Source organism: Panthera pardus, unplaced genomic scaffold (genome assembly GCF_024362965.1).
Source record: "Panthera pardus isolate Hobbes unplaced genomic scaffold, ASM2436296v1 HiC_scaffold_2, whole genome shotgun sequence".
Taxonomy (NCBI): Eukaryota; Metazoa; Chordata; class Mammalia; order Carnivora; family Felidae; genus Panthera; species Panthera pardus.
This window is the reverse complement of record NW_026526765.1, coordinates 44,855,757-44,999,935: the sequence shown is the minus strand read 5'-3', so window position 1 is coordinate 44,999,935 and position 144,179 is coordinate 44,855,757.

Genomic DNA, 144,179 nt, shown 5'->3' with positions numbered 1-144,179 from the left:
CTAGGGAGCCAAATCCGATGCAAAAGCAAAAGAGCCTTTATTCGAGCTAGCTCGAGCTCAATTCCCTACCTGCACCGATGCAGCGGTGAGATACCGGGGAGAGAGCGAGTTTCAAAAGGACAAAGGTTTTATTGGGGCCTAGGGGCAGTTGGTGAGGTGATGGCTGTGGCCTCAGCTGATTGGCTGGGGAAGGGTCGGAGTCCTGTTACGCAGGTCACTGGGCGTGTTTTGACCAGGAAGTTTGAAAGGGTGAGCAGGAGGTTACTCAAGGGGAGGAGGCGTGGTCTAGGTGAAGGACACAGAACAAGATGGAGTCGGCTGGCGTAGGCCCGCCCTTTCAAAGCTAGCTTCTCTGGATTCAAATCCAAGCTCTGCCATTCTGCTGCTGAGTGGTATCTTTCTTCTCTGTGCTTCAGTTCCCCCATCTGTATTATAAGGATGGTTATGGTGCTAGGATACTCCTAAGGTTTTCTGGGAAATTAATTAAAATAGTCTTTCCAAAAAGCTGACAGCAGTGCCTGGAACATAGTAAACCAACACTGAGCAAATGTCAGTCATCTTCATCATCATCTACAACACCATTGTCAACGTCTGTACCCCAAGCATAGCACTCCTGATTCTATCACAGTCCCCAGCAGTTTGCCATGTCATAGTACAGATTGCATAAATACGTTATTCTCTCCACATTTTCAGCTTAGGCTGAAGGCCATTTGCTTAGTCACGAAAGGGGTCTCAAGTTCATTATAAGAAGAGTTTCTCTTAACTAGAGTAACAAAAGGACAGCCTGTCAATGAAAATGTGCCATGAAAAATCTTGTCACAAATCTTAGAGCTGGAATGAGCCTTAGAGATTACCAGGCTCAAATTCTTTTTATAGATGAGGAAACTAAGTCCCAGAATGGAGAGAAATCTCTGAGTTCCCCAATCTGCAGAAGAATGAATAAGCAGTGCAGCTCAGTCATGGGGCACATTACCAGGGCCCTATCGCCCTTCAGTGCATCCCTGGAGAGCATGCAAAATGCGATAATCCTCCAGAGGCTCACAGGACAATGTAAAAATTAGAGGTGGTAGTTACCTTTACATCCAAGGTAAGAGGCAGTGTGTTCATCGAAATGCCTCTCCAAATGGCTATATTTCCAATTTAATAGATGCATACCTCTCATGTGTTAATTAAAGACCACATTCCTATTTTAAGGGATACCTCATAAGGTTTTATAAATAAGTTTAGAGGCCAGTGCTCTATGTCTCCCTACTGAGTAATTAGTCTGCCCTGTTGATGATGAAAACTACCAGCAGGATTAACATAATGATGTATACAGTATAACAAGTGTAGCAACAGATCATAATGATCATGTTGCAACTCTCCCTGTGTATGTTCTGACTTCCATTCTTTATTTGCTAGTTAGCTATGTGTCTTCTTACAGCACTCCATCATCACAAAACTAAGTGATTTGGCCAGTTACTAAATATTTTCTAAAGCCTTAAAGTGTACAACTAATTGGTAACTGGAAGGATGATCTTAAATCGTTTTCCATCATTCATTAAACACCAACAATGTTCTTGTAAGTGTCATGGGCGCTTACCAAGTGCCCAATAACCAATGGCAATGTCTTTGCAATTTTTAGATAATTATTTGCTAATCAGGGCTTATCTCACAATCAGTAATTAAAACACCACTGAAGGTCCTTTCGGAAATCAACTGACATCAAGCTAATATGGAACATCTCACCAAGAGTAATGAAGTACAGAAAGCACTTAAGCATAGAAGATATTAAACACTGATAAAGATTCTCAAAAAAAGCTAAATTTTAGTCCTTGAGAAAATCAGACCCTTTGTTTTTAAGTCTATGCAGCCATCAGAGGACAGATTGTGCACTTACTATGTATCAACATCATGCTTGTATGGGAAGTAATCCTATTTCCCAAGGTGTTTACTACACACTGGGGTACATGTCCTAAAGTAATGCTCCCATAGGATAAAAAGTGAAAAGATCCTCAGGAAGTACATACAGAGTATGTTTATATTCAGAAATAGGAAGGAGGTAAATGTAGGATATTGGTTATAAACACAGGCTTTGGAGGCAGATTAGGAATCAGATCCTGCCTGGACCAGATGCTGGTTTGGCATTAATAAGTTGTTAAACTCATCAGAGCATCAGTTTCCTCAGTGGAAAATAATAACGTTGACATTATGGAGGACATGAGCCAAGTGTCTGGTGCTTCACACACGGAAGGATTAGGGAGGTGGTATTTACACTGGTACTTAAAGAATGAAAAAATTTGGATATGCCAAAGTGAGTGGGCTATAAGTACAAATTAGAAGAAACTAAGGCAGGCACCAGTTCAAGCAACCACGGTGTTGTAAGGAGAAGAATGTTAGAAATATAAGGTTTATCAAGGGAATTTGTAAGGATAAGACTAAAAAAAAATCAGGACCGGATAATACAGTGCTATATGGAGACATTCTGTGTAATAAAGCAATTTTCATACCCCTGCCTAAAGGGGGCTCCAAAATATCACAGTCTTACCATTGTTAAGAAAGTGGGCCCAAAGGACAGTCTGCCTGGGTTTTTACTCTGGCTATAACTATTCACTGGCTGGATGATCTCAGGCATTTAGTTTAACTTCTCCTCATTCATAAGGATGGCTCATTCATAAAATGCAGTGAATATCAGTACAAATGCTTACCATGGTTATTCTTCTCATTGCCTGAGTTTCTGATAATGAACTTGTTGAGTGGGATGGAGAAAAATCTTCTCTAACCATCACTGAATGATTTGTAGCTCCATTGTCGATATTTCTGGGGGCGAGAAAGTAGAAATTCAAAACAAGCCCAAGGTGGGCAGTGTGATAAATATTACTTGCACATGAATGTAGGTGACAGCAAACCAGAGTAAACCATTCTTCACTGTCACTTCTGGAGCTGGGGTGACCATTGCTTTGGGCAAGCCGATTCAGGACAGGTGTGAGCAGGAAGACGACCCATCTGTGGCCTTCTAGTGAAATTTCAGTCCAATTTTACATTATAAATGTGATTCCAAAGCCACTTAAACCTTGTATTTAGTTTAAAGTAGTTTCACACTATCAGACAAACCCCTGAAAAATAATTTTCAGAGCCAATAACCAGCCCACAGTCCCAGATAAACAAATACCCCAACAATAAACAGCCAAGAGTAGAAGCCATCAGAAGCAATAGCTGTAGAGACTGAGTCCCCATGACTTCAGGAAGTAAAGCTATCAAATACAGTTTACAAAGCAAGTGGGCTTAGTATATTTAATAAAAAAGGCAACCTTGCAAGTGTCTAAGAAGAAGAAGAGGGCACAATGGGTGACTCAGTTGGTTAAGCATCTGACTCTTGATTTTAGCTCGGGTCATGATTAACCTTCAATAGTTTTAATGTATAAGAACAGTTCCCAAGTGGTGGTGAGAGGTCAGGGTTTTACAAAGAAGGAGGAAAGTAATGTTGGTGGTGGAGGCTCACCCACACGTATGCGTCTACTACTCTTCGACAGGCTCCTGCATACAATGTGCAAGTGATTATTACCCATGTGCGGGGGATGTGGCAGTGGGCGCTCAGCTCCAACCGTATGTCCTGGTGAAGAGGCATGTTTTCTTATACACCAGAGGCATCAGGAGTTGTGTCCTTGAATTTATTGACCTGACGGTGCCCAAGCCAACTTGGAGCTGAGCAAAAGAGTAAGTGATGGATTTGGTGATTCTCTGATTTATAAAGCTGAATTTAGTGGAGGAAAAGGTGATGAGATGGTGACCAATGAAATGACACCCCAAGTGCTTCCAAAACTTTAACGGATGGAAATTTAAACAAGTGGAATCATTGGTACAAAACAGGTCTGAAAAGGCCCCCCCTCCCCTGCCCCAAGAAACATCTGGTCCAGGCCCCTCAGTATAAAATCTCAGAGGAGAAAAAGTGCCTTTTCTCTACTTGAAGGAAAAAACAAGTCTTGCTGGAGGCCAAGTTCTTTCCCAGGTGGGCAGGGCTGAGCACATGCTGGGGAGGGTGGGGCAAAGTCTGCTTCTGGGGTATACCTTTTTTGATGCTTTTGCTTCTGTTCACAGGGACAAATAGGTTCCCTTTGCCGGTGTTTCGGGTGGCACATTGTGTGGCTTCAGTTTTGAGACTAAAAACAAACTCTTCCTGTAACTGAATGGGCCCTCACGTGGAGTACAATACTCTCCAGATGAGAATTGAAAAAAATAAACCTTAGTGACAATTTCTGCCAGTTCCAGACCCCTTGAGCTCAGGGGAGGGTAAGGGTCATGGACTTACCAATCCAGATAGAGTGGTTTGTACAGGGAGCGGGAGATGGGGAGGGGTAGGCATCATCCCACATAACACAGACGTGCTTGAGGCACTGGGCCACCTCGTCCAGTCATGGCGAAAACAACAGTTGGATCCACAGGTTCGTGTAGTGCCCTAGCACAGACTGAATTATGTACCTTGCTCTATCAGGATGCTGGAGGGCCAAAAACTCACCTTCTAATGGGGCTCAAAGATGTGCTTATAATGCTTGTCAAGAGAAGTCAGGCACTTTAGATCTAGTACAAGTACCTTGCAGTTCTCCCCAAGCAATAAAAACAAAAACACTTTTAGATTCAAATGGCATTTCTACCTAAATTCAAACTCTCATATGCACCATCTTGCCTATAATTCACAGACTAGCTGGCCTAACGTAGCAACCTCTTTACAAAGAAGCATCGATTTGGAGCATCCAGTCCCCTGCATGAGAAACTTTCTCCCGTCTTCCTACCAATGTGGCAAAAAGGGGGAATTAGAAAAATGACATTTGCTGAGCAGTTATAATGTGCCAAGTGCTGTGCCAACTACTTTCTTAAATTATCTCTGAAGTTCAGACCATTTACTTGAGGAGGAACTATTACCCTAAAATTCCAGAGAAGTTAAGGGACTTGTCCTAGTTTAATAGTTAATAGGTGACGGAACTGAGAATAAAAAGGAGGACTGTGAATAAAAAGGAGGAATATTGATACTCTTTCCACTATACGTATTTTCAATAAGCAGTTACTCAAGGTGGTGATGTTGATAATCTTGAACCATTGAGAATAAAAAAGGTAACATTTATCTAGAGAAACACAATCTTCCTTTCGGAAGAAAATGAAACCAGTCACAGGTGATGATTATTTAGACTATTAAATCATTGTTCATCTAAAAAATGTATTAGGTGTTACTGTGTAATTTCTCCATTCAGGAAGCATTTCAGCATAATACACTAAACTGACTTGGGTACTTAGGGCTTCAAACTGACTATGTTTTTAAGTTTGTATGAATTTTCTTTTTTATTTTTTTCATTAGTATATTGAGACATCTCAGCAGTGAGACAAAATTCAAAGACTACAGCTATTTTTCCATGTATATTTGTTGCATAATCGCTGGCTAATGAGCTTTTTGAGAATAAAGAAAACCAAGTACATGGAAGCAACTCTATTTGTCTCCTTTTGGACAGCTAATGCGTTTAACAACATGGTCTCTTCGGGAAAATGTTTGGCTCTGTGCGTTTCTTTTTCTTTTTCTTTTTGTTGTCGTTATTATTCAAAACCCCTCCTGCTTCTCTATAAGAAGATAAAAAAGTGTTTCATGTTTTTAAAGTGCCTAGTAATATCCCTAGGGAAGAGCGAGGTATAATTACTCCCATTTTTCAGATGAAGAAGCACAGAGCTGTTGACTAGTTTTCCTGGGTCAGAGGGCCAATTTCATAGAAAATCTAGAATCTTGGGGTCCTTTTTGTGTTTCACTATGTTTTGAGATTGTGGGAAACCCACAGCTCATCCCTTGGATGTGCTTTCTTTTAGTGATGACCAGGGATGGATATGGGAAGAACTAATGGCTATGTAATACATCCCATTCCCAGGTCCCACACCTGCATTAAATTAGACTGGGGGAAGCACAGGATAATAGATTATCCCAGATGTCAAGGAACCTTTCAAAATATGCATATTTTCCGATCCCTTCCCATCCCCCAACCAAAAAGAATGGTTCAGGAACAAGGCTCAGAATGTAGAGTTCTACAAAAGCAGGAGGATAGCTCTCATATTCAGCAAGGAGAGTTTGGAAAGTATTATTTTTCTAGTTTACCTGATGCTTTGAAGACCCTCTTTCATATCTCCCTGTCCAGGGATTACTGTGGAAGTAGTGTAGCTTCGGTTTGAATGCTAGTTCTGCCACATGCTAATTGGGTGACCTTTGACAAATTATCTAATGTCTCTGAATTTTGTTTGAACTGACAACTGACATAAAAAGATGAATAATGTAAGGGTAAGATACCCTAAAACAAAATCAAACAAAAACTAAACAGAATAAGAACGCAATTAATCGTTTCTTCCGGTAGAATGGTAGTGGGGGTGGGAGAAGTAATATTGGCCTTCTGATAGTCCATGGCCTTCGTGCCTACTTGTTAGAAAACCCTTACATCGAGAGAACTTCTTCCTTTCAATTTCCAGCCATCAGTGTTAGGCACGATCTTCATAATGGTAGACCGCTCTGACTTCCTCCATGTGAAAGGCCTGCTAAAGTATTTCCTCACATCTCTTCTCTCCCCAACCCAATACTTCTTTTCTCTGGAATTGTTATTGGACTATTTATTCTAGATTTGTGCCTTCAACTGTTGCCCATAAGAAATAATCCTGGTCCAGGGTCTGTGGCTTCAAACTGTAGATGAATAGGTGCTTTTGGGTGCTTTTCTCCATTAACAAATCCTTCTGACCCATGGTTGACCAGTGTTCCCATATGATTGTCAAACAAGAATTGAAGCCATTGCATCTACTACATCAGTGCTTCTGAAACATTTGAATCACCTGGGGATATGGTTAGAATGAAGATTCCGATTCAGGAGGTCTGGGATCAGGCCCTATATCCTGCATTTCTGGTAGGCTCCCAGGTGATGCCACACTGCTACATGGGCTGTACTTTGAGGAATGAGGCACTACATCACTACATGTCCTTCATACCTAGATTTATGTGGTAAATTCTTGCTTTTGTTTAATCCTACAAAAAATAAAATAGTCTCTGTAGATGGATTTATATAATTTCTACTGTCAGAAAATGTCAATTCTACAAGTCAGTGTGCCTTCCTTTTGGCCTTAGCTGTCAAAAAAATACTGCCTGCCTATTATCTCCTCAGTGCTGTTTCCTGCAAGCATCTGTAGTGCCAGATTCTTTCAGATGGGCATTTTCTCTGTTTTCTCTGTTACGGCCCTCTCTTGAAAGTTTTTGTATTAGGCCATGTTTAAATCTCTTTAACAATAAGGCTTTGCATCATTCAGGATTAACAGTGGCAACCTTTGTGTGATGGGAAACTTGGGTAGGAACTAATTTTGGCTTCTACAACTTGCTATTCCACTGGCTACTTGTGTCTTGTTACCGTGTAAAGACAAGCTAAGCAGATTGGAATTGATGTCACAAATTGAAAAAATAACCCCCTTCAACTTCCTATGATATTAGTTGGGCTAGGTGTCACTCTACAAAAGGGATAGTGGTGTGGGAGCTTCGTTTCGGTCCAGGGATTTGGGTAAAGAAAGACAATTTGGAGGTACTTTTGTATTATGTTTTTTCCTTATTTATTTTAAAAATATTTTAAGATGAAATTAAAACTTATAAAGACATTATAAACTACAGAAAAAAAATTTAAGAGTCAGAAATTCCAGATGCCAACAGATTAGAGACATATACCATTGATTTTTCTTTCCTTCCAGAACTTTTTACTTTATTTTCTATATATGCATGTGCAATTTATAAGACACACACACACACACACACACACACACACACACACACACACACAAATAACTTATTACTGGCTAGAGCATATAAAATTTCTATTTTTGTATGCCAAAACAGTTGAATGTTAGCAGTTTCTTATAATTCAAACTGTATATATATTGATTTATAACCTGGTTTTAAAGGTCAAAGTCTATATAAACATTATCCAGTTCTATCTCCAACAATATCACCAAAAATGGTAATATTAATGCCGTAGTATATATTTTACCAATCTTCTTCTCCTGAACACTTAATTTGTTTCCAACTTGTTCATTATTTTAAGTAACTATCCTTATGAAGTAAATGTCCTTATGAAGAATTGTTGGTATATCCCCACAATAATTTTCTCAGGAGAATCCCCCACAATTGGATTAATGGGTTGAAGATTACACATATTTAAATATTTCTGACACAATTTAAAATGCCAACATCTGTGTATGAGCTTGTGTCCCATCCTGTATCTGACACTCTTGGTATATTTTAATCTCCTCTAGTTTGACAGATGAAAAATGGTTATTTTATTACTTGCTATACATTATTTGATGGTGACTTTTGTTCTGTTAGTGTTTTTATTTTATCTTTTGTAAATTGCCTACCGTGTAATCTTCTGCTGTGCATTTTACTTGTTTAGCTATCTTTTTTACTTTCAAGTTACAAAAGTTCTTTTATATTTATGATATTGCCTTTTCAAGTCACAGGTGCTGCAAACATCCCACCATTTTAGTTATCTTTTGGTAGTCTTCAAGGCAGTTTCTTTTTAATTGTGTGATTTCAAATTCCTATGGAGATTGTATTTTATTCTTTTCGAATATAGTTTCTGCATTTTGTGCTTAGAAATTCCTTATACCCTCAAATTATTGAAAATGTCTTCTAGGTTTTTTTTTTCTTTCTAGTTCCTTTGAACTATTCAGTTAGTCCAAGATTTTTTAGGAAAATCTTTGAGACAAAGATCCAGCTTTCTGTTTCTCTGAGCACAGCTTGTTGAATATTCCATCCTGTAATTGCTGATCTAAAATGACACGTTGATCCTAAACTAAATTCTGAGAGGTAGGTGTGTCTGCTTATGGAATTTTACTTCTCCCCATTCATCTTCCTGTTCTGCATCCATTACCAGAACTGTAATAACTCAATCGTTATACAGATTTTGAATGGCTAGCAAGGTAAGTCACCCACTATTCTTTGTCTTGGACCTTTCTTTAGTTATTCTTTTTAATTTATTCTTTTTATCATTTTGTTCAGTTATGAGGAAAGAAATTCCATTGAGATTCAATGAGAATATCGAATTTAAAATTAATTTAGGGAAAACTAAAATATTGAAATTTTGAACTTTGTTACAATCACGGTCACCCTTTTTACTTTTATGAGGCCTTTTTTATGTCTATATTAAAGGTTATTTCAAATAGGTCCTACACATTTCTAGTTAAGTTTCGTCCAATACATTTTCTGTTTTTTTATATGAATAAGATTTTTTTAAAAAGCATATTTGTTTTAAAAAATCACATTTGTTACTGATTTTTAAAGGATCCTAGGCAAGTTGTTACTGTCTTTTCTTAATAAGTCATCTTACTAAACTCTAGTAGGATTAAATAATTATTCCATTTTCCCTTAGGCTTATTATTTCCAGTACCCCGGTAGTTAATAAAAATTTAGCCTGTCTTTTCCAGTAAGTTTTACATTTCGATTCCATTTACCTTACAAAACTTTACCCAATCCTTTGTTTCTAATGTTTATGTATTTATTTTGAGAGAGAGAGAGAGCACGTGCATGGTGGAGGGACAGAGAGAGAAAGAATCCCAAGCAGGCTTTGCATTGTCAGTGCAGAACCCTACATGGGGATCGATCTCATGAACTGCAAGATCATGACCTGAGTCAAAATTAAGAGTCAGATGCTTAGTCAACTGAGCCACTCAGGATCCCCTGAGTTTACCAGTCTTATTGTCTAGAATTTTCATAACCTTGTGGTTGATAGCTTAATTTTCCTTTTTCAGATTTTAGTTAGAAGGCCGTTATAGTTTTACTTTAAGTACAATTCCGGCAGTTGATTTGGGATACATTTTTCTTTCCAGGTTAAGATAGTGGCATTCTTTTCATGGATTATTAAGAGTTTTTAGCTGTAATGTGTGTTGAATTTTGTCAGTTGGATTTTGGCCTCTATTGACATAATTGTCCTTTGATCTATTTATTGACAAGTTGCTCTCCACTCATGTTTCCTAATATCATACCGTTGTTGCATGCCTGAATAATCCATTTGTGGTATATTCTTTTAAAATGGCTTTAGATTACATTTATTTTACATTTAGTACTGCTATATTTTATTGACAGGATTATTTACAGGTATTTATTTTTTTGATATTTTCATTAGGTTTTATCTTCAGAGTTATATTAGCTTGGTGAGCATAATTGGGAAGATTTCTGATTTATTAATGTTTTTGAGGCAGGGTATGGGAGATAAAATATCTTGTGTCCACAGTTTAATCTCCTTCCAGCTTTTCATGTTGTTAGTTACCTGTACTCCTTACTTCTAGAGCCATCCATTTTGAGATTATACCTCTGAAACAACACTTCCGAAATAGGGGAGACAGTTTGTGTCTCTAGTTTGTTCTTTTTTTATTTGAACTATGGTAGCTTTCTAGGTGTCCAGAAATTTTTCTCTCCTTTCTCATCTTTCTAAAATGAGTCTTATACTCAGCTACTTGACATTAGCTCCCTTAGACTGTATGGTTCTGCATTTAAATCTTCTAAATTCAGATTAAAAAATAAACCAAACCAAGCCAACAGGTATTTAACCACAGTATTACTTGACAATTAGGAGATCCATCAGCCTGCACAGGGAGAGGTTGTTGGGTGATGATTGGGCCAGAGAGTTCTGACATGGTCAGAAATTCCTTCTTTGTGTTTGTTGGGGTAGCCCAAAATTAACTGGGGGAATATGTCAATAACAGAGAAGTGGTCTTTTGGTGAAGAATGCTAGTATTGTGCCCATATTATTTTATAGAACATAGAAGAAGCTCAAATAGGCCATATTGGGTACTTCTCAGATTCACTGCTAGAATAAAAACTTGTCATGTATTAATTACTCTTTTCTCTAGTGCCTTTATGAATTCGAGAATATGGATATGTAGGTATCTGCTGGGGATTCGCTTATTTCCTAAGCCAACACATTCTTTTCCTGTGGTAAATTATGGGTCAGTTTGTTTACGTCTCATTCTGGTGTTCTCTGCATTTTTTTTTCTTTGAAAATATTCCCAATTTTTAAAATAAGCCAAATTTTACCCTCATTGCCATTACTGGTATGGATTGTTGTATTCTTTTGGTCGTTTGAATGGGAAGGCAGAATAAAGGGAAGGAAGTTTATGAAGTTAAAAGCATGCCCCCAATCCCTGACCTTTCTTCATAGATATACATTGTCCTTTGGCCTTACCCTGAGGAAACTTGTCCAAGTGAGTCATAGAGAAAAGTTTTCACATGCAAATATTATATGATTCTAAGTGTGGGCCTTGCCTGTTTCAGAGATTTAGAAAAGGTTTATTATAAGAGCTTTTGGAGTAAATAGCTAAGACTGTTGTGTGAGAGTTGTCAGTACTGATGACTCTATGGCCTGTGAAGATGGGGGATGACTGTTAATGATGAGGAAATGGGGCCCTGAAGTTAAGTGTGTGAGTCAGAAATTCTCCTCATGGGTGACTGGAGCAAAAACCTTTTTGTTGCCATTGTGTACTTTATATTGACTTGCCCTTTTTCTATATAAATTTAAAAATCAACTTACTTTTGATTTTACCCATCTAGGCTATGAGACCTGACAAATTAGGGTTACATTTTATATACACAAGGCTAAGATAATGCCAGCCGTTTTATATAAGAGGAGAATGAAACTCCCAAAGGTAGGTGATCTCTCTAAGCTATTCAGCTAATATGAAATAAGATGCAAAACCCAGGGCTTCAGATGACCTGTGTGCTATCTTTCCCATCCCACCATTTTTTTTTTTTTTTTGAGAGAGAGAGCGAGCTAGTAAGCTAGCAGGGGAGGGAGGGAGAGAGAGAGAGAGAGAGAGAGAGAGAGAGAGAGAGAGAGAGAGGCAGGCAGAGAGGCTTAAGTAGGTTCCACGGCCACAGTACAGTCCAAGGAGGGGCTCAATCTCAAGACTGTGAGATCATGACCTGAGCCAAACTTCAAGTACTTAACCAACTGAGACACCCAGGTGCCCCCATCCCACAATTTTTTTTGAGAGAGAGAGAGAGCTAGCAGGGGAGGGAGGGAGGGGGAGAGAGAGAGGGAGAGAGAGAAAGAAGTTTAAGTAGGTCCCACGTCCACAGTGGAACCCAAGGAGGTGCTCAATCTCAAAACTGTGAGATCATGACCTGAGCCAAACTTCAGGTACTTAACCAACTGAGACACCCAGGTGCCTCCCATTCCACCATTTTTAAACAGTTGCTTCAGGATTTGGGTGTCACATTTTAATAGGGGATTTCTCAGAGGCCATTTCTATTTCTGACCCAGATCCAAAAACCAAACTGAAGCAATTCACACTTTACTAACTGAAGTGTTTTCCCTTAGATTCTTCACAGGAATTAGTCAAAGGAAAATCCGATAATGTTCCTGGAAAATTGGATGCTACTGTACTATTCTGTAGGCAGTACATTTCTTTGACCCCAGCTTGAGCTCAGTGCATACCCTGACACCGGGGGACTAATTGGCCATGTAATTGTTATCCTTGCTAGTAACTGCACAAGCTGTTCTTATTCATAGAAGCACCTAATCCTTTTCCAAATTCTTCTTGCTTCAATTTGCCTCAATAATATCCTGCAGTAATGGATAATTGCACATTGTGTAGAGAAGGATTTTCCTTTGATCTTCTCTAAATTTAGACTCTGTTAATTTCATTTACTGTCCCCTTCTGGGTAGGCAACAGGACCAGGTAGCAAGGAACACTGAAATAGATGCCTTACAGCATTTCATTTATATTCCTCTATCATATATCAGGCAACACTTTGCTCTCTCCATTTCCCCTGCTGAAGAGACAGACTCTTTGTCCTTTGCCTGGAATCCTCCCTGTTATACTTCTCCAGCCATTCTAATTATTTCTGCTGCAATCAGATAGACCTGGCAGCATTGCTCAGGTTCAAAGGAAGAATAAATGGAGATTAGATCACTGACTTTGAGTGTCTGGAGGGATGTCAGGAGGATGAAGGATAAGACTTATCCTGAATGGTTTAAGAATTTGAACTAGCAACTGCATAAGTTGTTGAAAAGTGGACTTGAACTCAATGAAAGGTGGGGGGTTATACATTAAATAGAGTTATCCATCTAAGAAGTGGTTACCTCAGAACAGAACAAGCTCCCCTTATGGGAGTCCTCAAAGCTGTTAAAGCCTGAGCTGAAAATCACTCAATTCTAGGCTTACATCTGGGTGACCCTGGGTGGGCTGCTTCACTTCTTTCAGCCCTTCTAATTTCCTTTGTGTAAATGAGTGTGACCGCCTGTCTAGGAGACCTTGTATGACTATTACTTAGCATCATAATTAGTCCTCTCAGTGGAGGTGAGAGCTAAGAGGCAGGATTTTGGATATATTTGGGAGATAGAAAAACACTTTGTGGTGAACTGTTTTGGGTATGAGGGAGAAAGAAGTGTCAAGCAACAATTACCTGTTCTTTTTTATTTAATGTTTATTTATTTTGAGATAAAGAGAGAGAAAGATGTATGCATGAGTGGGGAGAGGGGCAGAGAGAGGGAGAGAGAGAATTCCAAGCAGGTTCCATGCTTCCAGCAAAGAGTCCAATGTGGGGCTTGATCCCACAAACCTTAATCTCATGAGCTGAGATGAAATCAAGAGTCAGATGCTCAACCAACTGAGTCACCCGGGCATCCCAACAATTTACTTGTTCTTAAGGATTTCACATAGGTGCAGAAAATTGTATAAAGTATAAAACATTTTTACATATAAAAAAAGCATGAAGTGTCACTTTGTAATATGTTAAATGTTATTTTTTATTTTTTAAGTGAGCTACATTTTTAAAGTTTATTTATTTTGAGAATGAGAGAGAGACAGCACAGGGGCACATGAGAGATGGGGGGAGAGGCAGAGAGTGAGGGATAGAATCCCAAGCAGGCTCTGCACTGTCACTGCAAAGCCCTATGCGGAGCTTGAACTCACAAACCATGAGATCATGGTTTTGAATATTTAATCAACTGAGCCATGCAGGTGCCCCTGTAATATGGTAAATGTTATAATCACTTCAATAAATAAGGAAGTAGGAAAGATCAGGGAAGGTTCCATGTAGGAGGCAATGATTGATCTGCATTGTAACCCGTGAGTGGGCATGAGAAACAGAGCAAGGATATGCTGAGCTTGGGATAATGATGATGACCAGGATGACATTTATTGACTGACTATTAATATGCAAGGAATTGTGCTAAATGAGTACATGCATGATTTGATTTAACTTCGTTTTAAATATGAAGGGACTGAGGTTCAGAAAGCTTAAGTAATTATTGTATGGTTGCATATCCAGTAATTGGTGGAGCTGGGCTCAAACCCAGAACCTATGTCCTTAATAATTTTGGGAAGCTGGGTGAATCCCTACACTTGAAGGGATTCTTAAAAATGTGTCAATCCTCAGGAGTCATCCTGAGTGTCTGAAGGGTTACATTTGCATTCATAAGTTTATCGGAAACAGAATTCTAGTATAGGGCAGCAAAGAGGTAAAAGGCACAAAGAAGGCTGATAATCCTGGGGAAACTGCGATGATGGGAAACATCATAAAGAACTAAGTGATGTGTTCACACAACACTCAACTATATGCTCTGAAAAATTGAATGGATGAGAAGGATAAGGCTGTGGGCAAAGATAGTTCCCACAAGAAACCAGTCGGCTGACATGAAGTTAACTTCAGTGTGGAAACTGGGTGCATCCATGTGGAAAGAAACGAGTATAGATTCATGAACATGACTTGAGAGATCTCTTAGACCAAACCACTCCTTCATAATTCCTCTCATTTAATAGAATAAGGTTTGGCTCCTGGACCAGAAACCTGCTCAAACTGACTGAAACAAAGACAATTTCTGGTAAGAATAGGGAGAGCTCAGAGAATCCAGGGCAGGTGATGAAGCCTCCTTCCCCCAGAATCTTAATTAAACTAGAAATAAAAACTATACACTTGGAACCAAGGCAAGTAGCTCCATCTCTGAGGGCCCTCTGCTTTGTGCTGTATTGAACACTTATCTCTGTCTCTCACCTTGAACAGAAGCAATATTGCACCCAAATCTTGTCTCTGTGAAACATCTCCACCCAAGAGCCTTCTGTTGATTGGCTCCAGATTCCACGAGCAATAGTTGAGGTTCACAAGAGGGAAACAGTCTGGTTGCTCATCGGTTTTATGGTATACTATAAAATCCCTTTTTAGGGGCTAGAGTATGGAACAAAGATGTGGGTAATTTTGGACTAAGTGGCATCCTAGAGGAGAAACTATTGTAACAAAATCACACAGCTAGTGAGGAGCAAAATCCAGCTTTTGATTTGCTCAGGATCCCTTGCATCCTTCTTCAATGCTCCACAAGAATTTTCTTTAACAGTGCTGCTGTCGCTAGACTTAAATCGGCTAGAATGGGAAAGAAAGCAAGTGATAACAATTGGATGTGATATTATCCTGCTTCTCTTTGACTACACAAATTTAAAAAAACTTTGCAAAGGCGCCAGGGGGACACTCACTGTCTCTACCCCAACACACACACCATTTCATTGGATGTCTTGGCAAGCATGGCTCATCTGCAAGGTTGAGTCCAGAAGTGATTCCAGGACAGTGATTCTCACATAGGCAATATTGAGATTTGTGTTCTATTCCCTGATGGGACAGCTGACACCAGGAGAGGGAAAGGAATTTGTCCAGAGTACAGAATAGGTCAGTGGCCAAACTGGGGGTAGAACACAGGTATCTTACTTTTCAGTCCATGCTTAGTACCTAACTTTCTGCCCATAAGTCTTATCTCATGTGTCAAGTTCTGCGGGCTATTGTAGGGGCCTGGATTATTTTTGAAAAGGTTTCTGAGACCCCATCAATTCTTACCAGAAAAGACTGCTATGATTAATTTGTGATGTTTGAATTGTGCATGGAAGATGAGTATGGTAGCATGTAGCCCATGTGCTCACCATCCTCGTTTGCCTTTTCCTCTTCTCCTCCCTGCTTCATTGTAAGCTACTCTGAGCTACTCCTCAGATAAGCAGTGGACTAAGTTCCACATGTAGTGTCTTCACATGATGGAAGGCTTTCCTTTGCTTGCTTGCATTCTGATTTCTAATTCCATCCTCTCTGAACAAGAAAGGACTGATTAGAGTTAAATTTATTTTAGCTAAACTGATCAGGTGGACTAATGGCTCAGGTTCCCAATAAACATCCACCATCTACTAGTTTATTTGCCTGGACCCTTGAAAGTAAATCAGAATTTTAAAGGTATGCTCAGACTACTAGTGGTAACAATCACTCGTGTTATATAATACTTTCATTTATAAGTCATTCTTTTCTTTATTCTTATGCTTAAAAGAACCATATAGATCATCTAGCCAATAAGAAAAATATTTTGTGGGTCCCTGATGGCGCAGTTGGTTGGGAGTCCGACTTCAGCTCAGGTCATGATCTCATGGTTTGTGAGTTCGAGCCCCACATTGGGCTCTGTGCTGACAGCTCAGATCCTGGAGCCTCCTTTGGATTCTCTCTCTCTCTCTCTCTCTCTGCCCCTCCCCCACTCATGCTCGGTCTCTCTCTCTCTTTCTCTGTCAAAAATAAACATTGAAAAATTTAAAAAAAAGAAAAATATTTTGTGTGCTCTATACTAACTCCCTCTGTGCATTCATTTAAATTCAAATAGATGACATGAAAGAGAATCCTATCATACAAGGTTGTGCCTCTTGTTTTGCTTCTTAGGGCTGATCTAGCCTGTTCTAACTGTAGGGCATTGCAAGGTAACACAAGGGGAATTGAACCATAGATATGGAAACCTAAGTTTTGCATAAAATTGTGTGATTTTGTTCAAACATCCCCACCTTGGGTATCTCATTATAGACACATTTATCTTTGTGTCTTTTGGAGGGAGGTGCACTTGGAAAATCTGATTACTGAATACTAGGCCATATTCTGACTCACTTTTGCCCTCTGATGAGGAAGTCTGAGTGCAGAGACAAAAAATGTTTTTGGTCTCATGAGATAGCACTCATCTTGTGGCTATGGCTACTGTACTACCGTCATGATAAAGATTCTGAAGCTACCTCTGAACTTATCACAAAGAATGGCTATAATCCATAATGTAGCGTCTGACATGGACAAGGTCTGAGCTCTTTGTTTTAATGATTCTTTTAGGTAAGATATCTTCCCGGAAGTCTTTTTAATTCTTCTTCCCAGAATGTGCTTCTGCCCTGTTCTGGTGGATCCGAATCATGGCCACTAAAAGTCTACAAGCTACCACCCTACCTACCCCTGCTAATGTTGGGAATGACCTCTCAGGAATTATTTTCTCATTCACTCGTTCCTCACCCAATCAGACTCCCAGATCTATCTTTGGTAAAAAGTGTCAAAAAGTGTGTTTACATCCCTCATTCCTGGCTGTCCATGCTTCTCCTTCTTTAGAACATGATAGCTGTTCTGAGTGGTACATGAGCGGTGGGGTTGGGGACTGGTGTAAAGAATGGCACTAGACTGCAAATCAGGAGATTCACGCTATTGTCCTACTTCAGCTTCATTTATGTGAGCCCTGGGGGAAGGCACCTTCATTTCCTAATGAACACAGGCTAAGGGGAATTATTACCCTCACTTTACACAACAGAAGGTCAGAAAGGTGACCAGCACAGAACTTCTCAGCTTTGGGAGCAGACCATAGACCCAGCAGTCTTTTTACCACATTTATACTGCAGTCATAGTTCTGTCTTCTGAGCTCTAGAGTCAGTATGGTAGAAAGAGAGACACTTCAGGATCTGGGAAAGAAACAAGGAAAATGGTTTCATTGGAAAACAGAAGCCTACAGGAGTCATTTGTTTGTAGTCTCTTTCTCCCTCTTCCCCCATTAACCCATCTGTCCACTGAGTCCCTCTACCCCCATATGATCTGGCTTTAAGGATCAAGACAGATTGTTCCCTTGGGAGCACTCAGAATCAGGAAAATGTGTGATTTGTCAAATGCCCTCCACCTCCCCAACCTACTGGGAACTCCTAAGGGTTATACCCTTTAAGTTGATTTAAATTCCCAGAGAAGGAAGAGCCCCTATTTCTAGCTACTTACCTTTCTCCTTGTTGCTGGAACCCTTAGTTCTCATGTACAGAATAGGGGTTTAGTGGAAGCAACCTAAGAATTTAGCTAGTCATATCACCTTGCTGTACATGGGAGAAACTTGAAACCTGTAGATGGGAAAGATTTTTCTCAGGGTCAGATAATACATGAGTGGCAGAGCTTGGATTAGAACCCAGGTCTCTGGATTACTGTCCCTACAAGAAGGGTATTCAATCTAATAAACCAAATATTTTCAAACCTTTGGTGGGGATCATTGTTCTAGATACCTATTATTACATTAGGAGAACTCCTAAAATTTAGTAGGATAAAACAACTATTTAATTATGCTTAATGACTCAACATATTAGGAATCAGAAAGGGTACCAACAGGAAGGACAGCTTTTCTCTCCTGTATGATTTTATAATTTTGAGGGTCTCACCTGAGATGGCTTAAATACCTGAGGTCTGGGTCATCTGAAGCTGGAGGATCTACTTGCAAGATGGATCCTTTATTCACATACCTGGATGCTGGATTGGGGTGGCTAAGGAAGGGTATCAGCTTGGATTGTAAGCCAAAGCACCTATGTGTGGTCTCTGTAGCTTGGTAGTCTCAGAGAAATGGACTTCTCATGTAGCAGCTCAGGACTCCATGAGTGAGTGTTCCCAGCAAACAAGGCAGAAGCTGCATGGTCTTTTATGTTACTCTCAAAAGCCACAAAGCATCACTTCCACTGAAATGTATTTGTCAAAGTTTTCCCGGATTTAAGGGCAATAAATATAGATTCTACCTCTCAATGGAAATACTATCAAAAAATTCACAGCATACCCAGTTACATCCTAAGACAGCATCTCAGGTGGATATAACCATTAGGATTTCTCCCTCAATGGAGTTGATCTTGTTGGGAAGAGACATATATAAACAAATATATATGAACAAAAGAATATAATTAGATTTTGACAGTATCAGTCAAGGAAACTGAGATGACATGATCAATGTTTAATAGGACAAAGTAAAATGATGGGATGAATATGAAGTCAAGAAATATTGTTCCAAGGAGGTAATATTAAGCTGAAACTTGAAGGGTAAGGAGTCAGCCATGAAACATCAAGGGAATAGTGTGATCTAGGTAGAGAAGAAAATGCAAAGGCCCTGGGGCAGAAATAAACTTAAGCAGGCAAATTACAAGAAGCCAGTGTGGCTGAGAAAGAACAAGCACTGGAAACAGTGAAGAGGTTGCATAGGTGGATGGCAGGGCATCTGGGACTCTATATGTCCTGCTAAGATATATAGCTTCTATCCCAAGCATGATGGGGAGTCACTAAAAGGTTTTAAAATGATCTCTGTGGCATGGATGAACACAGCTGGAATGGGATACTAGTCGTAGTGGGAGATCATTTGGGGAAAATGGTCATGTCTCAGACACAAAATGTAGGATACATGTTATAGAATGGAGTTCAAGGAAAGTTGATGGAGTGCAGAATATCTTGGTGATAAATAGACATAAGTTTCTAATAGTTTTGAAGTGAGAAATAATAAAAAAAGAATCCAAAAATAATTTGCAGATTTTTTAGCTTGACCAGTTGGATCAATGCTGCTACCATTCACTAAGACAGTTTCACTTCCATCTTTGATCATTCATTTATGCCTCCCCAAGAACTTAATCCATGTGCATGCTTTTGGATGCAAGAGATAAAATCTTTGACTCAAATCTACATAAACAATGTTATGTTTATTATGTGTGTAACTGGAAGTTCCGAGGTAAGTTAGGTTTAGTAATGTTACCACAGAGCCAAGGTTTTTCCCTGTCTCCATTCAACCTTCCTCAGTATCTATTTCATGGCAGTGCTGATTACTTTGTGGTGACAGTATGGCTGTTATTAATATTTGGGATTATGTAGTATGTTGTTTACATCCTGCAGAGAAGAGAGAGACACAGACACACAGACTGAGAGAGAACTCAATCAACCAAGCATGGACTGAGACCTTCCATTTATACTAAATGAGGTCATCTCTGATCCCCATAAGTCATCCAGAAAAGACCATGGGCTGCTCGCTTGGACCAATTAAATCTGTACCTGAATTATTCCTTGAGGCATATAAAAAGTATCGCATCCTGAACAGATGTAGAGTTCAATAAATAACAAATAAAAGAGAAATGGATGCTGGGTGCCTAATAAAAACTGTTAAAAGCTCTAGGCCACATCTGGGCCTAGAAAAAAAAAGAATGTCCAAAGGAGTACTTCAGTCATAAAAATTTCAGATATTGTGCCTTTCCAGATATGTTTTTGATAGGAGACATTTTTCTGATAGTTAAACAATTTAGAGCCAACACCTCTCCTTACAAGTCATAGCCTACTTCCTTCTCCCAAGAAGCCTAGTGCAGTGGAAAGCAATATAATAGAAAACGCTTGGTCTTCACAGAACCTCTCCTTGCAGAGTCTCAGTTTCAAGTAGTGGAAGATAAATCTGGAGGGGTGCAAAGCACAACACTGGATTACTCAGTACTATGAAGAAGACATCATGCTGTCAGGTAAAATTTGGGAGTTAAAATTTTGCCTCAAGGAGAAAACTCTACCAGTACGATGTCATGATCACTCCCTCTCAGTCCTTTGAGAATATCCATCACCATCTCTTTCCATCCTTATTGGAGTCTGAATTAATACCTTTTTGGTGGGTCAAGTTAGCACGTTCTCTCAGGAGGAAGAACTCTGGTACAAGGAGGTAGTCATCATCTATGCCTACCTTCTAAGATTCTGAAACTAGTTCCCTGGTGCTTTCTATTTATTTTATTTAAGTTTATTTAGTTTTTTAAGTTTATTAATTTTTATATTTTTAAGTTTATTTCTTTTGAGAGAAAGAGAGAGAGAGACAGAGAGAGACAGAGAGAGAGAGATTATGAGTGGGGGAGGGGCAGAGAAAGAGAGGGAGAGAGAGAATCCCAAGCAGGCTCCATGATGTCAGCACACAGCCCAATTCAGGCCTCATCTCACGACCTGCGAGATCATGACCTGAGCTGATATCAACAGTCAACTGCTTAACCAACTGAGCCACCCAGGTGCCCCTCCCTGGTGCTTTTTAAAGAGTGAACTATGATAAACATTTCTACTATTACATATGGGGAAATTGCCATTTAAAGAAATCTGATGAATAAAAGATTTCATGGTTTGTGATTGGCAGGGCTAGAATAAAAAGCCAACTCTCCTTGAGTATTATTAGGGTGACTATATAATTTACTGTCAAAATTGAAAAAATTTTGAGGGTACTAATAATTGCTTTGGGACATCTGGCATGAGCCAGGACCATCTTGAGCAAATAAAGACTCAGGGTTGCTCTAGGCTTGTCAGAATAAAGTATGTGATTGAAGATATTGTATGGATATAACAGATAAGTGATTTAAACTTAGTTAATATAACATGAATAGTAGCCATTTTTTTCTTCTTTATCCTACTTCTGTATTTTTTCTTTTGCTTTTGCTTTCTTTTTTTTTCTTGCCATTTCTTAACATTTTTATCATTTACTATTTTTACCCCATAAAATTTTCACATATACATAGTTTAACAGATGAAACTTTCACCTTTTCAATTGTGTTCCGATAAAATATTTTACACTATAGATTGTTTTTGAATTACCATTTTTTAAAATACAGAAATATAGAGAATAATTATATTGAATACATTCTTTACAGTATCTGTCTTGTTTCCCTTTGCTTTGAGCCTAAAGTCTATCTTAAAATGTATAATATCAACTGATTTAAAAATATATGTTAAGGCACAAAATATGTACTTTGATTTTGATAATTTTCTTTCTCTGGAGCCACTCTGACAGCACTCTCCTCTGCTTTCCACTACATCCTACCTTGGAGGTTATTCCCAAGGGAACTGTGGTATTGCTTTCTTTGTTGAAGCCATTTTCTTATAATCAAGGAACTGTAATCATGCTCAGGCATCACAGCCTTGGGTTCAGACCTAGACTGACCCCTGTCTCAGGGGCTCTGAACTAGAGCCATGTCACTTCACATGTCTGCACCTCAGTGTTTTCATCAGAGCCTCCATATTCTCCCCTTCAATTTCCTCCACTTCTAAAGTTGTAAGCAGTAAAATAAAATGATGTTTATAAGGCCTTTGGCACTGTACTGGGACCACAGCAAGTGATCAGAAAATAGTAGTTAGAAGGTAGGAATGGTAATAAAGAGTCAAGGTCAGAGAGACTCAAGGACATAGTAAAAATTCAAAGGAAAAGTTTCATGACACTATGGACGGTCAGCTAGGTCTTTTAGACTTCTGAGAGCATAGCTCTGCTCACTCCTTAAAGGAGGTGACACGTTTTTAATAATACTGTTTCATTTAATTATGTAATTAAACCACCATTGATTATAGACACCCTATGGATTTCAATACAAATTTTCAAGAGAAAATAGTTGGAGTACCACATTAAATGTAAGCATCAATTATAAGACTCATTTCAGAGATAGTAAAAATTAACATAAACTAATATATTAAAATTAACAAAATAAGTGATTTATTGAGTATGAGGTATTTTATGATATCCCCTGAGAAAATGTGAGATCCACGGTGATCATGCTAGTGTCTAGGCATTACTGTTCCTCTGACACAACTAATTAACAAGAAAAACTTGTCATCTCTTTATTTGAAGTTGCATGTTGATAGAATTTGATACAAATTTATTATATGATTACTCTGTGCCAAGGAATATGCTGGGAACCCTACATTCATAATCTCATTTAATGAATGAAATGAATGAATGAACCTAATTTAATAAATGTCTCTCATCAATCATGTGAGATATAATTATTAATCCTGTTTTGTAGAGGGGGAAGAATTGATTGGCTAATGTTCTTGGACTAGTGGGTGGCAAAGGTCAGTTTTGAACCTAGTTTACATGCCTGAGGAGCCTATACTCCTGTTTTGCTAAATCATCTCCTTGAATGGTTTTCCTTGCTTTGGAATCAATCAAATTCCTTACCCCTTTTAACACAGGTACCAGGAAGAACCAACAGAGCTCAAAGAAGCCAATTCCCCTGACCCCAGGCTCCCTATCCGTTGTTACTTTACTAGTTGCCTCAGAAAGCTGTAATTAACATCTACCCTGAGGAGCCAGGGGAGTAACAACAGAGGTGATTTTTGTGCTATTGACTTGCTCTGCCAAGTAATTGCCCACATTTAAGCTTTCAGGAGGAAAGCATCCCTGGAGAAAAGAGAGTTTGAGGGCCTGATAATGTGGGAGGGTGGTAGTAGGAGAAGCTTGGTAAGAAGAAAAGAACTTTATTATAGTACATGCTGCTAATTTGGAGCTGTGACCTATGCTGGGGTTTTGTTTTTATTTTCCTTCTAACTGGGTTTATGAAGTTTGTGTTCATTATCCACAAAAATATTATCATTTCTAGGTTTAGTTGTGAGTGATGAAAGGAATACAAGGATCTAGACATGGCATCCAGGGAGGAGTTTGAGTGTCTATGCTGTTTGGTAAAAGTGGTCAGTCTTGGAGTTTCTAGGATACTAGAAAAGAAAGATCAGAGTGGGTTCTGGGACTGAACAAGTCTTAGATGCAGGGAGAAGTTGTGTAGTAATTGATTAGTGATATCTGCTTCATGGGAGGTATCAAAAAATGGGACTTGTATTTGTATTAGTTATTTACCAGACTGGACCTTTAAGTAACAACTAATGTCATTTCCTTACCTAATCTACTATAGCATAGCATAACGTAACCAAGACTCACTTATGAAGACAAGCCCATGATTAGTGGGTAACAGAGAATAACTGAACTAAGGGAATAGTCCTATCTAGAGAAATGAAATATATGCTTGAAAATGGAAAGAGTTGTTCTGGCCACTGGAAAAACCATTTGGTGGTCTGAGTTTTTTAGGAGAAGGTCAACTATTTGAAACTATTTGAGAGTGAAAAGGAAGGAACGGGCTATTTTATTTTCTTCTAATTTTAGGCCCTTAAAGGTACAAAACATGTCTATGTTATAATTCTGACTTCCCAAAGACACTCCTCCAACTTTGAGTATAGCTATGGTAATTCACTCAGTGTTCTAATTAAATTAATAGTTGATGAATGTATTAAGTATGTTAATTGGCTTCTGCTTGCTTGAAATCCTGGCTTCTTAATTGGTTAGAAATTTGGAAAAGAGCAATCTAGGGTTTTAATCTCAGCAGGAAGGAAAAAAAAAAAAAACAGTGAAAGGAGCAGCTAGGGAAAGTTTTAGAAATACATTACGTAACACAAATCTCAACCTAAAAGGATTTCCTCAGTAGTCTATATCCTAAAGACATTATATCCTAAAGACAAAGTGGATCTTTCTTGGACACATTTACCAGTTTTCACCTCTGACTGCTTTCCCCTAAGAAATGTCAGAGTCTGTTCTGAGCTAGAACATGATTTAGAGGAAATTTAGTTCCATTTTTAGTGATAGAAACTTTCAAACAAAACCAACCGAATTCCCGAGATATGCAATATAGAAAACCAGGACTGCTTTGGTGGGCACAGTGAGTGGAGGACCAGGGTTCTGCCAAATCGATACTCTCTCATCACACAGGGCCCTTTTGCAGAATATCTGAAAACTCTGGTCTTATCCTGCCTGTAATTATGTAAAAGACAAATTGTTCTTTAGATGGGCTTAGGGTCTTACTCAAGGTCACACATTGAGGTAATGACTAAGTCAAAGCCTATACCTGGGCATCTGGCTCTAAGGTAGAACTCTTGACCATATGGTTGTATTTTAGTATTCTTATTTTTAATCGAAGAATAATTGATATACAATCTTGCATTAGTTTTAGGTGTGCTATATGGTGTTTTGATATTTATATACATTACTAAATGGCCACCACAATAAATCTAGTTACCATCTGTCACTATATGAAGTTATTACAGTATTATTGATTATATTCCCAGTGCTATGCATTACACCCCCTGACTTAATAATTTTATATTTGGAAGTTTGTACTTCTTAGTCCTTTTCATCTGTTTCTTCCATTTCTTGCCCCTTTCCCCTCTGACAACCATCAGTTTGTTCTCTGTACCTATAAGTCTATTTCTGTTTTGTTTTCTTTGTTCACTTGTTTTGATTTTTAAACTCCACACAAATGAATATCACATGGTATTTGTCTTTACCTACTTGACTTAATTCATTTAGCATAATATCTTCTGCTTTCATCTATGTTCTCACAAGTGGCAACATTTCATTCTATTTTATGGCTGAGTTATATTCTGTTGTATGTATGTATATATACATGGATATATATCAACCTCATCTTTATCCATTCATCTATTGATGGACACTTGGGTTGATTCCATAGCTTGGCTGTTGTAAATGATGCTGCCATGAACATGGGGTGCATGTATCTTTTTGAATTAGCATTTTCAATAACTTTGGATACATACCTAGAAGTGGAATTGTTGCATAGTACAGTAGTTCTATTTGTAACTTTTTGAAGAATTTCATATTTTTTTCCATAGTGGCCACATTCCCACCAGCAGTGCTCAAGGGAACCCTTTTCTTCATTTCCTGTGTACACTTACTGTCTTTTTGATAATAACCATTCTGACAGGCAGAAGATGGTATCTCATTGTGGTTTCAATTTGCATTTCCTTGATAGTGATGCTGAGCATTTTTTCATGTGCCTATTGGCCACTTGTGTGTCTTACTTGGAAAAATGTCTATTTAGATCCTCCATCCATTTTTTGAACACATTATGTTTTTGATATTAAATTGTATGAGTTTAACATATTTTGGTTGCTAACCCCTTTCAGATATAAAATTTGCAAATATGTTTTCCCCTTCGGTAGGTTGCCTTCTTGGCCAAAATCTTGGGATTTTTGGTTGTTGTAGTCCCACTTGTTGTTGTTTGCTTTTGTTACTTACATTTGCCTGAAGAGGTAGATCCAAACAATATTTTGTTGAAACTGACATCAAAGAGCTTACTGCCTGTATCTTTTATGGCTTCAGGTCTTATATTTAGTTCCTTAATCCATTTCGAGTTAATATTTGTGTGTGGTATAAGAAAGTGGTCCAATTTCTTTCTTCTATGTGTAGCTGTCCAGTTTTGCCAGCACCATTTATTGAAGAGACTGTCTTTTCCCCAATGGATAGTCTTCCTTTGTCGTAGATGAATTGGCCGTAGAACGTGAATTTATTTCTGAGCTCTCTGTTCTGTTCTATTGATGGATGTGTCTGTTTCTGTGCCAGTACCATACTTTTTGATTACTGTAGCTTTGTAGCATGGTTTGAAATCTGGGATCATGATACCTCCAGCTTTGTTCTTCTTTTTCAAGATTGTTTTCGCTCTTTGGGTTGTTTCAGGGTTCCATACAAATTTTAGGATTATTTTTGTCTAGTTCTGTGAAAAATGCCATTGGTATTTGATAAGGATTGCCCATTGAATCAGTATATTGCTTTGGATGGTATGGATATTTTACCAATATTAAATCTTGGTCAATATTAATTACCTTAATTTTACCAATATTAAATCTTATCAATATTAAATCTTACCAAATATTAAATCTTAAAACCAATATTTACCAATATTACCATTCAATGAACACAGTATATATTTCCATTTATTTGTACCTTCAATTTCTTTCATCAATGTCTTATATTTTTCAAAGTACAGGTCTTTCACCTCCCTGATAACATTTATTTCTAGGTATTTTGTTATTTTGATTCAATTGTGAATAGGATTGTTTTGATTTCTCTTTCTGATAGCCTGTTATTAGTGTATAGAAACGAAACAGATTTCTGTATATTTGTTTTATATTCTGCAACTCCCCGAAATCATTCATTCTAGTGGTTTATTTGATGGAAGCTTTAGGGTTTTCTATATATAGTATACTGTCATCTGCATATAACGACAGTTTTACTTCTTTTACAATTTGGAGAATTTTATTTTTGTTGGCTAATTTCTGTGGCTAGGACTCCCAATACTATTTTGAATAAAAGTGGCATTCATGAGCATCCTTATCTTGCTTCTGGTCTTAGAAGAAAAGCTTTTAGCTACTATCACCCACTCTTGAATAATGACTATGATGTTAGCTGTCAGTTTGTCATCCATATCTATTATTACGTTGAGGTACATTTCCTCTATACCCACTTTGTTTTTATCATAAATGGATGTAATGGATGTTGAATTTTGTCAAATGCTTTTTCTGTATCTATCGAGGTGATTGTATGATTTTTATCCTTTATTTTATTAATGTGGTGCATCACATTGATGTGCAGATGTTTAACCATCCTTGTATTCCTGGAATAAATCCACTTGATCAGAATGTACGTTTGGCTATCTTTCCTGCTCTTGAAGGAGTGGCCTTACTTAAGAGATGTCCTTGACTACAAGGAGTGTAATAACTCCCTAGCCACCAGGGCCAGGTGCTCCAGTGATATCCCCTATATGGGCATATGTCTGCATGTTGTGGTGGGTTCACTACTACTACAGGTGTGTTGGTTGGCTGAGGTGGCCCCTGGCTCAGCTAATATTCTTAGTTTATCTTTACTTAGATTAGTGAGGTTTGTCTTTTTTTCTCTAGATTTTGTTTCTTTGAGCTTATTTATTTTGGAATGTAATGTTCAAATCATTTAAGACTCAAAAACATTTACGTTTGTAAGTTTTAACCCACTGTTTTTATTCCTTATATGTTAATTCATTTTTCTAGATTATAGGCTCCTTGAGGGTAAAGCTTCAACATATCTCCTCAATGAGCATGTGTTTAACATATCCTGGAATATAAATTTTAGAAGCTCTTATAAAATGATCCCACCCCATCATTCCTGGTCCCAATATTTCAAGATATTGGCAGTAAGTGCCAGAAACCCTTACTGATTGAAGCCCCAATTGGTTCATTTTCTGTAGTTGCCTCTTCTTCCCAGATAGTTTTTTCTATGAAATTATTTTGTATTCCAAATTAATTTTAGATTTCTTCATGTATTATCATACTGTGCTATCACATGTATTCTTTGAAATTATTATCAGAGGCATTAAAAAATGTGTAACCACTGGTGTACAATACAGCCCCTGGTCAGTCAGAGTGGGCACTCGCTATAAAACTCACTATGGCCCTATGTGTGCCCATGTACCTCCAAAGGAGCAGGGAGTAGGCTCCCATGTGCCAGCCTGCCCCCTTGCTCCCTTGCTGAACAAGTTGTCCATTTACCTCCCCTTGTCCAACCTGCTCTACCAGACATTAGTGAAAAAAATGATCTTACTGAAGGTTTCATGGCAAAGATGAATAAAGATTTTGTAGGCTAGAAAACTTCACTTTCCAAATCTACATGACGCTTTCATGAATCCATTCAGCAAATGTTTATTGTACCAGAACATCTCTTCTTTCCAGTAACTTCCTTCCAGCTTCTGTCCCTCATTGTGTCTCCCTTTCTCTCCTGGCTTCAAACCATTTGAAAATAAGTTGCCGTCATGTTTCCTTTTTTTTTTTCAATATATGAAATTTATTGTCAACTTGGTTTCCATACAACACCCAGTGCTCATCCCAAAATGTGCCCTCCTCAATACCCATCTCCCACCCTCCCCTCCCTCCCACCCCCCATCAACCCTCAGTTTGTTCTCAGTTTTTAACAGTCTCTTATGCTTTGGCTCACTCCCACTCTAACCTCTTTTTTTTTTCCTTCCTCTCCCCCATGGGTTCCTGTTAAGTTTCTCAGGATCCACATAAGAATGAAAACATATGGTATCTGGCTTTCTCTGTATGACTTATTTCACTTAGCATAACACTCTCCAGTTCCATCCACGTTGCTACAAAGGGCCATATTTCATTCTTTCTCATTGCCATGTAGTACTCCATTGTGTATATAAACCACAATTTCTTTATCCATTCATCAGTTGATGGACATTTAGGCTCTTTCCGTAATTTGGCTATTGTTGAGAGTGCTGCTATAAACATTGGGGTACAAGTGCCCCTATGCATCAGCACTTCTGTATCCCTTGGGTAAATTCCTAGCAGTGCTATTGCTGGGTCATAGGGTAGGTCTATTTTTAATTTTTTGAAGAACCTCCACACTGTTTTCCAGAGTGGCTGCACGAATTTGCATTCCCACCAACAGTGCAAGAGGGTTCCCGTTTCTCCACATCCTCTCCAGCATCTATAGTCTCCTGATTTCTTCATTTTAGTCACTCTGACTGGCATGAGGTGATATCTGAGTGTGGTTTTGATTTGTATTTCCCTGATGAGGAGCGACATTGAGCATCTTTTCATGTGCCTGTTGGCCATCCAGATGTCTTCTTTAGAGAAGTGTCTATTCATGTTTTCTGCCCATTTCTTCACTGGCTTATTTGTTTTTTGGGTGTGGAGTTTGGTGAGCTCTTTATAGATTTTGGATACTAGCCCTTTGTCTGATATGTCATTTGCAAATATCTTTTCCCATTCCGTTGGTTGCCTTTTAGTTTTGTTGGTTGTTTCCTTTGCTGTGCAGAAGCTTTTTATCTTCATTAGGTCCCAGTAGTCCATTTTTACTTTTAATTCCCTTGCCTCTGGGGATGTATCAAGTAAGAAATTGCTACGGCTGAGGTCAGAAAGGTCTTTTCCTGCTTTCTCCTCTAGGGTTTTGATGGTTTCCTGTCTCACATTCAGGTCCTTTATCCATTTTGAGTTTATTTTTGTGAATTGTGTGAGAAAATGGTCTAGTTTTAATCTTCTGCATGTTGCTGTCCAGTTCTCCCAGCACCATTTGTTAAAGAGACTTTTTTCCATTGGATATTCTTTCCTGCTTTGTCAAAGATGAGTTGGCCATACGTTTGTGGGTCTAGTTTTGAGGTTTCTATTCTATTCCATTGGTCTATGTGTCTGCTTTTGTGCCGATACCATGTTGTCTTGATGATGACAGCTTTGTAGTAGAGGCTAAAGTCTGGGATTGTGATGCCTCCTGCTTTGGTCTTCTTCTTCAAAATTACTTTGGCTATTCGGGGCATTTTGTGGTTCCATATGGATTTTAGGATTGCTTGTTCTAGTTTCGAGAAGAATGCTGGTGCAATTTTGATTGGGATTGCATTGAATGTGTAGATAGCTTGGGGTAGTATTGACATTTTGACAATATTTATTCTTCCAATCCATGAGCATGGAATGTTTTTCCATTTCTTTATATCTTCTTCAGTTTCCTTCATAAGCGTCCTATAGTTTTCAGCACACAGATCTTTTACATCTTTGTTTAGATTTATTCCTAGGTATTTTATGCTTCTTGGTGCAATTGTGAAAGGGATCAGTTTCTTTATTTGTCTTTCTGTTGCTTCATTATTCGTGTATGAAAATGCAACTGATTTCTGTACATTGATTTTGTATCCTGCAACTTTGCTAAGTTCATGTATCAGTTCTAGCAGACTTGTGGTGGAGTCTATCAGATTTTCCATGTGTAATATCATGTCATCTGCAAAAAGTGAAAGCTTAACTTCATCTTTGCTAATTTTGATGCCTTTGATTTCCTTTTGTTGTCTGATTGCTGATGCTAGAACTTCCAACACTATGTTAAACAACAGCAGTGGGAGTGGGCATCCCTGTCGTGTTCCTGATCTTAGGGAGAAAGCTCTCAGTTTTCCCCCACTGAGGATTATGTTAGCTATGGGCTTTTCATAAATGGCTTTTATGATCTTTAAGTATGTTCCTTCTATCCCGACTTTCTCAAGGGTTTTTATTAAGAAAGGCTGCTGAATTTTGTCAAATGCCTTTTCTGCATCGATTGACAGGATCATATGGTTCTTATGTTTTCTTTTATTAATGTGATGTACCACATTGATTGATTTGCGAATGTTGAACCAGCTCTGCATCCCAGGAATGAATCCCACTTGATCATGGTGAACAATTCTCTTTATATGCTGTTGAATTCGATTTGCTAGTATCTTATTGAGAATTTTTGCATCCATATTCATCAGGGATATTGGCCTGTAGTTCTCTTTTTTTACTGGGACTCTGTCTGGTTTAGGAATCAAAGTAATACTGGCTTCATAGAATGAGTCTGGAAGTTTTCCTTCCCTTTCTATTTCTTGGAATAGCTTGAGAAGGATAGGTATTATCTCTGCTTTAAACGTCTGGTAGAACTCCCCTGGGAAGCTATCTGGTCCTGGACTCTTATTTGTTGGGAGATTTTTGATAACCGATTCAATTTCTTCGCTGGTGATGGGTCTGTTCAAGCTTTCTATTTCCTCCTGATTGAGTTTTGGAAGAGTGTGGGTGTTTAGGAATTTGTCCATTTCTTACAGGTTGTCCAGTTTGTTGGCATATAATTTTTCATAGTATTCCCTGATAACTGCTTGTATCTCTGAGGGATTGGTTGTAATAATTCCATTTTCATTCATGATTTTATCTATTTGGGACATCTCCTTTTTCTTTTTGAGAAGCCTGGCTAGAGGTTTGTCAATTTTGTTTATTTTTTCAAAAAACCAACTCTTGGTTTCATTGATCTGCTCTACAGTTTTTTTAGATTCTTTATTGTTTATTTCTGCTCTGATCTTTATTATTTCTCTTCTTCTGCTGGGTTTAGTCTGCCTTTGCTGTTCTGCTTCTATTTCCTTTAGGTTAGATTTTGTATTTGGGATTTTTCTTGTTTCTTGAGATAGGCCTGGATTGCAATGTATTTTCCTCTCAGGACTGCCTTCACTGCATCCCAAATCGTTTGGATTGTTGTATTTTCATTTTCGTTTGTTTCCATATATTTTTTAATTTATTTTCTAATTGCCTGGTTGACCCATTCATTCTTTACTAGGGTGTTCTTTAACCTCCATGCTTTTGGAGGTTTTCCAGACTTTTTCCTGTGGTTGATTTCAAGCTTCATAGCATTGTGGTCTGAAAGTATGCATGGTATAATTTCAATTCTTGTATACTTATGAAGGGCTGTTTTGTGACCCAGTATATGATCTATCTTGGAGAATGTTCCATGTGCACTCGAGAAGAAAGTATATTCTGTTGCTTTGGGATGCAGAGTTCTAAATATATCTGTCAAGACCATCTGATCCAGTGTGTCATTCAGGGCCCTTGTTTCTTTATTGACCGTGTGTCTAGATGATCTATCCATTTCTGTAAGTGGAGTGTTAAAGTCCCTTGCAATTACCATATTCTTATCAATAAGGTTGCTTATGTTTATGAGTAATTTGTTTATATATTTGGGGGCTCCGGTATTCGGCGCATAGACATTTATAATTGTTAGCTCTTCCTGATGGATAGACCCTGTAATTATTATGTAATGCCCTTCTTCATCTCTTGTTACAGCCTTTAATTTAAAGTCTAGTTTGTCTGATATAAGTATGGCTACTCCACCTTTCTTTTGGCTTCCAGTAGCATGATAAATAGTTCTCCATCCCCTCACTCTGAATCTGAAGGTGTCCTCAGGTCAAAATGAGTCTCTTGTAGAACAGCAAATAGATGGGTCTTGTTTTTTTTATCCATTCTGATACCCTATGTCTTTTGGTTGGCGCATTTAGTCCATTTACATTCAGTATTATTACAGAAAGATACGGGTTTAGAGTCATTGTGATGTCTGTAGGTTTCATTCTTGTAGCGATGTCTCTGGTACTTTGTCTCACAGGATCCCCCTTAGGATCTCTTGTAGGGCTGGTTTAGTGGTGACAAATTCCTTCAGTTTTTGTTTGTTTGGGAAGACCTTTATCTCTCCTTCTATTCTAAATGACAGACTTGCTGGATAAATGATTCTCGGCTGCATATTTTTTTCTGTTCATCACATTGAAGATCTCCTGCCAATCCTTTCTGGCCTGCCAAGTTTCAGAAGAGAGATCAGTCACGAGTCTTATAGGTCTCCCTTTATATGTTAGAGTACATTTATCTCTAGCTGCTTTCAGAATTTTCTCTTTATCCTTGTATTTTGCCAGTTTCACTATGATATGTCGTGCAGATCGATTCAAGTTCCATCTGAAGGGAGTTCTCTGTGCCTCTTGGATTTCAATGCCTTTTTCCTTCCCCAGTTCAGGGAAGTTCTCAGCTATTATTTCTTCAAGTACACCTTCAGCACCTTTCCCTCTCTCTTCCTCCTCTGGGATACCAATTATGCGTATATTATTTCTTTTTAGTGCATCACTTAGTTCTCTAATTTTTTCCTCATACTCCTGGATTTTTTTATCTCTCTTTTTCTCAGCTTCCTCTTTTTCCATAATTTTATCTTCTAGTTCACCTATTCTCTCCTCTGACGCTTCAATCCAAGCCATGGTCGTTTCCATTTTATTTTGCATCTCATTTAAAGCGTTTTTCAGCTCCTCCTGACTGTTCCTTAGTCCCTTGATCTCTGTAGCAAGATATTCTCTGCTGTCCTTTATACTGTTTTCAAGCCCAGCAATTAATTTTATGACTATTATTTTAAATTCACTTTCTGTTATATTATTTAAATCCTTTTTGATCAGTTCATTAGCTGTTGTTATTTCCTAGAGATTCTTTTGAGGGGATTCTTCTGTTTGGTCATTTTGGATAGTCCCTGGAGTGGTGCAGACCTGCAGGGCTTTCCCCTGTGCTATGGTGTATAACTGGAGTTGGTGGGCGGGGCTGCAGTCCGACCTGATGTCTTCCCCCAGCCTACCGCTGGGGCCACCGTCAGACTGGTGTGTACCTTCTCTTCCCCTCTCCTAGGGGCGGGATTCACTGTGGGGTGGCGTGACCCATCTGGGCTACTTGCACATTGCCAGGCTTGTGGTGCTGGGGATCTGGCGTATTAGCTGGGGTGGGTAGGCAAGGTGCATGGGGGCAGGAGGGGCAGGCTTAGCTCACTTCTCCTTCAGTGATCCACTTCAGGAGGGGCCCTGTGGCAGCGGGAGGGAGTCAGACCTGCTGCCAGAGGGGTGGCTCCACAGAAGCACAGTGTTGGGTGTTTGTGTGGAGCAAGTTCCCTGGCAAGAACTGGTTCCCTTTGGAATTTTGGCTGGGGGATGAGTGAGGGAGATGGCGCTGGCGAGCGCCTTTGTTCCCCACCAAACTGAGCTCTGTCTATCCCGGGGCTCAGCAACTCTCCCTCCCATTGTACTCCAGCCTTCCCGCTCTCTGAGCAGAGCTGTTAACTTATGACCTCCCAGATGCTAAGTCCTGCTTGCTGTAGGAACACACTCCGTCTGGCCCCTCCGCTTTTGCAAGCCAGACTCAGGGGCTCTGCTCACCCGGTGAGCTGCCCCTCCACCCCAGCTCCCTCCCGCCAGTCCCTGCAGCGCACACCGCCTCTCTGCCCTTCCTTACCCTCTTCCGTGGGCCTCTCGGGCCTCTCGTCTGCACTAGGTTCTGGAGACTCCGTTCTGCTAGACTTCTGGCTGTTTTCTGGGTTATTTAGGCCAGTGTAGGTGGAATCTAAGTGATCAGCAGGACGCGCCTTGAGCCCAGCGTCCTCTTACGCCGCCATCTTCCCTAGAATCCCTGTCATGTTGCCTTTTTAACAGCACTTCATACATAAGTGCATATTTCCTAAGAACAAGAATATTCTTTTACATGTATCCACAGCGTAATTAGTGAAATCAGGACATTTAATGTTTACTTAATGTTAATATTTAAGCCACACTTTATCCTGATATTTTGCCATTAGGCTAATACTGTCCTTGATAAGTGTGGGTCTCCCACCCTCCTCTCATTTAATAACCAATCCAGGGACACCCACTACATTTACTTGTCAGGTATCTTTGGTCTCATTTAATTTAGAACAACTCTCAGCTTTTCTTGACATTTTTGGAGAGTACAAATTAATAGAATGGCTCACATTTTGGGTTTGTCTGATGTCTTATGATTAGATTCACATTTTGCATTTTTTGGCAAGAATACCACATAAGCAGTACTGTGTCCTTTGCAGAACATCACTCCAGTGGCACAAAATGTCATTTTATTGGTGATCTTAACTGGGATCACTTGGTTAAGGTGGTGTCAGCCAGTCCTGTCCATGGTACAGTTAGTATTTTTTACCTATTGTAAAAATATAATATGGTAAAATTTATAATAAGTATTTTATGAGGAGATACTATGAGACTATCCATATCCAATTTCCTTATAAAACTTTGATCCACTGATTTTAGCATCCCTTTTTGATTTTTTCCCTTAATCAATTATCAGAGTGGTCATCGAAAATGCTGATCTTCTCTAATTCCATCTTCTAAATATATTAATTGGCATTCTATTATAAAGAAAAGAATTTCCCTTTTCCTCCATTATTTGTTTATTCTCATTATATAATCATGGATTCTTAATTTAGGCAAGAGGTTATCAACTATTACTGTCCTTTATTTTGAGGCTCAAATTAGCCAGTGAGGGGCCCTTCAAGTCATCCTCTGTGACTTCTGGCATGCCTTCATCATTTTCTTTTAACCTTTCCTTTTGGCAGAAGATATTCTGGAATCATCTTATCTTTCCCCTGCCACGGCCATTGAATCAGTTATTTCTGATTCTTGTAACCGAGCAGATATTTTTTTTGTCTGGAGTCTAAACAATGGGATACCTTGTAGTTTTTATAACAACATAGGTAGGCTTTCAAGTGGGTAGGTGAAGCCTATTTGTGTTTGACATCAATGATACTTGCTCCAGAGTGAGAATTAATTAGAGGTGATATAATTCTCGAGACTGAGGCCAGTCTGGATGGATGGATGGATGGATGGATGGATGGATGGATAAATAGATAAAACCAATGGCTCAGATAATTTCATGACTCATCCATGGTTAATTATCATTGTGATAAGACTCACTTGAAATATCCATGAATAAGATGAGGAAGGCCTCTAAAGCAATAGGTTTAGTGCAAAAGACACTGGACTGACTGTCACGTTTTTGGGTTCAGGACTTATTTCCACTGCCTGTTTGTCCCTGTGATCTCTTGAGTTCCAGGCTCATTATAAAAGGAGATACTTTTGTTTTGCATCTTTCAATGAATTCTTAGAGTGATCAAATACAATAGTAAATTAGGAAGTGTTTCTTCATATGCAAATGTTTCAGTGTAAAGTATAATTATTACACTTAATTCACTGATTGCATAAATTAGAAAGGTAGAATACCTTTTTCAGTCTTCACCAGATCTTTAATTTTGTTGCCAGAGTAATTTATTATTTCAACCAATATTAATTAGGCATTGGTACCAGACACAGAGTATAAAAGTGAGGAGGAAAAAAAAAAGATTCTAGAACTCATGTTTCTTGCAATCTCATAAAGGGAGATAAACATTAATTCAATAGATATAAATGCAAATGTACAATGTGATACTTTCTGAAAGAAAAGAGGTAAATGGTGCTAGAGGTAAATGATGCTAAAAGCAAATGTAGAAAAGAGAAATTCAATCAGGAATGACAAGGAACAGATTGTTTGAAGGAGAGGTACACATTAATCTAAGAGCTGAAAGAATATTAAAAATGAACTATGTAAGTAAGTGTATATATCCATAAAGTAGAATTAACCACACATCTTGGTTTGCTTGGAGAATTCATGGTTTATAGCATCTGGTATAGCATTTAATTAGATTTTTCTTTTTCCAACTTCAGTGAGATATCATCAAAGTTAAATAAACATATACAAAGTATTTAATATGATGAGTTTTGAAACATGTACATTTGTGAAACTATTACCACAACCAAGATTATGAATATATCTATCTCCCCAGGAGTTTTCCTGGACACTTTCACAACCTCACTCTTTCTCACCTACCACCCATTCTCATCCTGTCCCCAGGCAACCATTGATCTGCTTTCCATCACTATAAGTTTATTTGCATTTTTAGGAAATTTATATGAAAGAATCACAGTGTGTATACTCTCTTCGTTGTATAGGGTAGTCTAGCTTCTTTTACTCAGCATGATAATTTGAGATTCATTCATGTCGCATATATCATTTTTTTTTTTGATCAGTAGAATTCTATTGTATGGAGACATTGTAATGTATTTATCCATTTTTTATTCATTATTTATCCATAGATAAACTTTTGACTTGTTTACAGTTTTGGGCTGTAACAACAACAACAAAAAGCTGTTATGAACATTTGTGTACAAGTCTTTGCATAAATGTATATTTTCATTCCTCTTGGGAAAATATGTAGGAGTGGAATGATTGTGTTGTATGGTAGTATATGTTAAGAAAATGCCAAACTTTTCCAAAGTAGTTGTACCATTTTACCATCTAACCTATAATTTTTAAGAGTTCCCATTCTTCCTTTTCTTTGCCAACATATGTAGGCCAGTTTTTTTTTTTTTTTTAATTACAGCCATTCTAGTGGGTGTGTAGTAGTATCTTATTGTTTTAATTTGCATTTTCTTAATGACAAACGAAGGTAAGCATCTTTTCATGTGCTTATTTGGCATCTCTGTAACTCTTTTTGGTGAAATGTTTGCTTAAATTTTGACCAATATTATATTTCTAAGTGTGTGTGTGTGTGTGTGTGTGTGTGTGTGTGTGTGTGTGTGTGTGTGTACATACACAAGATACAAGTTTTTTGCTGGGTATTTTTTCCCCAGGATGTGGATTGCCTTTTCATTTTCTTTTTTTCTTTTTTTTCCTTTCTTTAATGTTTATTTTTGAGAGAAAGACAGAGAACTAGCAGAGGAGGGGCACAGAGAGAGGGAGACACAGAATCTGAAGCAGGCTCTAGGCTCTGAGCTGTCAGCACAGAGCCCGATGTGGGGCTTGAACTCACAAACCATGAGACTATGATGTGAATTGAAGTTGGTCGCTTAACCGACTGAGCCACCCAGGAGCCCCTGTCTTTTCATTTTAATAGTGTCTTTTGAAAAGCAAAAGGCTTAAGTTTTGATCAAGTTTAGCTTACTGATTTATTTTTTTATAGTTTGTGCTGCTTATGTCTTATTTAAAAAATCCTCTCCATACCCAAGGTCAAGGGCAAAGATTTTATCCTTTTTTTCCCTTCTGGATATTTTATGCTATTAGCACTTACTTGAGGTCTATGATCACTTTATGTTAGTTTTTTTGCATATGGTGTAAGGTATGGGATTGAGGTTTCTTTTTTGTTTTGTTTTGCAAGTGGCCATCCAATTGTTACAACACCATTTATTGAAAATATCCTTTCCCCGTTGAGTTGCCTAGACACCTAGGTTGAAAAGTCAGTTAAAAAATAATGTGTGTGGGTCTATTTCTAGACTAAAAAGTTGGTAGTTGTTTTATGAACTTGCCCAACATGACAATTCAGCACCTGTAGCTGCAAAAGGTATATTTACAGAGCACTCTGAGAAACATAACTTTTCATTTGTATAACTAGTTCACATGCACATGCATCAGAATCGACTGTGGGGCTTGCTAAATCTCAGATGGCTGAGGTCCAACTCTAAAGTTTCTGCTTTAGCAGGTCTGGGTTGGAATCAAAGACTAGAATTTTTAACAAATTTCTAATCAAAAATTAAATGAATGTTCTAAATTTAATTTTGCTCATTCTCATTTCTAAGTTTTTCAGTGACTATACAGCAAATAAAACAATAGCTGATAATATATCATCTCCATTAGCAGAAAAAAGACTTTGCAAGCAGCTAATGATGGCTGTTTTACATCATTATCATCAGATGCTTCTAATATAAAACCAATTCATTCCGATCATGATCCAATTTGCTATCTAATTCATAGAATCAAAGTAAACGTTGTAAACTTCATCTGTCAGTGGTGAAATGTGACATTATTTTGATTATTAATGTAAATTCAATTTTAAAAACTCACCTTTTAAAATATTTTTTGTGGTAGTAATAAGTACATTTTAGTGGGCCATGACATTCTTACTAAATCAAGTATTCTTACTAAATTATATATATGCAATTGAAGTATTCTTAGCATTATTTGTGAGACATCACATTTATAACTGCCCCCAAACAACATGCAGTTTTTCACCAATCAAAATAGACACAGCAGTTGCCAAAATATATAAGCATTTTTATGCATGCAGAGTTAAGAGTAATTAAAGCATTTGTTTGACAGAGGTGATATTGAATATATTTATTTATTTTTTAAAGTAAATTTATTTACGGTAAAACCTTGGAAGATGAGTAACTTGTTCTCTGAGTGTTTTGTAAGACAAGAAAACATTTCTAATAAATTTTAAGTTGATAAATGGGCAATGTCTTGCAATACAAGTAGTAAATGACGCTGAATGTCACATGATCACAACTGAGCCAATGATTTTTGAAGTTCACTTTGATATACAAGTGCTTTGGATCACAAGCATGTTTCCAGAACAAATTATGCTCACAAACCATGGTTTTACTGTATTTGGGGAGAGAGAGACAATGTAAGCAAGGGAGAGGCAGAGAGAGAGGGAGAGAATCCCAAGCAGGCTCAGAACTGCCAGAACAGAGCCTGAGGTAGGGCTTGAACTCATGAAACTGTGAGATCATGACCTGTGCTGAAACCAAGAGTCAGACACTTAACTGACTGAATCACCCAGGTGCCCGGATATTGAATATATGAACAACAACAACAACAAAATAGTTCAGTGTGGCAGTACTCACTTTGTCTTTTGGTTGCCCAGATTGAGTTGCATTTCAGAAAATGTTGAGTTTTTTTAATTAAAGGCACCTGAGTTATCTGAAAGTATTGTTGATCTTTTAAAATAATCCTTTCAGTTTTTATTGCGTTTTCTTCATATTCAGGAAGTATAAGAAATATAAGAAATCTTTATTCAGATATTCAAATGGTGGCACACAAATCAACTATTTATTTATTTATTTATTTATTTATTTATTTATTTATTTATTTTACAACTCTTAACGTTGATTTGTTTGTTTTCTGGCCTAAGTATTACATGCATTGCCTAAAATAAAATACTTTGGGGGAATATTATTAATTTTTTTACAGGATTTTCCAACATGGTGCTGTACAGCTACCATGTAACTCCTACCACCAAAGAACTTTGTTGTTAAGACCCTTTTTGGAAATTATTTTAATGTGGTATTTGCATACATTGAAATCCACTCTCTTTGGTGTACTGTTCATTTTTATAAGCTTCTATTCATTTTGAGAAGCTTCTTCAACCATGAAACCACTACTGAAATCAAGGTATATGTAATGGTTTTACCAAAATCTTATGCCCTTTACAGTCAATCTGTTCTCCAGTCCCACTCCCTGTCCCTATGTTTTTGCCTTCTCCAGAATGTAATGGGAATTGAATTGTATAATAGTGATCTTATTAATCTAGATTCTTTCACTTAGGGCAATGCAATGGCTGCACCAACACATCACTGTTTATAAAGTTCTTAGTGAATTTCAGTTATTTAAACAAAGCTTGCAAACTGAAAGATAATGAAAACTTTATAAAACGGTGGTGGTGGGGGATCCAGTCATATCTGACAGTATGCCAGATTTAAACTGTGGTTGTGCTTTGATCTTGATTTGTGGGGAAAATATTTTGATGAAGCTCCTATTTTGAATTGGTGAGATTTTTATTCTCTACTGTAATAGAACGAAACTGAAATGATACATTTTTTGCTTTATCAAGAAAATAATCATAGAAGTTATTTGAAAGAGTTTGCCCTATAAAAGTATGTGATGAAGAAACAAACTATAAAGTGAAATTTAAAAAGGGGCAGAAATATTTGGGTAGTGGAGACTATTTTTTATTTAGCATAATGGAGAGCTGACAAGCATATGCCACATTTAGAAAGAGTTTTGATAATTTTTTTTAAAAAATATGTTTTATGGAGTCAATTCAAAGTTTTCAAAAATTTCAAAATTTTAACATAAAATGCCACTTTGAAGATGCTTACATGTAATTTTATTAAAAAACATTAACAATAACAAAAACATATTATTGGGAAAGAATACATACTCAAAAAATACCAATGACACATTTTTTTTGGATTTACATCCAAATTAGTTAACATATAGTGCAACAATGGTTTCAGGAGTAGGTTCCTTAATGCCCCTTACCCATTTAGCCCATCCCTCCTCCCACTCCCCCTCCAGTAACCCTCTGTTTGTTCTCCATATTTAAGAATCTCTTATGTTTTGTCCCCCTCCCTGTTTTTATGTTATTTTTGCTTCCCTTCCCTTCCCTTGTGTTCATCTGTTCTGTGTCTTAAAGTCCTCGTATGAGTGAAGACCAGAGACACATTTTTAAAGACTGAAATGACCAAGAAACTGATTAAAGTACTTAACTGAACTTTATTCCACTCATTATATTTTAAATGCTCTTAAATAACCAATAGGGAGTGCCTGGGTGGCTCAGTTGATTGAGCGTCTGACTCTTGATTTCAGCTCAGGTCATGATCCCAGGGTAGTGGGATCTAGCCCAGCCTCAGGCTCCAGGCTAAGTGAAGACTGCTTGAGATCCTCTCTCTCTTTCCCTATGTCCCTCTCCCCTGCTTGCAAAAATTCTTAAATAAACAAACAAACAAATAAATAATTGCTATAAAAAATTTTTAAATGTTTTTGCTTAAGCATACAAAGGTAGGTTGGTTTTATATCTTAAATACTTTTATTTTTGAAAATTGTTTTGGAATAGGGCACAAGTATAGTAAAATCAATTTAACAGTCAATAATCATTTCAATATTATATAAATTATAATTTTTAGCATCACCTTTCATTATCAAAATGTTCTGGTTTGCATCATAATCTCTATAGTCATCCAACTTGAAGGGGAAGCAAGTTTGGTTGAATGAGCAGCATGTACAAAGGCTAACAACAGGCAGAAAGGAACAGAGGATATTTGTAAATTGGAAAAAAGGCTCGTGAGGATTTTGTTTGCTATAAGGTTTCAGATAAACTATATAGTCTTGGCTTTCTTTTTCCCTAAAAATTGAAATGTGCACTGCTTTGTAATTAGGGATGGTATTTTTAGCCCATTAACAGTCTGCAAAGAACTGCCACTTACCTAAAATCCAGTCATACATCTAGAATAAATACATGTTGCCATTTATATATTTTTTCCATGTTGACATTTAATAATTGAATTAGTATTCCTCTGGATATGCTGCAGCTTTGAACTGGGTTTAAGTGGACTCCATTGTTTTGTTCTCTCCCATACACTAGTTCAGTTAACATATGTTAATTTGTCAGAGACTAAGTAGAACAAAAAAAAAAATAAAAATTCTTCCTTAAGGTGGTTCCTCTGAGGGAAGTTCATGAGCATTAGTCTTGGCTGATGTCTTCTTTAAAAATTGCCTCTGCCTAAGAGGAAACTCTCCAGGTAGATTACTCACCTGCCATGAGGGTATTCCCAATGGGACTTAAATGATCAAATATATAAGCCCTTTCCTTTATTTTTATGGTTGATATATATGTAATATGTGTGTACAGTAAGAGAGATAGGTAGGTAGGTAGGCAGGCAGGTAGATATCAACTAGTAAGATACACCTAGTTGCATACTTAGGTTCTGTTAAGGATCATTAACATTTAGTCCTCTTTTTCTCCTCACCTTTCTCCTTGTCCTCCCAACACTTTTAGAGTTCACAGAGTTCTCCAAATAAGTATTCTGTAAAGCATAGGACTCCACATATTTGTTCACAACCTTAAAAATCTCTCCTGTTCTCTGCACACATCAGATTGTTGGAATTTTTTTTTTTTTTTTTTTTTTTTGTATTTTCAGGTAAGATAATTGGTGAATTGGCTGTAGTTTTCAATTGTTGCTCATCTTTTAGTTTAGACTATGCTTTTCTGGATATGCTATGCTTCAATTATAGATAATCTCATTATTTTGACTAATTTGATTCTCTCTAATATATTATCACCAAATTCCATTCTTCAACACACATCCCACAGGCTGGAAGTGGATGAAGTAAGTGAACCAAGGTGTTGTACCCACATAGGGGAATTGCGGTAAAACTAAAATAAAAAATAGCCTCTGACCTTAAGGTATCCTTTAACTCAATCATGACTGGGTTTACGTAGCCAGTGGGAAAGGATTTCTGGAGTAAACTTGGTTGGCTATGGAGAAACAAAGGGAAGCGGCATTTGCTCCTTTCTTCCTTTGAAATACATGGAACACTTAAATTGTGTTGTTGTTCTAGGAACTGAGAAAAATGTAAGGCATATGTTGCCCAGGTGTTCAGTATAACTGGGGAAGTAAGTCCTAACATAAAAAGCAGTTAAGTAAGTTTATTAAGCAACATTCACCTAAGCATCAAAAAAAAAAAAAAAAAAAATCCCATTAATGCCTGTTAGAAAGTCTCGTTGAAAGGTTAATGTCAGTGGAGGAGTCTTCAAAGAAAGTTTTGTAGATCAGCAGAGAATTGGGATAGATTTTGAAGATAAATAGTATTTAAAAATATGAAGGGAGAATGAGATAAGGCATTTAAGGTCATGGCTTGAGAGTCTCAACTTTTCATCCAGACACAATTTTACCAAATACTTAAAGCCAGTGTGGTCCACTATGTTCTAAGGACAAACAGTGCTTCCCATAACTTTAGTAGAGAGGGTGGGGTAGAATTTAATACTACATTTATTGTTAATTGACACTGAAAAATACATGTCTTGAGAACTTCCTCAGAATTTGTAAATTTCTTGAAAGCAGTCAACATCTATTTCCCACCCTACCTCCACACCTTCTGCCTCCACAACATACACAACATATTCAACCCTGTGCCTTGTCTGTGGGACTCAAAGTGTTTGGTAAATATATGTCAGGGTGAATACTTGAGCACTTTGACTCTCAAAGAGTTTTCCTTGGTTCAGAGAATTTGATTTTGTATAGACTACTTGTGTAGATTAGGAATTTGGGAAGAATAGAGAAAGAGTTCCTGGCTAAATCTCAGCAATTAGACAAACTCACAAATCACCTATCATTTTTTTTAAGAATACATGGTTATGGTAATCTCTGTTCTACTAATGCACTTGACGTTGGAATGATTTGATAGTTGATCATATGCTGCGGTGTCAAACTGGCATTAAAAACAGAAAGAATTGCTACATCTTTCTGACTTTGGAAAGTCTTGTCTTCTCTGGAACTCATAATAACTTTTATGATCTTGCCTGATTTTTCCACTTTCTAAGATAATTTTTCAAGGATCTGGGAACATTATACTTGCTGCTTTGAAAGGGTTTCCCTTGAAATTTCTTTATGTCTTGCCCTAGATGTTTATGAGACACTCAGCAGCTGTTCCCATTCCATGAAAACTGAAGTGAATAGGTCTGGCAGCTGTTTCCATGCTGCTTTGGCATACAAGGGCTTGCACTATTCTATATAAATGGAAAGTATTAATCATACCCCATTCAAGTGTTTACATTTTGTAAGCGGCTTCAGAATTGTTACAAAGGGGGCTTGGAGAAGAAAAAAGTTCAACTTATATGCAGACATTTAAAGATAATTGAACTTTAATTCTAAAAATTATGTAAAATAACAAAAATGATCATCTTGAGATGTCCTTATAAAACCTATTTTGTGAATATGGTTAGCTTAAGGTTTAGACTTGAAAACTCAGTATTAAGGAACTCTGTACAAGGAGTGGGTAGAAGGGGGGTGGGCAGAGAGAATGGGTAAGGAGGAGGTGATAGAATAATATATAAATATCTGTAGGCCTTATGAAGGGGTAGACATTTTCCATGTGACTCCAAATGAGAGAACAGGAGCAATGGTGTAAAGTAGAGGGAGATATATTCTAGTTCAGCGTAAAGAACTAGAAAGTCAGCCCATATGGAATTCACATATGACAGGAAGTTCTCCCATCATTTGGGGTAAATGTGGGCATGGCAGCACTGAGAGCCACTTGATTTGGACATCTTTCACTTTCAAGTGAAAAACAACAACAACAAATCAAGACTGTTCAGTCTATTTAAAGCAAAGAGAGAATTTATTGTTTCAGGCAGCTGAATAATCAAGTCCCAGCTGGATCCAGGGTCTCACGTGATATCATTAGGACACAATGTCTTTCTATCTCTTGACTCTGCTGTCTTCTACAGTAGCCCCATCTGTCTTCTTTGTCATCTCTACTGTCCCAGGCAAATACTAGTTCCTCATACTGGCCAGGGATGTTTGGGATATACATGCTATAGGATCAATTCTGAGTTGAGTATAAATAAGAACTCTTCTCTGTCGTGTGCTCGTGTCAGCCTCAGGACTGGCTCAGATTTGAAGAAGTTTTGATCTCATGACTTTCAGTATGGCTTATTTCCCAGGTCTGGATAACATTCATTCCCTCTACCTGCCCAGAAGTGTCTTCACTGCTATCTGAGCACATGGCATCCAACGTGTGAAGGGTATTACCCAAAATAAAATCAGGGTTCTGCTTGCATAAGATGAAATAAAAGGTAGGCATCAAATGCAACAAGTTTCCATCAGAGTACTTGAGCCCTAGGAAATGATAAGATTAGATTAATGGTTTTCAGTAAATTTCTGGCAGTGGATCAATATTGCCAACAAAATCTTTGACAACATACATATAATAAAAAAGATGCTATTCTGGTTGAAACATGATGAATGGCCAGAGGCCTCACAAGGTAAACATTTTCTTCACCCCTGTTTATATCCCCCGAAGAGTCTGGGAAATAACACTTTGGAATCTACTGAGCAAGATGAAGAGTAAAGTCCTGTGGTGTCTGGAGTCTGTGACTATTACATTTGTGTGCCCCTTGGCTCCAATGGGATGTTAGCCCTGCTTAATCAATATTTGCTGGGTTGAATTTAAATGAGATGAATTGAATTTAGTGAGGGAAACACCTGTCTAACCTTTGTGTGGCATTTGCATTTTCCAAAGCAATTTTACTTACATTTTTGTTCATTTTTCATGGCATCCCTGTGAGTTAGGCAGTGTGCTATTTTCATTTTTTAGATCTCAACTTTAATATATTAATGTAGACAATGAGGAAGACTAATTAACTGCTTTGTACCCACCATCCCATGTTTGTCAAGTTTTAATGTTATGTATGTTATGATTCTCCCTTTTTTATGAAGAAAACATTACAGTTAAAATACCCTCTATTTTACATCCATTCAGTACCCTCCTTCCCTGCCCAGAAGTAAATACTATCATGAATTTGGGTTTTTATAATTTACATAAATTTTTTTCTGCTACATATTTATCCATAAAATATTTTTGTTTTGCATTTTATATAAATGGCATTAAATCATATGTATTAATAAATTACCTGCCTTTAACTTAAATGTTCTTAAAACTTGTAACGATACATGTAGATGTAACTTGTTTTCACTCTTGCAAGGAATTGAAATGATCAGTTTAATCCAAGTGATATAACCAGTAACTCAGGGGGATGTTAGGTATTTTTGCCTGTGTTTTGTTTGTTTGTTTTCAATGAACGTTAGCCATTAATCAGTAGACTTAGCAAATCTTAAAAGAAGTCTTCACATTGTGAAAAACTAGATTTAATGTATAGAACACACACACAGAGCCATTCCTCCACAACAGTTGTACATGCCCTAGGATCTCTGTGTAAACTGCAAGGACTCCATGAACATCCTGAAACAATGGTGGAAACTTGGTGTTTGTATTGGAATTTTTCTGAGAAAGATCTGCATTTATCTTTGGTGTCTCAAGGAGAACTATACCCCCTCAAATTTAAGAATACTGCCTTAGATTTTTTATAAAATATTTAGAAATCATTCCCAACTTGTAAAATTAAGACAAAGTTCCAGCAGAAGGGATTAGGGATACATTCTAGTCTCTTTCTCCACGACCTACAGAAATTAGCATGCCTCATTTTTTATTTCCTCTATGTCTCAAGGCAGGGGGTGACGTTTGGTAAAATAGCCATGATAAAACTGTGGATCAGTCCCTTAATCTTACATACTTTCAAGACTTCTGAAACCAAAAGCCTAACCTATTCTTTCGTGATCAGCATTTTCTGATGAAATGTCATTGCTTTTATATTAACTGAGCTTGACACATTTAGAAGCAACTCAGCACACGAATGGAGAACTTAGAAGAGAGGATGCTTCCCAGAAGAGGGGAACTAAGATGAGGACTGCACCTACTGCCTTTCTCACCCCTTTCTACCTAAACTGCTGGCCAGGGTCACATACCATAGGCTCAGTATGTGTGTCTGGGGCTAGTGACTCTCTAAGCCAAAGCCACTCTGAGATGAACAGATTGAATAATAAGGTTTCTCCCACGGCCACCATATAAACTTCTTGTTTCCTACTAAACTTGGGGAATTTCTCTAAATCTTTTCACCCTTGACTAGATACCTTACATTTAACACCCTCTGTTTCTCTTATTGACATATCCATTTCTCTCAGACACTACAGGAGTCCCATGCCAGAAAAACAATAGCAATGGAGGTAACAGTAACAACCAGCTCTTATTGAGTGCTGGTTGTCAGTCAGGTCTGTGCTGAACACAGACATTTCCCTTGACCTCGTGGAACTTAGAGTCAAGAATGAAGGTAGATACAGGGTAGTTCACTGACAATTGTGAACTTGCAGTTGTGATCAGAGCTACAAAGGAGAGGTGTTAAATATGTAATAAAGAGATTTGACCTGGTTAGGAAGGAAAAGGAATGGATTGGCTAAAGAAATGGTGATGGCATTGACACAGGATATAATCATTACCTAGGCAAAGATGAGAGAAAAGAGAAATCTAGACAGAAGAAACATTCTGTGTAACTGTCTTAGATGATGGGAAAGAACATAGCTAAAAGGCATATCATCTCAGTCCTGAAAGCAATCATGAGATATAGCAATTATTATATTTATTTTATGATTGAATTGAGACTAGGAGAGTTTAAGTATCGTGCCTAAAGTCACTCTGTTAGAAAGTAGCAGGGCTCTGGGAGCCTGGGTGGCTCAGTCAGTTAAGTATCTTGAAACTCGTGGTTTCAGCTCAGGCCATGATCTCATGGTTCGCAGGATGGAGCGTCACATTGGGCTTTGTGCCAACAAAGCGCAGCAGCACAGGGTCTGCTTGAGATTCTCTCTCTCTCTCTCTCTCTCTCTCTCTCTCTCTCTCTCTCTCTCTCTCTCCCACCCTTCCCTCCCTACCCCTCCCCTGCTTGCTCACTCTCTCTCAAAAAGATAAACTTAAAAAAAATAGTAAGGCCCAATCAAATGGACGTCTAGACTCAAAAGATGTACGCTTAAAACCAACACCGCTCCTACTCCTCACAAAAAAGCACCAGACCCAGATGATTCGCAGGAGGATTTTACCAAAGATACAAAGGTCACAGAGTCTTAGTGTTTATTAAAATAAACACTATTTAATGGATAATGGATAGTGGAAGAAGACTATTTTCAAATTGTTTCTTATAGAACAACTCCTAGTCAATCTTGTTTTATATGTATATCCCTTACTGGGTAATTTTTAATCAAAACTTATCATGCCTTTCATCCATAAATATATAATCATATATGTCTAAAAAGTATTCTTTTAAAAAATAGACCTCTTATAATAACAATATCACACCTAAATAGATATAAACAATAATTACTAAAGGAGTCAACTTTTCTCAAGTAACTGTCTGAGAAGCTATTTATCCAATGTCTATTTTCTATTTTTTCACAAATTGTTCAAATTAAATAAAATTAAGATGTATACATTATAATTTTTGCTATGTCTCTTAAGGTTCTTATCCCATAGATTTTCCATTTCTCACTTTTTTTTCTTATTTGTTGAAAAGACAATTTTGCTTTTTTAAAAAAAAAAATAGTTTCCTACAGTTGTGATTCTACTAATTTTACATCCTCCTCTCAGGTAAATTTTCTGTGATTTGGGAATTAGATCAGATTTTTTTTTCAGGAGTCTTCATAAGCAGTATTGTATAAGTCATCAAGTGGCGCATAGTAGCCACTTTGATTGTTCATTGTCTACAATAGATTGAAAATCATTGGTTAGAAACTTCCACTTATTAACTATCCCAAGTTACTGTTCATACAAAAAAGCAAGATAAGTTTGTGATTTTCCGTCTTTATTTAATAGTTTTCAAACTGGTAAACTCTGTTTTCTGTCATACTCTGAACCTGATTATTATATTTTTCTTAAATTGTATTGTTTGGTTTTAATATGTGCTTATAAATTTATTAGATATGTTTGTTAAATTATTGGATATGTTTCAAGCCATTGAAATTATTCTTACTGAATAATGACCCCTATTTGAGCCTATTCAAATTAGCTCCTGAGTCTTACTGACATGACATTCGTAGTAACTGATAACTTCTTTGATTTCTGATATAACAAGAAATTCTAGAATTCTCTTACACACTTCTTATAGCTAGAATCAACCATTTCTCAAAAAAAACCAAAAAAACAAAAAAACAAAACCTGGTGTCTTTAATTAAGAAATTTTGGAGGGGAGACCAGAATATGGACACTAGAGGTACTCATTCCAACCAGGTTAAAGTATTATTTATAGGTCTTTTTAGTGGTTAAAGCTAGGGAATGAGCATTAAAAAGAAAAAAAAAAGACGAAAACATAATTCTTATGATTTCCAACTCAAATTTAGGATTGCAGGACTTTTACTTAAATTCTTTGATTACATATTTATATTTTCTTATCTCTCATGCTGAAATTCCTGATTTTTAATGATGTTCTTTATCCAATCATTTATTTATAATTATATCAGAAGTACATTGTCAGTAGTATTTTCCCTAACAATATGATAATTGAAAGTGGCTGAGACTTCTCTGGAGTTTCCTTTGTCCTTAAGATACATTCCAAAAAAACTGTACTGCCAAATTGCTATGCTTCAAAATCACTTGAAAAAATTCTTCTCTGCGTGATTATGCACTCTTGATAAACACTTGAATTCATTCATCTCCTTTTGCTCTTAATTTTGGAAATTAGAAAAAAAAGTAAAAAACCTTGTCTTATAATTATTTAACAATACACAGGACACATGAAAGGTAGGGTAGAAATAAGTAGTATCCTTTCTTGGTGATTAAAATATGTCTAAGAGCATGAATGGAGTGGGGCAGTGGGTATACAGGGAGGGAGGTCTTTGATCCAGAGTCACCTTGGTGCTCCCAGAGAAGCTACCTTGATGCCTCCAGAGCAGCAGTCCTGCTATTCTGGATTTATGACTTGAGACATCAGGATTGCTTCCCGTATGGGGCAAGGTACTTCCTGTATTGGTCAGGATTCTTTTGAATACTGGAAACAGAAACTTAGTTTCCATGTTATGAAGAAGTAAGAAATGAAAACAAGAACAAAAATCTAAAAAAGAACCTTAAATCAAAACTAGAATGAAACAAAAATATTCATTAAATTTTTGAATTTATTTCTCTTGTAATCTCACATGTGAATTGAGGACATAAAACCAAAGGTCCTGGTATGGTTTCTCATGAATTCTCTTCCTCTTGTTCTCTTCCTGCCATCCCCCACATCATGCAATCTCACTCCCCACATATATACTATGTGTAAATTGGAGATCCTCCTTTATAGGAGTCTTGTAAAGATTAAGTGAGATCATGCATGTAAATGTAAAGTACCTAGTGTAGCGCCTGGCACATACTCAGAATCCAATTAACATTGGTTTTTACTATAGACGCTGTTGTTTCTGTTTCCACGATACAATTGGTACAAACTACAGTTTTTTGTTCTCATTCCTTTGTCATTTTCTTCCTTGAGAATTGCAGAGACTTTATACCCTGTAATTTTTCGTTCAGTTGTACTTGTCAACCAAGACTTAGCTAAAGATAGCTCTCTAAACTTAGGCTTCTTAAAAGGGAAAAAGGAGGAAGATGTTTGAGCCTTTCTTTAATCTGAGCTAGCTTGGTACTGTGTTTTGAGTTCTCAGCACAGGGTCAAGAATAAGGATGATGTGGTTCCTCCTTTCTTTCCCAGGAAGCAGCCATGTGGATTTCAAAGCAAGTGATGTAATAACATGGAGAATGTGGTAGACTCTGAAGCCCTGATCTTAACATTATCCGCTTCATGCCCTGCGTGATCTTAGGAAATTTACTTTCCCTTCTCTGTGCCAAATTCTGTCTGTGTGTAAAATTAGGTCACTCAAAGAGATTTGGATTTCCTCAAGTTTTAGAAGTATGTTGTTCTGTATTTATTTAAACCCTTTCCTTGATACAGTTCATATAATCAGCTGGGTGACTTTTATGGTCCATATTTCTCGTGCCCAATGTATTGGCATTTTTTCTCTTCAAGTGACGCAGTCTATGGAGCCCATAGGCTTTCATTTTTTCCTCTTGGCTGTCAATAAGTCTAGAATTAATTCTCATAAAAAATGATAGCCCTTGTTAGTCCTAGTTTTCTTGTACAATAATACCCTTTTCCATATTGTAATTATATATAGATTTTTTTTCTTCAGACATTGCCCTCAATATCAAGTAATATCAATCTTGTTTTAAGCCACCCTAATCTTGTTATTGTTGTCAATATGAGACTCTTTATAGGTTATAAGTATTATTTTTGTGTCTCAATGGTGTCATAACCATTTGGGAGAAAATAATCGCTTTCCTGTATATTTTGTTAGAAAAAAGGGAGTAATAGATATAAAATTAAAAGGAATACCGTAATTTTCAGATAGAGCTTTCAGTTATTAGCATCAAGTGAGTGAAACATAATTCTAAGAGAGTAATAATTAGTAAATAAATATCTGGCACTGAGATAAAAACATTTTTTAAAATCCAGTATTTCAGTCTTACCCAAAGATTCTGGGTTTGATGCTATTTCACCTGAGTGGTAATTAACATGCTCTGTTCCTCAGGATGATCAGTTGTTTCACTGTACCAAATAGATGGCAGGACTCTATCATTACAGCTCTCTTAGCAACAGGGATATGTAATTTGCCAAGTGGTATGGTGAGGTTCTAAATGACTTTTCAAACGTTCTCATGAGTTCTAGGATGAACAAGTGGAGTAATATAAGAGAGGCCAATGCTTGGTGAAATGAGAAAGTACATGAAGATTATTTTCTCAGCCTGATTTTATTGATCAACTCTGTTAGTGATTTGGGCAGGACAAACTGACCACATTTTCACATGACACTAAACACATTGCAAAAACTGATAATAGTACATGCATTGGAATAATACAGAGCTGGTCTGGAATCCCAGCTCCTCTATTCACTGTCTACATGATCATCTACTGACAGAATTCAGACCAAAGCTTGAAAGCAACAAAGATTGGCATCATCTTATGGCAAGAAGGAATTTTCTAGCAAAAAAATATTAAATGTCTTCCATTATATTCATGATGTCTAGAACTAAGTTGAAAATTGTGAAGACCAAGAGTTGTGTATTTAAATCCGCTTGTAAACCCTAATTTGAATTTAAATATTATTTGCTATTGTGATAATGGTAGTAGCCCACCATCGATTAACAGTGATGATGGCTATGATGATCCTACTCTACTCAATGCTTATCAGATCACATCTCATAAACTACTTCTAGGGAGTTTGAGAAGAATATTGTTGAATTTTAATGGATAGGGATACATGAGAGCAGTCAGGGGAGACATTTGGAAGCCACATCTTACAAAAACAGAATAAAGGACATGGGGATATTTAATCAGAAAAAAAACACTTTGGTCTTGGGAACATATCTTTAGTGTCAAGCATATGAGCATAAAATTATTTATGAAGGTCCAGCCAGTAGAATCTGAACCAGTAGTTTGAACTTCCAGAGAAACTGACTTTGGCCCAATCAAAGAAACAACAGAGAAAGGATTTTGATATTAGATTGGCCTGGGTTTGAGCCCTCCCCCCACCCCCAGCTTGACCGTTAACTGTGTTATCATGTTCATATTACTTTACTGTCCTGAGCCTCAGTGATCTCACTTGTGAAATGAGATAATGTTAGACTCTACATTATAGGACACTTATATAGAATAAAATAAGATAATACATGCAGATGAACAACAAAATGTTTGACATGTAGTACATACTCAGTAATTGCTAGCTGTGGTTGCTGTTTTTGTTAATACTGTTAAGTCTAGAATATAATGAATGGAGGGCTGCTTCAAGGGGAAAGAACCAGGCAGTTGTCACTGGATATTATTTAAAACAGGGCGGGGGGTGGGTGCTGTGGAAACAAAGGTGGTTTTGGAAGGGATTTGAAATGGGGTTGAGGTGTTAATGAGTCTATAATCCTAGAAGTGCCTTTCTGGCATTGCCCTCTAGGTGCCTCTGGTATTTTTCCACTAGTACCGTTTCTTTCCTGGCCTCTTCTATGCCTAGGCCCCAACTCTATGATCTACTTAGGCATCTGCTGGATCAGATTTAGCAGTCTTCCCACCATGTCATTATCTACAAATGCTTGAACATTTACATGCTTAAATTTTCATAACTACTTCATGCTGTAATACCAACAGCTAATCATAGAGCCTTTGATTGTAATCTCTTCAGAGTATGGACTCTGCCTCTTTTGTTTACAACTGATTGGCTAGAGCTTATAATAGTAGCAGATACTGAATACATGATGGATGGGTGCATGGATGTGTGGATAAAAAAGCAAACTGATAGAATTTCATATGTGGAAATATGTATGTTAGTAGTCATCATATTTAATATTCCATTCAGTGCCTAAATATTTATCTTTAATACTTCTTCCAAGTGGCTGTTGAACATTGCTTGAGAACGTCCTGTAATAGGGGATTCATCACCTCTTCAGGCATCCCATTTTCTCTTTGGACAAGTCTATTAGCATAGCCTGGCAAAGCTTCACCATACGTTTAACTCTACTGTATCAGTGAGCTAATGAATTAATGTCTTGCCCCTTCCAGCAGTATTAGTTTTAACAGAAGACTCATGAAAGCTTTTTCTTTAAAAGAATTTATATTTTAAGGGCAGAATTTCAAGCACTAGGGTTGGCAGAGAGAAAATATGCTAATTTCTTGCTTCATAAATACAAGATCCTATTGTTATGTGGTTGTGGGGGATACAGGATGACAGATGTTTGCAGGATTTCCATGTTACAATAAGAAATAGATTTCACACATCAGTAGGTATGTGGGAGATGAGATATAAACTATGATAGAACTAAATACATAGTAGTCATGCCTCATGAATATAAAAAAATGGTTGTACAAAATTACATTTCTTTTAGTTTTAAGGAATGCTATAGAAGTGAACTGTATTTTTTTTAACTCAACAGCTTTGTTAAGTTAAACTTAGAAAACTATGAGAGTCAATTTATTTGAATCAAACATTAAAAAGGGTATTATTCTAAGCAGCAATTAAGACTTAAATGTCATCATTTGATTTCTCCCTGGAAAACATTTGGTTGCCATACTATGACTGAGCCGTTAAATTGGCCACATCTGTAGATAAACCAAAGACAATGCTATATCAAACCTCATTTTCAGAAGGCACATCTGCTTCTTGAGGAAAAAAAAAATAAGAAAAGAGAACCTTAGAAGTAAAAGTATCACAATAAATATGTGTGTGGGTGATACACTGGTTACTTTGGAAAACTATTAGATTAATTTGCATCCCACCTACCAGTGTGTCCCTGTAGTGTCATGATGTCAACTGTCGGGGGGTGGGGGTGGGGGTGGGGAAGACTTCTAAGAAATATCATCTCAGGCAAAAACCCTAACGTAGATATGTGGACATGTGATCATCCTATTATGACCTGTTTCTTGACTTGGCCACCCTCACTCATAGGGGTGAGCCCTAGAAGCCTTGTTTATATGATGTGATCCTATCCTCATTGCTGGCCATAACTGAATGGACCAGGGTAGATGCCTGACTTTCAGTAGATCAATTGGATTTTCTTATGCCAGTATTTGGCATTTGGATTGAGATATGTCTCAGTATGGATTGTTCGCTTGAATAGAGACAATGCAAATGTTGAGATTTGAGGAAGCTGTGTTCGTCCAGGCATTATAGGAGAGAATGAATGAAAGATGGAAGTGGATTATTGCCACAGGTCTTGAATGTTATTCAAGTCTCTGGTTCTAGACTTTTACTTATCCTTGGCTTCTAAGAAATTGCCCAATATCTCTCTAGTACACTTATATTTCCTCACTTGGTTGAGGTATTTGAAGTCAGTTTCTATAAATTGAAAGCAAAAAATGCCAACTTGAAAGGTCTAAATGTTGCTGCCATAACCTTGGTTTCTCGGTTGTCAGGGATAATTTTTTTCAGAAAATCAAATCTAGGAACCCTTCTTTAGCACTTCTTTTGTATTACATGGAGAAGAGAGCCCAGAAAAAACATGTTAAAATATTGTTCTCTTCTTGTTCTTTCATCACTGATTTCTACCTCAATACTACATCCATACTAGACTTTTCTAGGGAAAGTGAAACTCAGTATATGGAGGTGGTGATGTCTCTTTAAAATAAAAACAATTCTGGAAGGACATTATACTTCCACTGATCTCATTTCAGCCTTGACTAAAATGGTAATGTTCCTCTTAGTAAATGACCACATCCATTTCTCTTAAGATGGTAGCAGCAATTGCTCTTTTAATTATATGGCAACTTCTCCTTTGCCTGGGAGGAGTGAGTTGTATTAATTTTATGTTATTAGTAAAATTAATAATTCATTGATTAAGTTTCCATTTCTCTTTGAAATGAGAAAGGAGGCAAGCATGAGATTTCCTGAGCCAGGAAAGCCTGAAGAGGGTTGAATTTATCATAAAGTTTTCTGGCAGGACCTCAAGGTTAAAGAAATGAAAGTGAATCAGTGGGTTAAGGAGAAAGTGTAGACATCATAGAGATTCTCATCATTACTTCATAATGGGACGTTCTTTCATTCGCCACCAGGCTCCACTTGAGCTGAAGTCATATTTCCACTGCTGAAATTTTGTATGGAAGATATTTGCTTAAATATCCCCAAATTCATTTTCCCAAACACACACACACACACACACACACACACACACACACACACACACACAAGCATGCACATGATTATTCATCTCTACTTGCTTTCAGATTAAAATTCCATATATTATTCCAAATATATGAACTTGAAGTGTCTGTTAATTTTAGAAATTAAAATCCAGGCCATCAAATTTATTTTCACGGCAGTTAGAGGGTTGATATCTGAAGATGCCTGGGAATTAGAAAACATCCTTATCTTTTAGCAGGCAGTAGAGGACAACATGATTAATCTGGAATCTGGAGTTTGTATACTCTGTCCTAACAACAAGTAAAAAGCTGAACAAATTGAAAAATCAGCTCTTAGATACATCAAAGAAACTGCCACCCCCAAACTGCTGCACCCAAAATTGGCAAAACAGACAGCTGGATACAGAGAATCACCGCTTAGCAAAGCAGATACTCACAAGCAGAAATTTCCATGAGATCCAGTGCTGAGGTAGGAAAATATAAACCATATTTGACAAATTGCTGGAGGCTCAGTATGGACAAGTATGAGAGTTAAAACGCCAGAGGGACCCAGTCATGGGGAAGGTGGTGCTGACACTTTTGAGAATTTTAACTCTAGGAGCACTACCCCTTCTTAACAGTGAATATCTGAGAAACATTTCCCCATGATTTGCTTAGGGGAAGAGTTTAAGTAACCAGTTTAAAATACACCAGAACATTATGTTCTTCTTAACAAGGACTTCCCTAAGGAGAAACTATTTTACCAGAGCCTAACCTACCCAGGGGAAGAGAAATATGTACCTTCAGCTCCTCTCTAGCCTTCCAAATGGGATGAAGGAAATAAACTACTCCAGCCTGTTCTAGTCATCCTGCCCCCAGTGAACAGGGCACCTAGGAAGCACGGGTGAAATTCACAGCTCAGGGCTATAGGTTACCAAAGGACTGACTTAACCATAGGACTGTAGGGTGCTTCCCCTTCACCTACACCTTATCACCACACTACTAGGATCCTATTTAGTAGAGTTCCTTTGACCCAGTGCATCATGTCTAGCTATTGACAAAAAAAAAAAAAGGCATATTAAGAAACAAAAACAGTTTGAGGAAAGTGAGCAAAGATCAGAATCAGAGACAGACATGACGGAGTGTTGGATTTATCAGACCATAAATATAGGGCAAATATGATTATTATGTTTAAATATTGATGCATAAAAATACAGCACACAAAAACAAATGGATAATGTAAGCAGAGAGGTAGAAATTCTAAGATAAAAAAAATATGCTAGAGATCAAAATCACTATACTGAGTGCCTTTGGCTTATCAGCATAGAGCACATAGCTGAGGAAATCTCTGAGCTTGAGGCTATGTTGATAGAAATTTCCAAAACTTAGATGGAAAGAAAAAAAGACTGAAAAAAAAAAAAAAACCAAAAAAACCAGAATATCTCATCACTGTGGGACAGTTATAAAAAGTGTAGCCTACTTGTAATGGGTATACCAAAAAGAGAATAAAGAAAGAAACAGAGGCAATATTTGAATCATTATGACTGAGAATTTCCCCTAATTAATGTTGTTGTCACTATATCACAGATCCAGAAAGTTCAAAGAACACCAAGCAGAATAAATACAAGAATCCAAAATAAACAAGCAACAACAACAGAAACCTACACCTAGGCATATTATAGTTATACTTCATGAAATAAGAAATAAGGACAAAATCTTGAAAGAAGCTAAAAACAAAAATTAAGAAAAGCAAAATATTTTACCTTCAGAGGAGCAAAGGTAAGAATTACACCCAACTTTTTCCTCAGAAACCAAGCAAACAAGAAAAGAATGGAGTCAAATATTTACAGTACCAGGGGAAAAAAATCAACACAACTGTAATTCTCTATTCTGTAAAATTATCCTTTAAAAATGAAGGATAAAGGCATTCTCATACACATAAAAATTTAGGGAATTGTTGCCAGCAGATCTAACTTGTAAGAAATGTTAAAAGAAGTTATTAGGATCTACATAAAGAAAGAACATTGAAAAATAGGTAAAAATAAAATTTTAATTTTTTATTTGTAATTCTCTTATTTGTAACTGATCTACAAAAAGTTTATTCAAAATAATAACACTGAAAGTGTATGCTTATGCTTATGTATCAGAGAAATGAATGACAGTAATGATACAAGGGACAGGAGGAAATAACTAGGAATATTTTGTTGTTATAAGGTACTTGCACTGCTTATGTTGTTGTATAGTGCTAACTGAAAATGGATTTGGATTAGTTGTAAATATATATATTTTAAACTCCAGGACAATCGCTAAAAATGTTTTAAAAAATGGGGAAAGAAATACATCACTATCCTAAGAAAGGAGAGAAAATGGAATCATAAAATTCTCAAATAAAACCACAAAAAGCAGAAAGAGATTGGGAGACAAAAAAAATTTAAAAAGAACAAGTTAATAAAATAGTAATAAACATGGTAGACATTAATCTAAGTATATCAGTAATTACTTTAAACACCAATGATCTAACACATCAACTAAAAACCAGATGGTGAAGTGTATCATGGGACAAGACCCAATAATATGTTGACTATAAGACACCCATTTTAAATATAAAGACATATCTAAAATAAAACTAAATGGATGCAAAAAACATATATCATGATAACATTAATCAAAATAAAGTTGGAGTATATAAATTTCAACAGAGCAAACTTCAGGGCAAGGAGAGTTATCAGGGATAGAGGGAGGCATTGCAAAATGACAAAGGGGTCAATACTCCAAGAGGATCTGACAATTCTTAATGTTGTATGCACCTGAACAGATCATCAAAATATGTGAGGCAGAAATTGATAGAACTGCAAAGGGAAATAGATGTATCCACTATTATCGTTGGAGACTTTAAAATACTTTTATCATAAATGGAACAATCCAGCAGACAGAAAATCAGTAAGGTCATAACTGAACTCAACAGCGCCATCCATCAATTGCATAAAATTGACATCATCCAACGACAGCAGAATATACATTCTTCTCAAACTCACATGGAACATTCACCTAGATAGGCCACATTCTGAGCCATAAAACACCATCTTTAACAAACATTAAAAATCCTGTATCTGCTCTCAGGCCATAATGGAATTAAACTACAAATCAGTGCAGAAAGAAAGCTGGAAAATTCCCCCAATAATAGATGAAACAATTATTAAATAGTATATAGATCAAATAAGAAATATTAAGAGAAATTATAAAATATTTTGAACTAAATGAAAATGAAAATATAACTTATCAAAATTTGTGGGATACTGCAGAAGTAGTGCTTAGAGGGAAATTGATAGCATTGGATGTGTACCTGTGAAAAAAGAGACAGATCTGAGACCAATCATGTAAGTTTTCACCTTAGGAAACTAGAAAGAGAAAATTAAATCCAAAGTAACAGGAAAAAATAAATAATAATAAATGAAGCAGAAATCCATGAAATTGAAAACAGAACATTAATAGAAAAAATCAGCAAAACTAAAAGCTGGTTCTCTGAAAGGATAAATAAATGTATCAGCCTCTAACCAAGCTAACTAAGAAAACGAGAAGACATAATTATGATATCATAAGTGAGAGGAGATGTCAGTACTGACCACTGTAGACACCATGGATGATAAAGGATTAATAAAGTAATATTTTGAAAAACTCTATATCCACAAATTTGCTAATTTAGAGTAAGATTAAATTGACCACTTTTTCAAAAGACACAACCTGCCAAAACTCAAGCAGGAAGGTATCCAAGCTGAATAGGTGTATATATATTATAGAACTTGAATCAGTAATTGATAACCTTCCAAAGCAGAAAGCAGTAGGCCCAAAAGGGTACACTGATAAATTCTACCAATTATTTGAGGAAGAAATTATATCAGTTCTCTACAATCACTTAGAGAAGATAGATACATAGTAAATATTTTCTGATTCATTTTATAAAGTCAGAATTACCCTAATATCAATAAAGACATTTACAAAAAAACCCAAAATACAAACCAATATCTCTCATGAACACAGCAAAAATCCTCCAGAAAATGTTAGTAATTGCATCTAATAATGTAGAAAAAGAATTGTATAGCATGATCAACTGGGATTTATCCCACATATACAAGTCTGGTTCAGCATTTGAAAATCAATTAATATATCTCCCACACTGATAGGCTAAAGAAGAAAAATCAAATTTGTAATATCAATACATGCATAAAAATCATTTGAATAAATCTAAGAGCCATTCACAATTTTAAAAAAAACTGTGAATTAGGAATGAGGGGAACTTATTCAACTTGATAAAGAATATCTATAAAAATCCTACAGTTGGGGTGCTTGGGTAGCTCATTTCGTTTAGCATCTGACTCTTGATCTTCACTGAAGTCATGATCTTGCAGTTTGTGAGTTCAAGCCCCACATCAGGCTCTGTGCTGAGCATGGAGATGGCTTGGGATATTCTCTCTCTCTCTCTCTCTCTCTCTCTCTCTCCCCCTGCCCCCCCCCCGTCCCCTCTCTCACAAAATAAATAAATAGAACTTAAAAAAAAATTTAAAAGCCCACAGTTAACACCATACTTAATGGTGAGAAATCTCTTACCACTGCTTTCAACATTGTACTGGAAGTACTAGCTAAACCAATAAGACAAGAAAAGGAAATGTATACAGATCAGGAAGGAAGATGTAAAACTGTCTTTGCAGATGACATTATTATTTAGGTAGAATATCTGAAAGAATTGACATGAAAAATGATTGTACAGCATCAAGAGTGAATCCTAATATAAACTACATACTTTGGGTCATAATGATGTGTCAGTGTAGGTTCATTGAATGTACAATTGTACCACTATGGTGGATGTTGATAGTAGGTCATGCATGTGTGAGTAGAGGTCATATATGAGAACTATCTGTACTTTCTGCTCAACTTTAAAATTTTTCTATGATTCTACAACTTCTGTAAAAAATAGTTTTTTAAGCAGAGTGGAGGTTCCTCAGAAAATTAAAAATAGATCTACCCTATGACCCAGCAATAGCACTGCTAGGAATTTATCCAAGGGATACAGGAGTACTGATGCATAGGGGCACTTGTAGCCCAATGTTTATAGCAGCACTCTCAACAATAGCCAAATTATGGAAAGAGCCTAAATGTCCATCAACTGATGAATGGATAAAGAAATTGTAGTTTATATACACAATGGAATACTGCGTGGCAATGAGAAAGAATGAAATATGGCCTTTTGTAGCAACGTGGATGGAACTGGAGAGTGTGATGCTAAGCCATACAGAGAAAGACAGATACCATATGTTTTCATTCTTATGTGGATCCTGAGAAACTTAACAGAAACCCATGGGGGAGGGGAAGGAAAAAAAAAAAGAGGTTAGAGTGGGAGAGAGCCAAAGCATAAGAGACTGTTAAAAACTGAGAACAAACTGAGGGTTGATGGGGGGTGGGAGGGAGGGGAGAGTGGGTGATGGGTATTGAGGAGGGCACCTTTTGGGATGAGCACTGGGTGTTGTATGGAAACCAATTTGACAATAAATTTCATATATTAAAAAAAATAGTTTTTTAAGTTGAACCACAACCAGCAGTAAAAATCAAAGTAGAAGCTTATTTTTTTATAGTTTTGATATATTTTAAAAGCAATGCTTTTATCCTCTTCCTTGTTGGGATGAGCACTGGGTGTTGTATGTAAGTGATGAATCATAAGAATCTACTCCTGAAGCCAAGACTACACTGTATGTTAGTTAACTTGACAATAAATTTTTAAAAAAATAATAAAAGCAATGTTTTTATTAATATGCAAATAAAACCACTTACATTTTTCAGCTTAATATTGCATTATAGGGACTTCATGTAAGCAAGGGCAAAGTGTCTCTTTCCCAAATCTTCCACCATTCTTCACATTGAAGTCTTCTCAACTATTTCCAGAAGTCTTTGTCAAATCTCAAAGGAAGCTGTAAGTTACAGTGGTTAAGATAATGGCTTTAGAGTTCCAGTTCTTCTATTCACCATGTGACCTTGGAAAGTAATGAAACCTTTGAAAATTCTTATATTCTCTTCAGTACAATGAGAGAAATCACAGTACTTACCTCCTAGGGTTGCTATAAACATTCCAGGAGATGATGTACGCAAATGCTTATGCAGTGCTTGGCACATGTGAGTGTTCAATCTATGATAACTCTTATCCTAAATCCTGCATTTTCTCAGCGGCCTCTTATGTTAAACTGTTTCCTCCTGTCCTGCTCAGAATATGTACTCCAAAATCAGATTACTAAGCCTTGTTGCTACAGGCAAAGTTTGAACTGATAGTTCCCCAAATTCATGGAGTAGTTACTCACCAGCAAATACTGTTCCCAATCTCTCTTGAGTAAGACATTCTCACTACTCCACCACAATCATCTTTTTAATGCCACAAATAATTTCTTCTTCACATTACTAAATCCATTGTTAATCCTCATCTTATGTGAGCTATCAGTAGTGTTCAAGAGAGTTGATCATATTCTCCACTTTGTTTACCTTTTTAATATGTAGTTTACAGGGCCCGAGGCTTGAATTTCCTTCAATCTCACCAGTTTCATTTGTCTACTTGGCAGTTACCTTTGCTTGCTTATTTCTCCTCTCTAATCACTGAATCCTAGGTTCAGTTCTTAGTGCCTTATTTCAATATCATATGCTCTAGACTTCAGTTGTTGATCTCCTTTTCTATTCAATATCATGATGCTCTAGGGTTTAGTTTTGGCCTCTTTCTCTATTCACACCCATGTGTTTCAGAGATCATAACTAGTTCCATAGTTCTAATACCTTCTATATGCTGATGTTCCCCCAATTTTTACTTCCAATACAAACTTCTCTATTAAACTACAGATTCTTATATCCATCTGCCCCTTGACATTCTGATATAGATATACAGACATCTCAAAATCACCATGTCCAAAACTAAATTCCTGATCTTCCCCAAAACTCTTCCTATCTTTGCTATTTTAGCTGATAGCAGTCCATTCTGCCAGGTTTTCAGAGCAAAAAATCTTGGAGTCATCTTTTTTGTTGTTTGTTTTCTTTCTCTTTTTCCTGTGGTCTATAATTCATACATTAGAAAATCTTCTCCTATTTTTAAAGTCAGACCAATTTACCAAAAATCACACCAATTCTTACTGTCTCCAATGATAGTACCCTGGTGTGAACCACTTGGCTGTGTGCAATAGCCTTCTGACTAGTCTGTTTTGGTGTCTGAGCTACTTACAATCCACTTGATGCAGTAGCCAGAGTGGTTCTTTTAAATTATAATGCAGGCTATGTTTCTCCTCTGCTCAAAACCCTCCAGTGCTGCTAGTTCCCATCTCATTTAGAATAAAAGACAAAGTTCCTATAACAGATTATAAGTCACTATAAGATTTCCTCTACCTTTTCCTCTACTGTCATTCCTTTCCACACCTGTTCCCTCTGCTTCGGCCTCCCTGGCCTTCTGGCCATCTTTGAACATTACAGTTATCCTTTTGCCTAAGGCACTTCACTGGCTGTTCTCCATCCCTATAACACCCCCTAAATATCAGCATGATTACATTTCTTATTTTCTTTAATACATATCACAATTTCTACAAAAATGATACCTCCCTGTTTATTTACTAATATACAGTGTCCTATCCATATATATCCCTTATTATCTGTCTTTTTTTATTGATAGAACTTACCAGTTTCTCATATACTGTGTACTGATTTATTACATTTATTACTCTCCACTCCTCCCCCATATATGCACATACACTGGGAAGCAAGTGTAATGAAGACAGGGAGTTTTGTCTTTTCATTGAATTAAACCAAGTACCAATGAACAGTGCTTGGCAAATGCTGCTGAAAAAAAAAATTGCTCACTAAGTAAGTGAACCATCAAAAACCTTCCAATAAATTAAACTAGGTACCATTGTGAATCCTAAAGAGTCACCTTTTTATATCGTCTATATGTATTCACTTAACAAACTTTTGATGAGCACTCAATGCTAACGAAAGAGATTTTGTATTTAGCATTTATATACCAGACACCAAGAAACCAATCATCTTGTGGTGAATGCATCAGACCTGTTCTCCAAGAGCTCAATATCTGGTAGGAGGAGACTGAAGGATAAACAGGCACTTGTGTCACAGTGGGAGGTGCCATGAAAGGGGGTGCTCAGGAGAAGCAATTGATCTGAACAAGAAGACAGGAAAATTCAGGGAATGCTTTCTGAGGGGTGGGGGGAGAGAGAGAGTGAGAGGAAGGAATTCAAGTGTAGTAAGGAGATCCGTGAACATTTGGCAATAAGGACATGTAAGAATTTCAGTATTTAGAGCCTACAGTTTAAACTGCAGAGGAATGAGGCTAAGGCTACAGGAGGCACACAGGATCAGGATCAGGAGAACCTTGAAAGAAACACTAAAGAGTTTGAACATTGATATCTGTGCCTTACGTGACAACTTGTAACTCATACATTATCCATCTTAATGAACTTCACAAACTAATCCTGGTTACATTTATAGTTAATATATGATTAGGCTGCTAGTATACTGCTAACATGTGGTGGGGGGATTACTATCTCTTCCCTATCCCCCAATTTGTCAAACGTACTTATGCAGTCTGGTGCCGACATCTGTTAGGATCCCAAAGGAGAGCCTCCCGTGCTCCCATATTTCAGAACAATTTTGAATGTGATACTTTTTCTTTTTCCTTTAGAATCCCCACCAGGCTATGCCCAGCCATGAATCTACAGTGCACTGTGTCTGATGTGTATTGTCAGCCGTTACTTGTCCACAGATCCCCACCTTCCTTTACTACCCAAAATATCCTCTCTTTCATCCTGGCTCTCCTTCTGATTATCCATACTCCCCCACTGTCCAGAAAGCAATACTTTTTAGTTTAGTTTTTTTTTCTTTGAGTTTTGCTATAAAATCTCTGTGAAACCAGTAGTTTTTCTATTTATATATGTTGTAGTGATGCCCATGGCATTCTGTGTAATAGACATGAATGTAACTGGCACACTCCAGACAGGAGATGGTGCACAGGAAGTAGGGAAGGAGAGATAAGGCGTTTCACAGTTTAACAGAATATAAGTGCTAGTACCTCATTTAAAAAAATAAAAATAGCATTTTCATATATTGTCTTTTAAAAAGTTTTATAAAAATTCACCTTTCAAAACAGGAAAAAATTAGTAGTCATACTGAAAAACATCCAAAGGATATAGTTTAGGTAGATAGCTGAGTACTTTTGAAGATGGGATGGGAAAACACTATTGTAGAAGTGAACACAGTTCTTGTGTTCCTGAGGAAGGTATAAGACGGACAGAAGGCAGCAGGATCTGTTTCCTTTGTTTAGAGGCCTGGGAACAAATGAAGATTTCACATTTGATCCCCTCAGCAATGTCAAGATGCCCTTGAAGAAGAATGAATGTGTCGTTTCCAAGCCTGCAGAGATTTTTACAGATGCCCAGAAACAATGCCCAGAGCATTCTCCTCTTTCAAATTAGCATTTCTAAAGAATTGGTCACATTCAAATTCAGCCAATATTTATTATGGGCAAACTGTACATAAAGCACTATACAAAACATTTTTACAATCATTTTACTTTTATAACAAGACTGTGAAGCAGGTGTTTAGTCAGCTAATATTCCTTCTTCCCTCCCTCCTTCCCTTCCTTCCCAACATCTATAGTTCACTTCTTAGGGACCCAGTCACTAATAGAGAATCCCAAGGCACTCACTGTCCCTGCCCTCACTGGTTCACAGCCTGCTAGGGGGATAGGGGTGGTGGAGCCCTTCCCATCACATACTTGGAACAGAATTGTATTGGGGAAGCCTGTGGCAGTTAGGATGCACATTTGACATGTTCCTTCAGAATTTCTTATGTCTCTATGGATTTTTTCCTACTTGTACTCACTTCAGTTCTCATGCATACTTTCCATAAAGCTTCCTTTCAAAACCCCAAATTCACCATTTTTCGTCCCTACTCTCTGTTTCTGAAGAAGCTGGGCAGTGGTTCTGAGTCTTCTCAAAGAAATATCTGTGTTTCTCAAACTAGGCTATGGTTCCACAGCTTTCTGAAGTTGGAAGTTTTAAAGGCCAAGTATCCAGGGAGTTTGTACATTCCTGACATGGAGGTGTTTGCTTTGTTTTGTTTTAATCTTTTAATGGAAACTGTCAAGGAAAACAGAGCCTATCAAGGAAAATGCAGGCTTTCCTGATTGCTTCAAGACTGGTTATCTTTCCTCTGTTCTTTCCTACCACTTACCATTTTTTCTCAACTGGCTCAGAAAATTTACTCCCCTGAACCTTCATGTAATTGTTTTCCTCCAGTTTTATTGAGATACAGTCGATGCACAGCACTGTAGAAGTCACAGGTGTACAACATAATGATTTGACTTATATGTGGTGAAATAATTACCACAATTAGTTTTATTAATATCAGCCATCTCCTATAGATATAGGACCAAAAAAAGGAAAAGAAAAACATGTGTTTTTTTTTTTTGCGATGAAAACTCTTATGATCTACTCTAAAAACTTTTGTATATACATACAGCAGTGTTAACTGTGGTCATCATGTTGTACACTACATCCCTAGCACTTATAACTGGAAGTTTGTACCTTTCAAATAACTTCTTTTATTTCCTCTTCCTCCACCACCCACCCCTGCTTCTGGTATTCACAGTTATGATCTCTGAGCTGTGTTTTGTTTTTTTTTTAAGATCCCCAATATAAATGATATCATATACTCTTTGTCTTTCTTTGAATATTTCATTTAGAATAATGCCCTCAGGGTCCATCCATGTTGTCACAAATGGCAACATTTCCTTTTTTTAATCACAGAATAATATTTTATCATATATATATATATACATACCACAATTTCTTGATCCATTCATCTGCTGATGGACACTCAGATTGCTTCTATGTCTGGGTTATTATAAGTATTGCTTCCATAAACATAGTGGTACAGATATCTCTCCAACATAGTGTTTTAGTTTCCTTTAGTCATCCCCCAAAGTGGAAATGGTGGATTATATGCTCTTTAATTTTAGAGGAACCTCCATACTGTTTTCAGTAGTGGCTCTACCAATTTATAATCCCTTCAACAGTGGGCAAGGGTTCCCTTTTCTCCACACCCTCGTCAGCATTTGTTAGCTCTTGTCTTTTTGATGATAGCCACGCTAACAAGTGTGAGGTGATATCTCATTGTGGTTTTGATTTTCATTTCCCTGATGATTAGTGATGTTGACCACCTTTTCATGTACTTGCTAGCCATTTGTAGTAAAGTCTATTTTGGAAATTGTCTATTCAAGCCCTCTACCCATTTTTATTTTTGTTAATGTTTATTTATTTTTGAGAGATAGAGACATGGCACGAGTGGGGGAGGGGCAGAGAGAGAGGGAGACACAGAATCTGAGGCAGGTTCCAGGCTCTGAGCTGTCAGCACAGAGCCCGACGTGGGGCTCGGACACAGGAGCTGTGAGATCATGACCTGAGCTGAAGTCAGATGCTCAGACGACAGAGCCACCCAGGCACCCCATCCTCTGCCCATTTTTAAAACTGGATTGTTTTATTTTTTCTTTTTTGAATTATATGCATTCCTTATATATTTCGGATATTAACCCCTTATCCAACATGTCATTTGCAAACATTTTCCCCATTCCATTGGTTGTTCATTAATTTTGTTTATCATTTAAAAAGGCAAAAGCTTTATTTTTATTTTTATTTTTTATTTTTTGAGAGAGAGAGCACACACATACATGTGAATGGGGGTGGGGCAGAGAGAGAATCTTAAGCAGGCTCCATACCCAGCATAAAGCCTCATGAAGTGTGGCTTGATGCAGGGCTTGACATGGAGCTCGATCTCACAACCATGAGACCATGACCTAAGCCGAAATCAAGAGTTGGATGCTTAACCGACTGAGGCACCCAGGCACCCCATGCCATGCATGCGAAAGCTTTTTAGTTTTATGTAGTCATTGTTATTTATTTTTTATTTTGTCGCTTGTGCTTTATTTCTGGGCTATCCTTTCTATTGGTCTTATGTGTGTTTTAATGCCAGCATCATACTGTTGTGATTACTACTGCTTTATAATATAGCTTGAGATCAGGAAGGAAGGACGAAGCCTCCAACTTTGTTCTTTTTTCTCAAGGTTGCTTTGGCTATTTGGGGTCATTGTGTTTCATATAAATTTTAGAATATTTTTCTACTTCTATAAAAATCACTAGACTCTTTCTAGGAATTGCATTGAATCTATAGATGATTTAGGGTAGTATGGACATTTTAACAATATTAATTGTTCTAATCCATGAGCACAAGAGATCTTTGCATTTATTTCTGTCTTCAATTTCTTTCATCAAATATCTTTAGTGCAGAGATTTTTCACCTCCTTGGTTTAATTTATTCCTAAGTATTTTATTATTTTTGATGGGATTGTTTTCTTTATTCTGTTTTCAGATACTCTTGAACTGTTAATATCAATGTGGGGATATAAGCTAAAAGTAAACCAAATTTATGATGAGTCTCACATAAGGTACAAGCTTGTATGAAACTGTGATGAGCTCCCAAAAGAGCAGCAACCACAACAGTAATGACAACTCTATCACCACCCTAGTGCAGACACCTGTATTCCTAGAGACAATAAATAAGTAAATAAGTAAATAAGTAAGTAAGTAAGTAAATAAATAAATAAATAAATAAATAAATAAATAAATAAATAAATAAATAAATAAATAAATAAAATCCCAGGATATAAGGTTAGAGAAGAGTAAAAAAAGTTCAGGGTGAAAGTGATTGAGGAGAAAGACCAACCTACAGCTTTTTTTTAAAAGACCAGTCTACAGCTCTTTTTTAAAATATAATTTATTGTCAAACAGGCTTATGTAAAACACCCACTGCAGTCTACAGCTCTTAAAGTAACTTCAGCCTGTGTTCTGGTCCACTGGATTCTACGAGACAGGAGTTCCTCTCTGTAGTTTTCATGGATATTGGTGAACATTCCTACATAAAACTTTTGTTATTTGGACTGATTCTGTTTTCTACTGCTGGGGATCTCATTCCTAACACCAACAATGAACCTCATTCTTACTCACCTAAATCCACCTTCCTGACTTCCAGGGGAAAATACAACAGGTCACTTTAGTTAGTAGTTGGAACTTATATTCGACTCTGCATCGCATCCCATTTTTGCTAGTTACCATGAATCTCACCTCCTGAAACAGCTGGCTTGATCCTGGGGCCATGACTTCTGCTTTTCTGTATATTCTGTATTTATTCTTTGGTATAGGTTATGAAGCATGTGATTGCTGAGTGTTCAGTGGTGCTACATACACTCTAGGGTCTGGACCCTCATTATTCACCTTCTATAGTGAATTCATCGCATCTTTATATTTACTTCATGGGAAAACTTTAAGCTGGACTTTCTTGAGCAAAGTACAACTCTTCTACTTCATTTGAACTTCACCTCAGCAAACATGGCTATAAAGTGCACCATATGGACTCATAAATCCTTCAGGCAAGCAATGACCTTTTTGAATTTGCCACCCTGCTGTAGAGCCAGACTGCCCTAAAATATGCCATTTTGGCATACTGATAGTTTTAAATAAAAGTTACTTAGGGGATAGCCTATGCAGGAAGGGCACTCAGACTCTCCTCTGGTCCCCTAAAAGCAGGAAATAAATCTCCCATGTGATACCCTCCCTGTACTAGGAGGTAAAGAGAGGTCCTTATCAATGATAAGAAATTTCGAGTCCTGAAGTCTATATAAACAACCCTGTTACTTTTTACTAGTTGACCACTCCAGCCCAAATTCTGTTTAGAATTTCTTACTAATTGAACTAATTTGAGGTTCCCAAAGCTAAGTTTTGTTGTTGTTGTTGTTTTTTGTTTTGTTTTGTTTTGTTTTTTTGTCCTGTCAATTCCTTAGAGATTTACTGTCTCTGTCTAAAGAGTATAAGAACTGTCTGCCTTGGTCACTTCTTTAGGTCTTGATTTCATAATGGGACCTCCATGTGCATGTAATAAAACTTGTCTCTCCTATTAATCTGTCTCATGTAAATTTAATTCTTAGTTCAGCTGGAAGACCTTGAGTGTAGAGAAGAATTTTTCTTTCCCTTCACTGCTAAGAATCTGATACTTGCCTTAAAGGTAGATTGATTTGAATGTCCAGGAAATCATACAGCTTTTCCCTTTTTCTTTAGATTTGCTCAGAGTTCCCTCTTTGTACATCAAAATTATTGTATGAGGTTGGTTACATAAGCTAATATGTCTACTCTAGGAGTGACTTCAAGAATTTTAAGAGCACTTTTTTTTTCTGTGTTTTTTTTTTTTTTCATTATCTCCAATTCAGATCCAAACCTGTGAAATGTAGCTCCATTATATGTCCTGCACGTTCTCTATGGCTTTTCCTTGAAACATTACTGTCCCCCACCCAGCCTAGAGCATCATTTCTGTTCTGTTGATCCCCCAGCATCTGTGTTGGTGTCTGAATTATAGGTCTCTCATTCCACCTTACCTCAACTACTGGTGATTGAGGGCACACCTCACATTTCCACTAGACTACTAGAAAGCTCTTTGAGGTCACTTTGCTTTCCTTGGAATGCCCAATACTGGCCGATGTCTGAATGCATATTTATTGAATTTAAAACAATGAATGTATATGCTAGAAATAGGGAAATTTCCTAGCTCATTTAAACTCGGGCAATTTCCATGTAATTAATTTCAGAGGATCAGTCCAGATACTCCTGGTTGGTTAATTTTCTATGTAAAAAAATATTTACTTTGGCGGTTTAGATTGAGGTTCTTTTTCTAAATAGCTATCATATAACTAATGTCTGTAAAATTGACATCAACCTATTATGAACGTTGTGATAAACATAATATGAACACACTGCATAGACATCAGAAGATTGGCATTCTAGTTTCAGCGCTGGCACTGCGTGAGTTCCTTCTTATTTCTGAGCCTTAGCTGTCTTAAATATAAAATGAAAAGAAGATGCTATGCAGCGCCTTCCTTATGGTTCTGAAGTATCTCTCAAATCAGTTGTTCTCAATGCCAGTTTCATATCAGAGTGTCCATGGAGGTTTAATTTAAAAAACAAAATATGTAAGTCACCCAGGTGGCTCAGTGAAGCATCCGACCCTTGATTTCAGCTAAACTCATGATCTATACAGTTCATGAGCTCAAGCCCTGCCTTGGGCTCTGTGCTGACATCGTTAAGGCTGCTTGGAATTCTCTATCTACCTCTCTCTCTGCCCCTCCCTCCCTCTCTCTATCTCCAAAATAAATAAATAAACTTAAAACAAAAACAAAAATGAAGCCCAGACGTCCAAGTTGTTTGTCCAGAGATTCCGATTCCAGTTTGTTTGAGGTTGGGCACTATCATTTAAGTAGCATCTCAGGTTAGTGTAGTGTACATGCAGGTTTAGCAGCAACTGTTTTAAATGAAAAGGAAATGAATATATATTCCACTCACATGAGGGGTCATAATCTGAAGCAGTAGAATGCAAAATCTCAATTTCTTTGAAATATCAAAATGTATCTTAAAAGTAGCCTCCAATTGTTTATTTTATTGAAAAAATACTGAAAATATTGAAACTATATATTTATTTTACTCCAAAATTTATGTTTAAATTACTCATTATTGAATAAAATTTCTTTTCCAGAATGATGTGCACTGTTTTCCTGTAGCTTTGTATATCCTCTGGGATACACCATTGGGATACATACACTCCAGGTTGAGAAACACAGGGCTTGATAATCTCAGAGATGATTTTCAGTTCAAACACCTATTCAGCAATATTTGGAAGTGGATTCATATTACACAATTTTAAAGAGTGGTTTCTACTTTCTGGATCTTGCATATAAAATAACACTTGCATTGCCCATGCCTACATAGTGAAACGAGGCATTGAGAAATTCTTTTAATTAGTGTCTAATTAACTCTGAGCTGTTAGTAGGTAACATAATATTGATTTTTATTATATTAGATATCATACTTTCAAGAGCTAACTCTATATAAATAGGAAATTCTCTGAAAGCATTGGCAGCTATGATGGAATCCAAAAGTGTGTTCACAGTCTCTCTCTAATTCATTCCAACCCTCTCTGGAAGAATATCCTGCCTTTCCAGACTGATTTTTAAAGTTTTGTAATATAGAAGTAAGCGAATAGGCTAATAAAGATAAAACCAAAAAGGAAAAAGAGGAGAGGAAAGGTTTAATAAATTTCTAGGTTCACTGATATAATATACAAGAAAAAAAAAGAAAAGAAAAAACACCACCCATACTCTTAGAGCATTGATGCAACATTACATAGAAGAGGCTTGTAAAGGAGAAAAAGCTACATGAGTTGAGTTATAGGAATGGAGTTTTCTTTAATGTCTCTTGAGAGACATATAAGATTTACAATATTTAAAGGTTAATTTTGACTCAACTATTTCCATGTTAGTTACTTAGGGGCAGAGGCTCAGCCATGTGATCAATTATTTTTTAAGGGTTTCACAGCCTTTTAAACAACAGTGGATTAAAATGAAAATAGTGTAATTCAAGGTCAGTGGGACAGATTCTGATGGTGTAGGGGGCGGTTCACAGTAGTGACTCTAGGGAGTACACAACTCTGAAGATAAGTTCTGGTTCTATGTGGTTGATTTTTGCTATTTTCCCTGTGTGGGTTAGGACCCCTGGATTCACAGTGAGATTAGAGTTTGTGTGAGGCCAGGACAGTTGTCAGCCAAGCAAGCAGAGACTGCTAGGAGTTCTTAAAAGTTCCTATGATTTCGCTCATATGTGGAATTTGAGAAACTCAAGAGGTGAACATCGGGGAAGGTAAGGAAGAATAATATAAATATAGAGAGGGAGGCAGACCATAAGAGACTCTTAAATACATAGAACAAACTGAGAGTTTCTGAGGGGGATGGGTAGAGGGATGGGTTAAATGGGTGATGGGCATTAAGGCGGGTACTCATTGGGATGAGCACTGGGTGTCCTATGTAAGAGATGAATCACTGGGTTCTAATCCTGAAGCCAAGACTAAACTGAATGTTAACTAACTTGAATTTAAATTAAAAAAAAAAAGTATGCTATCGTGCCAACTCTCTTGAGGTGGCAACTGCCTACTGTCATTGAGGGTTTCATGGCAGCCATATCTGATAGGCTTGCAAAGACCAAAAACAAAACAAAACAAAACCCCCAAACAACAAAAACAAACAAACAACCCCCCCAAACCCCCAAAACAAAACAAAACAAAACAAAACAAAAAAACAACCATAACAGAAAAATCTAACATTTGGGTCATCCATGGTTGCCAGTTGCCAGTCCTGGATTCTGCCATGCATTTTCCTAAAATATTTTGTTTCCTAACAATTCTGTATTTTTATGTGCCCCAAACATACAGTACTTCTTTTATTCTCTGTTACAGATTCCCTTTAATGCCAAAATGCAATGAAACTATAATATTAAAAAAGGCAGGAAATATGAAAGTAAAAGGGGTTCAATATTTTTAAAAATCAGTGTCATGAAGTAGAGTAAGAGGTACATTCCTAGAGTCAGTGAGTTTCACATCAAACAATGGACTGTTGACATATGTAAAAAAAATCACAGTTCAGCACCTGTCCTATTATTATGTATGTACATGGTTTATTTGGCACAGCAGTCACCCCAGATCTGATGTTTCCATAAATTATACTCAAAACACTCATTTTGAACGAAAATCACTCATCATACCAAGAATCAGGAGTATATAAAACTGAATTATAGATTTTTTGGATGATACCACCAAGATGACAAAAATGCTAGAGTCATATGACAAAATTTAAGAGCAGCCATCTGAGAAATGCTTCAATAATCATGAACATCTTTGAAACAAATAAAAATATAAAATTTCTTAGCAAGAAAACAGAAAATGTGAGTAGAACCAAACAGAAATCTTAATACTTAAAAATATAGTAACAACAGCAACAATAAAAACTTCAATGGATATGGTCACTAGCAAATAGAAGAGACAGCAAAGAATCTGTGCACTTGATGCTGAAGCAATAGTAATGACAGAATCAGAACCGCAAAAGGTAAGCTTGAAAAGAAAAAAGAAAGACTAAAGAACACATGAGAATATAAGAAAAGATCTAATATTCCTCTTACTGAATTCCTGGAAGAGGGGAGAAAAACAGAAAAACTGATAGAATAATTTGAAACTTCCCAAATTTGGCAAAAGATGTTAAGTATACAGATTCAAGGAACTTAACTGCAAACAGCATAAAACTAGAGAAATGCACACCAAGACCCACTATAGTTAAATTTCTACAAACTAGAGACAAATTTAAAAATATGGGGAAAGGAACCAAAGAAAGAGAAAACTTACTTAACTGTAGAGGGAAAGCCCTCTAAATGACAGCAAGTTTCTTTTTTTTTAATTTAATTTTTTATTTTAAAAAATTTACATCCAAATTAGCATATAGTGCAATAATGATTTCAGGAGTAGATTCCTTAATACCTCTTACCAATTTAGCCCATCCCCCCTCCCACAATCCCTCCAGTAACCCCCAGTTTGTTCTCCATATTTATGAGTCTCTTCTGTCTTGTCCCCTCCCTGTTTTTATATTATTTTTGTTTCCCTTCCCTTATGTTCATCTGTTTTGTCTCTTAAAGTCCTCATATGAGTGAAGTCATATGATTTTTGTCTTTCTCTGACTAATTTCACTTAGCATCATACCCTCCAATTCCATCCACATAGTTGCAAATGGCAAGATTTCATTCTTTTTTGATTGCCGAGTAATACTCCATTGTATATATATACCACATCTTCTTTATCCATTCATCCATCGGTGGACGTTTGGGTTCTTTCCATACTTTGGCTATTGTTGATAGTGCTGCTATAGACATGGTGGTGCATATGTACCTTCGAAACAGCACACCTGTATCCCTTGGATAAATGCCTAGTAGTACAATTGCTGGGTCATAGGGTAGTTCTATTTTTAGTTTTTTTGAGGAACCTTCATACTGTTTTCCAGAGTGGCTGCACCAGCTTACATTCCCACCAACAATGCAAAAGAGATCCTCTTTCTCTGCATCCTCGCCAACATCTGTTGTTGCCTGAATTGTTAATGTTAGCCATTCTGAGAGGTGTAAGGTGGTATCTCATTGTGGTTTTGATTTGTATTTCCCTGATGATGAGTGATGTTGAGCATTTTTTCATAGGTCAGTTGGCCATCTGGATGTCTTCTTTGGAGAAGTGTCTATTCATGTCTTTTGCCCATTTCTTCACTGGATTATTTGTTTTTTGGGTGTTGAGTTTGATAAGTTCTTTATAGATTTTAGATACTAACCCTTTATCTGGTATGTCATTTGCAAATATCTCCTCCCATTCTGTTGGTTGCCTTTTAGTTTTGCTGATTGTTTCCTTTTCTGTGCAGAAGCTTTTTATTTTGATGAGGTCCTAGTAGTTCATTTTTGCTTTTGTTTCCCTTGCCTCTGGAAACATGTTGAGTAAGACGTTGCTGCAGCCAATGTCAAAGAGGTTTTTGCCTGCTTTCTCTTCGAGGATTTTGATGGCTTCCTGTCTTACATTGAGGTCTTTCATCCATTGTGAGTTTATTTTTGTTTACGGTGTAAGAAAGTGGTCCAGTTCATTCTTCTGCATGTCGCTGTCCAGTTTTCCCAGCACCACTTGCTAAAGAGACTGTCTTTATTCCATTGGATATTCTTTCCTGCTTTGTCAAAGTATAGTTGGCCATATGTTTGTGGGTCCATTTCTGGGTTCTCTATTCTGTTCCATTGATCTGAATGTCTGTTTTTGTGCCAGTACCATACTGTCTTGATGATTACAGCTTTGTAGTATAGCTTGAAGTCTGGGATTGTGATGCCTCCTGCTTTGGTTTTCTTTTTCAAGATCGCTTTGGCTATTCGGGGTCTTTTCTGGTTCCATACAAATTTTAGAATTATTTGTTCTAGCTCTGAAGAATGCTGGTGTTATTTTGATAGGGATTGCATTGAATGTGTAGATTGCTTTGAGTAGTATAGACATTTTAACAATATTTGTTCTTCCAATCGAGGAGCATGGAATCTTTTTCCATTTTTTTTGTGTCTTCTTCAATTTCTTTCATAAGCTTTCTATAGTTTTCAGAGTATAGATTTTTCACCTCTTTGGTTAGATTTATTCTTAGGCATTTTATTTATTTATTTTTTTTTTTGTGCAACTGTAAATGGGATCAATTCCTTGATTTCTCTTTCTGTCACTTCATTGTTGGTGTATAGGAATGCAACCGATTTCTGTGCATTGACTTTATATCCTGCAACTTTGCTGAATTCATGAATCAATTATAGCAGTTTTTTGGTGGGATCTTTTGGGTTTTCCATACAGAGTATCATGTCATCTGTGAAGAGTGAAAGTTTGACCTCCTCCTGGCCAATTTGGATGCCTTTTATTTCTTTGTGTTGTGTGATTGCAGAGGCTAAATGAAAGCAGATTTCTCATCATAATCTATGAAGGCCAAAGGAATTATCATCATATTTTCAAGTCCTGAAAGAAAAGCCAACCAAAAATTCTACATCCAGTAAAAATATCATTTTTCCCCAAGAAAAAAAAGGGAAAATCAAGATATTTTCAGATGAAATAGAATTAACAGAACTTGTTCCAAGAAAACTTACCCTAAAAGAAAGGAAATTTCTTTAAATAGAAAGGAAATGATAAAAGAAGGACTTGTGGAATATCATAAAGGAAGAAAGAACAAGTTAAGCCAGAAATGTGGATAAATACAATGATTTTTTTCTTCTTCTTGAACTTTCTATGTTGTTTGACAGTTGAAGCAAAAATTATAACACTGTTTGATGTGGTTCTAAATGTATTAAAGAAAATATTTAAGACAATTATATGTAAAAAGAATTACTATGGATTGAATTGTGCTGCTCCCCTCCCCCCAATTAATATGTTTAAGCCCTCTCCCAACGTGAATATATTTAGAGATAAGCCTTTGAGAGATTATTAGTTTAGATGAAGTCATAAGGATGGGGCCCTCATGATGAAATCAGTGCCCTTATGAAAAGAGACACCAGAGTGTGTGAGCTCTCTCTGTCCCTGCTCTCAGTCTCTTATCTCTTCGGAGTCCTCTCTCATCTCCCCACTCTCCTACTTCTCCTCACCCTCCTTTTTTTTCTCTCCCTGCCATGTGAAGACATAATGTAAAGGTGGCTTTCTACAAATCAGGAAGGCAGCCCTTACCAGAACCAGACCATGCTGGGACCCTAATCTCAGACAGCCAGTCTCAATAACTTTGAGAAATACATTTCTATAGTTTAAGCCACCCTGTCTAAGTTATTTTGTTATGGCAGCCCTAGCTGACTAAGACACAAATGGAGGAGAGAAAAGGACATAAAAAGAGGCAAGATTTATATACCCCATTTAAGCTAGTAGAATGATAATGTAAGTAGACTATTAAGTTATTTATGTATAATACCCATTGTAACCATTAAAAACTCTATACAAAGAAATAAACTAAAAAACAGTAGGGATAAATGAAACTGTAATTCCAAAAATATTCAATTCACCCACAAAAAGGTAGAAAAAAAAGACCAATTACACACCAAAAAATAAAATGGAAAATTAAGTCCTCTTACATCAGTAATTACATTAAATAAAAATGATCTAAACACACCAATTAAAAGATAGAGACTGACAGAGTGGATTAGAAAACATGACCCATCAGTATGTTAACTACAAGAAAATCACTTTAAGTGTGATATAGGTAGGTTCATAGAAAGAGTGAAAAAGATATTATTCAAATAATCAAAACAAGGAAGGAGTTACTATATTATGTTAATATCCAATAAAGTAGATTTTATCACAGAGAAAATTATCAGAGATCGAAAGGGATGTTATATACCATAAAACTGTTAATATATCAAGAAGATACTGCAATCCAAATGTATATGCACTGAACAACAAAACTGCAAATACATAAAGCAAAAACAGAACTAAAAGAAAAATAGAAAAATCTACAATTATAGCTGAAGACTTTAACATCCCTTTTTCAGCAATTGATAAAACAACTAGACAGAAAATCAGTAAGGATTTAGAAGGATCCAATACCATCAGTTAGCATGATCTAATCGATATTTATTGAACACTTCACCCCCCCCCCAAAAAAAAAACAGAATACAAACTATTTTCAAGTGTCTAAGATCATATACTAAGAACATATACTGGGCCATAAAACCTCAGTAAGTTTTAATGAATTGAAATAATGGCAGTGAAATCAAACCAGAAATTATTAACCAAAAGATAAGAGCATCATCTTCAAACACCTGGAAACTAAATAGAATTTATCTAAATATTTCATATCAAAATAAGTCATGGGTCAAAGAGGAAGTCTCGAGAAATTTAAAAATACATTGAGATAAATGAAAAAATATATCGAAATGTGGTAGACATAGCTAATGTAGGGCAGAATTAAAGCATTAAATATACAAATGAGAAGAAAGGAAAACTCACATATCGGTAATCTAAGCTCTCACCTCAGGATCCTAAAAAAGAATCACAAAAGAAAGCCAAAACAAGGAGAAAGATGGAAACGATAAAGAGCAAAAATGAATGAAATTGAAAACAAAGTACCTACTTCATAATAACCACTAAAAAATAGTCATTATATCATCATTGTCTATCCAAGGCTATAGTCTTTGGTCCCACCTTCATTTCGAAAATACTTCTGAGAAGTTACTAAAAAATATGAATATTTATTGTTTATAAACTATATACAGATATTTTTCTACAAGTATGCCCTGTACATGCTAAGAATGAGCAAAAATTTAAACACATAAAAATAGATACAATTAATAGGTGATATGATTTGTTCATTCTTTTTCAATGGTTTGTCTTGGGCCCTTCAGTTTGGAAACCACTGATGGAACATCATCACTGACTAAGGGCTACCTGTTTCTTAAAGCTCAGCTGAAGTACCATAAGCTCTTGCTGATCACATCAGTCCCCAGGGAAAGCTCTCTTCTATGAATGCCTATAGTAATTCTGACTGTGCCTCTTAATTTTATACATATACCATCCAAATGATAGTGATAACTCTATGTCTAATATGGTTCCTGATATAAACGTATTCCTCAAAAGCACATATTAAAAAGTACCTGTAAAAACCTGAGGATTTGAGTACTTGACAAAGAAATAAGAGAAATAAAACATCAATCATTCTCACAAAGATAATACTCATCAATAATCTAGGGGTTGAGAAAATGGGGAATGTCGTGACTATTTCTTTTTCTCAGATGTTGAAGTAAGGGCCATAATCTGCAGTCCATAAGCCAAATTCAGTCTACACATGTGGTATGTGTGCCCAGAACAGTGTTTTGAATTATTTTATGTAATTGCCTTTATACTAGGCATGCACTCTTCTTGTTGGCTATAACTTCATCATTCTTAAATTTGATAATAGTTCAAATGTTTTTGCTTTCCAGTCCCCTGATGTAACTTGATTTTGACAGTCCTCTGGGAGTATTTACACTTCCTAGGTCAACATACTAAAGTACAAAGAGTAGTAATCTAAGAATCCGAAGACCTGGGTTCTAAGCTTGGATTGCCAGGCTGTGTCCCATTGTTTCTCTACAACACAGATGCTTCAACTACAGAATGGTGATGGTAATTTCTGCCCAGTGCATCCCATTGAGCAAATGAGAAGAATGGTTAAAAACTGTAAAACTACTGCACAAATATTAGAGTTATTATCAGATGACCTCTTAGTTCACTTCCTACTGTGAAATATTTTGTTTCTATGATTCTAGAAAAACCATTGGTAATTATAACTTCCATTTCCTAACAAAGCCATCAGCCCCATAGCTGTGAATATAAATGGATATGCTATTTAGAGTTATGAAGATAAAAATGTTAGAAATCCTTGACTGGTTTTCTGATAAAATTATAATTACAATACATGAAAGAACTGCATTGTGCATTATATGTTGGCATCTCAGGAAATTGTGTGATAGAGTTTGATGAGAGCCTGTCTGCAAGATTAATTGTAAATTGGCTTAGATATGAACACTGTCGTCAGGATTGAAAACTGTCAGAGAATATAATGGCAAAACTGAAAAAGTGTGGCAGTGAGTGGCATCAGAGGCCTCACAGAGTTCAAAGTGTCTACAGGAGGGCTTTCTAAGATCATAGTTCAGCTCAATCTTATTACCATCTTCATTAACTACTCCAGAAAGGGGCTGTAGGTCTCCTTAGAGTAATTTGCACAGTGTGCTTAGTTGGGAGGGGTTGAAAACAAAGACATGCTAAATCACAATGAGGAATCAGACATGTTACAATGCAATTGTAGGCAGACTTCAGATTCTTCTGGGGACCTGGGCATTTGAGATTTCGACCACCAACAACACCTTTTCCTTCTGTCTACAGTATTTAAACCACATTCTGAATTCTTCCAGTTTCTCTATGAGGTCTTCCTTGATGACTTCAAAACGAACCATTCCGTCCTCTGAAATTCTGTAGATTTTTCTCATCTTATATTATTTATTTGCACTTAGAGAAATGAAACCAAATATTACTCCTCCCTACATTGTAAATCCTTGAGGCAGAGGATAAGCTATTAATCCTTTACAAAGCTCTTAGTATCTAGCATGTTGGCCCACTCACATTACTTTAGAATTTGGATCTGATTTTTGGCCCTGTCTCCGCTATCCTCTTTCAAACCCTGTCTATACTTCTCTGAACTTACTGCGCCCTCCCCCAACTCTTTTAGTCTCCTCTGTTCTGCTAACTATGCCCTCCCAGTCTTCTTCAACAAGTGGCTACAAATCTTCCTGATATGCTTTCATGGTCATGTCATTCCTTTTCTTTGAAAATTGTGATGATTCTTCCTTGCCTACTGCATCATGAATGAACATCTTAGCTTGGTTCCTGACACTCCGTTTGATGTGTTCCCATCCTATTTTCCCACCTTATTTTCTTCTATTTATCCTCACCAAATGGTTCCTACCAATTTTCTGCCCATCAAAACCACCCCCTTTCCTTTTGGTTGTACTACTGCCTCTCCAATCCTTTTTATATTCTCCACTTCCCCTGTTGATATATTCACCTTACTTTGCTGCCATCCTATTTCATCTTTGGTTCATACTAAGATAACTGTGTACACTTGAGCTTCATTCTGATACTTCCCTCTTTCTCACCCTATCCTCCCACACCTGTCATGACGAAGTACCTCTGATTTTACCTTCTGATCATGTCTTGAATTGGTCAATTGCTTCACCTCTTTTGTTAATGCCATAGCAATCTGTCTCCTGAACTATATAATACATTCTTAGGTGGTGTCCCTCTCCCAGTAGCTTTCTTTTTCTGCAATGCAATCTAAACAAGTCACTTGTATGCTCAAGACCCTGCAGTTATTTCTGTCTACTCTAAAATCAAAATATATACTGTAGCCTACCAAAGCCCTGCAAGGTTAGACATTATATCCACAGTTTTGTATTCTGTACCAGCCTATCCAAAGGTCATGCTATTTCTTGATACCCTGGCCACTCTATCCTTCTTTCATTTCTTGAAACATACCATTTTTCCTTGACCTTCAGAGAATTTGACCACACAGTATCCTTTATCTGGAATATCTCTCTTTTCTCCATCTTGTTAACCATATGCCCATCCCCAGAGTCTCAATTCAAGCATAAATTCTCCAGAAGTATTTTTTTGAGGTTCCAGAGATGTCCTGCTGTATATTTTCATAGCATCCTGTGCTTTTTTGCTGTAAACCATTCACTGTGTAATTTGACATTTACATGCATAATTATTTGAAAATTTTTGATCTCTTGTACTGTGGCTATATTACTTTATGAAGGCAATGCCTTTCTGGGTTTTGTATACTCTTGCATTATCATCTCTTAACACAGTGGATTCAAATTTGATAGAATCATATACTGGCTGACGGACTTGAGAAAATTACTAGTTTCAGATCTCTCTTCCTATTTATAAATTAATATGTTGTTTATGGTTTAAATGCAAAATGTTAATAAAGTCCTCAGCATAATATCTAGCACATAATATACATTAGTGATACAATTTTAATTAAATCATGTTTGAAAAACCTGACATTTTATTTTATAGATGTAGGCCATATTTCTTCTTTTCAAATGTAATTTTGTATGGTCCCTGTGATACTTTGAGCAGAGAAAACCACCAGAAAGGAATGCTTATTTACCAATATTTTTACAAGTAAGTCACTTACAGATTCTGCCATTGCCATCACCATGCTTAACCCCTTTTTCCATCTTACCTGCTACAGTGAATTTCCAAGCATATTAAAATACAGTTTTATAAGTATATTTGGCACTAAAGAAAGGAATACATTCATGGTAGGAGTGAAGGAGGTACTCACGGAATACCAGTAGGTCAACTGGTATTGACCTACTAGTCACAAGAGTATCATGTGACTAGTCCTGCCTATAGTACGATTAACTCCCTGCATTCCCCTGAAAATAGTGATAAGTTTAAGGATGGTTGTGAGATGCAATGCAGGCCAATGAGAATGAAACCTTTCCCTGAGATTTATAGAAATGTACTCTTGATTTTCCCAAAAGGTATGAAGTCAACAGTTTATAGGGTCTGTTTATAGGGTCTAGAGTTTATGTATAGAAGAACCAAAATATGAAAAAAGAGACCTTATTCTTGGTGACATTGGTGTGTTTTGAAACAAGCTATTCTTAAAGCCACATATCCCCCAGGATTGTTCAGCTACAAAAGCTACAAAAAACAATACATTTCTTTTGAAAAAGAAGGTAGTTATAATTGGGTCTGTCATTTGTAATGAAAGTAATTCTGAGACACTCATGGCTTCAAAGAAAAGATGGAACTTAAGACAAATCTTAGAGATTGTCAAATGTTTAAAAAGGAATGAAGTCCAGGCAAAGGGAAAATAGGTCCAACACACAAAGACATATAACAGCATCATGTGTTTGAACATTTTCTTCAATGTAGAAGAAAAGAAACTGTTCAGTCTGTGAGCATGCCTGCTTTCTGAGAGCTAGAATCTCTCATAGTTCCTGCCACAGACTTTGCCCATAGTCAACTCAACAAATGTTAGTTAAATTAATACGCAAGTCAATTAATGGAAATGTGCAAAGAAAGACAGCAATGCCCAGAGGAAAGAATTCTAGGCGGAGAGAGGGGAAAAAAACTAATTTGTTCACACACTGTATGAAAAGATTGGAGAGAAAGACTGACTCTAAAAGCTATCTCCTGGATAGTGTAAAAGTATTAGTGTCACAAAGCATGCAAATTAAAATTCTGCTGTAGACAGATAACATTGCATTACCCATTCAGTGTTTATTCTGAGACTAATAATGACTCTAGTGCAAAGAATGGTAATTAATTGGTACTGCTGATCCTGTCACACCACCTTTTCCTCCTATGTCCAGGGGCCCTACTAGAATGACAACATCCCAGAGTGGCAGGAGTGCTTAAGCTGCCTGGAGACCACCATCACCGTCAGTAACAAAAACAGTCATGAGACACTTGACTGTTGAAATGCTTTTCCCTGCTCCTAGAATACTCTTCCTTCTCTTTACCTCATTTACCCATACCTATCTTGTGATATGCACTCAATCATCATCAGACTTCTCTCATAAGGTCAAATCTTGCTATCTTTTGCTCTCATAACAACTTGTATTTCTCATTCTTTGCATTATTCACAGTTGTAATTTTATCTAGTTAATGAATTGGATTCATTTTGGCTTTACCTCTGGGCTATAAGCTCTGAGAATAGAGATTATATCATACATGTTTGTTTACTCACTCCTGTAGCTCTCTTAATACTGTCTAACACAGTGCTTCACAGTGGGTGCTCATAGTCTGCTCAATGAACTAGTCAACCTGTATTAACTTATAAATTTCCTCTCTCCACTTCTGTTCTTCTTAACCTTCTTGACGTGCGCTCGCTCTCTCTCTCTCTTTTTTCCCTAGGTTTAGAATATTGCTATAGTAAAAGATACAATTTTAGCAGAAGCAGAAAGAAAAAAAGAACAGATCTTGACTTCTAAAGGAGAAGACAAAAATAAATCGATAAATAAAGTAACTTCAAAGCGTGGTTCATTCTGTGAAGAAAATCAGACTGATGGGATGGACCATGATAAGAGGGCTTCCTCAGACGGTATGGTCAGGGAAGACCTCCCCAAGGAAGTAACTTTCGAGCTGAGATTGAATTATGAGGGAAAAGTCACTATTGGTGAAGAATCTAGAAAAAGGGTAATTCAACCAGAAGGAGCAGAGGTTTATTATCAATTCCTATGCCCAGAGACAGACAACTAGAAGCTGGGGGGTGGGAGGAGGGGCAAAACATGCTATTCAATAGGTAGCAAGACTCCTGGATTCCATTCAGTTCTAGAACTTGACGCAGGTACTTAGCCTCTATGACTCTGTTTCTTCATCTGTAAAATGTTGTCTCTGTACAAAAAGGAAAGAGAATATTATTTCTTTGACATTTTTTCTGACTTTGCTGTGGTATGATTCTGCCATATCTGTAAGCTGGGTGTGTTGGCAAGCCTGGTATTTTGACTGTATTTGATCTGTAGTCTTCCATGATTTGGCCCCAGTTTACCTATTAAATTTATTTTCCTGCCATTTCCCTCAGCATACCCTGTGCACCAAACTAAAGCCTTGTTTCCTGTACATAGCAAACACTTCCTTGAATGTATTGCCTTTGCTTTCTGAATAGAATACTTTTTCTCTCATCTCCAGAAATATAAGTCCTCTCTACCCTGGGGACGATGAAATGCTTTTTCACAACACCAGGAAGCCTTCCAAGATCTTACTAGTAACAAGTAACCTCTTACTTTTTAGACTTCCCTTGATACTTGTGCCTTTCTTCCAGCACTTTCAGCATGCCTACCCCAAAGCAGAATTATTTGGGCTGACGTTTTCTGTTGTAATGGACTCTGAGCCCCCTTAAAATCATCCATCACCTTCTCTATTGCCTTACACATAACAGACACCAAATCACAATATACAAATGGAAATTTTTGTCGTAAGACTTGTTGGCAAAGAGCAAATTAACAAGGATTGGCCAAGAGGTTTTGTCTCTTATCTTTTTTTTATTATTATTGAAGTACAGTTGACATGCAATGTTATATTAATTTCATGTGTATAATATATTGATTTAACAATCCCTGTAAGTTACTCAGTACTTACCATGAGAAGTATAGTCACCATTTGTCACCATACAATGTTATTATAGTATTATTGACAATATACCCAAGCTGTAATTTTCCTCTTATGACTTATTTTATAACTGGAAGTTTGTACCTCTAAAATCTCCTTTATTATACCCATCCCTTCACCCACCTCCCCTGCTGTAATCACCAATTGTTGTCTGTATTTAAGAGTCTGGTTTTTGGAGGCTTTTTGTTGTTGTTGTTGCTCATTTGTTTTGTTCTTTTGCATTCCACATATAAGTTAAATCATATGGTATTTGTCTTCCTCTGCTTGACTTATTTCACTTAGCATAACATGTTCTACATCCATCCATGTTGTCACAAATGGGTTTCTTGAATGACTAGCTATCATTGATTTGAAAGAAAGGATTTATTTTCAATTAGCAATGCCTTCCCTGGGTGTGGGAGAAAGGAGTTGCAGTATATATGCTTTGAATCCACTATGTTTGAATTACAGAGGTTTTCCCAGATGAGAGGGAAGGAACAAAACAAATAGCCAACATCTTAGGTATGAAGCAAAGACTACTCTGTTTACTACCTAGATAATAAGAGAGTTCTTAGTAATACCATTTGCTTTGAATTTTTGCATGACAAGCTGAGTGCCATACTTATGATTGTGATCTCCCACCAAAGTTCTGTTGATATGATTGACTGGCAAGGTCTAGTTCTGGTAAGCATTATTCAATTCAAATAACCATATTTTGAAGATCTTCTAAGTGCAGGATACTGTGCTATCTCTTGAGGGCAATGGTGTTCTGTTCTTTCAAATTGCCATTTCTGATCATGCCTGTGCCTGTGGCAGCAATGAAACCATTGAATTCCTTATCACAAATGGTCTTAAAAGTACATAAGTTGGGTGGCTATTATACAAAACCATCCTCCTTGCCATCTGTGAAAATTAAGCCATTAGAGATTCGCTCACACCTCTACCTCCTGGTAAAAGCACATGTTCTCAAGATGGAATAACAACGTCAGTGTATAGGCAGTAGCCCATCCTTTACAAAGCCTTCTGACTTCTATTATTTAATCTATTCTTATAATCGATGCATTATGAAGTAGAAAAGACAAAAAGTCTAATCATGTTACAGAAAGGGAAACTGAGGCTTACTTTTGTCCATTTATTGACCCAGGATCTTTTCCCCAAGGAATTATCAGGCTGAAATTAGATCCCAGATCACCTATTTCTAGTGATTTTTCCTTCTATATAAAATGGTGTACACATGATATCTTTGACGTTCTCACTTTTAGGGGTGGATCAGACCAGTTATGTGTATCTTTTGAAAAGGAAAGAAATATTGAGGGCCTAATGGAGATGTGGGAAAGATAGATGATAGAAAAGAGATAGGGGCACCCAAGTGAATCAAAGGAATACAGGAAACAAATCCCATGATAAGGCCTGATGTTCCTGTGAGATGCCAGATAACATTTAGCATCTCATAATTAGAAGGGCAGGAGCCCTGCTGTAGGTTCCTTGAAACATACCAACAGGTGCGCCTGGGTGGCTCAGTCGGTTAAGCGGCCGACTTCGGCTCAGGTCATGATCTCGCGGTCCGTGAGTTCGAGCCCCGCATTGGGCTCTGTGCTGACAGCTCGGAGCCTGGAGCCTGTTTCGCATTCTGTGTCTCCCTCTCTCTGACCCTCCCCCATTCATGCTCTGTCTCTCTCTGTCTCAAAAATAAATAAACATTAAAAAAAAAAAAAAAAGAAACATACCAACAGCCCATTGTTGGATGTGGAACTCATCTACTTCTCTCTAGAAATACACGCTTCTCTCTACTCTACACTACCAAAATTTTTTAAATTAAACATTTTTTTTGAGATAATCAGATTCACAAGAAGTTTCAAAAAAAAAATAATACAGGAAGCGTTTATGTGCTATTTACTCAATTTACCCCGAAGGTTACACTTTGGTAAACTATAGTACAATTTCACAACCTTTATATTGGCATTGATACATTCAAGATATGTTTGGCACTTCAAGGATCATGTTGTCCTTTTATAGCCCACTTCCCACTTGATGCCCATTCTGAACCCACCAATTTGTTGTCCATTTCTGTACATTTTCATTACAATAATTCTATATCAGGGGCACCTGGGTGGCTCAGTTGGTTAAGTGTCTAACTCTTGATTTCAGCTTAGGTCATGATTTCATGGTTGGTGGGATTGATCCCCATGTCGGACTCTACACTGACAGTGTGGAGCCTACTTAGAGTTTTCTCTCTCCCTCTCTCTCTCTATGCTCCTCCCCCACTTGCCTACCCATGTACTTTCTCTTTCTCAAAATAAATAGGAAAGAATTTTATATGAGTGGAATCACACAGTATGTAGCACTTTGCAGATGCCTTTTTCTTACTCAGAATGAATCTCTTAAGATTAATTTACATTGTCACAAGGTCACATAACTCATAACTCACTAGTTCCTTTTCCTTTTTTTTTTTTTTTTTTTTTTTTTTTTTACTGAGCAGTATTCCAAAGAATGGGTATACCACACTTTAACCACTCACCTGTTGAAGGGTGTTTGGGTTGTTTACAGTTTGGTACAATTATGAATAAAGCCTCCATAAACATTCATGTCCAGGTCTTTGTGTGAACATAAATTTTCCCTTCTCTGGGACCAATTACAGGGCTGTAATTGTTAGGTAGTAACATAGCTGCAGGTTTTATTTGTCAAGAAACTGCCAAACTGTTTTCTGAGACACTGTACCATTTTATGTTCTCACTGGTAATGTGGTCAAATAATCAAAGTTTTTTGGATTATCACAAGCATTCGGTTTCACTTTTTCATTTTTTTAATCTTAGATATTCTGCTGGATGTGTAGTGATCTTCCATTGTGGCTTTAATTTGCATTTCCTAAAAGGCTAATGACACTGAACATTTTTTTTCAAATGCTTGTCATCTGTTTATTCTCTTCTATAGAATGTGAATTCATATCTTTTGCCCATTTTCTGATTTTATTATATGATTTTTTAATGTTACATTTTAAGAGTTCTTCATATTTTATAGATAGTAGTCATTTGTCAGATGTAAGTTTTGTAAATCCTTTTCCTCTTCTGTATCTTGTCTTTTCATCTCTTAACACAGTCTTTCATAGAACAAACATTTTTAATATTAATGAAATCCAATTTCTCATTTTTTTATGGATCGTGCTTTTAGTGTCAAATCAAAAGTCTTTGGCTAGACCTAGATCCTAAAGATTTCATCTTGCATTTTTCTCACAAATGTTTATAGCTTTTACATTTTATATTTAAGTCTGTGATTCATTTTTTATGGCAGCTTCTTCTTATTACAGCAAAAACAAACCATTTCCCCCAAAATAAACCAAAAAGAAAAGCAACAGTAAAAAAACAAAATAATGATGCATATGTAGAATTAAGAAATTATGTGATTCGTTTTCTAAATTTATTTATTTATTTTGAGAGAGTGTGAGCAAGTGTGGGGGAGGGGCAGAGAAGCAGTGGGGGTGGAAATCCCAAGCAGGCTCCTTGTTGCCAGCACAGAGCCTGACAGGAGGCTCCATGCCATAAACCTTGAGATCATGACCTGAGCTGAAATCACTAGTCTGTGATTCATTTTAAGTTTACTCTCAGTATAAGGTATGAGATTTAGGTTGATATATACATATACATACATACATATATATACATACATATATATATACATACATACATATACATACATATATACATATGTGTGTATATATACATACGTATATATATATATATACATATATATATATAATTTTGTCTCACATATGTTCAGTTTTTCTAGAACTATTCTTTAAAATGAGTATTATTGCAACACCTGGGTGGTTCAGTCAGTTAAGCGTTGGACCAGAACAGGTCATGATCTCTCAGTCTATGAGTTAGAGCCCCACATTGAGCTTTCTACTCAGTGTGGAGCCTGCTTCAGATCCTCTGTCTCCCTCTCTCTCTGCTCCTCCCTCACTCACATACTCTTTTTCTCTCTCCCTCAAAAATAAGTAAACATTTTCAAAATCAAATGACTATTGCTTCTGTCACTTTGCTTTGTACCATTATCAAAAATGAGTCGGGCATATTTGTATACATTTATTTCTGGGTTCTTTATTCTGTTCCGTTAATCTTTGCATCTGTACATCCACAGCTTTAATTACTGAGGCTATATATTAAATCTTGAAAGTAGACTGATCCCTCCCACATTATTCTTCTTTTCAAAATTGTGTTATCTCTTCTAATTCTTTTGCATTTCCTTATAATTATTTTAGAAAAAATTGCCTATATCTACAAAAAATCTTGCTGGGGTTTTGAAAGGAATTACATATATATATGTGTGTGTGTGTGTGTGTATGTGTGTGTGTGTGTATATATATACGCACACACACACATACACACACACATATATATATATACACATATATATACACTATATATATATAAAGAGAATTTTAAGAGAATTGACATCTTTTACTGTATTGAGTCTTTTAATCCATGAACATAATATGTGTATTTATTAGGAATACCCTGATTTCTTTCATAAGCAGTTTTTCTTTTTCAGCATGCACATTTTCTACATGTAAAACATGCATCTAAGTGTTTTGTTTTGAGTTATTACAGATCATTCTTTTTTATAAGTTTTAATGTCCATGTGCTGGACATCAAAAGCGTTCAGTCTTTTGTTGGTAAGAGATGCACTAGTTATAGGTATTGTTTTGCTTTTTTTGTGTGGAGATCTTTATCAAGTGAGGAAAATCCCTTCTATTCCTGTGTTTCTGAAAGGTTTGTGGTTTTTTGGTAAATCCTGAATGGATATTGAATTTTGTCAAATGCTTTTTCTGGATTTATATGATTGTGTATTTTCCATCTTTAACCTGTTAATATGGTAGGTTACATTGATAGATTTTTTAAGTCTTTATTTAAATTCCAGTTAGTTAGCATATAGTGTAATATTAATTTCAGGTGTACAATATAATGATTCAACAATTCCATACATCACCCTGTGCTCACCACAACAGAAGTACTCCTTAATCCTCATCATCTATGTAACTCATTCTTATACCCACCTCCCTTCTGGTAACCATCAATTCTCTATAGTTAAGAATCTATTTCTTGTTTTCTTCTCTCTCTCTTTTTTTCCCCTTTCCTCCTTTGTTTTGTTTCTTAAATTCCACATGAGTGAAATCATATGGTATTTTGCTTTTGATGACTTAATTCATTTAGCATAATATTCTGTAGTTCCATCCATGTTGTTGCAAATGGCAAGATTTCATTTTTTATGGCTGAGTAATATTCTAGTGTGTGTGTGTGTGTGTGTGTGTGTGTGTGTGTGCGCGCGCACGCGCGTGTGTGTGTGTGTATGTGTACACCACATCTTTATCCATTCATCCATTGATGGACACTGGGGCTGTTTCCATAAGTTGACTATTGTTGATAATGCTGCTATAAACATCGGGATGTGTGTATCCCTTTGAATTCGTGTTTTTGTATTCTTTGGATAAATACTTAATAGTGCAATTACCATATCATAAGGTAATTCTATTTTTAACTTTTTGAGGAACCTCCATATTGTTTTCCAGAGTGGCTGCAACTAGTTTGCACCCCCACCAACAGTGCAAGAGGGTTCACCTTTCTCACATCCTTGCCAACACCTATTGTTCCCTGTGTTGTTGAGTTTAGCCATTTTGACAGATGTGAGGTGATATGTCCTTGTAGTTTTGATTTGTAGTTCCCTGACGATTAGTGGTAATGAGCATCTTTTAGTGTATCTGTTGGTCATCTGCATGTCTTCTTTGGAAAAAATGTCTAATTTTTAATAGTATTATTCATTTTGGGGGTGTTGAATTTTATAAATCCTTTTTATATTTTGGATACTACCCTTTATCAGATTTGTCATCTGCAAATATCTTTTCTCATTCCTTAAGATGCTTTTTAGTTTTGTTGAAAGTTTTCTTCTCTGTGCGGATGGTTTTTATTTTGATGAAGTCACAATAGTTTATTTGTGCTTTTGTTTCCCCTGCCTCTGAAGACATATTTAGAAAGAAGTTGCTACAGCTGATGTCAAATAAGTTACTGCCTATATTCTCCAGGATTTTTATGGTTTCAGGTCTCACATTTAGGTCTTTAATCCATTTTGAGCTCACTTTTGTGTATGATATAAGAAATGGGTCCCTTTTCATTATTTTGTATGTTGCTGTCCAGTTTTCCCAACACCATTTGTTGAAGACACTGTCTTTTAGCCATTGGATATTCTTTCCTACTTTGCTGAAGATTAATTGACCGTATGGTTGTGGGTTCATTTCTGGGTTTTCTATTCTGTTCTATCAATTAATGTGTCTATTTTTATGCCAGTACCATACTGCTTTGATTACTACAGCTTTGTAATATAACTTGAAGTCTGAAAGTGTGATTCTTCCAACTTTGTTTTGATTTTTCAAGTTGCTTTGGCTATTTGAGGTCTTTTCTGGTGTTCTAGCCCTATTAAAAAGTGTTTTTAGCATTTTGAGAGAGATTTCATTAAATCTGTATATTGCTTTCGGTAGTAAAGATATCTTAACAATATTTATTCTACCAATCTATGAGCATGGAGTATCTTTCCGTTTCTTTGTGTCATCATCAATGCTTTCATTAGTGTTTAATACCTTTTAGAGTACATGTCTTTCACTTCTTTGGTTAGCTTTATTTCTAGGTATTTTATTATTTTTGTTAAAATTGTAAATGGGATTTTTAATTTCTCTTTCTGCTACTTCATTATTGGTGTATATAAATGCAACAGATTTATGTATGTTGATTTTGTATCCTGCAACTTTACTGAGTTCGTGTATCAGTTTTAGTAGGTTTTTGGTGGTCTTTTAGGGTCTCTATATATAGTATCATGTCATCTGCAAAGAGTGAAAGTTTTACTACTTCCTTGCAGATTTGGATGACTTTTATTTCTTTTTCTCATCTTGTGCTGTGGCTAGGACTTCTAGAACTATATTGAATAAAAGTGGTAAGAGTGGACATCCCTGTCTTGTTCACGACTGCAGAGGAAAAGCTCTCAGTTTTTTTTTTTCCCATTTAGGATGATATTAGTTTTGGGTTTTTCATATATGGCCTTTATTATGCTGAGCTATGTTCCCTCTAAATGTACTTTGTTGAGGATTTTTATCATGAATGGATGTTGTACTTTGTTAAATTCTTTTTCCACATCTTTTGAAATGATCATGTGGTTCTTATCCTTTGATAAGATATCCTTTGAACCACTGTTGCAGCATAGGAATAAGTCTTACTTGATTGTGGTGAATGATATTTTAAATGTATTGTTGGATTAAGTTTGCCAATATTTTGTTGAGGGTTTTTACATCTATGTTTACCAGAAATATTGGCCTGTAGTTGCCTTTTTTAGTAATGTCTACCTGGTTTTGGTATTAGGTTAATGGTGGCCTCAGAATGGTGGCCTCTTACACTTTTTTGGAATAGTTTGAGAAGAATAGGTATTAACTTTTCTTTAAATATTTGGTAGAATTTGCCTGTGAAGCCATCTAGTCCTGGACTTTTGTTTGTTGTGTGTTTTTTTGTTTTGTTTTGTTTTGTTTTTGATTCCTCGTTCAGTTTCTTTGCTGGTTATTGGTCTGTTCAAATTTTCTATTCTTGCTTTAGTATCTTCTAAGCCAATGACTATTAGGAAACATTTTCCTTGTGTGTTCCCCTGTGTGCTCCTCTCTCTCTCTCTCTCTCTCTCTCTCTCTCTCTCTCTCTGTCTTTCTCTCTCTCTGTCTTTCTGTGTGTGTGTGTGTGTGTGTGTGTGTGTGTGTGTGTGTGTGTGTCTGTCTGTCTCTGTTTCTCTCCTCCTTTTCCACAACCATAGCTCCCTCCCCTACCATGGAACTGTGATCTGTTTCTCCCCTAAACTCCCTCTCTGTACTTCCTACCTTCTTTACTGCAGCCTCTTCTCCACCTTTAGTTGTACAGTTTGTTCTTCCAGTCTTCAGGTTGATTTCTGGAGTATTTAGGATTATTTTATAGTTACCTAGCTTTATTTGTGAGACAAGGCAAGACTATGGTTCTCCTACTGTGCTGCCATCTTCCTCTAAATTCACAGTGATAGATATTTGAACACTGGGCCAGCATTGCATCCCTGAGATACACTTTACTTGACCATGGTGTATACTTTTTTATGTACTATTGAATTTTTTGCTAATTATGAGAAGAATTTTTGTGCCCATACTCATGAAAGATGTTGGTCTTTCTTTGTACTCTGCTAGTCCTGTTTGGCATTAGTCTGATACTAGCTTCATAAAGTTGTTGAAGTGTTTCCTCTGCTTCTAGAAGAGATTGTGTAGAATTTTTTTTTTAATTTGGTAGAATTCTCCAAGATCATCTGGGCCTGGAGATTTTTTATTTCATATTGAAAGTGTTATGGTAGCTTCAAGGAATTGATCCAGTTCATCTAAGTTTTCAAATTTGTATGTCTAGAGTTGTTCATAGTATTGCCTTATTATCTTTTTTATGTCTGCATGGCCTATAATAACATCTTCTATGTCATGACTGATAATAAGAATTTGTGAGTTCTCCCTTTTTGTGTTTATCAATCTTGCTAGAGTTTAGTCAATTTTGCTGGTCTTTTCAAAGAGCTAGATATTTATATCATTGATTTTTCTCTATTTTTTATTTTATTTTTCATTGATTTCTTCCCTAATATTTATTATTGCCTTCTTTTTGCTTATTTATGCTTTATTTTGTGCTTCCTTTTCTAAGTTTTTGAGATAGGAACTTTATTGATGTGAAAATTTTCCTCTTTTCTAATGTAAACTTAATGCCACAAGTTTTCCTTGCTGCACTGCTTTAGTCGTGTCACAGGGATTTTGATATGTTGTGTGTGTTTTATTTAAAACTTTACTTTTTTAAAGACCAGCTTTAGGTTCATAGGAAAATTGAGGGGAGGGTACAGAGACTTCCTATATAGCCTCCCTCATTATCAGCATCCCCTACCAGAGTGGTACATTTATTAGAATTGATGAACCTGCTCTGACGTGTTACAGTCACTAAAAGTTCATAGTTTGTATTACAGCTCATTGTGCCATTTTAAATTCTATGCATTTTGACAAATGCATGATAGGTACCCACCATTGTGGTATGATGTAATTTCACTACCCTAAAAATCCTACATGTTCTGCTCATTCATCCTTATCTCTCCCCAGTCACTGGAAACCACTGGTCTTTTTACTGTCTTCATGATTTTCCCTTTCTCAGAATGTCCTATAGGTGGAATTACACAGTATGTAGCATTTTAATATTGGCTTCTTTAGCTCAGTAATATGCATTTAAACTTCCTCCATGTTTTTTTCATGGTTTGATAGCTCATTTACTTTTAGTGCTGAATACTGTTTCATTGTCTGGATGTACCAGAGTTTATTTATTCACCTATTGAAGGACATCTTGGTTGCTTCTAAGTCCTGGCCATTATGAATGTAAAGCTGCTATAAACATCTTTGTACAGGTATTTGGAGATAAATTTTCAACTCCTTTGGGTAAATACCAAAGAGTATGATTACTAGATTGTATGGTAAGAGTATGTTTAGTTTTGTAAGAAACCACCAAACTGTCTTCCAAAGTGGCTATACTGTTTTGCATTCCCACTCTTATGAATTAGACTTGCTCCCGCTCCTCAATCTCTCTGGCAGTTTATTTACTCAGTGTTTTGGATGTTGAACACTCTAATAGGTGTCAATATTATCTCATTGTTGTCTTAATTTGTATTTTCATGATGACATATCATGTGGAACATGTTTTTGTTTATACGTTTATTCAAATCCAGGTTAGTTAATATACAGTGTAATAACGGTTTCAGTAGAATTTAGTGATTCATCACTTACGTATAACACCCAATTCTCATCCCAACAGGTGTCCTCTTTAGCACCCATCCCTGATTTAGCCTATCTTACCTCCCCTCCAGCAACCGTTATGTTTGTTCTCTGTATTTAAGAGTCTCTTATGGTTTACTTCCTCTCTCTTTTTTTTTTTTATCATATTTTTCCTTCCCTTTCCATACGTTAATCTCCTTTGTTTCTTGAATTCCACATGAGTGAATCATTTGTCTTTCTCTGACTTATTTTGCTTAGCATAATACATTCTCATTCCATCCACATTGTTGCAAAGGCACAGTTTATTCTTTTTCATCACTGAGTAATATTCCATTGTGTGTGTTTATGTGTGTGTGTGTGTGTGCACGTGCGCGTGTGCACACACATATGTGTATACACACCACATCTTCTTTATCCATTCATCAGTAATGGACATTTGGGCTCTTTCCATAATTTGGCAATTGTCGATAATGCTGCTATAAACATTGGAGTGCATGTGCCCCCTTCGAATCAGCATTTTTGTATCCTTTGGATAAATACTTAGAAGTTCAATTGCTGGATAGTAAGGTAGTTCTATTTTTAACTTTTTGAGGAACCTCCATATTGTTTTCCAGAGTGGCTGCACCAGTGTACATTCTGACCAGCAGTGCAAAAGTGTTCCCCTTTCTCTGCATCCTCACCAACATCTGTTGTTTCCAGAGTTGTTTAGGTTAGCCAGTTTGACAGATGTGACATGGTATCTCATTGTGATTTTGATTTGTATTTCCCTAATTATGAGTGATGTTGAGCATCTTTTCATGTGTCTGTTAGGCATGTGGATGTCTTCTTTGGAAAAATGTCTATTCATGTCTTCTGCCCATTTCTTCACTGGATTGTTTGTTTTTTGGGTGTTGAGTTGGCTAAGTTCTTTATAGATCTTGGATACTAATCCTTTATCCAATATATCATTTGAAAATAGCTTCTCCCATTCCATCAGTTGCCTTTTAGTTTTGTTGATTATTTCCTTCACTTCACAGAAGTTTTTATCTTGATGAAGTCCCAGTAGTTCATTTTTGCTATTTGTTTCTCTTGCCTCTGGAGACATGTCTAATAAAAACTTGCTGTGTCTGAGGTCAAAGAGGTTGTTGCCTGTTTTCTCCACTAGGATTTTGATGGCTTCCTGTCTTATATTTAGGTCTTTCATCCATTTTGAGTTTATTTTTGTGGATGGTGTTAGAAAAGTGGTCCAGATTCATTCTTCTGAATGTTGCAGTCTAGTTTTCCCAACACTGTTTGCTGAAGAGACTTTTTTCCATTGGATATTCTTTGCTGCTTTGCTGAAGTTAGTTGGTCATTCATTTGTAAGTCAATTTCTGGGTTTTCTATTCTGTTTCATCGATCTATGTGACTTTTTTGTGCCACTACCATACTTTCTTGATGATTACAGCTTTGTAATAGAGCTTGAAGTCCAAAATTGTGGTGGCTCTGGGTTTGGATTTCTTTTTCAACAAGGCTTTGGTTACTCAGTGTCTTTCAGTTCCATATAGATTTTAGTATAGTTTGTTCTAGCTCTGTGAAGAATACTGGTGTTATTTTGATAGGGATTGCATTGAATGGGTAGATTCCTTTGGGTAGTATGGACATTTTAACAATATTTGTTCTTTCCATCCATGATCATGGAATATTTTTCCATTTCTTTGTGTGTTCTTCAATTTATTTCACAAGCTTTCTGTACTTTTCAGCATATAGATTTTTTTACCTCTTTGGTTAGGTTTATTCCTAGGTATTTTATGGTTTTTTGGTGCAATTATAAATGGGATTGATTCCTTGATTTCTTTTTCTGCTGCTTCATTATAGTACATAGAAATGGAACATATTTTCATATGCTCATTAGACATCTGTATATCTTCTTTGATAAAATGTTTTGTATTTTTATTTTCATTCATTTCAGTGATTTTTGTTTCTTTCTCTTGTGACTTCCTTTTTTACTCATGGTTCAATTAGAATGGTTCAATTAGAAGTATATTCTTTAGTTTTAACATGTTCAAAGATGTCACTGTTCTATTTTGCTATTGATTTATAGTTTGATTTCATTGTAGTCAGAGAAAGCACTAATTGCCATTCTTTTTAGGATTCTGGTGACATGAATGTTTGATCTTTTGTTATAGACATAAAAGTCTCTGGGGCGTATTTATTTTGTCTATTTTTTCTGTTTTTCAGATTGGGTAATTTCTATCATTCTTTCTTCCAGCTCACTGCTTCTTCCTTCCTTCCCCTACATTTTCTTTTGAGCCCACTCAATCGCTTTCTTTTAGTTACTGTATGTGAAGTTCTGCTCTTTACATTGGATATTCTTTATAAAATGTCTTTGTTGTGATTCTATTTTTTCATTTGTTTCAAGTGTGTTCTTAATTATTTGGTAAAGCATTATGATGGCTGCTGTAAAACCTCTGTCAGGCAAAACTTCACCATAAAAACAAAAGGAGGGGCAGACATACTCCCACTGCAAGAGGTCCTGCTCAAACTTTTCATGAAGAAATAAAACAAAACCCTTGTCAGCTGAGTTTAGCCTCTCTGTCTTCTCATTGTCGGCATCTATTAATTGTCTCTTGTATGCAATTTTAAATCTTCCTGGTTCTTGGTATGATGAGCGATTTTTTTAAAATGTTTTTTTTAACGTTTATTTATTTTTGAGACAGAGACAGACAGAGCATGAACGGGGAAGGGTCAGAGAGAGGGAGACACAGAATCTGAAACAGGCTCCAGGCTCCGAGCCATCAGCACAGAGCCCGACGCAGGGCTCGAACTCACGGATCGCGAGATCATGACCTGAGCCGAAGTCGGCCGCCCAACCGACTGAGCCACCCAGGCGCCCCATGATGAACAATTTTTAATTGAAACGTGGATATTTGGGGTATTATGTTGTAGATCTTAAGATCTTATTTACACCTATTTTAGTTGGTTCTTCTGAGAACAGTCTGGTGGTGCACATGAGGGAGCATTCTACTTCATTACTACCAGTTGCTAGTAGAAGTCCTGGTTTCCCACTTGGTCTTCACATATACTTTCATTTACACCTTAGTGGGAGTGAACTCTTCATTACTGCTGGCATTTTTGGGACTTCTCATTCCCACTAGACTTCCACTATTGCCTCACAGTCTGGGAAAAACAAGAATCCTCCTTGCTGCTCCTCAGTGGCCCCACTTAAAGCATGGAGAAGGAGTAACCTTTTTACCGTTGGGTAACAGGGAAGTCCTGACTCACCATCAGGCCTCCTGTTATATGGTGGGCCTCTTTACTGCTGTGTTAGGATGGCAGTCCAGGTTCCCCATGTACTTTGCTTTGACACTGTCAGAGAGTGGGGACTTGTTAGTGCCCAGTATAGATGAAAGTCCCAGATCTTCATTTGGCCTTCTCAGATATCATGCTGGCAGAGTTGGGTAAGGTTGGGCTCCTTACTGCAGCTTCATGAGGATGGAAGTTTAGGCTTCTGGCTTAGTTTTTGCTGGTGTGAGTGTAGATGAGGTCATATTTTTTTTCTGTGGTATTTGGCTGCAGTAGAGGAATTATTACCTAAAAGTTTTCTATTGTATCAGGCAGTCCCTTTTCGTTTAGCAGACTTTTCTTGTGTCTTTATTATGCCCACTGGCATTTCTAAGCTACTGGCATCTCCCATACCTGGTCAGGATATATGAGGCAACAGGAAACCAAGAGAATTCATTGTTCAGGGCACAATTGCCTACTAGTCTGCCATCTTCTTCTCACAATTCAGAGTTGTCTTATGTTTGTTTTATACTTAATGTCCAGGGGTTTTGTTTGTACTTAGTAGGAGAAATAGGGGAAAGTACATCTGTTCTATCCTTCCAAAAGCAGGAATCTGATGTCCTACTTTTAATGATAGACACATACTTAGAAGCATGCCTGATGTCAAGTGGTTTATATAGACAGACTTTTTTTTTTTAATATGTATAGGAAACCTGGGGTTTTGGAGAAATGAGTAAGGACCAGAGAAGAAAAAGATAATCCAGTTTTCAGTGACTGGCAAAAAATCTGATGTAGCTGTGATGTAATGGGTGCATGGTAAGGACTAAGGAGAAGTGGCTGGAGATAACGACCTTGAGCAGTTTGGATTTCTTCTGTGCCATTGGAAAGCCATTGAAGCCTATTGCTAAGAGCAGAGCATGACTCAAGGGCACTTTCAAGGTAGCACCCCTTAACACCCTCACCTTGGGTAGATGAGCTAGGGACAGGTAGAGATTTTCTGGAGGGGCAGGAAGGGGCATAAATATCTCATGTAATAGATTACAGGGGTCATTGAAACACTTAACCATTGTAATATGGTTGTACATGGTCAAAATAGAGGTTGTCCAGGATTGGTTTGTGTGCTGGACAAAAAAAATGCCACAGTGATTTACACAAAAGCTAGTAACACCATCCTGCTGATTATCATGTGTACCTGTGATCTCTACAGTTTATTTCATAATGATAAATTATGTAATTAGACTTCCATCACTATAGATATAAACACTGCAGAAAACTTGATTGCAGTTTTGTATTCCCTTGGTGCATTTGCAGAATCAATTATGCCATATTTTCAATATGACAAACTACTGGAGAGATTGCACATGATTTTTTTTCTTCTTCATTTTTGTATTGTAATTTGACAAGTAATTATCACTCCAGGCAAGGTGTATTGTTCCTGCGAAGAACCGTTTGGGAAAACTGGAGCCCAGAGTGAGAAGTCCTTTTTCAGGTTCCCTTTTACTCTCCTATCCTTTAGACTATGTCTCAGTCACCTCCTGCTGGCTTTGAGCTAAGTATGGATCCTTTTGTTTTGGAGACTAAGCTGTGGGTGGAGTCACAGGACTTAGAACTGAGGTTTCTTCTAAATCTTAAATGCATTTTGATAACCATTCAATCTTTGTAGTGAACCCTTTTTAAATGAAACCTATTTGAACATCAATGCAGAAAATAGATAAGTGCTCTGACTGAAACGAGCCATGGGCCTGGATGTCTGCCTGCCTCTGACAACTTCTTCTATTAAGGGAACCCCAGACATCTTCAGAAATTTAGGTCTGATTGGAAACCTTATAGTTCTATGTGACTTGGCTCGATTCTTTGATTTCACAGATGAGAAAGTCCATTCATTCATTTGTCCCACAAATATTTATTGAGTACCCACACTGTCAATCACTGTGTAAGAGCTGAGAATAACAAAACACAGGGTAAGGGGCTCATGAGGACTCTTGATACTTAGTCTGCAACCCTCTCTAGAAAACCACACCCCCTTTAATAGCCATACACACATGAGGCTTCTGCTTCTGCTAAATTTTTGCCCTTCCCTGTCCCCCTGAGGTAGGCAGTGACCTCCTGTTCTCTGCTTTCCCAGTAAGTCCCCAAATTAAAATATATGCACCATATTCCTTCTAAGAAAACTTAGTTGTCCCATATTAGTACTGAAAGGAGGAAGGTATTCTAGGACAGCATGAGTTATAAAACCATGACTATTTTCTTCACACAGGTGCATGGGTGTGCCTTTGCTTTCTGAGCCCAACAATTGATAAAGAGTTTCTGCTATCTCCAGCTTTCTCTTATTCCAGATGTTTTTTCCTTTGAAGAAAGAAGAGCTTCTCTAATCCACAAACGATATTGCTTGTCTCATGTATATAGTTTGGGAGAACAATAGAACTAAGGCTGTCAGATTGAGCAAAAAATACAGAATACCCAGTTACATTTTTTTTTAAGACTGAGGTATAATTGACACTTAACATTAATTTCAGGTGTACAACATAACATTTCAGTATTTGTTTACATTACAAAAGGATCCCCACAATAAGTCTAGGTAACATCTGTCACCATATATAGCTAACATTTTTTTTCTTGTGATGAGCAGTTTTAAGAACTACTCACTTAGCTAGGTTCAAACATGCAATACAATATTATTGTCTCCTTTGCAACTTGGTAAAATGTAAATTTGAATTATAGATAAACAATGAATACTCTTTAGTATAAGCATGTCCCAAATATTGTATGGCACATACTAAAAACTTATTTGAAACACTATTTTTAGGATAAATATTATTGCATGGGTATACTTACATTAAAATGTTATTTGTTATCCAAAATTTAGACTTGACTGTCATGTATCCTCTTTATATATAGAGAGATTATCTATTTATCATAGATATCTATGTATCTGTCTGTCTCTAGTGTGTGTGTGTTTATGTGTGTTCTGCCTCACAGAGCCATCCTGCTGTTAGTAAGGGTAGGGAAAATTGATTCATTGCTCGCAGCATTTCAGGATTGTTGAGGGGGAAAAACAGTTATGGAAATGCAAGCTGTTATTATGCAGTTAGGTTTCCTGGCCCATTGGAAAAAAATACCGTGCTTAATTTAAGAGTTATTTGCATTGCTTATAGGACAGCACAGATATATTTTCAGTCTGTCAAGCTCTTTCTCAAATGCTATGGGTTCTGCACAGCTTAAATGAATTTTGCCAGCCATGTTCCCATATTGAGGAACCGAAGACATATGTTTCTGATTCATTTACACTGAACCGATCAAATTGTTTTTTTTTCTTTTTTTCTTTCTAAACTCTTAGATGCTTGCAGGGTTTCAGGAAATATTTTATTTTTATGTTCTAGAGTTGTTATTAACGGAGGTACTGGTATTAATTTCTCCACCTCCTCCTTTTCTACAGTTTAATTACTGATCAAGCAGGAGGTAGAATTATAAAGTGGCAGCCCTCTGAGCTGGATTAGTTCTGTCTGGAAAATTGAATGAATGTTAATAGCATCAGTCTTTTGGAAAATACAAATTTCAAAGAGCATGAGTAATCAAGTTCATATCTGAAACTGCTATGAGTAAGGTACCCAACAAGTTCAGCCCTTTAATTACTAACATTGATTTATAGCAAAGATAGCTGAAGCTTTTAGTATCTAGTTTGATGCCTGTAGAAAACACAGAGATCCAATTTATTCTAGGTATCAAAGTGCTAAGGAGCACTCCATCTGTCCCTTTGCTTGATTGTCGATTTTAAATAACCACAAACAACAGAAAGAAATAGAATTCCATTTGTACCATTATGGTGGATTCAAACCACAGTGTAAAAGCCCCAGAATAATGACTAATAAATGCTGTGAAAACACGTTGTTATAGCTTGACATTGACCTGTGACACACACATCAGTATTACTTTTTTTTTTTTTTTCAAAAATATAACAGTAACTAAATAGAAAATTTTCATGTAACTCACATGGATTAGTATTCCCAGAAGGTGATATGAAGGTGATTTTAAAAATTCAACTTGATTTAAAAAGCCACCTGGGTGGCTCAGTCAGTTAAGTGTCTGACTTTGGCTCAGGTCATAATCTCATGGTTTGTGAGTTCCAGTTGGTTAAGTGTCTGACTTTGGCTCAGGCTGTGATCTCATAGTTCATGAGTTCAAGCCCCACATTAGGCTCTCTACTGTCAGCAGAGAGCCTGCTTTAGATCCTCTGTCTGCCCACCAACCCCTCTCAAAAATAAATACACATTAAAAACAAAATCCAACCTGAGGGATAGACTGTCTCATCTACATACTTAATAGTTTTTTATACCTTATATATAACCTTTATTAACAGTAAGAATGGCTGTCACAGAGTAAGAATTGGTAGATGAGTTTCAGGTTGCTGTCCATTCATGCATTAGTGATTGTTCTGTGATTGGATTTAGGGGCTCAAGGATGCCTGAGGTTATAGAATTAATACCACACCTAATTTACTTTAGGGATACATTGGTGGGAATTCGAGGGGATAATAAAGCTAAAAGCAGGTAGGCCATAGTTCGTGGTTGTCAAATAGCAAATCCTCTGTTTTTTTTTTTTTTTTTTTTTGTCCCATTTGTTGTCATTCCTTGAGTAATCTACATTATGGACACTTATTATTTGTCTGCTACACTATGGGCTGGCATAGGGCAAGGTATATCCATAGTGTCTGATTCAACTTGGTTTCCTTTTCATCTTCTATACAGTATCTTTACCATACTTAATCCTCAGTAAATAAATATTATCCATGTTTAAGGGTAGGGGATCTTCCAATGGACATGGATGAATAACAGGGTTGGCTGGCTTTGTGTGGTTGGCTTATAGAACCATCAGGCCCATCTGCAGCTGAAATTAATAAATCAATTACATTTTTTAATATGAAAGATTCTGAAGTCTGCAGAGGTAAGCAGACACACCAAGCCGATCTTAATCCACCTTTGGGTCATCCAATAGGAAGAGTACTGGGTTTGGAATTGGAAGACCTGAGTGTTTCTTTCATCCCCACTATGCACTATTAGTACTTTCTGTGAGGAATTAGGGAACTTGCTAAATTCCTGGAATTGGCCTCCTTTGTAAAAATAGCACTCATTCACCCTGTTTCTCCTTCAGAGTTTTGAAAAGGTCCAACTAAGAGGACCTCGTACATCAAAATCTATCCTGTAGACAAACTCTTGGGAATGTGCAAAGATACGGTGACAATGAAGTTGGCTGCAACACTGTAGCAGCAAAAAGTCAGAGGCAACCTAAACATTCATTGGGTGAAGCATGGCTAAATAAATGCTAGCTCATCCATAAAATTAAATACTATGTAACTATTAATGATGTAGATCTGTATATTGATAAGAAGAATTTCCATGATACATTTTTGAATGGAAAAAAAAATTGAAAACTGGTATCGCTTGTGGTCCCAGTTTTAACAGAAGAAAATAGACATGATGGTTTGGGAATAGATAAATGGTTACTTTGACAGCTCTAGGATACCCATGGAGTGTGGTTGGTTTTGGAGAGGACTAATAACATGGATAAGAATAGCTAATATTTGTGGAGCTCTTTATATATGCCAGTCACTATTCTGAATTTTACATTTATAAACTAATTCCTATTACAGCTCTGTTACGAAGGCACTGCTATTATTTCTACTTCACAGTTGAGAAAACTGAGCTACAGAGAAGTGAAATAACATGGCTAAGGTTATAACAGAAAATCATGTAAGAAGTAGAAACAAGATTTGGATCCATGTAGCCTGACTCTACAGTCTTCCCTTGGCTGCAACATTATATGGGGGTGAGCTGGGGGGTGTACTTCAGGAACATTTTCTTTCAATTTTCTGTGCTTCTGTGTGGTTCATATATCTTCATCAAACACATATTACTTTATAACTCTAAAACAATGCTTTTGCAAAAGTAGATTATATACACGAAAGCATTTTGTTTTATAGCCTGTCACTTGCTGTACTTCTATAAATTCAGAGCACTAAGAGATGCTCCTTATATTAATATATATATATATATGAAGTTGTTTCACACATCAACATCTCTACACAATCTTTGCTAGGGTAAGGGAAGTTGAAAATAAGACATCCCCAGCTTTTACTTGTATTTTCTCCATAATGTGACTCGTGATTGCTTTGCAGATGGGGTCTGATTATCAAATTGTGCATCTTCCTAAACCCACTTGTGTCAATTGCAGATCAGACAATAACTAGCAAGTGGTGTCAGCACCCCATCGTCAGAGCTGCTGTCGGCATTTGGCCAAGAATAAGGATGACAAGTATATACATTGCCAGCTTTGCAATCAACATGGAAATTAGGCAGCTTATAGATGCTGAGTGGTCTTATAGAGAGGGCCCCAGCTGCAGACAAAATGCCAAACAGAGGATGATAAACAGAACAGAGGCATTTAGCAGCTTTTCTTTTCAGCTGCTAGCCGCCTGAGAGCCTTGGCAGTAGGGCGGGGCTGGCAGGAATTACTGAATTATTTCAGAGCTAAAGGGGATCTTCAAGGCTTATTGTTCTCTTGTGAGGAAACTGGGCTCTGGAAGGGACTAATGGGAAGGTACCCAGCACCCCCGCACAATGGAGGAAAAAGGGGGCATAGTGTGAGCCTTAGGCTTTTCCTGTGTCATTGAACCATAGATGCATTCATTCATGCATGGATGGATGGATGTATTGGGCATTTATTTATTAAGAAAAATTATCTATTGAATGCCAGTAGTCCATTGTCCTCACTGCAGCCAGAGTCATCTTTTAAAAATGGAAACTAGATCATTTCTCTTCTTAAAAGACTCCAATATCCTCACATTACTCTTAGAATAAAATCCCAGTGCTTTACCAAGATGTATGAGGTCAAACAGACTGGACTCTTGCTTGCCTCTGTCAATTACCTCCCATCACTCACCTCTCCCAGCTTCTTTATCACTGCTGTGGGAAGGGACAGATCATTTCCTTTCTCCCCTTCTTCGTTCTTGGCTGAGACCCCTTTTATAAAAGACATATGAATGAAAGAAAAACAAACGGGTTTAACAGCATGTCTACCTCTGTATACATAGGAGATACCTAGGAAAACTGAACAACTCAACTGAATGGCCTCAGCTACCACCTTAAGTACTGTCTCCAGTTAAAGGCAAACTGTGGGAGTTGGGGGGCCAGTCCTGGGAGGTGTTCAGGCAGAGCATACACAGTGAACAAAGGTAAGGTTTTATATAGCCTCTGCTCTCTCCGTTGATGAGTTTCATCATCTCCCTTTTCCTGGTACATCAAAGGAGACACTCTTAAAAATGGTGATTTCTCTTATAAATGTCAAGATCTCTCTTACAAAAGAGTAACTTCTGGGCAACTGGGTTTGTTGAGAGTCCGAGTTCAGCTCAGGTCATGATCTTGTGGTTCTTGAGTTCAACCCCCACATGGGGCTCACTGCTGTCTACACAGAGCCTGCTTCAGATCCTCTTTCCCCCCTCTGTCTGCCCCTCCCATACTTGCCCTCTCTCAAAAATAAATAAAACATTTTTTAAAAAGGGTAACTTCTGCTTGGTTTTCAGAGCTTCTCCTGTGCTTGCTGTTGCTTAAAAATAATCAGCGTCAAATATTCCTTACACCAAAGAGGCTTATTTTGGGCTGACAAATTATCCTCCCCTTCACAACCCTCTAGGCACACATCAAGTATTATGTCCTGAGATCAGACTAAGCTCTAGCTTGCCTCAGGTCTTTGTATTTGCCATTCCCTCCACCTAGAAGGTTCTTGCTGGTTCTTTCTCATGGTTCAGCCTTACTATAAAAGTTGGGCATTAAGGTACTATAAAAGTTACCTTCTCAGAGAGGCCTGAAGTCTATCTAAAATACCTCTTTCATGGGTTACTCTTCTCACACTTATATTTTCCTCCTGGTATTTCACTGCCTTCTGTAGGTATCTTTATCTGTTCACTTGTCAGTCACTTGTCTCATCTATAGTCATATATCCTGTTGTGTCTGACCGAAATCGGCCCTCAGCAAATGTTGGTGGAGTGAGTGATCCTGCTAAAGATGGGCTCTGTCCTAGGCATCGAGGTCATAGCAGATATCTGGCCTGTGGCATTGATAATCTAGGAAGACTGACAGAGAAAAAAAGTAGACAAATATCAAACATTGCCAAATATTTATCCATATTTCCATAAGAAAATAAGAATATCAATTTATAATAAACTGATGTTATTTGGCACTTGGACACAATTATACTAGAACACATATCTACTTGTAATGAATGTGTTTGGATTTGAGAGAAGCAAGACAATATCTAACCCAGTATAATCAACTTTTTCTTATGGTTGCTGTTTTGAAATTGGGACTAAACCCTCACATTTAGAGTCACAGTGACTGTTACAGATACAAATGCAGACTGACAAAAGTATGTCATATTAGCAAGCAAAACAATAAAAACAGCAACGCTGTTAATCACATGGTTTACTGAGATGATGAATGATTCTTAGTAAAATTCTGATTATAACAAAATATTTAAAAAATTATATGTAAAAATATGTAATTACATATTATACATCAACTTATATATGATATAATATATAAAATTGTAAAATTATATATAAAAATTATATATTATGTATACATTTCTAGAAAATTCAGGAAGCCATGAAAAAAAGCATGATTGCTTTTCATACTAGGGGCAGAAGAATTTTCCTTCTAACCTTCTAGGTTTGGCTGGCCTAATAATTGACATAAAACAGATTAACAAAAGAAAAGCAAATTTTTAATTTCATATGTAAGGGAAAAAATATGAGACCCAAATACAAGTCAGGCAGTTGAGGCTTATAGACCATCCTGAGCTAAAGAATGGGATGGAGGCCTGGGTCTTCCAAAGGGAGGAGGTAATTCACAGGACATAAGAAAAACAGAAGTTTGGGAAATACATACATACCATACAGACCGGTCTTAAGCGTATCTGGTAATAGCTTTCTTTCTGGGCCAAACCCCTTATCTAAATTCTTTTAGTTAATTAAGAGAGAGGTAAAAGCTTTTCTTGAATCTGCTGGGTTTTGATTGCCTTCAGCTTACAATAATCCACATGCCAAAATGGCACATTTTGGTGTGGACTATTCCACTCCCTTTTAATATGTAAAGTGGAGTTAGGTTATAGGCTCAAATGAATAGAAACTGTTTTTGTACTTCCTAAGGACCTGACAGAATGTTCAAGAGTTTGGGGGTGGTAGGAAAAACAATTATTAGTAGGGGTCTGATGCATTGCAGAGGTTCAACGTTTCTGACCTCACTTAATAAGTACTAGTATCACCAATCAGCTGTTGTGACAACCAAAAATACCACCCTGGGGTTGGTGCCACTCTTGTTGAGAATCACTAATCAAATTAAATGGACATATAGTCGATAGCCTATAGGGTGCTAACCATGCTTTAAAAGAGTCGTATTTTAAGATGATGAGTTTATGATGTTGATAATAATGTTAGAGCATTTGAGAAACAGAGCCAGAATCACATCCAGAACTTTAGACAGATTGCAGAATGAAGCTTGATATGACCCATGGACACATTCTTTCACATCGTGGCCTCCGACACTGTGCAACAAAACCTGTGTGGGCTGTAAATGGCAGACAGAGCTCAGCTCCTGGTGATTAGCCCACTTGAAGAAGTGTTTTCCTCTCCTGGACAGTCTTCTGAAAATCAAAATAAAATGCATGACACTTATTCATGCCATCTAAACATTAGAAATACATGAAGAAAGACTGAGAAATACAGATGTAAATTTATCTGAAGGTGAAGTATTTTTGTTAAACATTATAAAATATTACCCAAACTCGAATATATATGCAGAAAGGAACAAAGGAGGTTATGGAAGATTAAAACACACAAAACCAGCCTAGAATTTGAACCTATTTCAATTAGTGAACAAATATCTATTAAACTCAGTATGTGTATTTCTCTATATTATTCATTCTTACGGCTTTTAATCTTTATTTTTCTTTATTAAATCAAACTCTTTCAGGCAGAAACCAAGCTTTCCCACTCGTTGAAAGTTCATATTATGCTTAGCACAATAATTGAAACAGAAGAGAATCCTATTATGTGCTTGGAACAGGGATTCTCAAGTATATTAGAGTCACTTGGAAGGCAGTGCTTCTGAATCAGAAGTCTGGGTTGAGGTCTGAGAATTTGCATTTCTAAAAATTCTCAGGTGATGCTGCTACTGCTGATCCAAGAGCCACATTTTGAGAATAATTGGTTGAAAGCATAATGTTATGAAGATTTCAGGCTCTAGAACCAGAAGGGCATAGGTTTAAATCCTAGCTATACTGCCTATAAACTTTATCTTCTTGGGCCATTTATTTGATCTTTCAGAGCCTCAGTCTCTCTTCATTTAATTAATGGAAATAATAATATCTATTTCATCAGTTGTGTGGCTAAGATTATGTAACAAATAGAAAACATTACAACTAGTACTCAGTATGTGGTCATTAGATATTAGCTGTTTTTATGGAACTTTCTCCAATAAGAAAAGGCATGGGGTTACTTGAAATTAATGTGGAATGTATATGATGGTAAGTATTATAATAGAGGACTTTTAGGAAACATTTCAACTTGGGTTTAATGATTTTTGTTTGGCTTTTCCTGAATTAGGTAATTCAGAGGATTTTGATGTGGGGGAAAATGAACAGTCTAGTACCCATTAAAGTTGGTAATTAAAATATTGTTGAAGCATTGGCTATATTTATATGAAAACGGCTTGATTTGCCTACAGCAGAAAGTTTCTGTCTGGGAAGAAATGCAATGTTCAGATAGCTTGTAATCAAAACAACTACCCCACACCTGGGAAAAGCAACTTGGTAATTTTGTGAGTAGGACGAGGGTGGAAATTAGCAAACACTTTTTGTAGCAGCAGTAATAATAGTAATTTTAAAAAGCTATTTTTCTCCAACATGATGAATTCTTTGTTTTATTGTCACTGAGCACAGGAAGTAGTGAGGTTTGAGAGTGTAGCTTGTGTCCTCATGAAGGTAAAGGAATTACACCCTTCAGAGGATGGCCTATACTGTTTGAACACAACGTGCTCAGTAAATTATCCAGGCACCCCTGGAATGAATAATTTGAATGATGGTCTTTTGTGGCTGGAGAAAAAACATGATGGTAATCCATTCCCCCATGCCTTCTTCTGAAGTTTGAATTCCTTCTAATGATTCATTTCTAAGCTGCCAGGTGTATTCTTCAAGACCTAAAGTGATAGGGCACTCATGTCCAAAGGAAGCATGTTTTGACCTTGACCAGAATTTACAGTGAAAAATTACTTCTTTATATTCAGCTGAAAGCTCAAGTATCCTTCCACATATACAAAAGCAGATATGGGGACCCATCTAAATCTTCTATTCTTTTGGCAAGCATTTCCATATCTAAGGAAGCTATAAGGAATACTTATTCTAATAATTCAGATATAGGAAAACTTAAGGATTTGGTCCTGAAATATTATGCTCATCTTTTTTTTTTAAAGGAAATACACATCCAGAGACAATGAGAGCTCAGCCAAATGTCACCCAGATGTGATTAATATTTATCTCCCACCTATTGTCTTCATTTTCTCTCTGACCTTTTCATTTGGTTTCCACTGGGCTCTGGGATGTGGGCTGTGGCATTCCTGGTGGCATCCACATTAAACAGAGGCATTCATCTATTTGTTTACCAAATAAATAGTTATTTCTGAACACAGCCTGCATGCCTTTATCTGTATATTAACTTGGAATCAGTAAAAGTGCCTCTCTTGAACTTCTGTTTTGTTCAGGGGGATTGAGGTGGCTGTTGATGTCGCCACAGATGAAGTAGCGGAAAGGACCTCCATCGTCATTTTGGAGCATGTGTTTGTGGGTTCTATTCTAGGCCGACAGGGAGTACATGAATACATACCAAATGAGTTCTAGAGATAGGAAATGCTGCTGGAGGAGAAGAGAAAGAGGTCACAGAAGAAAGAGGATGGGAATGCTTTATGAAAGAAATGCATCTTGAATATGGATGGTAGAAAGAAGGATAACATTCCAGGTAGGAAGAGAAGCAGAAACAAAAATACAGAGAAAGAAACAGTTATACTGTATTTGAGGATAAAGATGAAATCAACAGACTATTGTCCTGGGAAAATGGACAAGGAGAGAGTTAATAATAATGAGTAATATCAAAGTAAAGTCAGGAAGTTCAGAAAGACTTCTGTGTAGTTCTAGTAACTGTAAGAACAAGCACTAAGACTTACAGGTCCTTTTCACTTGGCCATTGACTTTAAGCAAGAGAGACAAAGGCCAAACTTAGATAAGTTGATTTGGCTAAATAACAACCCAATATATGCAAGTTCACATTTTTAAGTAGAGAAAACAGTTTATTCTGTACAAAGAAAATGAATAGAATTTCATGGTTATTTTTAGAACACCAGTGTAAGAGTATCCCCTAAAGTAATTGTGCATATAAATGAAAGCATGCTGGAATTTTTGAAAAACATGTTGTATAATGTTCGAGTTTAATTACAAGACAGAGAAAATTTGGAATTTTTCTCAGTAGGGGCAATGTTGACACCAAGGGGGCAATTAATGGTTCTCAGAGGGAAAGGCAAAAGATTTTACTCTTTATATATAAAATACAAATCTACATACAATATGTAAAAATAAATATATATGTATTATATACACACAATATATCTGTGATATTAATTTCATGGAGCAGCAATTAGGAAAAACAAATCTCTAAAAGACTCTTTAGGGGAGTGATAATGAAGTAAAGGTTGACAAACAGTGCTCTAAAGGAAGGCCAGCTGGTCAACCAGAAGAGAACCCAGCCCTGTAGGTTTAGAAAACTTATTTTGGGGGGAAAATGGTGGCGTAGGAGGACGCTGGGCTCACCGCTCGTCCTGCTGATCACTTAGATTCCACCTACACCTGCCTAAAGAACCCAGAAAACCACCAGAAGACTAGCAGAAAGGAGTCTCCGGAGCCAAGTGCAGACGAGAGGCCCACGGAAGAGGGTAGGAAGGTCGGAGAGGCGGTGAGCGCTACACGGACTGGCAGGAGGGAGCCGGGGCGGAGGGGCGGCCCGCCGGCCAAGCAGAGCCCCCAAGTCTGGCTTACAAAAGCAGAGGGGCCAGACGGAGTGTGTTCCCACAGCAAGCGGGACTTGACATCTGGAAGGTTATAAGCTAACAGCTCTGCTCAGAGAACGGGAGGCTGGAAGACAACAGGAGGGAGAGTTGTTGAGCCCTGGATGACAGAGAGCAGCTTGGCGGGGAACAAAGGCGCTCACCAGAGCCATCTCCCTCGCCCATCCCCCAGCCAAAATCCCAAAGGGAACCAGTTCCTGCCGGGGAACTTGCTTGCACCGAGCAAAAACCCAAAGCTGTGCTTCTGCAGATCCATCCCTCTGGCGGGTCTGACTCCCTCCTGGTGCCAGTGCCAGTGCTGCAGGGACCCTCCCGAAGCGGATCTCTGAAGGAAAAGTGAGCTGAGCCTGCCCCTCCACCCCTGTGCACCTTGTCGATCCACCCCAGCTAATATGCCAGATCCCCAGCACCACAAGCCTGGCAGTGTGCAAGTAGCCCAGATGGGCCACGCCACCTCACAGTGAATCCCCCCCATAGGAGATGGGAAGAGAAGGCACACACCAGTCTGACTGTGGCCCCAGCGGTGGGCTGGGGGCAGATTTCAGGTCTGACTGTGGCCCCGCCCACCAATGCAAGTTATTCAAGACAACACAGGGGAAGTGCCCCGCAGTCCCCCCACCACTCCAGGGACTATCCAAAATGACGAAACAGAAGAATTCCCCTCAGACAAACGTCCAGGAAATAACAAAAGCTAACGACTGATCAAAAATGATTTAAACAATATAACAAAGTCAATTTAGAATAATAGTCATAAAACTAATCGCTGGGCTTGAAAACAGTATAAAGGACAGCAGAGAATCTCTTGCTACAGAGATCAAGGGACTAAGGAACAGCCAAGAGGAGCTAAAAAATGCTATAAATGAGCTGCAAAACAAAATGGAGACAACTATGGCTCGGATTGAAGAGGCAGAGGAGAGAATAGGTGAACTAGAAGATAAAATTATGGAAAAAGAAGAAGCTGAGAAAAAGATAAAAAATCCAGGAGTATGAGGGGAAAATTAGAGAACTAAGTGATGCACTAAAGAGAAATAATCTACGCATAATTGATATTCCAGAGAAGGAAGAGAGAGGGAAAGGTGCTGAAGGTGTACTTGAAGAAATAATAGCTGAGAACTTCCCGGATCTGGGGAAGGAAAAAGGCATTGAAATCCAAGAGGCACAGAGAACTCCCTTCAGATGTAACTTGAATCGATCTTCTGCACGACATATCATAGTGAAACTGGCAAAATACAAGGATAAAGAGAAAATTCTGAAAGCAGCTAGAGATAAATGTACTCTAACATATAAAGGGAGACCTATAAGACTCATGACTGATCTCTCTACTGAAACTTGGCAGGCCAGAAAGGAATGGCAGGAGATCTTCAATGTGAGGAACAGAAAAAATATGCAGCCGAGAATCATTTATCCAGCAAGTCTGTCATTTAGAATAGAAGGAGAGATAAAGGTCTTCCCAAACAAACAAAAACTGAAGGAACTTGTCACCACTAAACCAGCCCTACAAGAGATCCTAAGGGGGATCCTGTGAGACAAACTACCAGAGACATCGCTACAAGCATGAAACCTACGGACATCACAATGACTCTAAACCCATATCTTTCTATAATAACACTGAATGTAAATGGACTAAATGCACCAACCAAAAGACATAGGGTATCAGAATGGATAAAAAAACAAGACCCATCTATTTGCTGTCTACAAGAGACTCATTTTAGACCTGAGGACACCTTCAGATTCAGAGTGAGGGGATGGAGAACTATCTATCATGCTACTGGAAGTCAAAAGAAAGCTGGAGTAGCCATACTTATATCAGAAAAACTAGACTTTAAATTAAAGGCTGTAACAAGAGATGAAGAAGGGCATTATATAATAATCACAGGGTCTATCCATCAGGAAGAGCTAACAATTATAAATGTCTATGCGCCGAATACGGGAGCCCCCAAATATATAAAACAATTACTCACAAACATAAGCAACCTTATTGATAAGAATGTGGTAATTGCAGGGGACTTTAACACTCTACTTACAGAAATGGATAGATCATCTAGACACACGGTCAATAAAGAAACAAGGGCCCTGAATGATACATTGGATCAGATGGTCTTGACAGATATATTTAGAACTCTGCATCCCAAAGCAACAGAATATATTTTCTTCTCGAGTGCACATGGAACATTCTCCAAGATAAATCACATACTGTGTCACAAAACAGCCCTTCATAAGTATACAAGAATTGAAATCATACCATGCATACTTTCAGACCACAATGCTATGAAGCTTGAAATCAACCACAGGAAAAAGTCTGGAAAACTTCCAAAAGCATGGAGGTTAAAGAACACCCTACTAAAGAATGAATGGGTCAACCAGGCAATTAGAGAGTAATTAAAAAATATATAGAAACAAACGAAAATGAAAATACAACAATCCAAACGCTTTGGGATGCAGCGAAGGCAGTCCTGAGAGGAAACTACATCGCAATCCAGGCCTATCTCAAGAAACAAGAAAAATCCCAAATACAAAATCTAACAGCACACCTAAAGGAAATAGAAGCAAAACAGAAAAGACAGACTAAACCCAGCAGAAAAAGAGAAATAATAAAGATCAGAGCAGAAATAAACAATATAGAATCTAAAAAAACTGTAGAGCAGATCAACGAAACCAAGAGTTGGTTTCTTGAAAAAATACACAAAATTGATAAACCTCTAGCCAGGCTTCTCAAAAAGAAAAGGGAGATGACCCAAATAGATAAAATCATGAATGAAAATGGAATTATTACAACCAATCCCTCAGAGATGCAAGCAATTATCAGGGAATACTATGAAAACCTATATGCCAACAAACTGGACACCCTGGAAGAAATGGACAAATTCCTAAACACCCACACGCTTCCAAAACTCAATCAGGAGGAAATAGAAACCTTGAACAGACCCATAACCAGTGAAGAAATTGAATAAGTCATCAAAAATCTCCCAACAAATAGGAGTCCAGGACCAGGTGGCTTCCCAGGGGAGTTCTACCAGACATTTAAAGCAGAGATAATACCTATCCTTCTCAAGCTATTCCAAAAAATAGAAAGGGAAGGAAAACTTCCAGACTCATTCTATGAAGCCAGTATTACTTTGATTCCAAAACCAGGCAGAGTCCCAGTAAAAATAGAGAACTACAGGCCAATATCCCTGATGAATATGGATGCAAAAATTCTCAGTAAGATACTAGCAAATCAAATTCAACAGCATATAACAAGAATTGTTCACCATGATCAGGTGGGATTCATTCCTGGCATGCAGGGCTGGTTCAACATTTGCAAATTAATCAACGTGATACATCACATTAATAAAAGAAAAGATAAGAACCATATGATCCTGTCAATGCAGAAAAGGCCTTTGACAAAATTCAGCAAACTTTCTTAATAAAAACCCTCGAGAAAGTCGGGATAGAAGGAACATACTTAAACATCATAAAAGCCATTTATGAAAAGCCCACAGCTAACATCATCCTCAATGGGGAAAAACTGAGAGCTTTTTCCCTGAGATCAGGAACATGACAGGGATGTCTACTCCCACCACTGTTGTTTAACATAGTGTTGGAAGTTCTAGCATCAGCAATCAGGCCACAAAAGGAAATCAAAGGCATCAAAATTGGCAAAGACGAAGTTAAGCTTTCACTTTTTGCAGATGACATGATATTATACATGGAAAATCCGATAGACTCCACCAAAAGTCTGCTAGAACTGATACATGAACTTAGCAAAGTTGCAGGATACAAAATCAATGTACAGAAATCAGTTGCATTTTCATACACGAATAATGAAGCAACAGAAAGACAAATAAAGAAACTGATCCCTTTCACAATTGCACCAAGAAGCATAAAATACCTAGGAATAAATCTAACCAAAGATGTAAAAGATCTGTATGCTGAAAACTATAGGAAGCTTATGAAGGAAATTGAAGAAGATATAAAGAAGTGGAAAAACATTCCGTGCTCATGGATTGGAAGAATAAATATTGTCAAAATGTCAATACTACCCAAAGCTATCTACACATTCAATGCAATCCCAATCAAAATTGCACCAGCATTCTTCTTGAAACTAGAACAAGCAATCCTAAAATCCATATGGAACCACAAAAGGCCCCGAATAGCCAAAGTAATTTTGAAGAAGAAGACCAAAGCAGGAGGCATCACAATCCCAGACTTTAGCCTCTACTACAAAGCTGTCATCATCAAGACAGCATGGTATCGGCACAAAAGCAGACACATAGACCAATGGAATAGAATAGAAACCCCAGAACTAGACCCACAAACGTATGGCCAACTCATCTTTGACAAAGCAGGAAAGAATATCCAATGGAAAAAAGACAGTCTCTTTAACAAATGGTGCTGGGAGAACTGGACAGCAACATGCAGAAGATTGAAACTAGACCACTTTCTCACACCATTCACAAAAATAAACTCAAAATGGATAAAGGACCTGAATGTGAGACAGGAAACCATCAAAACCCTAGAGGAGAAAGCAGGAAAAGACCTTTCTGACCTCAGCCATAGCAATTTCTTACTTGACACATCCCCAGAGACAAGGGAATTAAAAGCAAAAATGGACTACTGGGACCTAATGAAGATAAAAAGCTTCTGCACAGCAAAGGAAACAACCAACAAAACTAAAAGGCAACCAACGGAATGGGAAAAGATATTTGCAAATGACATATCGGACAAAGGGCTAGTATTCAAAATCTATAAAGAGCTCACCAAACTCCACACCCAAAAAACAACCCAGTGAAGAAATGGGCAGAAAACATGAATAGACACCTCTCTAAAGAAGACATCCGGATGGCCAACAGGCACATGAAAAGATGCTCAATGTCGCTCCTCATCAGGGAAATACAAATCAAAACGACACTCAGATATCACCTCATGCCAGTCAGAGTGGCTAAAATGAAGAAATCAGGAGACTATAGATGCTGGAGAGGATGTGGAGAAACGGGAACCCTGTTGCACTGTTGGTGGGAATGCAAATTGGTGCAGCCACTCTGGAAAACAGTGTGGAGGTTCCTCAGAAAATTAAAAATAGACCTACCCTATGACCCAGCAATAGCACTGCTAGGAATTTACCCAAGGGATACAGGAGTACTGATGCAAAAGGGCCCTTGTACCCCAATGTTTATAGCAGCACTCTCAACAATAGCCAAATTATGGAAAGAGCCTAAATGTCTATCAACTGATGAATGGATAAAAAAAATTGTGGTTTATATACACAATGGAGTACTACATGGAAATGAGAAAGAATGAACTGTGGCCCTTTGTAGCAACATGGATGGAACTGGAGAGTGTGATGCTAAGTGAAATAAGCCATAGAGGGAAAGATAGATACCATATGTTTTCACTCTTATGTGGATCCTGAGAAACTTAACAGAAACCCATGGGGAAGGGGAAGGAAAAAGAAAGAGGTTAGAGTGGAAGAGAGCCAAAGCATAAGAGACTCTTAAAAACTGAGAACAAACTGAGGGTTGATGGGGGGTGGGAGGAAGGGGAGGGTGGGTGATGGGTATTGAGGAGGGCACCTTTTGGGATGAGCACTGGGTGTTGTATGGAAACCAATTTGACAATAAACTTCATATATTGAAAATAAATGAATAAATAAATAAATAAATAAATAAATAAATAAATAAATAAAATAACAGACTTTAGAAATAAACCCTTGCTCTTACTAAAAACAAAAACAAAAAAAAAACAAAAAAAAACAAAAAAAACCCAGAATTCTCAATGATCAATAAAACTAAATAAATATGGGAAAAAAACCCAAAAACTTATTTTTGTTAGTAAACAGTTTAGACCCAGCTTTCAAAAGTACTGTTACAACTAATCAAGATCTTATAAACTGATGGACTCCAGAATGTGTATAGTGTTTCCCATTGTAAATTTTTTTAATGTCTTATAAACTGGAATATCTATATTACTTTATCTAGAATTGCCTTCTTTCCTTACAAAATGCTACATAGGAAACACAAAAACAATGAAAAGTTTTATGGGAAAGCATGCATTAGAAAAAAGAAGAGTCACTTACCTGATTTCAAATGTGAGATGGTGTGGTTTAGCAGAGCCTTGTGTAGCTAATCTCCATATTAGAAATAAACCTGCCATGGGCACTGAGTACTCCCATGAATGAACCAAAGAATTAATTTCCTGGAGGGCTGCTGCCATTCTTTGCCAGTAGGGCACCATTTTCCTGTATGTCTATGGCTGATGTCTTCTGGTTGATCATTACCCCTTTAAGTTTATTGATAGTACGGTCACATCTGGTTTTCAGTGGGGACTCTAAGGTGACTTTCCATACCTCCAATCTCACGTATTTTTCATTGTTTCCTCCTCAGCAGAGTATTATTTATGTCTGGATTGAAAGAGCTCTTCACAGGGTTCTTGTGTGTATCTTGCTACAATGACAGACCTTCAGAACATGCTTAGGTAACATATCCAAAGGGTCTTTGTATTCTCAAAGTGTAGTTTATGCACTACAATGCAGAATATAGGGCTCTACCCACACCCAGTGAGTCAAAATTTATGAAGGTAGACCTGAGGAATCTGCATTTTTCATAAGCACTCTGGATGACTTTGATGCCTGTTGAAAAGTTTGAGCCTTTGTTTTAAAAGGAGCCATGGTTCTAAAAGGAATGATCTGAGGCATCTGTTAAAAAGTAGCAAGATTCTCCTATTGCAGAAAGAATGATCAGACTTTCTTAGGTCATCATCAAACCGGTGACAGCAGTATAGGCTGCCTTTCTGTATTTAATATAAGCACTTGGTTATGTTGATCCTAACCCTTAAGAATCACTGGCAACATATTAGGACAAAGGTTTGCTGTCACAAAATCTGTCATTTCATTTCATACCCAAACATATAAATATCCTTAAGTGAATTTATTCTTTAGAGAGATGTTACAATCTTCTTTAAACTCCACAATTTTTTTAGGAAAATCATTTTGGAATCCTAGACAGACTTCTAGGATACAGTCTGAAGTTTGGAGTTAAAACCCTGGCTCTGTAACTGGCATGTCTTCTGTCTGTAAGCAACTAGCTTAGCATCTTTGGGATATAGTCACCTAATTAGTTAAAGCAGGATAAGAACTTTCCTAGTTATTTGACAGGACATTTGGATAATCACAAGAGAGAAAGGTTGTTAAGGTACCATAAAGAAATTAAAAAGAATTCATAAGAATGTAAGGTATTATTAAAAACCAATTGTCTGTAGCCACGCTTGTGATAGGTAAAAATTTTTCCCATTCTAGTCTAAGCTAATGGTGATGGGCTTGAGGAATTTTGAGTTGAAGACAATTTCAAGGCACAGAGATTAGATGTTATAAATAATCACTGGAAGGGAATGTATGTGTCTGAATGTGAAATGACACCCCCAGAATTTCCCAGGAAGCAAGAGTGACATTTAAGCAATTGAAAACATCAGCAGAACGAATCGACTCACAGAACACAAATTTATGTCAAGCAGGAAATGGAAGTATGGTGCTGCTTCTGAAAAAGAAGAGAGACTACAAGAGCGTTAATAACATGTCTATCATGTGGCTTTCTCTACCAAAGGGAGAAAATTGTTTCCCTATAAATTCCCCCTGGATAGTGTCTTGCTCACTCTTTCTAAAGCACACCTCTGCTTATTGCCAGATGCTTCTTCTTTGATGTCTCCTGTGTCTCCTTCAAGTTCAGACCCTCTGGTATAGGATTAAAGGCCTCCAAATCTACTCTTATCTTGTACTTCCAAACTCAATCTCCCATGGTATTTCTTCACTCACTCTAATTGCATCTACACAATGCTTTGTGTCTCCCAGATAAATCTATACTTTTCCAATATCTACCCTCTATCTATAGTTCCAGCTTCTAATTCTTTCTCATGCACACACCAGTTGGATATCTGCAATCCACAAAAGTCCAAATTAAAATATCTCTGTTCTGAGTTGCAAATCCACCTTAAACTTATAAATAGTTATAATACTGAAAAGAGCAGGCATTGCATTCACTTAAGATATAGCTGTATCTAGCTGCTCAAATTATGCCATCAGGAATCTGTATGTTTCTACCTCTTGACTCTGATTTCTTTTGTACTGACTAGATTTTTAATTAAGATCTCCTTTTGAAGTAGCTACAATGGCTTCCAATAGCTCCAAGAATACGCTCTTCTAACTTAAGAACTCTACTAAAATAAAAAAACCTATTTACGTGTGTGTGTGTGTGTGTGTGTGTGTGTGTGTGTGTGTGTGTGTGTTTTAAGTCTTGGGTAGGGCTCTCATGGCTACCACTAGGTCATGAACCCATCTCTGAGGTAATGGACATACATGGCTAGGGAATGTGGCACTCCAATCAATTGGGCAAGGTCATATCCAGACCTTGTTCTTTGGGCTGGGTTTAGTTCCACCTGCACTATAGGGACTGAGAATGATGTTTGACTTCTGAAAATAAGAGGGATGTCACCAACAGAAGAAAAGGGAATGGATGCTGAGATGCGTAGATGTGAGATTTTCCTTCTTCTAGCTGGAAGTAATATCCTATTAAAACTGTTATAGCACTCAACAATGGTCTATCCTGCATTACAGTTATCTTGCACACATATCATTTCTCTAGTAACCTTTAAGATCCTGTAGACTAAGTAGATGTTTGTACTCATTCTATCTTACACATTGCCTTGCAAGATGCTTTGTTCTGCTTTGTTTATTTTCTACTCTCTATGGAATTAAAAACAGGGCACTTAACCTCCTTGGACTTATTTCTTCAAAAAGGCATTGTAATACATCATTTCTAAGCTCCCTTATAGTGTCAAAATTATTTGATTGTACTATGTAATCAAATGGTTTAGTGAATGACTGGCTATAGCACAGAGGAAATGTAAAAGCTGTCATACCTTGGATTTGCTTGGAAATGCTACAGGAATGTCAATTACTGACTGAGTTAAACACCCAAAACCAGTAACCCAGAATGCTCAATTTAAAGATGATCTGATTGAGTATTTTTTTCTCACTCTGGTTTTTACACATACAATGCATGGTATTAGGAATCGTTTTCCAGTCTGCTACTTTCACATTGGAGGAAGCAAAGGTTCAATGTTGCATGGAAAGGAAGTGAATCAGAGCTTGTTTTGTTAGCTCATGTGAGATGAAGAGCCTTAACACAACTGGGTTACTAAACACAGAGAATCTGAGAAAACATAAAGATGAGAGATGTAAATAATCAGAAATGAATAAATTATATTATAATGAATGCTACCATTAAGTGAGCACGTGTGAAATGTTTGGCACTATACTGAATCACTATATGCTTTACCTCATTTCATTTTGCAATGAATCCTATAACATGTGTCTTTTATTCCCATTTTACAAAAGGAAAAACAAGAATTAAGGCTCAGAAATTAAATGGCTTGCCAGAAGTGACTAAGCGACAAAGGAATGGTCTTAATCCCAAGTGTTTCTGTTTTGAATCCAGAGCCCAAACATTCAAATCACCATACTCTATTGTGTTCAGTGATATCCTGCATCAATATGTTTTATTTCTTTCCATAGGTTTCGAAACATAAGTGTTTTTCCCCATTTTGCTCAGGTCAGAAAAAAATCACCTTTTGCCACTTAACTATTTTATCTTTGAGGGCTCAGATGGATGTTAATAATTTTTGTGGCTTGTTGAGGGATATAATATAACCACATGGCCAGTGAGCCTGTCTCTGTATGACACTAGTGGGTTTTACAGAATCCTAGAATTTCATGGATGCAAGAAATTCTATCATCCATCTGGCACCACTCCCCTCTTAACATGATGCTTTGTCTGCTCTCATTTTAACACAGTAATGGAAGCTAAAAGCAGTATGTGACACAACCTGACCCTGATACCCAAAGACAAGGGGACTGCTTGCCTGGAGGTAGTAAGGTAGGCTGTGTTTGGGTCTATATGTTGCAGAAGGAAGACGATCTTATTTGAAAAGCCAGAGCGTCTGGATTTGCAATGGCTCTTCCATAGAATAGAGGGCATAGACAGGGCCCTGTCCTAATACCTGGTACCACACACTTCTGTGAGTAGGTTATTACACTTATGACTATAAAAGCAAATCAGGGGACTAGCTAGGTACATATATGTGAGAGCAGTGTGTGTGTGGGGGGGGTACACATTGAAATAAGAGCATCATCAATCAAGCTATAGTAGCCAAATCATAGGGGAAACTGAGATTGTTCATAGGAATGAAGGAGTAGACACACTCAAGGTATTCAATACAAATTTTGCGAAACCATGAACTAACTGTAGTAGATCATTTAAAGTGGTTTCTTCATCAATCTCGCTATGACTTTCTTTCATTCTTTCTTTTTTTGCTATGACTTTCTTGAAGCAAATCTAGATTTCTCTGTGATGACCACAGATTGTATGAAACATGGCATGAATAATTGGAATAAATAGTTAGAGTCTAACCTGAAACCAGAGTTCACCTCTATTCCCTGTTCTCATCTCCATCTCTTTGAGCAGATTTCTTGAGCCTCCGAGCATTTTCCCAAAATGTTCCACATCAGCTTCTCTGGTATGTGCAAGAGGAAGGGAAAATCCATTGACTTTTTCTTGTGGCCCTGGTAGGCCCATGTGTAGTCAAGCTGCCTCTGTGCCTTTCTGGACATCCCAGACATGTCTCACCTGATCCCTCAGCTTCCCAACCAGCTACTCCCTGTGGTCTCTGATATCTCTGCTTCTTCAAATCTGAGAAAACAGAAGGAAGACCTTGACCTTTTTATATTTAAAATTCTGGAGTGGTAGAAAAAATAAACATAATGGGACAAAGCATCTCATCATGTAGATTCTCCTTATATTTGCCCCAAATCCATTGCTGCTGGTTCTTATTAAAGATGACAGAAAAATATGCAGATTCAGTTACTATTTGACAATGCTATCTTCAGCTGGCCTGGTCAAGTCAGCTATCAGTTCATTAGCCAGGAATTAGACTGTCTTTACAAAGTGGTTCTTGATTTACTAGTGCTAAGTGGCATGATTGATTTACAAGTATTAATGATTTGCCATTTTTATCAAAGGGTCACTGGAGAAGGCCATACTCTTGAGGATATCTAAGTCCTACAGATCCTAGTGGCCAGTTTATTGCATGAATATTTAACTCCAGCTTGGTTACTTTATCTTCTTAATTTTAAGGAACTGTTATCTAGGAAATATTTTTTTTTATTGCTTATTTATTTTGAGAGAGACAGAGCACAAGTCGGGGAGGAGCAGAGACAGGGAGACACAGAATCTGAAGCAGGTTCCAGGCTCTGAGCTGCCAGCACAGAGCCCAACACAGGGCTCGAACCCACAAACCCACAAATCATGAGATCACGACCTGAGCTGAAATCCAATGCTTAACCAACTCAGCCACCCAAGCACCCTTAAGGAACTATTATTTTAATAACTAGTCAAGAACTATTTTGCTTGAAAAGGGAGTATTATATGTATGACATATTAAAATAATATGGAATATTATAATTATAATGTAATCATATTAATATATGTGTAATAATTATATTACATATTACATGTAATATTACTTATATATTATATAATATATTGCAATGTTTATACTTTATTTTATTTTTGTAATATGGCATTTATTGTCAAATTGGCTTCCATACAACACCCAGTGCTCATCCCAAAAGGTGCCCTCCTCAATACCCATCACCCACCCCCTTCCCTCCCACTCCCCATCAACCCTCAGTTTGTTCTCAGTTTTTAAGAGTCTCTTATGCTTTGGCTCTCTCCCTCTATAATGTTTATATTTTATATAGCTAAAGTACATTATACATTTTAGATATTGAATATTAGTTTTCTAGATAATGTGTATATATCAGTCAGAGATAGATAAGTGATAAGATACATCCTAGTTTAACTAATACAGAACATAGAGTAACCAAGTCTAAATCATATATATCCATATGTATGGTACTTATGTTTCCTCTCCATTCTTTTCACTAGGATGTAGTCAGTACATGGAGCTAACAGGAAGTTGGCTTCTAAAGATGTTTCTCAATTAATAAGAAATGATGATCTCTGAGTATCCCAGATGCAGCCTAGTTGCTCTAGGTTTAACTTCATCCTTTCAATGTGCTGTAACGGTATTATGACTCTGATTGTAATGAAGAGAAATTATGTCCAAATAATGACACCATACTCAATCTGAAAAACAAATGAGCTGTCCCAAGCAAGATTAATCTGCATTTCTATAAAAGTGGCAAGCAGAAAAATTTGATAATGTGTCTCAAAAATACCCAGAAAATAAGATGATGTGTACTATGAGGACCATGCGGTATGGATATAAAGGTATTTGTTGATTTATTCATTCATTCCCTTAGCAAATACTGATAGGACAGTATATTTTGTGCCATGCACTGTGCTGAGCTCTTAAGACATGGTAATAAACAATAAAAAAAAAAAAACTTTTTTATATCTTTACCAAGCTGACAACTTAATAGGAGAGGCAATCAATAAATCAATGTACAACTAAACCATTAATTACAGAATATGACAAGTGCAAAGAGGGAAATAAACAGGGCTATAAAAGATGCAATTAAGGTGGGACTAAAGGCTTAAGGAGCCAGTCATGAATAGAGCTGGGGGAAAATATTCTAGGAAACAAGGGGAAAAAACAGCCAGTTTAAAGACCTTAAATAAAAACCTAATAATAAGCAAATGTAGCAGAAGACAGAGGAGGATGGAGAGCGTTAGGGAAGGAACTTGGAGAGGTAAGTAGGGTCATGTCACACAGGGTCTTAGAGACCACTTTATGATAATTAAAATTTAGTCTAAGTTCAAAAACCTATTTTTGTATAATTCTTGTGATGATTCTTTTTGTTTTCTTTGTTTTCTTTGGCTGAATGATTTAGTACAATGTTGAGAAGTAGAAATAGAGGCCATCCTTGTCTTTTTATTAACTTTTATGGAATGTTTCCAAAGAATAGTCATTAAATATATGTCCTAGTTTTCTCATAGATATCCTTTGTCAGGTTAAAAAAATTACCATCTATATTTAAATGTTAATTTTCTTCATAAAATATGTTAGACTCTATTGAATGTTTATTCTGCATCTATTGAAATGATCACATGCCTTGTTCTCCTTATCTTTTAAAGTGGTATGTGTCTTAGTAGACTTTCTGATTTTTAACAATCTTTCCATTCCTGAGATAATCCCTATTTATGTATACACACACACACACACACACATATATATACACATATATATACATGTGTATATATATATATATATATGTATATATATATATAGAGAGAGAGAGAGGGAGAGAGAGAGACAGAGAGACAGAGAGACAGAGAGAGAGAGAGAGAGGTAGATAGAATGGTATATATACATATATATGGGTATGGTATATATATATTTAGAGTATGGTATATATACATATATATATTTAAATGCTGCTAAATTCAATTTGCTATTATTTCTTTAGCTTTTGTGACCTGGGTTCCTAGCAGATATTGATCATTAATGTTCTTTTACTATACTGTTCTTTTCTTGTTTGGCATCAAGGTTATATAAGTCACATAAAATCGGTTGGGTAGCTTACTTTATTTCTGAAATGTTAGTAAGAGTTGACAGGACATCTGTGCAGGTTTGTGATCTGCTGTGGAGGGACATGAGTATACACACTCAGTTTCTATTGCTTACTTGTTCAAATAGGCTTTGGTTATCTAGTTTTCTAGAAAACAATCTAGGTTTTCAATTTCTTTGATAACTTTTTTTCAAAATTATTGATAAAGTTATTAACAATTTTTTAAAGATTCTGCTTTAGCTAGTAGTATGATGGTAAACTACATCTCTAAAATTAATACCAGCTTGTAGCTTTTACCAATTTTTGGTGTAAGTACCATGATACATTTCAAGCTATCAGTATGGCATAAATGAACAGGAAACTGGCACATAATCAGCTCTCTGCTATGCACAACTCCAACATACCTGCCAGCTAAACTTTTCCTATTCTCCTTTCTGATTTTGTGACTTTCCCTTCCTCTTTCTGTCTCATTTGCAAATCATTTCCATTAAAAGTTTTTATATTTTATTTGACTACTTTAAGATAATTAATTTTATTAGACTACTTTAAGATAATTTGTTTCTTATCATTTTCAGCTATCTTAAAGATAACTTTTATTTTGTGCCCTTCAGGTTTTCTTTTAAGCTTCAACTGATCCAAAAGCATGTATTTTCACTCTTGTTTTAGTAACAAGGCATTTAAAGGTATACATTTTTAAGTAATGTTTTAGCTGCATGACACACATTTTCATTTGGTACTCTATTTCAATTATACACGTTTAGTAATTTATAGTATGTTTCACCTCAGGTGTCTCAAATGTGTTTGTTTGCTTCTTGAGAGATAGGGGCTTCCTTTTCATGAATGGTTCCTAATTAATTCGCATGGAGGTCATACATGATATGGTTTCTTTGAAATCTGAAGCCAAATTTTTGTGCGTTTGTGTTCAGTGGCTCATGCATACCTAAATACCAAACAACCATTCATGCACATTTCAATAAACACAATTTGTTAAAGAATTAAATGTAATTATCAGAAAGCTATAGAACAGTATCTTCAAGTAAATTATTCCATTATATGTCTGTCTTTCATAATCTGCCATTTAGCATTCTTTTAATTTTTAAATAATGCTCACTTAGAATTTGCAAAGCAAACATGCTATTCATTGTTTGTATAATTGAACTTTAATGAAAAAAGAAACACTAAAGGCAATGAAAACAATTCAAATGATACATTGTGTTATCACTGCTACCAACTAACAAACCAGTAATACAAATGCAAAGGTGATTGTATGGTAGTTCTCATTTGGTGCCACTCAGAAGATACTCAAAATTCAAATTCATCTCAGTAAGATGAAATAGAACATTAAATGGAATTTCTTTTAAAGGATGAATTCTTGTAATCTTAACAGACTATCTTAGACTTTTACCTTATCAGATATAGAGATAAATACGTAAAAACATGTTAAATGTGTATTTTTTGTTTGCCTAATATCTTATAGCCCTAGTAATTTTTTCTGGTCTGTTTTATTCATTGCTTTCTCATAGAGATGTTCTTAAATCTTCCAATACGATTGTAGGTTTGCAATTTGTTTTCACGCTTTTCAGTTTTTACTTCACATACTTTAATACTTAGTATGGCATAAACATCAAATTCGTGGGTTTTATGTCTTTTTGATGAATTATCCTTTTTATTACAATGTAATATTCCTCTCTATTCCTGTTTAAAGGGATTTGCTGTATAATCTAAATTGTTTCCCTTTTTAATAGTGCTTATTGCTGTCCAGTTTTCCCATTACCATTTACTGAAAAACTCTCTTTTTCCCCTTTGATATTCTTTCCTGCTTTGTCAAAGTCTAATTGACTATAGAGTTGTGGGTTAATTTATGGGTCTTCTCTTCTGTTCTATTGATCTAGTTATCTATTTTTGTGCCAGTACCATACTGTTTTGATCACTACAGCTTTGTAATATAACTTGAAGTCCAGAATTTTGATGCTTCCAGCTTTGCTTTGCTTTCTTAAGGTTGTTTTGGCTCTTTGAAACCATTAAAATCCTATAGGAGAACACAGACAATAATCTTTTTGACATCAGCCATAGCAACTTCTTACTAGATATGTCTCCTGAGACAAGGAAAACAGAAGCAAAAATAAATTATTGGGACTTCATCAGAATAAAAAGCTTCTACACAGGTAAGGAAACAATCAAGAAAATTAAATATATAAAATTCAACACCCTCAAAATATCCAACTTAAAAATGAGCAAAGATAGGGGTACCTGGGTGACTTAGTCGGTTGAGTGTCAGACTTCAGCTCAGGTCATGATCTCGCAGTCCGTGAGTTCAAGCCCCACGTCTGGCTCTGCTGACAGCTCAGAGCCTTGGAGCTTGCTTTGGATTCTGTATCTCTCTCTCTGCCCCTCCCCGGCTCATGCTCTGTCTCTCTCTGTCTCTCAAAAATAAATAAACATTAAAAATATTTTTTAAAAAATGAGCAAAGACATGAATAGATACTTTTCCAAAGAAGACATCCATATAGCCAACAGACACATAAAAAGTTGCTTAACATCATTCATCATCAGGGAAATACAAATCAAAACTATGATGGGATATTACCTTACACCTGTCAGAATGGCTAGAATCAACAACACAAGAAATAACAAGTGTTGATGAGCATGTGGAGAAATGGGAGCCCTCTCGCACTGTTGGTGGGAATGCAAACTGGTTGCAGCCACTGTGGAAAACAGGTGGAAATTTCTCAAAAAGTTGCAAACAGAACTACCCTATAATCCACTGATTGCACTACTTGGTATTAACCCAAAGGATACAAAAACACTAATTCACAGGGATACATGCACTCCAATGTTTATAGCAGCATTATCTACAATGGCCAAACTATGGAAACAGCCCAAGTGTCCATTGATTGACGAATAAAGAAGATGTGGTATATATATACAATGGAATATTATTCAGCCATAAAAAAGAATGAAATCTTGCCATTTGCAATAATGTAGATGGAGCTAGTGTATTATGCTAAGTGAAATGAGTCAGACAGAGAAAGAAGAATAGCATATGATTTCACTCATATGTGGAATTTAAGAAACAAACAAGAAAAGGGGGAAAAAAAGAGGCAAACCAAGAAACAGATTCTCTAAGCACTGGGTGATATATGGAATTATTGAATCACTATATTTTACACCTGAAACTAATATTATACCATATGTTAACTAACTGGAATTTAAATACAAATTTAAAAAAATATTGCTACCTAGCTCATCATTTCAGTGTCATTTCAGGAGTGTTTTAATAGTATTTCTTATATGCGGATTACCATTTTTTTTAACCTAACCTGATAATATTTATCTTTTAACCAGTGAGTTCAATATGATTACACTTATTATTGATATAATTAGACTTATTTCTATCATGATTACCATCTTTTTTTTCTGTGTTTCTTTTCCTCTCCTCTGTATTTTGTTGCTTTGATAGAAAAGTTAATAGTTTATTATGTAAAAATTCTGTAGCTGTTCAGAATTTCTATCCTTTTCCAGACCAAGGACTTTTGGCCTACTTTAACTGTCCATTGCATCTATTATTTTACCAAACAAAAATACTTAGCATTAATTAGATTATTAACACCACTTGATGAAACAGAAAAATGAGTTCTAAAACCTCAGTGACATAACAAAACAAATGTTTGTTTTTATTTCCTTCCATGCAGAGTTCAGGTGGGCCAGCTCCATTCTGAACAGCAACTTGGAGATGTTTAAGCTTACATCTTGCAAGAGGTCACCACACCTATTAGATTCACAATTGTAGTTTGGAATCACTGTCTCTGTCATCACATGAGGGCTATGTCAGATCCGAGCAGTGCTAGTGGATAGAATGGCATAGCTTCTGAGAATGAGCCTATATCTTTGTGTCCTGCTTCCCTGGGCCCATAGCTGTGATGAAGTTAAAGATTAAAGACTGACCACCTTTATTGGAATGAGGCTCCCTTTTAGGATTAGAGGTGACTTATACCAGGCTCTGACTATAAGCTCTGAGACTTCCTCCAAGCCACTAACCTCAAGGAGTTGTCTTCCCTTTTTCCACTACCTGCTTTACTTCCTGACCCAGAGAATCTGTGCCTTCAGCCTATTCTGAATCTGGTCCACAGAGGAAGGGGACTACTTTCATCATAAACTCATCATAGCTTCTGATTGCTTCTCTTTTATACTGTTAGGGAGGAAACATTTTCCTCCTTCCTTTAGGATTCTTGTGGTTGCTGTAAAAGTTAAATTGACATGAGACAGATTAACAGGAGAAAATCAAATTTAATTATATACATGCAGGGAATCCACATAAACACGACAGGTTCAAAAGACAGGCAAAATGAGATATATAAGTCATTCTGGATTAAAGAGAACAAGGTAGAAGTCTGGGGCTTCAAAAGGAAGGAGGGCAATTCATAAGAGGGAACAGAAAGAGTAAATGGTGGTTGATTGATTGATTGATTGATTGATTGATAGAAAGCAAAAGTGTTTGCTGGGCCATCCAGAAACAATGGGGCACAGAAAGGACTTTGATCCAACAGGCCTTGCTAGGTTCCTCCTTGTCTACCATACATAGTTCATATTATACCATAGTTTTCTATGGTGATAGCTCCCTTCCTGGAACAGATCTTCTATCTAAATTCCTTTAGGCAGTTAGACAGGAGACCAAAAAAGAACTTCTTCAGTATTTTGTTTCTTAAAAATACTCAGCCTAAAATAATCTATGTGCCAAAGAGAACCACTTTGGGGTGGCAAATTTTGCTCCCCTCAATACCTACCTCTTCTTGTTTAATTTCTTTCAGTCTAGGGTTAATGATTTACTATAATATATTAATAAAAATTACGTGTGTGTGTGTGTGTGTGTATATATATATATATATATATATATATATAGACATACATACATTTTTAGTATCATAAATATACACTGATATATATTTTAAAGTTGATTTCAGATCATTCCATAAGATTAATTTCATGTGTCCCTTCTTGCATGGAGACATTTTAGTCCCTGTTATTTTTACACAAGAGCTGAAATCCAGAGACCACTGGCTATGGCAGGTCCAGAGCAGACCATGACTCTCCTTCTTCTCTTGGTTTCTGTTTCTAATCCATTTCTTTTTATCTTGGTTTGGGAACACTGCTATATCTTTGTTCATAACTATTTCATGAATTATTGCCATATGTTTGGAGTAGAATGAGCAAGTTAAAACAAAGTATTACATAGAGCAGAAGTATCAGTCCAATATATTTTTATTATTCTAAGCAAATCAGAGATTTGGTTAAAATAAAAAAAAAAAAGCTTTCCTCCCAATTTCTTTGATTTGTTTTTAGTCTTAATATTTATCTCTTTAGAGAAGTGTGGGTGTTGTATGGAAACCATTTTGACAATAAACTTCATATATTGAAAAAAAATTAACATGCTCATATGACAGATTAAAGGTCCAAATTAGATGGAAAAAAATATTTATTTTTTAATTTAAAACAACATTAAATTTGTTTTCTATGTTTAACATATGGCCACATGGATTAAAATAAATTGTGATGTATTTTTCTCAACCTTGTTGTTCCTAGGTGCCCAGAGATCCATAAATATCCACTGTAATGTGCATTTAGGAACAAAATGTTCCGAAATCTCATGAACAACACTAACATAGTCTGCATCAGCTCAGGTAGGAGGAGTGTTATGAAACGGTTTGTCTTCAGTGGAGAGTGAGGAAACGTCTGGTGGAGAGCCCTTGAAGGCTGTTCCCATTACTCAAAGAGCTTTCTTGTGGAAGGTAGCTGTGTATCACTCTCAAATATATTTGCTTCCTTCTCTATCATTGCAGATGAGGTAAAAATGGACCACTCTCTGCTTACCAGCGATTTTGTGTTGAAATGGTTCATTTCTTCTTTACATGAACTAACACAAGAAAAATCACCAAAATTTACAAAGGCCTAAGTTGTCTACCAATCACTTAGTCACCAAATATTTATTCAGTCCCCTCTATGTTCTAGGCAGTGGAAATATAACAACAAACAAAAACAGACCAAAAAAACCTCTTGCCTGTATAGAGATGGAAGCAAATAAGTAACTAACATATATAATGGGTTCTATAGGTGATAAACACTGTTAAAAAAACAAAGCAGGGAATAAAGGTTTAAAATGGCCATTTTATTTTTTTTAAAATTTTTTTAACATTTATTTATTTTTGAGACACACAGAGACAGAGCATGAACGGGGGAGGGTCAGAGAGAGGGAGACACAGAATCGGAAGCAGGCTCCAAGCTCTGAGCTGTCAGCACAGAGCCCAACACGGGGCTCGAACTCACGGACCGCGAGATTGTGACCTGAGCCAAAGTCGGACGCTTAACCGACTGAGCCACCCAGGCGCCCATAAAATGGCCATTTTAAACAGAGAATAACTGAAAAGGTGAGATCTACACCAAACAGAAAAAGAACTCTACCTGAATGACTGGAGGGACAGTAGTGGGCAGCTGAGAGTACTTGGAGAGGGATCCAAGGGGTTCAGATTGTGTAGGGACGTGTCCACCGCCATAATGACGTCAGCATTTACTTTCAGGGATTGGGATGCTTGGAGAGTTTTGGGCAGAGAAGGGGTATGATTTGCCCTGTACTCCAAAAGAATCACTCTGTTAAATGTTTTAAGAATAGACCATCAAAGAGAAAGGAAGGAGAAGAGTCTAATTTTTTTTTTTTTATCCTTGATGTATTTTAAAGTAGAGATCACATGATTTGCTGAGGAATTGGATTTAGAGTATGGGTGAAAAAGAGCAATTAGAGTGATACCAGCAAGGTGTGTGACCTGGACAATGGAAAAGATGGAGTTGTAGTTAAATGAGATGGGTTCCAGAGAGACAGAAAATTTCCCTCCTTCCTTCCTTCCTTCCTTCCTTCCTTCCTTCCTTCCTTCCTTCCTTCCTTCCTTCCTTCCTCCCTTCCTTCCATCTATCTATCATCTCTCTAGATACACAGATAGCAACAGAGAGAGAGATAATAGAAATTGGTTTATGAAGGCTGAGAAGTCGTACAACCTGCCATCTTCAAGCTAAGGAACCTGGAAAGCCAGTAGTATAATCAGTCCAAACCCTAAAGCCTGAGTACCAGGGGATTACTGGTATAATTTTCAAAATCCAAAGGCCCAAGAACCAGGAGCTGTGTGTCCAAAGGCAAGAAAATTGGATGTCCAGGCCAAAAAGAGGGAATTTGCTCTTCACTGTTTTGTCTTTTCCAGCCCTCTATGGATTGGATGATGCCTGATCACATTGTGAGGGCAAATCTTTACTCAGTCTACTGATTCAAATTTCTTTCAGAAACACCTTCACAGACATATTTAAAAATCATGTTCTATCAGCTAGCTGGGCATTCCTTGGCCCTGTCAAGTTGACTCATGAAAATTTAATAATCACAATAGGTAATTCTGTAGGAGGAGCAATTTGGGCAGAAGTATGATAGAGATTAGGAATTTTGTTTTTAAATGATCCAAATCAAAGTGCATGTTGGTTATGTAAGTAAAGATAGTGAGTAGACAGATGGATGCAGTAATTTGAAGTTCGGCACATACATCCAGACCTTAGATACATATTTAAAAGCCACTGGCATGTAGATGATATGTAAATCCAGGGATATGAGAAGAGATCATAAAGAGAGAATAAAGAATCTAAAAAAAAAAAACAGAGGGTTAATCTTGGGAACTAGAGTTTCCTGGAAGTAAGCAAGTACAAGGAGGAGGATAGAAGAAAACAGTTTTTCCCTAGCTTTCCTACCTTCAAGGAGTAGGATATGGTACATGGGACACTATGTAGTTGTAAAAAATGAGAAAGGCTTTCAAACACTAATATCACATTATTTTCTTTACATACTGTTAAATAAAAAAAAAAACATTTACATTACTTATGAGTATGAAAAGGGGGTAGGAAAACTGAAATTTTATATTTACATTTGAATAGAAATTGAAGAATACAAAACAACTTTTTGAGTATTTATAAAGAATAGCAAGAAAAAAATCAAGCAGAAATACTTCACAATATATACCTTTAATATTATTTTGATTTTGAAACATAGGAATATATTTAATAAATAAAACAAAAAATTCTCCTAGATATTCTAATAGATATTACCCCACTTCTCTGATAACCTTACAACAAAATTTACTGTGCCTATTCCATGACTATTTTTTGAAACCTCTTCAGTGAGGTGTTTACCCCCATTTTAACACCAAAACAGCTCTGGTGGGGATCGCATTTATATATTCCTAGTCTTATCTCACTTGAGCATCAGCAGCTTTTTATTTACACAGTAAGTCCTGTGAATGTATGTACAATGTTATATTTTTTTCTCCAGCTTACCTTGTTTTCCCACCTCTCTTGAGATAAAATTGACATATCACATTGTGTACATTTAACGTATACAATACAATGATTTGATATATGTATGTATTGAAAAATGTTTACCACAATAATGTTAGTTAACACATCCTTCGCCTCCTATAATTACCATTTCGTTGTTGTTATAATGAGAAAATTAAAGATCTCTCATAGCAACATTCAAGTATACAATACAGTACTGTTAACTACAGACACCACACTGTACCTTAAACCCCCTGAACTTACTTATCATATAACTGAAACTTTGTACCTTTTGACCTACATCTTCCTATTTCTCCTTTAGCTCCTCGCAACTACCATTTTACTGTGTCTGTGTTTGATGTTGTTAGATTCCACATGTATATTATATGATAGAGTATTTTTTTCACTTAGCATAAAGCCCTCAAGGACCATCAATTCTGTCCCAAGTGGCAGGACTTCCTTCTTTCTCATGGCTGAAAAATATTCCACTGTGTATGGTATGTGTATGTGTGTGTGTATGTATATAAATCTGATAGATATCTGGTATAAATGAATGTTATATATATAAATCTGGTATATATGGTATGTATATACCATGGTATGTATATACACTATATATGTGGTATACATATATGTGATATATATATATGGTGTGTATACATATATGTGATATATATATTGTGTGTATACATATATGTGAGATATATATATATATATATATATATATATATATATATATATATATGGTGTGTATATGTAAGTGAGTGTATATATATCCTACATGTCTTTATATACTCATCCATAGACTGAAACTTAGTTTCCACATATTGGTGATAATGAATAATGCTGCAATAAACTTGAGAGTATAGATGTCTCTTTGTGATCCTAATTTCATTTCTTTTAGATATACACCCAGAAGTAGGATCCCTGGATCATAAGGTAGCTCTATTTTTAATTTTTGAGAAAACTCCATATTGTTTTCCATAGTGGAAGTACCAACTCACATTCCCATTAATAACGCACAGGGTTCCCATTTCTCCACATCCTCACCAACACATAATTATTGTCTTTTTGATAATAGCCGTATTTATTGACAGGTGTGAGGTAATATCTCTTGTGATTTTAATTTGCGTTTCCCTGATGACTACTAATGTGGAGCATCTTTTGATGTACTTGTTTTCCATTTGTATAGTTTTTTTGGAAAAATGTCGACTCAAGTCCTCTGCCCATTTTTTAAATTGGATTGTTTATTTTGCGTATTGGTTGTATGAATCATTTATGTATTTTGGCTATTAATCACTTATCAGATATGTCCATTTGAAATGATTCTCTCCTATGTCATAGGCTGCCTTTTCATTTTGTTTATTGCTTCTTTTGCTCTGCAAATAATTTTTAGTTTGATATAATCCCACTTTCCTTTGCTTTTGCTGTTTGTGTTATTGGTATCACATTACAAAAAAAAAAAAAAATTCATTGTCAAGACCAGTGCCAAGAAGCTAGGGAAAAACTGTTTTCTTCTATTTTTTTTTTTATGTTTAAGTCTTTAATTCATTTTGAGTTAATTTTTATGAGGTAATATAAGAGTCCAATTTCATCCTTTGGCATTTATTCAATTTTCCTAATACCATCTACTACCAAACTATTCCCTGGTCAGTATTTTTAACTCTTTATCAAATATCAGTTGATCTTACATGTGAGCTCTTGATTCTGTTCCATTGGTCTGTGCATCTATATTTATGTTAGTTACATACTGTTTTAATTACCATATCTTTGTAATAGAGTTTGAAATCAGAGAGTGTGATTCCTTGAGCTTTGTTCTTTCTCAGGATTCCTTTGGATATTTGGAGTATTTTGTGGTTCCGTATGTATTTTGGGATAGCTTTTTTTGTTCTATTTCTGTGAAAAATGCCATTGGAATATTGATAGGAATTGCATTCAATCTGCAGATGTCTTTGAGTAGTATCTACATTATGACAAATGTTAACTCTTCTGATCCATGAATATATGGGATTTTTTCCCTCATTTATTGTGTCATCTTCAATGTCTTTCACTAATGTCTTAAAGTTTTCAGTGTACAGATCTTTTACTTCCTTGGTTAAATTTGCTTCTATTTTATCCTTTTTTTAAAATGTTTATTTAACTTTTTGAGAGAGAGAGCGAGAGACAGAGCAGGAGTAGGGGAGGAGCAGAGAGAGAGGGGGAGACACAGATTCTGAAGCAGGCTCCAGGCTCTGAGCTGTCAGCACAGAACCCGATGAGGGGCTCGAACCCATGAACTGTGAGATCATGACCTGAGCTGAAGTCGGCTGCTTAACCAACTGAGCCACCCAGGCACCCCTCTACTTTATTCTTTTTGATGCAATTGTAAATGGGATTATTTTCTTCATCTCTCTCTTGGATAGTTCATTATTAGTATACATAAATGCGACTGATATCTGTATATTGATTTTTTTATCCTACAACTTTATTGAATTTATTAATTAGTTCTAACAGTTTCCCCTTACCCTGTGGAGTCTTTAGGATTTTCTTTATATAAAATCATGTCACCTAAAAACAGTACCAGTTTTGTTTGTTTCTTTCCACTTTGGATGCCCCCCTTTTTTCTTGTCTAATTGCTCTAGCTAGGATTTCCAGTACTATGTGGAATAGAAGCAGTGGGATTTAGCAGCCCTGTCTTGATCCTAATCTTAGAGGGAAAGCTTTCAACCTTTCACTGTTGAGTATAATGTTAGCAATGGGTTTGTCATATATGAACTTGATTATGTTAAGGTATGTTCCCTCTAAACCCACTTCATTGGGAGTTTTTGCAGTGAATGGATGTTGACTTTTGTCAAATGCTTTTTTTTTTTTTTTTGCATCTGTTGAAATGATCAGAAACTTTTTGTCTTTAATGCTATTAATGTGTATGTATCACAGTTATTGATTTGCTTATGTTGAATTATCCTTTCCTGGGGATAAATTCCATTTGATTATGGTCTATAATACTTTTAATATGTTGTTGAATTTGGTTTACTATCATTTTTTAAGAATTTCTACATCTATATTCATGAGGGTTATGACCTAAAGCTGTCTTTTTTTGTAGTATTGTCTGGCTTTGGTATCAGGGTAATGCTGGTCTTGTAAAAGGAATTTGGGAGTACTCCCTCCACTTCAGTTTTTTGGAAGAGTTTGAGAAAAATTGGCATTAATTTTTTCAAATTTTTGGTGTATTTCACCTGTGAAACCATATGGTCTTGTGTTATTTATTGAGAGGTTTCTGATCACTGATTCAGTATCCTTGTTACTGGTTTGTTCAGATTATCTATTTCTTCCTGATTTAGACTTCTTTGGGCATATTTTTCTAAGAATTTATCCATTTCTTCTAGGTTGTACAATTTGTTTGTTAAAATTCTTCATACGGTTTTCATGATTTCTGTGGTACCAGTTGTAATTTCTCAACTTTCACTTATAATTTTATTTGGGCTTTTTTTCTTTGTAAATCTAACTCAAGTTGTTTGTTTTGTTTATTCAAAATCCAACTCTTAGTTTCACTGATCTTTTCTACTGTTTTTCTATTATCTAATTTATTTGTGCTCTGATCGTTGCTATCTCCTTTCTTATCCTAACTTTGGGCACACTTTGTTCTTTTAGTAGTTCCTTGAGGTATAGTTAGGTTGTCTGAGAATCTTCTTTTTATTTATTTATTATTTTTTTTAACATTTATTCATTTTTGAGAGACAGAGAGAGACAGAGTGTGAGTGGAGGAGGGGAAGAAAGAGAGGGAGACACTGAATTTGAAGCAGGCTCCAGGCTCTGAGCTGTCAGCACAGAATCTGGCATGGGGCTCTAACTCACGAACCGGGAGATCATAACCTGGCTGAAGTCAGACCCTTAACCGACTGAGCCACCCAGGCACCATCCCCCACTTTTTTTTCCTAATAGAGGCATTTATCAATATAAACTTCCCTCATAGCACTACTTTTGCTGCATTTCATAAATTTTGGTATGTTGTGTTTCCATTTTCTGTTGCAAGATATTTTTTGTTTCCCTTTTGGCTTTGGCTTTGGCTTTGGCTTTGGCTTTGGCTTTGGCTTTGGCTTTGGCTTTGGCTTTGGCTTTGACACAGTGGTTAATCTGGTGTATGTTGTTTAACTTCCACATTTGAATTTTCCAGTTTTTTTCTTGTTGATGATTTCTAGTCTCATGCCATTGTGGTCACAAAGATAATATGATTTCAATCTTTTGAAATATATTTAGACTTGTTTTGATACCTAACATATGTTCTATCCTGGAGAATGCTTCATGTGCACTTGGGAAGAACATGCATTCTGCTCCTATTGGATAGAATATTCTGTATATGTCTTTTAGGTCCATTTCATCTAAAGTATAATTTAAGACCAATGGTTCCATATTGATTTACTGTGTAAATGTTGTATTCATTGTTAAAAGTGAGATATTGAAATCCTCTACTATTACTGTAATATTGTCTATTACTCCCTTCAGCTCTGTTAGTATTTGCATATTTAGATCATATATATATTTTTAATTGTTTTCTATTCTTGATGAGTTGACCCCTTTATCATTATAAAATGACCTTCTTTGTTTCTTGTTAGAGTTTTTGATGTAAAGCTTATTTTGTCTGATGTAAGTACAGCTATCCCTGCTGCCTTTTAATTTCCATTTGCATGGAGTGTCTTTCTCCAGCCCTTCACTTTGAGCCTATGTCTGTCCTTAAAGCTAAAGTGAGTCTATTTTAGGTAGCATACACTTGGGTCTTATTTTTTCTCCAAGTTGGTTGCTCTCCTTTGAACTGTGCCATTTTTTATTTTACCTATTTTTTTTATTTTTATTGTATCTAAATTTTTAATTCAACTTCAAAATTTAATTATCTTGTATGGATGGAAATTTAAATTACTATATATCTCATATTACCAATAGCATTGAAATTATTTTCTTATATATATAAATAGCAAATTTAATTATTTTTAAAATGTTTAAGTTTTAATTCAAATAATTTTTAAGTGCTATATATAGACATATAGATATAGTGTCAGCTGTTAGGTAGAGTGCTAAATACTTTATCTCAAAATAAAATCTCAAAGCAACCCCAAGTGACAAAATAATTATCAGAAAAGGAAACTTAAGTTTAAATACGTTCATGGAATTAGCGAAACTCAAACTACTATCGAGGAATGAAACTAGAATTTTATTCCAAACCATTTTATTGTGGGGGCTCCTGGGTGGCTCAGTCATTTGAGCATCCGACTTCAGCTCAGGTCATGATCTCACAGTTTGTGAGTTCGAGCCCCGCGTCAGGTTGTATGCTGACAGCTCAGAGCCCGGAGTCTGCTTTGGATTCTGTATCTCCCTCTTTCTGCCCCTCCCTTGCTTGCTCACTCTCTGTCAAAAATAAATAAACATTAAAAGAAGTTTAAAAACATCTTATTACTAAAGCTGAAACTCTTTTTTTTTAATATGTGATGCAGCTGTTTCTATTGTACCTAATCATGAGCTGCAAGCTTCATGAAGGCAGGAACTATATTATACTCAACTTATAAACTCTATACTCATTTCATGGTATAATTACTAAATAAGTATATATTAAATGCATGCGTGAGCTCATAAGCCCACTCTTGGCAAAATGCATTTAAGCAATAAGATATTAACTTTTTGAGGAACTATGACAAATTTTGAAGAGGAAGAATTTTGTCTTCTTTGATGATGATTTACTTAGTAAAACTTGGCAAATAGGAGATATTTGGAGGAACAGGATCACTTCTTTCAAGAGTCACTGATGTCTCACCACATATGTGGGCACTCCATCCTTACTCAAGGCTGTATGTCTTCTTCCTCTAACAGTTGTATATACATGAGATTGTTGTGTGTCCATCAACTGTCAATAAGCCAATGAAACTTGAAGTTCACTGTGGGTAGGTAAAGTAAGGTGACATTGAGCTATTGCTATCATAGAATTTAAAGTCCAGAAAATTTACTTGCATTTTCTGTAAACAAACAAACAAACAAAAACATTAGGAGTGTTTCTGTGCCTGGCATTATGATATTGTATTTACACACAACATGCATGATTAGAAATAGTAATTGCCAGTATAAACTTAGGTTTTAAAGTGAAGAATGCACTAGGGGCAAGGCTATCATTATAGTTCAGTTACATATATTGCCATTCAATAATTATTTGCACTCACACGATGCTGTGTTTGGCCTAATTAGCAGTGACACTGACAGATAGAGAAAATAATTTGCATTTAAAAAAAATTTACAATGTATATAAGTGAATAAGTCATATAAGCATTGCCTAAATTGTGATTATCTGATTTGGAAGCATCTTGTGATGAATGCTTAGAAGGTGTCTCTCCCTGGGTTTCCTGGGTTTCTCCGTCCATTGAGTGTCCAACTCTTGATTTAGGCTCTAGTCATGATCTCACCATTGTGGGATTGAGCCCCATACTGGGCTCTGTGATGGGCATGGAGCCTGCTTAAGATTCTCTCTCTCCTTCTTTCTCTGCCCTCTCTCTAAAATAATTTTTCAAAAAAATTAAAAAACAAAGAAGCTGTCTCTCCCTACTAACATTGCCACCAAATCATGGTGGCCCCAGAGTTTCAATTACTAAGTGGCTCATGCTCACTTTGGCAGCACATATACCAGGTGGCTCAGGGACATTGAGTTTCTCTACCATTTTCTTTTTGTTCTGAAGGTTTATCACATTCTCACTCTGCTCCAAAATCTCTTTATATCTCATCTCATAATATTGCTTTGTACATACCACAATTATTAGAATAAGAAAAATAAGAATAGCTTCACCTCATTTATTTATGTTAAAATAAAACATTAAGTAAGTTATATCACGTTATTTAGACCTAATTTCTTCATCTGTCAAATGGTAGTAATAATAAACATGTTGTAAGATATTTTACTAAATAATGAAAGAAAGAATTCCACTTTTGATTATGATAGAGCAGCTTCACAGCCTTTATGCTGAGGATAATTATAGACATTGAATAGAATTAAAAAAGGCATTTGAAGGTATCAAAGATCAACTAATGCCTCTAGGACCTCAGAGATCTGGTTTTCAGAGAAAGTAAAACTACAATGCAGTCACTGTACAGGATATATCCCCTCAATGAATTTGTCTCTTCCAAAACTGTACAGAACAACAGTATGATAAACCAAGCACAAAGGAGAAACTGGGAAGGGAGCAGAGCTGTCAGCCTAGTAATTCGAGTTGAGTTTTCCCAAAGAGGTGGTGTAAACACCCTGGCTTTCAGGTGAGGGCATGGAAGAACTAAGCCATATGAGTAGTCAAAACAAAATAGACCAGGACCTACAAAGGCTAAAACAGCCATGACAAGTCGCCATTCCTAGCTCAATCCAGGTGCTTGTGTCCCTGTCCTTTGTCTAACTGCCTGTCAGTAAGAGAACTAAGTCATCTCTGGAAAAACACACTATCATCCTGAATCTCTGAAACTTTTTTTTTTTAACATTTATTTATTTTTGAGAGAGAGAGAGAGAGAGAACACAAGTGGAGGAGGGGCAGAGAGAGAGAGAGAGAGAGAGAGAGAGAGAGAGGGAAAGACAGAATCTGAAGAGGCTCCAAGCTCTGAGCTGTCAGCACAGAGCCTGACACAGGGCTCAAACCCAAGTACTGTGAGATCATGATCCCAGCCAAAGTCAAACGCTTAACTGACTGAGCCACCCAGGTGCCCCATCTGAAACTTTTAGTATGAAATGCTGGCATTCAATAAAAGGGATATCTCTGGGCAGAACAAAAATAATCTCAGAAGTATGGAAATACAGGAAGAGTGAAGAACACAGGAAAAAGTAAATAAATAGACAACACTCAATAAATATTGACAAACCACAATGATAATGTATTCTGGAGTTTTAAATATATAATTTAAATATATGATAGCAATGTCACAAAAGGCATGAGGCAGCTAAATGATGTATGTACTTTAATTGTTCAGAAAATGGAAAAAGCACATATTTATGATAATAATGCATATTAGCATGCCTAGAGAAATTTCAAATGTGTAACAAGTGATAGAATAAAAAGGAAAATGGAAAAATCAGAGAGTAAAGCAATCCTAGATTAATTTTAAGATGGCAGGATAAGACAGAAACCAGTAAAATGATACATTTAAGCCCAAATATTTGAATGGTTACATTGCATCTTAATGGGCTAAATATTCTATTAAAAGATTAAGTTTGTGAAACCAGATTTAAAAACACTATATGCTGCTTACAAGAAACACACTTTAAATAATAGAAACACAGAAAAAACAAAATTAAAAGCATGAAAGAAAATGTACCATGCAAACCCTAACCAAATGAGAACTAGTATAATTATGCTAACATAAAATTTAAAAGAAGAATTACTAGAGATTAAGTGGAACATTTCATTGTGATAAATGGCAAGCCCTACACATTCACACCCAAAGTAAACATAGCCTCAAACTATAGAACATGCAAAAGAATCTGGCATACAGGAAAAAAAAAAGAATTAGCCAAATCAATAATCATTGTTAAGAGATTTTTAATATCTCAGTAATGGATAGAACAAAAAGTCAGTAATGATATGAAAGGTTTTCATAACACAGTTAAGAAAATTATACATATATATATTCAACAAACAACTGAAAAAAATTTTAATTCAACATGGAATATTTACCAATATTTAACAATTGTGAGGCCGTTTAATCAATTTCAACCAATTTCAAGTTTGAGTTTGTAGTTGTTGTCGTTTTTTTAACTATGGAGGAACTGGACAACATATAATTAAAAAGAAAACTCCTTAAAAGTTTAAAAATTGTCAGACATCTGAATAAGCCAAATTTCTGAGAAGAAATAAAAATAAAAATTATGAAATTGTTGAAAATACTTGATGATGACAGTACTTGTCAAATCTTGTGGGATGTGGTTAAAAGACTCCTTAACAGGAAAAGAACAGCCTTAAATTCATAAATTAGTAAAGGAAGGATTAACATTAAAAAAAAAACAAAAACAAAAAAACCTTACATAATGATCCATTGAGATTTATACCTGGAATGCAGGATTGGTTCAACATATGAAAATTAATCAGTGCAATATACCATATTAAAAAAATAAAGGAAAAAATCCTACATAACCATCTCAATAAATTAAGAAAAAGCATTTTACAAAAAAAATGCTTTCATGATAACAACATCAAAATATTAGGAAAATGGAATTTCCTAAACCTGAAAATGAACATCTGTGAAAGACCCAATGCTGTCATCAGACTTAATGGTGAAAGACTGAAAGCTTTCCTTTTCAGATCAGGAACAGGTCATGTATTTATTTTATTTCTATTAAACATTGTACTAGAGGTCCTAGGTAGGTCAATTAGCAAGAAAAAGAAAAAGTGATTCAAATTGGAAAGGCAGAAGTAAAAGTCGTTTTTATTTGGAGATAACATGATCTTATATATAGAAAATCCTGGAGAACCCATAAAAAAATATTAATGTTAATAAGTGATTAAGCAAAAATGTACGATTCAAGATAAGAAATCAGTTGTATTTCTATGCACTAATAATAAACTGAAAGGGAAATTAAGAGAATAATTCCATTTAGGATAAATTACTTGAGAAATAGTATTTTACAAGTAAGTGCAATACTTGTACATTGAAACCTATTGTTAAAAGAAACTGAGGCAGATCTAAATAAATGGAAAATACTCCATGATCATTGGAAGAGTGAAGATTGTTTAGATAGCAATCATCTGCAAATTGATCTTCAGACTCAATGTAATTCCTATCAAATTTCTAAGTGCCTTTTTTTTTTAAATAAATAAATAAGCTCATCCTAAACTTTATCTGGCAATGCAAGGGCCCTGAACAACCAAACTAATACTGAGAAAGAAGAACAAAATTGGTGAACTTAAACTTACTAATTTCAAAACTTACAACAAAGTTACAGTATCAAGATAGTGTGGTATTGACAAGGGGATAGGCATGTAGACTTCTGCTTTAGAATTGAGAATCCAGAAATAAACATCCATGCTCCACTGACTTTTGATAAAGGTGCCAAGACTATTCAGCGAAGAAAGAATAGTCTTTTCAACTAATGGTGCGAGAACAACTGGATATCCATGTGCAAAAGAAGGAATTTGGACCACTACCTCACACCATTAAAAAATAGCTCAAAACAGGGGTGCATGGGTGGCTCAGTCAGTTGAGTGTCCGACTTCAGCTCAGGTCATGATCTCGTGATCTGTGAGTTTGAGCCCTGCATCAGGCTCTGTGCTGACAGCTCTGAGCTTGGAGCCTGCTTCAGATTTTGTGTCTCCCTTTCTCTCTGCCCCTCCCCCATAATGCTCTGTCTCTCTCTGTCAAAAATAAATAAACATTAAAAAATAATTTAGAAAAATAGCTCAAAATGGGTCAAAGATCTAAATTAAGAGCTATAACTATGAAAGTCTTAGAGGGAAGTACAGATGTAAATCTATATGACTGTGCATTAGGCAACATTTTCTTAGGTATACCCCCAAGAGCATTAACAACCGCATATAAAATAGATACAAGGAACTTCATCAAAATTAAAAACATGGGGACATGAAAGTCCATTGTCAAGGGAAAGAGTAAATACAACATACAGAATGGGAAAATATACTTGGAAATTATGCATCTGATCAGAAACTTTTTATTTCAAGTTTTTATTTAAATTTATTTAAATTATAGTTAACATACAGTGTAATATTAGTTTCAGGAGTAGAATCCAGTGATTCATTACTTACATATAACACCCAGTGCTCATCACAAGTGCCCTCTTTAATGCCCATCACCCATTTAGCCATTCCCCCACCTACCTCCCCTCCATCAATCCTCAGTTCTCTGTAAAGAGTCTCTTATGGTTTGCTTCCCTCTCTTTTATTCCCCCTTCCCCTATGTCCATCTGTTTTGTTTCTTAAATTCCACATGTGAGTGAAATCATATTGTATTCATCTTTCTCTGACTTATTTTGCTTAGTTTAATACAGTGTAGTTCTATCCATGTCATTGCAAAATGTCAAGATTTCATTATTTTTGATGACTGAGTAATATTCCCAGTGTGTGTGTGTGTGTGTGTGTGTGTGTGTGTGTGTGTGTGTGTGTACACACCACATCTTCTGTATCCATTCATCAGTTAGTGGACATTTAAGCTATTTCCATAATTTGGCTGTAGTTGATATTGCTGCTCTAAACATTAGAGTACATGTACCCCGTCAACACAGCATTTTTCTATCCT